Consider the following 120,290-nt stretch of genomic DNA (forward strand, 5'->3'; position numbering starts at 1 on the left):
TTAAAAACAAAATGGACAGCTAACAGCCTGGCAGGAATGGAAAGGACAGAAAACTTACAGAGCATCCATGGAATTATTTGCAGATATTCAGCAAATATTATTGTGTGGTACGATCACGGAGGTTCAGAAGAGTAGCAGTCCTTAAGAAAATGTGACATCCTTGGCAAACTTGCTTAAGATGGTAGGAAGACATTTATTATCTTTACCAAGGTTAGAATTTAAAAGTTGGGTATATACAGACAAGATTCATTTGTTGGGAAAATTTATCTCCTCACCGCACAAGAACCGCAACCCTCTTACCATTCGCTTTCCCAGCTTCCCGCAGTTGTCTTTCCTTCAGATACTGCTCAGATCAGCCTCCTGGACAAAGGCCGAGTCAACTGACTCAAAAAGATTCTTCACGTCCTTCCCGCTTCATAAGAATCTGAGTTTTATTTAACCCCAAATATTTTTTTTTTTAAGGAGGAAGGTCTTTCTAATGAGTAAATTTCAAGATACCAGAACATAAATAAAAGTTTATTTATCTTTTAGGTCATGTCCACTCGTGAATCACATTCGGTACACGGATGAGAGACTTTGTTATAGTCCATGTTGTTGGCACCTCCTCCGTGGCCCGTGGCTTGTTGCTCGAGGTTGTTCAGCCAGTCTCCTAATGTATAAAAAGCCTCTACATCAATTTCGTGGGGTTGTTGTTGTTGTTGTTTGTTTGTTTTTGCAGAGAAAGAGAACATTCAAAGGAATTATTCCCGGGAGCAGAAGTGGTCCTCATGCCTTCCACCCTTCCGCTTTCCACTGTGTTTAACATACCAACTATTCTCTTTAAATAACCGTTTTTTCCATCCTTACTCATTGTACTTGGACAGTTTCAACCTGGGGATAATGTTCATCGACTGCAGCTCCTGGAAGAGCAGCTTGCAGGCGTACGGGATGCGCAGGGAGGACACGTGGCAGGACGACTTGCAGAAATGGCACCTGAAACCCAAGTCAGCTGTGTTAGATGGACAGCAACTCAGAGGTAGAGGCCTGCACACAGGAAGTGAGGATTTGCTCTGAAAATTCCATGACCATCCTATCAAGTTCATTCGTTTTCTACTCCTCAGTGTTCAGTCACACTATCAAATATGTATGTATGTGCCCCCAAAATAAAAAGAAGCATCCAAGGCAGCAAAAGAAAGAACAAAACAATATCACTCCCCCAGTTTTAAAAGCATGGAATTTTAATCAGTACTTCCACACTTCTAGACCTTTCTCCTTAAAATGCAAAATATCTGCCTATGTATTTATTTTGAATGAGGCCCCAAAATGTGAACCGTCTGAAAGTTACTCAGATTTAGACATTTTTTATTGTTGAAAGAGTTCCAAACCGACTGAATCCATGTCCATGTATTTGAAAAGCACCTACTACTCTATACTATTCTAGACAAGATGCTCAATTTGATTTCTGTCACTGAAATGCCTGAAGTGTGATGGGAAAGAGAAGACTTTCATATAGAAAGGTGGTATCCAATCAAATGCTACCTATTTTTCCAGCACTCTTCAAGCGTGGTTATTTCTCTTAGTCCTGGAAGCCACTGCACTGAACAACGCACTGGCCCCTGTGCGAAACTAAGGAACCTGTGTGCGCGTGCGTGTGCGTGTGCTTATATTCTCATTTAATCCTCACAACAGCACCTGCTCCTGACCACTGTGCCTGCTCTTCCAGTTAGGATTTTCTTTTCCTTCAGGAAGAGCCAGTGAACTGAACCTAGATCTTAGTCAATAGCTACAACTAAAGAGGGGTCCCTGGGGTGAAAGTGAATTATTTTCTCAGGTTTCAGACCAAAATAGGACCTTACCCTATACCTCAAGGATCTGGGGCATCTGGGACAACAGGTTTCCAGTAAAAATCCTGAGACTTAATATGTAGAAAACTAGGTCCTCCCAGTTAACAGGGGGCAAAATGAGTGCAAGAAGAACAGCAACCAGGGCTTAGAAGACTCAGTGCTGACTGGGGACTAGAGCGAGACTCCTTAGTGAACGGTAAAGGCCCTTCTGGAGGGAGGTGTGTTAAAAACGTAGACACACATGTTATTCCACTGAGTAATCACGAAAGTGGCAAATATGTACACAAGAATGTTCACGGTCACACTACTTATAACGCACAGTGGCATATGCATACTACTCCGGCATAAAGCAGGAGATGGCTCATGTGTCCAATAAGCAGTTTGTTCTGTGATTACAGGACATTTATGCAGAAGAATCCTGTGCAGCCATTAAACGTGATGCTGTAGACCCACATTAGTGAAATGTAAAGGTGTCCAGGACACACTGTGGAGTAGAAAAAGCAGTTTGCTAAACAGTGTGATCACAAGGGGGGGGGTCCTCAGATGGGTTTCAGTAAATGTATGAAGCCCCAAATCATATGTAACAAGATTTTTTGGTGTACGTATTTTTACTTTTATACTATTATCAGAATCTCAAAAGGGCTCATGACTGAAAATAAAAAAGGGTACAGGACTACTGGCAAACAGAGATGTCCCCAAAAGAGTCACTAAAATGTTAATAGTGGTCATCTGTGGATGGTACAAGTTAGTGTGACTGTTTGTATTTCTTCTTTATATATATATCATTAACATTTTTTATAACTTTGAATATTTTACAAAGAGCAGGGATCATTTTCACCACCAGTAAAATAAAGCTTTATTATTTTAGAAAAGAAAAGCATTAAGGCTGAGAATTTGAGTGTGGTGGTGAGTGAGTATACAGATATGAACTTCTTGAGGAGAAGAGTATGGAAAAGGGATGAGCCATGATGGACCTGTGCTCGTGTCCCCACAGGGGACTTGCAGAGGCCTTAACAAGCACTGTGGAGATTTGATTCCATCAACAGTAATAATAGGAACATGGTGGATGACTTTTTCCTAAAAGATTACCTAAAGACCTCTTTAATGCATTATAGTTTAAGAATTATGTTTTTAATGTGCCTGGGTTGATCTAATTTATCCAGGAATCATGTTCATGCTTTAATTAAACTGGAGAAATGGATTTAACTGGGGCAACTTCTTGCTGATTCTCCTGTCCAGTACATTACCTGGTGACTTCAGGTCAAGCTAATCCATTTAAAACTTCCATATGTGCTGATTCATAATCTAGAAAGCCCACTAATCTTCTCTATTATTAACTATTTCTCCATCATTTAAAATGTTCCAATGCATGTACATACATACATACATATGCGTATATATATATATATACACATAAAGAAAAATATTAAAAGTTTTACCCTATTTCTGAAAGATTTCCAAAGAAAGAAACTTGACCCAAACAACAATAAAATAAACTGATTTTTTAGGGAAAAGCAGCAAAAGGAGGCGGCTGTGGCTTCACATGAGGAATGACTGTCCAGTAAAATATCCTCTACAAGCTAATTATCTTAATAGGGATTTTCTTCTCTCAGCAGTTTTCCTCTCTTTTGTGACTTATGCCCTCCGTGTCTTCTGCAGAACAACAGTCTTGCTGTAAACATCCCCATAGCAATGCCTTACTAATGTGCAAATCACTGACAAAAGGCCAGTTTCAAGGTTCTGAACTGCTCTAATTACTCAGCCTCCATTGTGCTGTTCATTAAAGACCGACTTCCTCCAACAAACGCCTGTGCTCCCTCCCACACAACCCATCACACACGATCAGGTAACGACGGGAAAATGACAGCATCATTATGCTCCTCTGCCAGAAAGCAGCACGAGCAGGCTGCGAGACTACCAGACTGGATGAGGATTTTTTTCTGTTGGCAACAAGGGTATAAGTAGGCCACTCAAAATCAGACATATGGTATATCCAGGTCTGTTTAATTACAGTAAAGACCCTTAAACAGTGTAACCTGATTTAGTCCTCTTTCAAAGGATTTCAAATACAATATACATTGAACACATGAGCTTCAAAATCAGGCACTGCCATCAGATGATCTCTAAATGAGACAGAAACGAAGCAGGAAAGGAGATATGAATTTAACAGAATAATGTTGGGATCAATTACAGTTTATGTGAGTTTCCCTGAGTATTCAGAGGAAGAGAGGGGAAGGTTTTCAAAGTGCATGAAGGAAGCTGGTCTACTGCTTCCTTTCTTTTTCTCTCTCTCTTTCTCCCTTTCTCTCTTTCTTTCTTCTTCCGTTAGGGGGCATGGGAGGGAATGTGAGGAGAATGGAGAAGAAAAGGAAACTCTTTTGAAGTTTCATGATCCCTATTCTTAATAAAATGACTCCTCTGTACCATCTTTTCAAAATAAATTACTTAAAAATCCTTGTGCCAACTTTGAAGACCTAAGACCTAGGTTCCAGGCACCTTCCTATTATACTTTTTTGTTGCTGTTGTTACACAACCAGGACAATAAAACTCAATATGCATTTCAAGAGACAAAAAGATATCTCAGAACTGAAACATCTGCTCCATGTCACTGATATAAGAAACACTCAGGCTTATGCTTAGAATAATGTCACCTCATCCCTGCCACCTTATGAAAGGAACGAACTGCAAATAGCCACCTCTTGCGTTAGTTTTTAAAATGAAACTATTTCTTCACAGACAAGAAGAAACAGACAACGATTTCTTCTCATTAACTCTTCTACACAAAAAAAATCATAAAATAACTGGCTAAAGGGTTTTGTCATTTACCTAGCAAGGTGTATACTGTGTTCTAAGAAGCTCACTCACTCCGACTCCTGATTTGCTTTCATTCGCCAAGAAACTGGCAGCGTTAAGATGGCAAAAAGTTGGGGCTCTCTCTGGAAGGAGGCTTTGATGGGGGGCTCGATGGGAAAATGGTGGCCCCTGTATTCCTCAGACTCTGGCAATGAACGCTCATCTGGGCCTAACCCTGTCCTTCTGAGGATGCCCCACCCCCGGCCAGGGAAAAGGGGCTCTGGGAGGGTGGGTGAGGGCTGATGAGGGAGTTGAGGCTATTTCCGGTCCCCGCAGCATCTGCCTTATATACTTGTTAGACCTCATCTCTGATGGAAGAGTGAGTAGAGACTGGGGAACTACCAGCCCTCCTGCCTACAGGAGCACTTCGGGGCTCTCCTGGATCATGACTAACCCTAAACAGAGCAGCTGCCCTTTGGCGGTAGAGTGGAACCATTACAAGGAAGAAAGGTGTTCTAACTATACAAACACCAACAAAAAAATAAGTAGCAACATCTTTTAAGCTGGCCTTTGTGTACTGAGCTCTACACAGAAATTACAAACTTTATGAGTTACATAATTTACCTACTGACAATCCTAAGCAATTATATTTTATTTAGCAACAACCAGGTCACAGGCTGGAGAAGCAGGGGTAAACAAGACAGACTGGAGTTAGAATGAGCTAGAAGATAAGCTCCCTGTGAGCAGCCATTCATCCGTCTTACTCCCCACTGTATTTCTGGGGCCTAGAACAGTGTCTGAACTTAGCAGATTCTTACTAAATGTTTGTTGAGTGAATGACTGAGACAGACATGGTCTCTGTCTTCATGGAATTCACAGTCCAAGTGTAAAGCAGAGAGAGTACAGACAACGTCCTGGCTCTGTCACCAACTTGGTATAAGAGCTGGGGCAACATACCTGGTTCTTTGGGTTTGAGGTTAAACGAGGGCATTCAACACAGTCTTCTATTAAAGGCTGCCAGTTAAAATATGCTGTAATTCTGAATCTGCTAGTATTTTTACAGATAAATAGTGTTATAAAAGGTACTCGAGATAATATTAAAAAGAAAATAAAGTCTCCTTGGGAGCTTAAACTCTAGTGGCTGTAGACAGCAGAACATTAGGCAGACAAGCTAAGCATGTACATACAGAATCCCCAATTCCAGGAATGTCTGGATGGGGAAGGCTGGAGAATACGTGGGTATGATCCAAACTCGAGCTGTGATTTAAGAGGCAAGGGATGTGGTATGAGAGACATGTGGTATCCACTTACCAGCCGGAGTACCCAAGAAGTCCGCACTGCCCACAGACATCAACCTCAAAGGCATCACTTGAAATCATCAGTCTCTCTAGTAAAAGCATACTTGCTCCATAACCGATTAAACAGTCACGTTCCATTTCTCCAAGACGCAAACCACCATCACGAGATCGACCTTCAGTAGGTTGCCTTCGAAACAAGTTAGACAAATGTGTTATTATTATACTAAACAAACAAAGAGGCAGCATCACATGCTAGCTAAGATCTTGCACAAGGCTTCAGAGTGGGCTCACCGGGATTCAAACTGCTTTTAGACAGTGACCAAAAGCAGGCTGCTCAGCCTCTCAGCCTCATTTGTAAAGCGCATGTTAGACAACCTGTCCCAAAGAGGCTTAAAGGAGAAGAGATGTAACACTAGTGGTTGCTATTACTATTATTAGATAGAAATAATAATTACATAATCTTCTGTGATATAATAATAAATTAATATATAATCATATAAAACAGCAGGGCTAGCATTACTATTACCATCACGTTCATCATTATTAGCACAGTATAGTCCTCAAATCAGGGTAGAATGTCTTTTGAGTACCTTCAAAGATGTCTCAGTTCTCTGTTATTTAAAGGCAGAAAAACTAAGCAGAACGCACTATGGGAGAAACGTGGGTCCCCAATTGTTATTGCCAGGGCTCCAGGGAAGAGCTTTACTATTAAGAAATAAATTGAGCATGGAAAGAAGCAAAGAGAGTTTTATAAAATTTGGAATAGATCAGGAATCATCTGGAAGGATGGAGTACCTGAGCCAGATGGGAGGTTCCTCAGAGACTGGGAAAGTTCTGTGTGTCCCATTCAGGTCGTTCCTTCTTGTATGAGAACTGGGAAGCTATTAGCCCCCTGAATGGACTCCCTGTGGTTTATGTATCTGCTGGGCTTGAGAATACTTTAAAAGGTTAGGAATCCAAGACCCAGAGATGTAGGTAAAATTAGGGGATTCTGAAACAACTCAGGCAAACCCACCTAGATCCCACCTAGGTACTGATGACAGAAATTATTTAAAAAAAAAAAAAAAAAGTAAAGAAAAGAAAGAAAAAAAGAAAAAAGCAAGCTCCCTGGCTGGTTGATTTTGGAGTGACAGTCCTTAGAGGTAGTCTGAGCAGGGGTAGACTGTAAACCTCTTGTTTGCTTCATTCCGTAGCATTTTTAATCTTTATTGTTGCCTCCAGTTTCCCAAAGAGTTAAGAAGGTAAACACAGTGTACACCAGCCCATGCTGAAATGTTACCTTCTGTTGTTGAAAGTTACAATGGGAAATCAAATCGTAGATTATTTGTTGAAAGAAAATCTACCTATGAAAAACTTACAAATAGGTCTAAATGAACACATTATAATAGCCACTTCATAACTGAGCACGATATCTATGTTTTGATCTAGGGTGGGAGTCGGGGGCATCCCTACACCTGTGGTCACTGGACAAGTGAAGGGGGTCTGATCACATGTGGGCAGAACCCAAAACTTGGATTTTAACCAACTGAGATCACAGACTACAAATACACTCCAGGCAGATTCATATGGAATACACAAAAGTAATTCTAAAGCAGCAACGTTTTTTACACAACAAGGCAAAAAACAGGAAACGTATTTTGAAATATGTTACTCTGAAATAGTTTTTTTTTGTTTTTGTTGCTTTTTTTGGCCGTGCCGCACGGCTTGTGGGATCTTATTCCCAGACTAGGGATCGAACCCAGGCCCTAGGCAGTGGAAGCGCGGAGTCCTAACCACCGGAGAATTCCCTGAAATAGTTTTTGGATGTTGTAACTGAAATGGAAGTTCTGGAGGGGACAGCATTCAGGGGAGAGTTGCATTGCCAGGTCAGAGTGGGCAGGGAACTGGATATGTGTTGAGCCTCTCCCATGAATTGGCACGGTATACATTCTATTTTAGAACATCTGACATTCACCAGCGTGCTACAAAGTGGGAATTACTGTTTCCACTTCATATACGGGAAAAACTGAAGCTGAGAGGAGCTAAGTGATGTGTCCAAGGCTGGTGGAAGTGGTATAAGGTGGAGATGAGTTCACATCCATGTCTGTCTGTCTCCCCAGGCCCACCCTCTCTGGCAACCTTGGCACTACTGCCAGATTGAGCCGGGTAAGTCTCTGTGGTGAGAACTGGCCTGTGCATTGTAGGATGTTCAGCAGCATCCCTGGTCTCCACCCACTGGATGCCAGTAGCTTCCTTGCCACCCGCCAGTTGTGACATCCCAAAATGTCTGCAGACATTGTCAAATGTCCCCTGGGAGGCACAATCGCCCCTGGGTGAGAACCACTGCCCTAGACCCTGCTTCTCCAAATGGAAGATGTAGTACTAAGAACATGTGAAACCTAGTATTTATAATTCCCTTTCCCAACAACCGTACCCATTCATCAACACACAGACATTGTGCTTGGAATTGAGGACACACTGGTGAAAGGGCACATGTGGACCTTAACCTCCCAGAGCTTACTCTAATAAGCACGCAAGTACAGGTGCCTTATGCTCCCGTAACAGTTTTAAAAAATGACAGTTGTGGCCTCGCTACCAAATAACGTATGTAATGTGTTTTCTGTGTACACATGGGAGCATGCAGGTGTATCGATATGTGTTCATGTAAAGTGTACCTACATTCCTATATTTGAACCTTGTAAAACAGGACCATATTTAAACTGGTGCATAAATGCAAATGACTCTGTTAGGAGACTACTGGCAAGACCTACGGTGGGCTTGCTCTTGCACCTATGAATTGATTTTTAATTGGTTGCTATTTTTTCATTTTAATCAGACGTATGTGATTTTTGATGCCTAACACCCCAAATTTTGACATCTGCCTATTGCTATATCCGAGAAATGCAAGGTAGACTTAACCGCATTGTAAATGCCTTTCTCTTACCTGGTAAGGACAGCTCGTGGTCCCCGTGCCCGGGCATGCATCTTATCGAGCACCATGTGTTTCAGTTTCTGATAGTACACGGGGCCAAAATAGATGTATGCTTCCAAGGGTTCACTGCAAGAAAGGTCAGAGTTTTAGGTTAAGAAACTAAGTTTGGGCTAACAAGAGACAGCCTTTTCTAGGACTCATCACTGGCAGGCCCTTATTTGTTTATGAACAAGTTTATGACTGAATGAATGGAAGAGAGTGATTTTCAGTCTGCAGTGAACAAATATGCTAGAACTGAAAATATAAAAGTACCATGGATGCAATAACAGATGCATTGTTCAATTAAGAAATAAAAATTTATGAACACTGGGGTGCAGTATCTTTTCGAATTAGTGTTTTTGTTTTTTTTGGATATATACCCAGGAGTGGAATTGCTGGGTCATATGGTAATTCTATTTTTAGTTTTTAGTTTTTCGAGAAACCTCCGTACTGTTTTCCACAGTGGCTGCACCAATTTACGTTCCCACCAACAGTGTATGAGGGTTCCCTTTTCTCTACATCCTCGCCAACATTCGTTATTTGTGTTCTTTTTGATGACAGCCATTCTGACAGGTGTGAGGTGATTCTCACTGCAGTTTTGATTTGCATTTCCCTAATGATTAGCGATGTTGAGCATCTTTTCATGTGCCTGGTGGCCATCTGCATGTGCTCTTCGGAGAAATGTCTATTCAGTTCTGCCTATTTTTAAATCGGGTTTTTGCTTTTTTTGATGTTGAGTTGTATGAGTTGTTTTTATGTTTTGGATATTAACCCCTTATCGGTCATATCATTTGCAAATATCTTCTCCCAATCTGTAGGTTTTCTTTTCATTTTGTTGATGGTTTCTTTTGCTGTGCGAAAGCTTTTCAGTTTAATTAGGTCCCATTTGTTTATTTTTGCTTTTGTTTGCTTTAGAAGACGAATTCAAAAAAATATTGCTGCAATTTATGTCAAAGAGTGTTTTGCCTATGTTTCCTCTAGAAGTTTTATAGTATCTAGTCTTACATTTAAGTTTTTGATCCATTGAGTTCTTTTTTTATTGAGTTTATTTTTGTATGTGCTAAAGAATGTTCTAATTTCATTCTTTTTTATGTAGCTATCCAGTTTCCCCAGCACCACTTACTGAACAGACTGTCTTTTCTCCACTGTATATTCTTGCCTCCTCTGTCATAGATTAATTAACCATAAGTGTGTAGATTTATTTCTGGGCTTTCTATCCTGTTCCATTGATCTGTGTGTCTGTTTTTGTGCCAGTACCATAATGTTTTGATTATGGCAGCTTTGTAGTATAGGCTGAAGTCAGGGAGCACGATTCCTCCAGCTCTGTTCTTCTTTCTCAAGATTTTTTTGGCTATTTGGGGTCTTTTGTGTTTCCATACAAATTTTAAAATTATTTACAATTGCCAAGGTATGGAAGCAATCTAAGTGTCCATCAACAGATGAATGGATATGTGGTGTATGTGTGTGTGTGTGCGTGTGTGTGTGTGTGTATATATATATATATTTATATATATATATACACACACACATACACCACACACACACACACACAATGGAATACTACTCAGCCATAAAAGAGAATGAAATTTTGCCATCTGCAGCAACATGGATGGACTTGGAGGGCATTATGCTAAGTGAAATAAGTCAGACAAAGACAAACACTGGATGATATCACTTAATGTGGAATCTAAAAAATACAACAAATTAGTGAATAAAACAAAAAAGAAGGAGACTCACAGATATAGAGAACAAACTAGTGGTTATCAGCAGGGAAAGGGAAGGGGTAGGGGCAATATGAGGGGTAGGAAAAAAGGGTTATTATGGGATTATATGAAATCATGTGTGAAACTTTTGAAAACTGTAAACTACCATAGAATTTAAAGAATCGTTCATTCAATTAAAAAAATAGTGAAAAAAAATTTAAACAGGTTGTGAGACAGTGTGAACAAGACAGTCCCTCCTTCACTGCTGCCACCCTCGTCAGGCCACCATCCTTTCTTGCCTGGACTACTGCAGACAATCCTCCAGTTGGCCTCCTTGCTTCCACTCTTATCCCTCAACAATCTATTCTTCACACAACAAGCCAGAGTGATTCCTTCTAAATCATAAATCATAGCAGGTCATTTTTCTGCTCTAAATTCCCAATGGTTTCCCATTACATTCAGACTCTGCATCACCCAAATATTGTATCACGGCCACAAGGTCTAACACAACCTGGCTCCTGTCCACCTGACTCATTTGCTATTCCCCTTCCTCACCGCTCATTCTACTCCAGCAGCACTGGCCTCTTCATTGTTCCTCAAATGTAGCAAGCCCACCTGCCCCAGGGCCTTTGCGCTTACTGTCAGCTCTGCCTGAAACATTCTTCCACCAGGTATTCACATGGCCCTGCCAAACCCTTCACCTCCTCCGAGAGGTGCGCCCCAATCACATTCTCTAGAGGTGCCTTCCTCCCACCCCAGCATCACAGTGCCAGTGCAGTCTCAACTCTCACGTTGGTTTTATGTTCTTCAGAGCACTTGTCACCGTTTGCTATTAAAGTACACATTTGTTATTTCTCTAATTATCGCCTGTTTTCCCCAGAAGAAGTAAATGCCGCAGAATAAGCACTTCATCTCCTTGTCACTGTGGTCCCTGCACTAATGACCCTGCCTGGCACACAACAGATACTCAGTAAACGTCTGTCACAGAGTTGACTCATGAGCCTTTAGAAAATCCGTAGTAAGAGTTTAAAAAGAGAGTGAATATTTAAGTGCTTTGACAGTGGAAAGCTTTTTTTTTTAATATAAATTTATTTTTATTTATTTATCTTTGGCTACGTTGGGTCTTCGTTGATGCGCATGGGCTTTCTCTAGTTGCGGCGAGTGGCGGCTACTCTTCGTTGCGGTGCACAGGCTTCTCATTGCGGTGGCTTCTCTTGTTGCGGAGCACGGGCTCAAGGTGCACGGGCTTCAGTAGTTGTGGTGCATGGGCTCAGTAGTTGTGGCTTGCAGGCTCTAGAGCACAGGCTCAGTAGTTGTGGCACACGGGCTTGGCTGCTCTGAGGCATGTGGGATCTTCCCAAACCAGGGGTTGAACCCGTGTCTCCTGCACTGGCAGGCAGATTCTTAACCACTGCGCCTCCAGGGAAGTCCCTGCATAAAGTCCCTGAGATAAAGACCTCTTTATCTCAGTTTTCTTAGTTGTACAACAAGGGGGGCAGACTAAAGTTCTTTCCAGCTTTAATAATAAATGATTCTAATTCCTCCACTGTATGGCTGCTCACAGTAGAATTTCTAGAACTCTGTCACCTAATGCCATTCTATCATTAACTGAATAAAGCCAGATGCAATTTTTCCTCCTAGCTATGCTCGAAAATGTGACAAGGGATGAAAAGCTGGTGGGTGAATATGGTTTTAAGCCCTTTATGAAACTTTCAACTAACAAGCTAAAGTAGTGTTTCTCAAACTTTACAACTGAGATGAATGGCAAAGAAATGAAAACACTTATTGGCTGGGGGCACTGGGGAAAGTGGTGCAGACAGAGCCTACAGCTGTCCATAGGAAAAAGAGCACAACCCATCCAAATCTTGCAGTAAAATTACGTTCAGAAGGTCCGCCAAATTGATTCACTGGATTTGCATACTTTCTGGTCAACTACTGCATTATTTCTGGATGAGAAGCAAAGACTAAAATGATCCGTTTAGCAGTGATAACTGTTTTTTTGAAATGGACCTTAGTTACTTCACTGAATCATTTTTGAAATGGACCATCACTCTCGCCCTGTAATGCGATTTCCTGTAACACCTCAACTATGATACACCTAAAGAAATCCACATTATTACAGTCTAGATAGGTCATTTGAGAAAGCAGGAAATCATTTTAACAGATACAGATTTTGGCCATTTTCATCATATCTGGATAGTCTATTTGCAGCACTAACATCAAGCTCTGTGTTTTCACACATGCTTCCACGCTGAGTTTCACTTGTGCTCAAGCAGTTTGAAACCTCAGAAGAACGGTATAAATGCTAGGTCCCAGAGTTTTATCTGGCATAAAATATGTAAGTGGGTCTTAATTTAAGCAACTGATTTGATCCTTTAAAACCATGTGTGAGTCAAGTTTGAAAACCTGATCATTCAGGGTAACCTCAGGGACATCTGTTTCTCCAGGGAACCAGGAAGACCCAGCGCTCTGCTGTGTCTCCCTTCAGGCTGCTTTCCAGCCTCCCTTCAGGCCGTAGCCGCTGCCTCTTCCACTTCCCTGAACTTCCCAAGCTCTGCCCCTTGTAAGGTGTTCAACACACTTCTCCCCTGCACGAAACACTCTCCAAATGTCTCTTCTCATCCTTCGTATCTCCGCTGAAATAGCCACCTCCTCACAGGGGTCTTCTAACCTATTCTTTGGTTTCATTTTGGTGAGAGCTATTTGTACTTGTGTTGATTTGTTTTCATTCCTTTATTCAACAAACATTTATGGAGTGCCTGCTGTATGTCAGGCTCTGTGCTAGACACTGGAAATAAAACAGTAAACAAAACAGACAAGCCCTGCTCTCATGTAGGTTACATTCCCATTGGAGAGACAGACAGTGATATTATATGGTATTATTACATTACTTGATAATGATGAACGCTACAGAGAAAAATACAGCAGGAAATGGGCAACACTGAGTTGTGGTTTTAAAGTAAGTAGTCAGGGTAGGCCCTGCTGAGAAGTTACTTTTTGTCTTATTTTTTAATGTCTAGTAACAAATCTCAGTGGTCAGCCCCATAGGTCAGGGACCACGTCTATTTTGTTCACTGTTACATACTTAGTACCTAGCACATGTTAGGTGTTTAACACGTCATTGGTGAATGAACGCGCAAATGTTACGCCTCAGGCTACCTGTCAGAGCACTAAGTATCTGATATTCATCACAGTAGTGCAGAGAAAGGCCAACAGTTAAGAGATTTTGTATTATAGACAACTGATGTGTCCTTTAAAAGCTGTGCAGAAATCCTATTTTGGTAAGTAAGATCTTTCTACTTTTTAAATGGGAGTCTTATCGGCAAAAGGGCACTCCTTAGTTTATTAGTTTTCTAAATTTGGACTTTCTTTTCTCCCCTCCCCCAGTTTCACTGAGATATAATTGACAAATAACATCATGTAAGGTGTACAACGTGTTGATGTGATACACACATACCGCAAAATCACTACCACCGTAGCTTAGCTGTGACATCCACCATAAATCTGGATTTTCTTGTATCAGATTTCTTAAAGGAGTAAAGCCGTATATCTTAAGGGCTCTTATGCCTTATCATATTTTTACTTTTATCCTTTTACTTTAATAAAATCATACTTTTACTTTAATACTTTTACTTTAATAAAATCGTAATTTTCCTTTAAGACGTCTAAACACACACTCACCCTGTGATGCCAGAGGTAACATAGTCTTTCCCCAAGTAGTTATAACCGTGGCGAACGAGGTCCTCACACACATCCTTCACTTTACTGCCTCCAAACGCAGTGCCGTAGTGGAATCTGCCGTCTAACACGCCGGCCTTGCCCGCCAACAGCTCTATTAACTTTCCCACCTGTGGGATGTGAACAAATTAAGTGAGCACCTTCCTGTGGTTTAGGAATTCTGCCTGTTTATTTAGCTCTGGCCTGTTTCTTCCAAAAGATTATAAGACTAGTACTATTAATAAGAGTGATAAATCAGTAGTAGCAAATATTTATCCTCTCTTACTGTGACCTAAGTTTACGCCTCCAAGACCACGATGGGATAGGTACTATTACCTCCCTCAGTTTACATCTGAGGAAACAGAGGGGTTAAGCAACTTTGAAGTCCCACAGCTGCTAAGTGTCGGAGCCAGGATGACAGAATGGTAACCACAGAAAGGGAGATACATTGATACATGGGGTTCTTCTGTTGAGGGGTGAGTTCATCACTCAGAAGACTGCTCTCAAAGGGAAGCCCAGACCTCTCCACACCCCCTCTGTAGAGGAGATTAGCCCCCACTGTCAGGGTCTAGGGACCTATTTATTTGGCAAGAGGTAAAAGGGCCCTTTCTGAAAATCAGTTTCAGGGCCCCATCTCCTCCAACTGCCTGCCTTTTTCCTTAAAGGCAGCGCCTCTGAAAACCGTACTAACTGGGCTTCCCTGGTGGCACAGTGGCTGTGAGTCCTCCTGCCAATGCAGGGGACACGGGTTCGAGCCCTGGTCCCGGAGAATCCCACATGCCGTGGAGCAACTAAGCCTGTGCACTTTGGCTGCTGAGCCTGCGCTCTAGAGCCTACGAGCCACAACTACTGAGCCCGTGTGCCACGACTGCTGAAGCCTGTGTGCCTAGAGCCCGTGCTCCGCAATGGGAGGCCACTGCAATGAGAAGCCCGTGCGCTGCAACAAAAACCCAACGCAGCTAAAAATAAATTAATAAATTTATTTTTTTAAAAAAAAGATAACATTCCTTCCTAAAACAGAAAAACAAAACAAAACAAAAAAACCCATACTGACCGTCATTCGAGATGGGAAGCCATGGGGGTTCATTATGATGTCCGGACAGATGCCAGAATCACAAAATGGCATGTCTTCCTGAGGGACGATCAAGCCACAAACACCTGGGGGAGAGAAGATTTCATGCCACGTAGAGCCAACCGGCAGAAAGGAAGAACACAGCACTTAATTGGGATCTCCCTGCTGCCGTCTCTATTTCCACTGCTCTCAAACCTTCTCCGTGGTCTCCATCAAGAGTAATAAAAGCAACTTCCAACAATCCTGCTACACGAACAGTTCAAAAACGACTGTCCTTGCGGAAAGGCACTGCAGCCTGCGGGTTGGCCTGCTGGCACGACACACAACGTGCCGTCAGGCCGTCTGCCCGGACTCTCTTGCCCCAGACAGGGGAGAGCAGTGGCTTCCCCACGCCCCAGCCCCATCGTCGTTCCTGACACTGCAAGTCAGCGGCAATCTCGCTCCTTGTCAGCCAGTCTGTGATCTGCTACCTAACGTACCCACAGCACAGGAACGTGAGTTCTCTGATCACCAGAACTGACTGGGCAAGGGGTGTGTTTAGACTGTGGTTTTAAAACGTGGGACAAGGAGTCCTTGTGAGTGGCTGATGCACTGACAGGTCTACCTACTGGCTGCCGAGCCCTGGCTGGTGGGCTAGTTTCTGCCAGGGCTCCCCTGGCCGAGCCTAAGCTGCCCTAGGGAACTGTAATTCCTATAGCTTATGGCATGCTAGAAAAGTGACCTCTGATCGAAGTTGTAGAGCTGAACAAGAAAATTAAATGCCAAATTACTCTTGGAAGAAAACGCTGGAATTAGAAATGAAATTCTAAGAACGAAAACCAAACCAAACCCCACCAGCTCTCTGCACTCTACTGACGGTCTCTTAAGTTAGTTGTACTTTATTACTCCCTAAATATTATTCTAACCTGTAAGGGATCTTATTGCTTAAATAGTTTTAAATTCCTCTGATTTCTTTCTTGGTAGAACGACTATACGGGTACAGTTTTGGATTGTTCACCACAAGCTACCTAATTCAGAATTAGAAAACTAGTGTACAATGGCACTGGACCAGGAAAAAAAATGCTTTTATATTTCTTAACATGAACTTTCTTTTCCTTTGTATACAAAGTTATCAACCATCTGCACCTATTGAAAAGAAACTGTTCTCAAAGAAATGTTTCTTTCCTCAGTTTGATTTCTACATAATTACTCAAACTTTTTTAAAATAAAATTTTTGTGCATGTTATAATCACCAAGACCTGAAGTCTAAAGAGAAAGAGTGCCATCTGCCTATTTAACATCGGTTATCAATGTTCAGATTTCCAGTGGCTATGAACGATATGGTAACTCGGTTTATGAAGTTGAATCCTAGAGCATGCCTTTTTGGTTGAAATTGTATTGTTTATTATAAAGAACATATGCTTTCCTACATTAAGCCCAGAAACATTCAGTTCACTTTATTTCAAATTCAGCTACAATGTGTTAGAATTTAAATCAAGCAGAGTCTGTGACCCTCCTTTCTCCCCTCCAAAAATCCATCTTTGTCCACACTGAAATTATCTGACAAAACACTGGGGCTACTGGGAAATCTACTCTGAAAGACATCAAACTGTAAATCTAGGTGCAACCGACAACAACATTGTTTAGCAGTGAACAAAATGTTAAAAACAGCAATTCCTAAAGAGGCCAGTCCCTGGGACGTGCTTGGGTGAGAATGTCACTTTAGCTGGTGAGGAGGTGGAAGGTTCAGCTACATCCCTTAAAAACAAAACTGAAGAAAAGCCTCGGCACCCCTTCAGCAGCAGTTCACAGGGGGATGCTGGCGTCTGCTCAAGAGGAAGCTGCCTGTTCACCCCCGACAAGAGAAGGTGGGAGTGAGGTGCAGGAGGTACAGAAACCCACTGCGGAAGCAGGACACACTCATATTGGGGGAGGGTAAGGAGTGGGATGATTTGCATTTTGTATTCTCAGTCTCAGTTGACAAGTTTAATCAAGCAAATTTAACTTCATTTTGTTATTAAAATGTAAGCAATGCTCCCTCCCCTGAAATCTGAATCTCCAATAACTCTTCTTGAAATCTGATTAATATTTGGTATAGAGATTCCTTTCTTGGGAAGTTATTTTCTTATCAGCCCTTTTCTGACATTGCAGTTTAAAAATACATTGGTTATATAAGTCACTTACAGATTTTTTTCATTCCATTATAGGAATGGCTTTGGCCACATCTGAATCAAGGGCACCTGTAAGCCAAAAATTAAATCTTAGCTAACTTAAAATTACTTTAGGCTCTGAAAACCCTTTTATATGCCAAGATGGTTCCCATAGCAGACAGGCCTGTGTTGTTTGTTTTGTGTGAAAGTGAATGATAAAAGATCCATGAAATCGACACAGAAAGCCAGAACAGCAGAAAGAACTGAGGGCTCTCCATCATTGCGGCTTCTACCCTCTGCTGACTTGTGGAACAATGGAAGCTACACATCCAACTGCAGATCTAACACAGCTGTGCATTTCATTAGATGAAGAGCACTAGTGACACAAGTAAATAATTAACTTATTCTGGTCCGCTGACTGTGCTTATGAGACCAGTCATAGCTGACAGATTTTAATACAAGTTAACACAAAGAAACCATAATGAGCTTAGAAGTTAAAACAAAATATTTAGACAGAATTTGATGATCTCGACTCTCAAATTAGACAAATGATTTTTTAAAGTTTGTATTTTACTGAATTCATTTGGTGGGGGGAAGAGAGTTCTCAATCTTAGAACCAGACTTCTCTTTCTTTTTTTAAAGGTATTTCTGTTTCAGAATTATTCAAATCCTTAATTAAAGTAGGAAGGTTTTTTTCTTATTTTTCAAATGAAAAATTAAAACTCTGGTTTCTCCAGGGACAGAGGCATAAAAATCTCTTCCAATATTTAGAACTCTTAGAAGTTATAGTTTCCTTTAACACTGGTTTTAAAATGTAAATGATATGCAGTACGCTTCAGCGTGTTAACACTCCCCTGGATCCTTGAAAAGGGGATGGACTACAAATAAACCATATCTAATGGAAGCTGTTGTGAAACAATTACTGATTCATACCTTAAATGCTTACACAGCATTTCAGATTTTAAAATAAAATTTCATCCCCCAGCTCATGCTGGTGTCTCGACTCCATTGTTTATAGCACAACCTCCTGGCAGTGAATTGCAAATACACCAGTTTAACAGGACCGGGAACACTTAATGCCCTCATAGGGGCCAAATGGGAATTAGACCACAGATTACACTACTGAACTTTTAACAAATGAAAACAGACAACAAGGAAAAACTGGAACACAGAAAGTTAGAGCAGAAAGGTTCTACAGATACCCAGTCATTAAAATATTACTCCATCACCGTCAATCTTAATTTCAAGTTGTAAAGGTAAAGAATTTAGGGAGTCTCAGGAAGCCACAAATCTCACCGCCAAGCCACACAGGAAAGGCAAATCTGGGGATCCACTGCCACAGTTCTCTGTGTCACGAGCCCTGGCTGGTGGGCTAGAGCCTCCCTACACTGGAGGCTCTTACACCAATTTGTTATCTACTCCCTACACTGGAGGCTCTTACACCAATTTGTTATTTCTATTTCTGTGGCCTCGCAGAACACGTAAATCATTTAAAGAATACCCAGCAAAAGTCCAGTTAATCTGACAAATCACTCTTAGAAAGTATTTCTAATTGTAAACAGCAATTCACTTGTTCATAAGTCATTTGTGGACTTTTTTTTTTTAAACTAGTCTTAGTGTAATGGATCCATCTCAATCCAAATAGGAAAAAAAAAAGGTAAGAACGTGAGAAAAAAGATAAGGAAGAAAACTAAAGCATTATATTACCATATAAAGACAGGAAAGCAAGTAACAACTGGCAAAAGACAACTGTAATAACATCTTTAATCTGAGATCTGTTTTTGGTGTGACTTTAACGTGTTGAGAACGAGCTAGCAAAGGGTTTTCTCTTTTGTTGATAGCCAGGTCTCCCCTTAGGATCACACTCTGCTTCACTTTTTAATTAAAAAAAATTTTATTTAGCAAGTCTACCTTCTATGTAACCACTTTTGGATTAAATTTATCACTCTCAGGTTGATATATATTTTCATTCTTCCTTTTCTGAGTGAGAAAAGAGAATCATTTCCCTCGATGCCCTCAGTTAATAAGCTGCGTGACAAATGCTGTGACGGAGGCGGGGGATACGAAGAGGTTCAGAGACTTGAGTCCACTCGAGAGGTGTCCCACGCAGAGGAGCCTAACTGAATACTGACCATGAAAACACCTGGATAGTTCAGCTTACCAGGTTCTAATGCTCTAAGAGATGCAGAGCAAATCAGGCAGTATGTCCTGCTGAAATAACACTAATCAGAGTCTAAACTGCCTACTTTCTGTGAGTACCAGTTAGACAAGACTTTTCTTTTTCTGCACAGTTTAACACTGTCACTAAGCGAAGGTGAAATGATGCTCCGATGCTTCTCTATCAGTCCTAGTGCAAGAAGAGGGTTGGTGTTTGGTGAAGGAGTGATCACTGTATTAATGCCCGGTATTAATGAGGTTCATAAATGGGGGCCGGGGGGACGCGATCTATAACGGGCTCATCACCCCTTGGACACTCAGAGCTGTGTAGGGTGGGACATCCTGGAATTGGGTGACCTTAATTTGTCTCTGTGCTGTTCAACTGATATTGTTACCTTGGGGATAAAGCACCGCTTTCTGGTGAGCCTTAGCTGTTTGGTCTTTGGAATGGGAATAATTAGCACCTATCTCATGAGGCAATTGTGTTAGAAGAACAGATGAGCTAATGTCTGAGAGGTACTTTAAGGTCCTCAGAGAAAGGCGGCATCTAAATACAAGGAATTATTATTATATAAGAAACCTAATTACTCTCAGCAGGAAGCAAACTAGCAACGCAAAGGAGACCAACTTAATGAATGGAAGGGGCAGATGCAGTTGCACTAACTGTGGCTGAAGAGACCGAAAAGCAGCTCACTCCGCTGGGTTCAGATCATTTCACACGATCAGGATGGTGTCTCCTAATAACGTCAGAGCTTCACAGGACCTGGGCTGCGGATTTCCAGGGCAGAGTAGCTTGCTGCTCATGAATATGGTGGTAAACGGGGCCGAAGAAGCAGGAGGAATGCTTTCAAGTTCGACTGTTCGTGTTAAATAAGAAATGTTTCTACTTTGAACAAACGCATCTCGATAAGCCTTTACATATTCAGAAATGTAAGTCTCTAAATCAAAACGTGAAGGCTAACACAGGTGGTTGCTCCTTTCTTCCTTTCCCCCTTTCCAGTTATTGAATTAACCTTCTTTTATTCTCACACCACCACCTTAAATAATCCCAAGGGGGAGGGGAGGAGACAAAAACTGTTGAATCATATTAGCTTTGTTCTGTTGCTGAATCGCTTCCAGATCTATCACATCACTTGCCATATCCCGGTTGACATAATTTTAATTCGGCTCTTCCTTACATGTTAACAGATAAATAATGCATAAGAAAACTTGATTAGCTTTCTTATTAAAACATCACTCTAAATGAGAGGAGGCGCTAGAAGACAATACAGTTTTTACACGGCTTTCCCATGAGCAGTTGAATGGTTTGATGTGATAAATTTGCATAGTCTGAAGCACACAAAGGGCTGATTAATTGAAACCCTTACAATGCTTCTGGAAGCAGCTATTGTAAAACAATAACCATAGGAACTTTACAAAATACACATGGCTGAATGTGTCAAGAGCTTAATAAAATGTGTTGAGGCTATACTATTTGGAAACAGAATTGGAGATTTTTATTCTGGGCCATAAAACACTAAACACCCTAATTTCAAAGCTTTACTTGGATATTTACTGAAAGGTCAGAGGGTTACTGGCTAGCTACCGAAGACCAAAATTTGTTCTTAAAAAAACTAAAATAAAATCTTCTCGAGGTGTCTATGTGGACAAAATAATCTTGATTTCAAACATTAAAGTAAGAGTTGCCAGAACTTCTTTTTGGAACAAAACTCTGAAGGATTGTCTGGCATCATATACCTTATCTTGGGGCTCACACTGTTAGCTCCATCGGCCCCCTTCTCCCCTCCCACTTGGAGTCTTTCATTCAAGCAGGATCAAGCAAAGTAGGGAGCCAAAGACATCCAGACTTTGAAGCCTCAGACTAGCAGAGGGGATTTTAGACAGTCTCAAGTGCTACATGAGTACAAGGTGTTATTATTATTACTTTAAATCAGAGTCTTTTCATTCTCTCAATTTTAGAGAACATAATATAGAGAATGGAAATAACAAGTGAAGGTCTGGAAAAGGCAAAGGTTTTGCCCAGCCTTGTTTAACAAACAAACTTTCCTCTTGGCTTTTCTGCCACACACAAATTAATATTTTCTTACTTCCCACAGCCTCTTCATACCTACTGTATAAAGATTCTTTAATGTGTTGGAAAGTCAGGGTAGACTTTTTTTTCTTCTAATAAACATTCAGTTAATATCTCAATAAATTAATTTAACAGGTTGCTGAATAACTTTTATTAATGCAAAATGGAGGCAAGTGACCTTATAATGAAACTTTTGTTGAACAAGAGAGGGCCAAAGACGAACCTTCCAAACAATGTTACCCATAAATGCATAATCCTTATGAACCAATACTGTGAAAAAACTGCATTTAGTAAGACTATATTTCTATTTTAAAACGAAGTTTGACTTCACTCCACTTAAACTAGCTGTCTGAGGATTTAGGGGGCGATACTGAGGAGTGTATACCGTTATCTCAGATTTGCAGTTATTAAAAAGCTTCTGTTTGCCAGGACAAACACTCTTGCTCAAATACAGTTTTTCCTCTCCTTTGGAATACTGTTTGGTATTGCTGCCGATTCTGTGATCTACAGGACCTTTGTTGGAGGTGCTAATCCTTTTTCACATGAGAGACTGAGAAATGTTCTTTCAGAGAAGTGATATATTGCCTTTTTTCCCCCTACATCAAAGGAGTACACTTTTTCCTCCCTCATTGTGAATGGCAGCAAAAGTAAGAGGAAATCTGGAAATATAATAATTTGGTTTCCTGAGCAATGAAATGAAATTTAACTTGGGGAATTCCTTAGGCTGACAGATAATTTTTGTTAAAGGATTAAAAAATAAAACAAACAAACAAAAAACCCAACTGAGCAGGGAATCTGCTCACCCTTCTAATAAACGCACTAACCATCATAGAAAGCAAGGCTCAAGATAAAAGTGTTTGCCTTTGACGAGTTCCCTTCATATAGAACTTATGCCAAAGTTCAAGAGGCTTACATAACTTATTTTGATTTTAATAAGAATTCTAGTTCCAAACATGACTCCAATCAGCATTCTGTGTGAATGTGTCTTCCTATCTTTAACTCTTATCTATAAAGCTGATCAAGGAAGAATGTGAAGAGAAAACACGAAGAACATTCCAGACCCATCTCTGCTCTCTTTTCCCCTGTGGAGCATCATTATGCATCTATTATGTAAGTCATGGCTTCACTCTGAAGTACCTAGAAGTCTAGAACACTTGGGAAAGGAGATCAAGACTTTGGGGTTCTAATATTTTCCCACCACCACCCGAATTTGAAACAAAACTAAACTTTCCTTCCTTGGTAAACAAACATACAACAATTTCATAACTTTGGTGTACAGGTTATTACTAAATCATCTCACCTTTTCCAATATTTTGCATACTACTAAAGGATGAGCTGTTCTCGAGACTCTTGACCAAAGGCCAGCTCCTTTGAGGGGGAGCTGATTCACTGTGCATTTACTGATGAGATGCGCAACGGACCTCACAAAGACCCAAAGGACGAATGTACTTCATTAAAATTCTTCGAATTTCTCATTGGAAAACTATGTCGGAATTCCCTTATCTAAAAAGTGTGCTGTGAATGAATATTACCTGCTTTTCAGGCTGGAGGAGTCTTCATGTTAATTGTGACACCCTCTTCCTTACGGAATAGTTTCTCCTTTCTCCACGCTTGGCTCTCTCTGCTTGGTCCTCCTCCATTACCCAGGTCACAGAAAATGCTGCTGTTTACTGGGTCTGTCACATTTTTAACAGCTACTGATCAAACACTTTCACTTCTCCAGTGGGGCTTCTCTGTCTGATCGATTACATTCAAGCTTTGCTTAGTACACAGCACTGATGCTGATTCCCAACTACTTAGTACTGACTCTCCTGCCCCAGATCACCCACTTACTGTGGCCTCTTCAGTCTTCTTGCTGAGCTTTTATAACATAGAACACATAGCTACTGCTGTTTAGCTTCCTCTTCACATTTATTTCATTTAGCTACTAATTATCCTACCACCTTTGAAGTGAACAGGCTTGAGCAGGAGAGACGCTCATGTTCCGTGAAACTGAATTTTCAAGTCTCCTTTAATTGTTAGAGAGGATATTTTGAGAGGCATTAGGTACAGAAATGCCATCTACGTAGTATGCATATACAAAAAGAATTCCTAATAACAGCTTTGTCAAAGTAAACTTTTAACAAAAGACAAAAATCAGGACATCTGCAGAGCCACATCGCTTTCTGAACACTGAGAATAACAAATTCAATGCTCTAAGTGGAAGGGGCAAAAAGAGATGGGCATAAAGATGACCTACATCAGAACAATCTTTATATTTTCTCATAGAGAACACACGTGTGTCAGCTTGCAGATGTTACCTATATATATAATTTCCAAACAATTCTATATTTCAAGAGTAAAAACTAAGTTCAACTAACTACTGCACTTATGCTGGTGTATATCTAGACCAAAACTGAAAGAAATCACTGTAGGAGTCACGGTGAGACACATGAAATTTTCATCAGCTCATTTCATGACAACCACAATAGCATAACCGACATTGTGGACTGTTCTCCGTCTCATTCACATTTTTACTTGCTGGCATCCAACTCTTTCAGGCCTCATCCAGCTCATATTTGGGTCCCACGCTTAGGGCTGGGTTGCTGCACGGCTCCATATAGACGCCGCCAGCTGTGCCTGCTGCATGTGAATGTTCCAAATCAGCTCCCCGCCAGCACTGTCCAAGCCACTCCCCTCAAGTACCCCTCCTCTTCTGGCTCTAAGTATCACATCTAGCCAGATGAATCAGGAGAATGGGAAAAGTGGAGAACTCAAAAATTTACTTCCTCTTATTTATGCTCAAATTCTTGATAGATATGGGATTTTAACCAAAGCTACCAAGCCTGACCAGAGGGCCAATTAAAGAAGGGAGTGGGGACAGTGTTTTACAATGAGGTGATTTTAGAAAGACAGGAATACCTGGAAACACAGCTCTGTGTTAGGAGTACATCTTAATATGGGGGTTTGGCAGACATTTCTAAAACAAGGTATGTGAGGATACTGCTTCCCCTGGAGTGGTGGCAGGAGTGCTATGTGAAGCTGCTTATCCAGGAAGAAAGGGAATTTTGTGTCTCATTAAGGAAATATTAGAATTAATATTTAAATTACTAATATTAAATATAGTATTAAGAAATGTTAGAATTCTGTCCCAAGGAAAGGTTGTGTCTTTCCCAAGGGGAAATCTCAGGAAATATGGCAACCTTGGGGGCAGAGTGGTAATGGGATATCAAAAGAGAAAAGAAACACCTCAACTGGAATTAACAGAATGGGCAATGCACTTGGAATCAAAAATCTGAATTTGAATCCTGACTCTGCCAACACTAAGCTGTAGTAGGCAAGCAAGCTACTCACAACTCTCAATCTCCTATTCTGTATAGTAGAAATAACAACATCAACTAGAATTGTAAAGGTTAAAGGATGGAATATAGATGAAAATGCTTATAAACTATTAATACACAAAAGGTAAATACTATAAATGCAGGTGACTCCCAAATTTTATCTCTAGTCCTAACCTCTCCCTGGAGCTCCCGACTCTATACCCAAATGCCTACTCAACCTCTTCACTTGGAGTCTAATGGGCATCTCGAACCTGAGGGCCAAAATCTCAACCCCTGCCCTTGCCTAACTCCAAAAAAACCATTCCTTCTCCAGTCCTCCCCTTCTTGGTAAATAGCCCTGCCAGTTGCTCAGGCCACAGAACTCACCCTCAGTTCCTGTCTTTTCCTCCTCCAACATCTCTGCCATCAGCAAGTCCTGTTGGCTCTAATTCCAGAACATATCCAGAATCCATCACTTCTCTCCAATTTTCCACTGCTACTGCCCTTGTCCAAGCCACCGTCCTCTCCTCCCTGGACCACTGCCACAGTCTCCCTGCTTCCCTCTCTCTTCCCCTCCAGTCTGCTCTCCATATGGAATCCAGGGTGATTTCTTAAAATAGTAATTAGATCTTGTCCTCCTTTGCTTACACTCACCATCCAACAGGCCTATTGGTTCCCAACATATTTAGTATGAAGTCCAAACTCCTTTCCTTCGGCCACAAGGCCCTGTAGTACGTGCCTCATCCTTTTTCTCTCACTATCTCAAACCATGTTCCTCCTCAGGCACATGCCTGGCCAGACTGGCCTTATGTCTGTTCCCTGACTATGCCAAGCTCACTGATACCTCGGGGCTGTTGAACTTCACTCTCCCAGACCCTTGCTTCTCTGGCTCCTTTTCATCCTCCAGGTCTCAGCTCAAATGTCGCTTTGTGCAAGAGGCCATCCCTGACCATCAATCCACAGTACACCCCCTCTCCCCGCAAACCAGTCACTCTTTCACATCAGCCTTCATCTGCAGCACTTATCACTATCTTAAATTATTGTGTTTGTGTTTTTATTTACTTCTTTTCCATCTGTTTCCTTCCCTAAGAAAACATAAACCCCAGGAAAGCAGAGACCCTGTCAGTATTTACCACTGTATTCCCAGTATCTAGAACAGTGCCTGGTACATAGTGAAAGCTCCAGAAATGGATCAATTAATTAATAATATAAGCACTGGAGATGATCCTCCATCATCTCAAGTTCAACAAGACACAGAGTTGCTTTGTGATCGGTGCCCTCATTTCTAGGCTTAAAACCAGTCACTGTGGCCTCCTTCCTCTCCTTGGCTCTCTTTATTCCTGTCGGTCAACACGTTGCACCGATTTGCTCTTTACTGTTGCTCCCCATTTTTTCTTTCACAGGAAAAAAAATCTTCATCACAGCCTTCCAAGTCCAGACCCCACCCAGCCTGCCTTCCTTTCCTGCCCAGCCTGCAAGAGAAGACAGGGGACAGACCTACCAGCAGTTACCTTTACTGACTGCTGGCGGTGCTCCAGGCGCTGTGCTCCCTGCTTTACACACATCATTTTGTTTAATCCCAGTAACAACTCCTAGGAAACCGTCTCCATTTCAAAGGGATAAAATTGCTCACTTAGCGCTCAGGACCTCTACCTCTTTGCTATACTTTTTCTCAACCTGAAGGCTTTCTTTGAACGCTGAACAGAGGTGGCCATGAAGAAAAGGAGAAATGTGCCCATTCAGTAAGCCCACAAGGCAGGGCAGGGCTAACGCGTATACATTACAGGAAAGCGCACTCAGGCTCAATATAACCATCGGAACGATGCCACCACAGAACGGCTGCCTCAGAAAGCAGCAAGGGCCCCCCTCCACAGCTCATGTGCGAAGTGGAAAACCATCTGCCAAAACTAATCTAAAAGAAATTCTTATACTGGGGAAGATGGATTTGGACTAGACTTCTAAAAGGTCTTTTTAAACTCTGAGATTTTGTCCCTATCTACAATAAGCTCTCAACTTCTCTCTCATGAATGGTCTTCACCATATAGTTTACTATTTAACTATATGTAATCCTTTGTATTCATCTTTTTGCCAACTCCTTAGGGGCATTAGCCAAGGGTTGAGTTTCCTTTCTACCTCCTAGAGAGCCCAACGCGGTTTTGAGACCATGGCAGTGACTTAAATATGACCAAATAGATTTCTTTGGGCTGTCAAGGCAGATTCTCACTGAAGCCCAGGGTGCACATATGGGTGGCATATGCATTTAGCTATTTTGGTTGGAAAAGCTTCAGTGGGCTTGTGTGGCCAGTTGGCCAGTTGGACTGGGGAGCTATGAATCTAGGGTGATGAAAGCCCTAGTACCAGTCTGGATAAAGATGAGACATTCCATTTCTGATATTTACTAGGAAGAATAAGTTATACTAATTTGGGGAGGGAAGATTTTGTCTTGTTATACCTGTACATTTAAGATATTTAATTATTCCACAGACACATTGAGTGAATACCATATAATATGCAAAGTGCTGTGATGGGGGCTTGGGGGGGTTAAATAAATTAGTAGGGCATGTCTCCTATCCTCGATAAATGTAAAATATACTTAAAGTTAGCAAACAAGGTATTCTGATATTTAGCAACAACATATACAAATATTTTAAAACCATTGCTATTTTTGAATCTTTACAATTTATATATAAATGAAAAGAACTTGAAAAAATAGGCTTCTGCTACTGTCATGCCTCTGACTTCAGATGGGTGACATTCAAGGAAAGGATCAAAATGGTAGACCTTAGTTACAATAATAATCCAGGGAAAAGATAAGCTATTCTCAGATAATTAAGAGTTGACAAAATGTGGTTAATACCCTTCTGATAATTGTTAGCATTTATGTCATAATTCTGAGTGTGTGAACTTTAAACGTTTTTAACTTAGTTTTAAATCTTAGAAATGATTAGAACAATCAAAAAAAAAACAAACAAAAAAACAAAACAAGGTACCTTGGAGGCAAGGCTCTGGTCAGTAGACAAAAGGTTGGTGCTCTAAAAACCCTCCTCACCTTTTATTAAAATAATTTTAACTTCAGTTCTATAAACTGCAGAGAAAACAACCAGGCACACTAAGCATTCTTGTGTTGAAAATTCTCGAATAATGGACATATGGATTTCCAGTAAACAGGGCAGAGGAAACACATGTTTATCTCTACTCCTTCTCAAACTCCTTATCAAAACTCCTTCTCCAAACAGGAGAGTTGACAAAATTAACGTAGAAACCTATAAGGAAAAAGAATCGACAAGAGAGAATTTTGAAAGCTGACGAATAGAGGAAAGAACAGTAAGTGACTTGAAAGAAGGAGAAAAATAAACCTAAGTACCTGCAGCAGAGGCACGAGGAAGTGAGCTGACTCAGCCCTCACTGCCACTCCCGGGAAGGCTCAGGAAATAGCACAAAGTGCTGGCAAAAGGGGGATGAGGTGTGGGGCTGAGGGCAGCAGGACCGACTCAAAGGCCCCCATCCATCAGCAGTTCCTTCCAGTGGGCTCCGCATTAAAAATGTGTCTGGACTGATCCCTTCTCACCACTTCCCCCGCCGCCAGGCTTTTCCCACTCACCACCTGGGCTCTTAAAACAGCCTTTTAACTGCTATCACTGCTCCTTCACTCGCCCTATCATATTTCTCATCTGCTCAGGCCCCTCCAGGGGCGTCCCTCTCCCTCAGAGTAAAAGCCGAAGTTCACAGAGTGACCATCGAGGCCTCACCTCTGACTCCCTTTGCTCCGGCCACACTGGCCTCGGGGCCAGGCCTCGAGCACTCCAGGCTGGCTGCAGCCTCAGACCTTCCTTTTCCCTCCACTGCTCGTCCACCTGAGAGGGTCTGCTCCCTTACTGCTCTCAGGGCTTTCCTCAAAGTCATCTTTTCAATGAGGTGCTGCTCCTCGACCACTTTACCTAAAACTTCAGGACTAACCACTCCTGCCCCACATGCTTCCTATTCTGCTCCCCTATCTTTTTTTTTTTTTGTCTTCTCAGCACTTAACATTATCTCTCTTGCCCACAAGAATGTAGGCCCCACAAGGGCTGGGATTTTGTCTGTTTTGTTTACTGCTTATCACCAGGGCCTAGAATAGTATCAGACACTTAGGAGATACTTAATAAACATCTGTAGAAATATATGTCTGTATAAGAAATCATCAGAACCCGAGTTTCTATTCTCCACCCCATACAGCCAAGAAACTACCCTTCTACCCCAAAACTTACCCGAGAAACTGAACCACAATGACCCATGATCCACAGGTAGCAATTACAGCACAGGGTGGGGTGAGGGGCTGGTCTGATACAGAGGAATAAAGTGAAAGTCTGTGCACTGAACCAGGGGCTGCAGCCCCCTGCCCCTATCTGGCTCCCAGAAGGTCAGTTGATAGCCTTAAGCACTGCACCCACCCTCATTCCCAGCTGCAACCTTCAGGCAGTAGCTAGAAAGATCCTACTATGTAGAAACTGAATGGTTCGCTGCCTGATCAACCTACAATGACAGCCACCAGTCAACAAGTTCTGTCCCTGGGACACAGAGCTTTCAAAGTTCAAGGAGGCAGCAGACATTAAAGGAAAGCTTCCAACCACAACAACCAGACCCTAAAACACATAGGAGGGAAAAAAACCTCTCTAGAAACGGAGACAAAATTAGAAACAGAAGAAAAACAAAACAACCAAAAAAGTAAAGCTAAAAGAAAACTAAAAAAAAATATATATATACCTGTTGTTGTAAAAAGGAGGAGTACAAACTACATTTAAAATTGTAATTAGAAATTAAAAATATAATAGGTAGGTTAAAAAAATCTGGAAAATAAAATCGATCAAATCGCCTAGAAAGAAAAATAAGAGAAAAGAATGGAGAGTGGGGGGAGAAAAGGTAAGAAAACTAGAGTATCAATCTGGAAGATCCAATATCTAACTAATAGGAAACCCAGAAAGGACATAGAGAAAATGATGAAGAAGAAATTACCAACAAGAAATATAAGAAAATGTCCAAGAATTGAAGGAACTCGAACTTCCAGAATAAGAGGGTGCCTGATTTCCAAGGGCAAGGAATGAAAAAAGGGTCTATGGAATTTCAGAAGTCAAGACAAGAAGAAGATAGTAAAAGCTTCCAGAGAGCAGGGTGGGGTGAGGAAAGAGAGAAGGATGGAAGGAGGAAAACAGAGAGAAATAGAGCATACACACAACAATCAGGAAGAATGACATTACAATTCAGATAAGTAGCATGGAATCCAGACGATAATGTAGCAATGTGATCAAAATCCTTAGGGAGAAGAATTTTAAAATCTAGAATTCTATATTCAACCAAAGTATACATCAGGTATGATGACAGAACATGTTCAGACATACATGAGCTCAAAAAATTTACTTTCCATGCACACTTTCTCGGCAACGTAACGGACGGACTATCCCACTATGGGGGTGGGGGTGGGCTGGAAAGAAAAGTGACATGGGAAGAGCCAAGAAACAGGGGCTCAAATGGGAATTTCATAAATGACTACCATTCAGCAGACTTAGAGTGCGTTGTGGACTGTGTGCCCGAAAATTCATATGTTGGAGTCCTAACTCCTGGAGTGCCTCAGAACGTGACCCTATTGGGAGACAGGGTCTTTAAAGAGGCAATCAGGTTAAAATGAGGTCATTAGGGTGGGCCCTAATCCAGGATGACTAATGTCCTTATAAAAAGGGGAAATGTGGATACAGACATGTACAGAGGGAAGATGATGTGAAGACACAGAAGAAGACAGCCATCCATCTACAAGCCAAGGAGAGAGCCCTTAAAAGAAAGCAACCCTGATGATACCTTGATTTTACATTTCTGGCCCCCAGAACTGAGAGACAATAAATTTCTATTGTGTAAGCCACCCAGTCTGTGGCATTTTATTTTGGCAGTCCTAGCAAACTAACACAGAGTGCTTCCCAACCTTTTTGGAAAACATTTTAGGGCACACAAGATGAGCTGCTCAGGGCCTTGGCTGCCCCAGGCTCTGCTCTGCATTCCTGAGGGTTACAAGGATTAATCTCTCAGTCCACCTATTACGATTCTTAAAACGTTGGCTGGGAACGTCTGGCTCAGTATATAACCGCCACAGTTTGGAGGAGGAAGAGTCAGAGTGCTATAAAAGAAATCATCTGGGGAAAAAATGATCCTAACAGACTACTGATCACGTGGAAGATTGTGCTGAGAGGCTGCTGATGGTATAGAAGAATGGTAAGGAGAATAAAGAAAATAAAGCAAAAATTTTAAATGAGATAATTATTAACTTCTGAAAAAATAAAGTTACATAGCAAAGGAAATATACTCAACAACTACTTGGTTTGGGAATGAACAATATTTATGTAGTCAAACTATACAATCTAAATAATTAAGTAACTCAAAATTATGATAAATCTATGAGGGAATGGAGCTTGGGAGCAGGAAAGAGAGGTAGCAAAGTGCTCGGTCCTCCTACCTGTCACAATGGGAGATCAGCAAGTGACATCTAAAATGGATGAATCAATATAGGGCTGCTTAAGAATATTATTTAGAAATACAAAGATGAAGATGAGATGAAATTGCTTCTAGGAAGCAGAATTGGAAGAAAGGCAAGGACTTATGTTTTTTAGTACAAGCCACCCTTTTTTGTACTATTTGACTTTTTTAAGCCATGTGCATTTATTATTTAATAAAAAAATTATACTTAAAGGAAATAAAAATTATGTTCAGTTAAGCATCCTATGTTATTCCTCCCATTACTCTGTTAAAGTTTACATTACCTATTTTTTTGTTTGCTTTTTTTCCCCCCAATCTTTTCAATAAATCTAATGAAGCTGTAAGAGAAGGGAATATCAAGGGAATCTAGGCTAATCAGAAGGTTTTACCCTTGGATTAAAAGCCATCTGGAAAAGGAAAACTAGCAAGATAAACTCCTCACTACAAGTGAAAGGTCATCGAGACCCAGGAGGACTTTTTTCAGTTTCATATAGTGATGTACTAGTCAAAGCCCCCTAAGAGTGAACAGACCTTTAAAATCTGCTACGTTTCAGATCACTGCAAGTTGGAAACCACTTCTGTCAATGAACATTATCCATAATTGTTTGCAAAAATGCAACAGCACAAAGACTTGTTGACATTTTACCTAGCGGTCTGCATTCACAGGAACTTACTAATCAAGTGTGGTTTTCATTTTCAAAAGTAGCACGTTGATTATACTGTAACACATATACACTTATATATAATATACAGATTAAAACCTGGGTAAAATCAATCCAACAAGAGTGGGGAATCTGTTCCTTTTCACTTTCCCCCTACCTTCAATTCATTCATATATTCAACCGCTAGCAACTACCTACTAAGTATCTACTATGTGAAAGGCTCTTATGAGAATATAAAGACACGGTTCCTGTCCTCAAGAAGTTTAGTGGAGTGAGAACACAGTGGATAATCACTGAAATGTACTCCAGCCCTCAACTCTTTACACAATACTCTGATGGAGTAATGCACAAGGATTTGGGCTTCAAGTTTGCAAACTGATTCAGCATGGAGATGTCCTCTTATGGTGTGCATTCTTGTAAAGCTTCCAGTGCCAACATTCTACAAGGGAAGCATCAAGCTTTGCTCTTGTCTAGGTAATAGGTCAAGTAAAATAGAAGCTGTTAACAAGGCCACGGCTACCCCAGAAAGCCTCAGGAGTGTACCTCAGAAATTGTCAAGACCAAGAGAGAAGGAGAAACAGTCTCAATATAGAGAATTTGACTTTCACTAGTAAGCAGTGGAAAATACGAGAACCTCAAGATATGTTTAAAAACACTCAAAAGTTAAGAATTAGCATCTTAGGAAACTGTATGAAGTAGAGGTGTCAAATTCACATTTATAGATGGAACCAATTCTTTCTTATAAAATATTGATAGGCTGAAATAATCTTGTGTCTGTTAACTGAACTAACAAATGCTTCTGATGAAATAGTATCTTAGTCTGAAACAGTTTCATTGATAGAATGACAACTAAGGCTAGATTCATCTGACCAAACAAATTGTAAAATTTGATATACTTGCTTGGCAAATAAACAGTCAAAATCATCAAGAATACAACGCACAATTATCCTCAAACCAATCAATTAAAAACAGGAAGACACCATACCAGCAATTTATAAGCAAAGGTGAGGTTCAAAGTTGAAGAGTGAATGAATAACAGCCAATATTAATGATCATTGCTCTCACTTCTTGAGCACTTACTATGTGTCAGGCACAATCCTAACTGCTTAACAGTCAGGATAGCATAGTAGTTAGTTAAGAGCATGGACTCTGAAGCCAGGCTGCTAGGGTTTAGAAACGAGTTCTGTCACCAGCTGGGGACCTTGGGCAAGCGGCTAACCTTTCTGTGCCTCTGCTTCCTCATCTATAGAATGCAGATCATAACAGCACCTACGTCCTGGGATTGTGTAAAAAACAAATGAGTTAGGAAATATAATGTGCTGAAGACACTGCCACACACACAGTTAGTGCTACAAAAGTGTTAGCTGCTGTTGCTGTTCTTAAAACTAGTAAGTGGCAAACAGAGAAAAAATTCAAACCCAGGACAAACTTAAATACTAGGTATATATTGACTAAAAAAGACCTTACTGATAATGAGTTAATCAACAGTGACACAGTACACACATTTCTTGAAGATAAAAAAACAAAACAAAACCAAAAATGAATGAAAACCCAGCATTAACCACCAACGGAAAGAGTGAGGCTCACCAGTGGGATGAGCTGGAGAAGCAGCGTGTAGGAGGAGGACCACTATGCAGTGGACACAGCACTGCACTGGAGGCGGGAGATCAGGGTCCTAACACCAGCTCAGTGACCAGCTGCGCAGCCTTGACTGGCTGCTTACCAAGCGGAGTGTGAACTTCCTCATCTGTTAACTAAAGGGGCAGATGAAGGTATCTTGTGGTGCTGACATCCTATGATACCATGCCCCAACAGAACATACAGTATTTTAAATATATACCTTTCATAAAAAATAGGTATTACTATTTATTTCTGAACAGCCACTTGTACTTTAGTAGGTACATCATCTAGAATGTATTTATAATTATAATTTTGGCCCAAGCAGTTGTAGAATGAAATAAATAGCATAGAGAAGCAAAACTATGGTATATTTTTAAATGCCATTAAAATATAAACAGGTTAATCTGAGAAATAAAACGAGAATACTTCTGATAACACAGTAATAATTTTTCAAACATACTAAATTTTTCTAATGAGCAGGTATAAAGTAGTTCTTATATAAAGTGGTTAATAAATACTTAACTATAGTTATATAAAAAAGTTGAGAAATGAAACAACTTACCTTTTTGCCCATGACGACTGCTGAATTTGTCTCCAATTTCTGGACGCCTTGTCTGTCTCAGCAGCATTTTGATCAGAAAAGCATCTTCGGCATTCGAAGATATCATCACTTTTTCAATATATGAATCCGTTGCCCCTTTGTAGCTAATATTAAGAGGAAGTCACTAAAGCAGAGTTTTCAAACTGCCCTTTGTGAACCTATCACCCTGGCCATATTTTATGTAATACCTATCACAGAATATTTTGACATTCCCATTTTGGGCTCTGAAAAAATGACTTTCATTTTTCAATACCAAATTCAAATGTGACAATTTCCCTGGTACAGTCCTAGTTTAAAATGGCTAACATTTATTATGAGGCAGGCATAATGCAGTTTAATCTTCACCACACATACTATTCACACGTTGTTATTCCTTTACAGGAAATAAGGAATAAGGAAAACTTATAGGAAAACTGATGCTAAGAGAGGTTAATAAGCACTTGTCCAGGACACATGCCTCATACAAAGCAGACTTGGGATTTGAGCTGGAACCTGTTACTCAACTCCAAATTATTAACCACTTTTTAAATATTACTTTTATCTACTCAGCTCTCCCATCGTGAATTTTTTCACACACTTCACCTCTTATCTGTTTTTCATACCATTATTCAGAGTCTACTCTGTGTCAGATCCGTGTAGGCTCTGGACATACAAAGATTAAGTAGACATGGTTCCTGCCCCAAAGAAACACACAACCAATAAAGGAAGAGAGAAAGGTAAGTGCAAGAAGGTTATCAGTGGTATGGGGAAGAGGAAAGGCCCAAGGGAGATGACAGTCAGTCCTACCAGGGGCTGGGGATGACAGTGGTAGCAGGGAGGGGCAGGCTATCAAGGACTGCTTCCCAGAGGAGGGGACCCTAGAGCTGAGTCCTGACCAGAGGGAATGAAATTCCAGGCAGAGGGAGCAGCATGAGTAAATGCACTGAAGTCAGATGGAACATTTGGAGAATAAGAGACAATTTACTAGAAATATGGGGGCCAATGTGCAAAAGGGTAAGGCTAGAGACGTATGCCAAGGGTCATGGACAGTCGTGTATGTATTACTATTTCATTTGGCCTTTATCCTACAGGCAACACTGTCACTGAGAGTTTTACTCAATCTACTCAAGTTTTATTCTAGTTGCTCAGTAGAGTAACATGAAGAGATGAGTGATTTAGGGGAAAAGATTACTCTGGCAGTAACAGAGAGAGCCTGAGAGATGTGGGGAGGTACAAGACTGGAGGCGGCTAAGTGGTCACCAATAACTACAAGTCCGGCAGGAGAGGAGGGCCAAACTCAGACAGCTACAGCTGTCATCGGTGGCTTAGAGAACTGCTAAGGAGAGAGAACTTACAGGATTTACCAAATCAAGGTTTGTAATGGAAAGGAGTCAGGATGGCAGTGCCACTCACCAAGGAAGGGACCCAGAAGGAGCATGTCTGAGGCTGGGGTAGGCGAGAGGAGAAAGATGGTTTGGATCTGGGTTTGGGGCCCCTGTTGTCCAGGTGCTGGTATGGAGCTGAAACTGGGCAGATGTCTATCTGGGAGTCACCAGCCAAAAGGAGCTAACTTCCAATTTCCTCTATTCCTTCTTTTTAAAAACCTTTCAATGTATTTCCAATACATACGTGATGGGCACATCTTTGTACTGCGGCTGCTGGGGCACATTACTTCCTTCCAAGGGAATCTGAGTCACTGTGGGCATGGACTTATTTACAAGCACTTGCTTGTTTTCTACTTTCTCACCTAAGAAAGAGAGAAGGGTGTTAGACAAATCACTATCATCTGTATGGAACGCAAAGATTATTGGTGCATAAAACCATGTGATTAGACTTGGTGCATGAAATCCAGACATGGAAGAAAAAAGAGTCCACACAGTGGGAACTAGAGTTCAACAGGGCTTGTCTGTAATTTTGCAAGCCCATTTGAAAAACCCATAGATTAAGATCACACTGTGTATAAAATTAAGAAACTCATTCAGGAGACCATATTAATGCGAGAAAATTCATGTCAATAGGTAGCAATTTAAAATATCTCCTTGAGTGTTAGAACAGGTTTGGGCCACTTACTAGTTATTTCAACCAGTAATAAGTCACCACCAACCTAACCTGGACAATGAGAAAATACAAATATTTCTTTGATTTTCCCGCTATTCTCACCTTTGCTTGGTACCTGTTCATGGTAAGCTCAAAGACCAACTACTACACTACTGTCACTGCGCTTCTTTTCCCTGCCACAGCACCCAGGTTTAAGAGTACAAAGGCAGCAAGAGGGAGGGGAAGCCATGTACCGCGTGGCTTGGGGCACCACGGCGGATGCAGCATCACCGCCCAGCACTCACCCCCTGGGCAGCATCCGTGGGCAGGGCTGTGTGGACTTCCTCTCCTAGCCACCTTTCCAACCCAGCCCCCCTTCTCGCCACCTCCCCGCGGCTCCTGTCGCCTAGCGGCCTCAAGAGCTCTCACTTGGCCCCCTCTATCTTTGCTCCCTTCTACTTTCTTCTCCACACTGCGCCCTGCCCCTCCCCCCAGTCCCCATGGGCACACTGGCCTTCCTCTGGGTCCTTTAGTGAGAGAGCTGCAGGATACCTGCACAAGCCCTTCCCACGCCTAGACATCCCCCACTTCTGCTTCACTGGTTAACTCCACTTATCCTGCAGCTGCTGGTCATCTTCCCGGGGAAGGCTACCTCGACCTTCCTGACTAGGTCAAATACTCTTGCCATAAAATTGCCCCATAGCTCCTTATATGATTCCTTAACCTGATTGTAATTTGACCTATGTTTGTGTGCGATCCTTTGATCAACGTTAGTCTCCCACACTAGCCTACAAGACTCATCGGGGCAGGGGCTGTGGGTTGTATCAACAAAATTCATCACAGGTTTATAAGTACAACAGAGTCACAGTTTTTAGTGGAAGAGGATTCTGAAGTCAGTTTGTAAGCTAAATGCACAAATGATGAAATACTGGCGTAGATGCAGGGACACGACCTTATTCTAAATATTTCCTTAAAGTGGCTTTATTCAAAATAATAAGTAGAAAAGTATAACTAGAATAGATTGCTGTTATGTAAAAACGTATGCACAGAAAAACAGACTGGAAGGAAATTCATCAAAAGTGACCACACTGGTTGAGTTAGGAGAGGGTTTTACAGGTTGCTATTTTTTTCTGCCCTGTATACCAAACATTTAGAAATACTGTTGAATAACTTTCATAATTTAAAAATGTATACATGAAGAAATTTTTTTAAGGCTTTTACCTGGAGAACAAATACCATCTGCATCTAAAATTTCATGTCGCCAGATGGGTTTCCTTGTAGCAGCATCCAACATCGGCCCCATCACTTTATCAAAAGTCTGATTGGTATATCGTTTCAAAGTACATTTAGCATTTTTATAGACAAGGCAACGCCCAAAGCCTAAAATGAAACCAAAATGGGTTCAGAACCACAAGTAATATGAAACTATGAGAGGTCAAGATTTGTGTTATTCAACAACCCACCACACTCTACCGCCCTTCCCCGCCAAAAAAACACCCCCAAACTGCTCTACATTTGGATAATCTGAGACTGGCCAAACCATATAACAATCTGATAACTTGAAGAACTGGCTCAGGATCTCTACTAACCATATTAACACTAGAATGTCTACAACCATTTTCCAGCACAGAATATACCTTGTCAGGTTGGAGGAAAGTGAGAGAAACCTAAGAATGTCACTGGGATTCTTTGAGAGCACAGAGCCATAGCACATGAAAACTGGAAAGGGCCTTAGAGATCACCTGGCTTAACCCCTGTATCCTACAGGTGCTACGAGTGAGTAGCAGAGAAATTAAGTGGCCAAGGTCACCCAGCAAGGTGGTGGCTGAGTTGAGACAGACCGAGTTCACTGATCAGCCAGCATTCTTCTCATACATCATTTTGGTGCATAACTTCTGCTAACCTTCTCTGGAAGGTTTTCCTTTTGCTGATTTTGGCATTTAGAGGAAGTCCCAAACAAGCAAACAAAAACATTAATTTTTCTCCAGAGAGGAGAGAGAATAAAAAGGACCGATCAAATAATTTTTATGGGAGAGACAGTTCACCGCTGCCCTGAAGATTAGAGTTTACTTTGATTACATTTTTAGACCACATTTATCTAGTGGATGAGGGAAAAGTTCTAGGACCAATTAACAATCTAAACATTAAGAAAAGTAAGCAAAATGAACAGAAGAAAACCTTTAGATGGAGCAAAAAACTCAACCACTGAATCCCACAAAAAGATTCGTCAGTTGTTCGAAAGAGCTGCCAATCCTGCACTAAATAACATTTCCTAACATGCTATGGCTGTATTTCTTTTTTCCCCTTTGGTCAAGCAGCTATTTTAAACTGGATTCTCCCTCTAGTCTCCTGAGGATATACTGAGCCATGTCAGAGTTCACTTAAACAGGAAAAAGTCTCCAGATTAAATGCCAGCTATTACTGAAGAAATAAATGCATGGCTGTAAAATCCTCTGCTTATGATTCTCCACCAAAAGCAGAACTCTTTCAAGAAATCTAAGAATGTGAGTCAGAAAATCAATCAGGGAAGAGTGGATTTCTAAATAAAATCTCAGTGCTCTAATGTAATTTTTTAAATATGAAGGTGACCATGCGATGTAACAACACATTTCTACAACTGGATAGTAGATGAAGATATTTGTGTGTCTTCGAGAAAGGTCTTCGTCATTATGGCTCCTGGTAAATTGTGTATGGCCATGATAAGCTCGGCTCACAGAGCCAGCTGCTTTGGAAACATTACATGATCTTGAAATTTTGTACAATGGCCATTAAGTACAACGTGCTAGAGTGCTGTGTGAATATGAACGGCATGAAATCAGAAGCGTTTTCTTCTAAATGTAAATGGACATTTTATTTACAGGTGGGAGCTTAAAAGCAAGAGGACAGTAAACTCAGATCATTAAATTGTGTTGTGGAGTTTCTGACAGATATCACAAAGTCTTCAGATTTCCACATAAATGTAACCAGTTAATCAGAAAGGAAAACACCTAGTTTTAAAGCATGGCTGTTGTCATTTGGAGGAAAAAAAGAGGCATAAATTAAGTGCAGCCAACATTAATGCCAAAGACACATGTCTAGGAGTACTATTATGGCTGCCTAGCAACTAGGAAGAGTGAAGGGGAAGGCAGAGTGGGTACGCAGGGAGGAAGGAGAGAAACAGATGATGAAGACAGAAGTCAGACCGAGGATCAGGTGATGGCTAACAAACCAGAAGGACCTGGGGACCTGCAAAAGTGAACTGTCAAAACCGGGGAAGAAAAATGTAAAAACAATGAGCCAGGGTTTGTGTATGTGTACTTTTATCATTTTGCTAACAAAAAGGTACAGCATTATAGGGTTGAGATATACAATTTAAAAAACAGCCTTTTACATACAAATATTGCTACTGGCCTCTCAAACAGGTTTGTTGTTGAATATATAACTATTTTCAAAAAACATATTTCACTTATTGTAATTCCTGCTAGGAAATAAACAAGTTCTTACACATTTTCTGTTGAATTGTCTCAAGTCAGCAATAAATTAAAATAAAGGGGAAAAAAAAGATTCCTTATTAATATTTAACTAATACCTCTATATAATATTCATTTAAAACATGTTAACACCAAGACATCACCACCTCCTGTTTGTATATTATAAAATTCAAATCGCTTGAAACTGACATTACCATTTTGACATCAAGTGACTTTCAAGTCGATCATGCCTGTATCTAAATCTGCACCAAGCACCTTTGGTGTTAGAGCTTTGAAAACTCACTTACCTCTGTCCAAGGAAGCCTTGTTTAAAACAAGAGCATCTTCTATATCATAGCCACTATAACTCATCACAGCAACTGTCGCATTCTGTCCAGCTGGCAGTTTCTCAAATTCTATCAACTCAATAGTCTTTGTTTTAACCATGGGTCTTTGTGGATATGCCAGGAGATACATGAGAGTATCAATTCTGTTCCGCTGGTTGTATCCAATGGTACCTTCATTGATATTGGAGAAAATGAAATGCAACTTTCTATTATATCAAATAATTAGGTACCAATGAATACAGAGATAATCACATTAATTTTACTAATTAGATGAAGAAAATCTTCAGGTCAAATATTTAAAGAGCAGTACTCTCATAGTGATTAACAACTTTTAAAAACAATTTTTCTCAGTTATGTTAAAAATCCTACAAAGAAGAAAAATCACATTCAAGGTATACTAATCTAAGTAATTTCAACTTTTTGGATTTATCAAATTGATCCCATTTGAAGAGTTTTAGTCTCCAGTGGTTAATTTCACATGTTGGTTAATTTCACATGTAAGTCAACAATTCTGTATTTGGTTCTACTATGTTCCAGGCACATTTCCAGTTGCAATTGGAGAACACCCCCCCAGTGCTGAGAGGCAAAAAGCTTATACAGTAGGACAAACAGATACATTTCATCAAAAGAAATCAACAATTACAAATGTTCTAAATGAAAAGCAGGAAAGAAGGGAGGGAACAGGATGAAGAGGAGAGTGAAAGCAGAGAAGAGTAGACTTATCCATTTGCTTAACTATTCATTTATTAAGCAGTTAATAAACACCTACTCTGTGCCCAGCATTGGAGATAAAATGGAGAAAGGCAGGGTCCCTTCCCCTAGGGAATCCAGGGCCCTGTCCAATCAGGGATAGGCTTTTCTCTCCTTAGCAATCAGCCTTTCCACCTGATTGGACCTTGGAGGGGTATCACTGTCATCTGAAAGTGAAACCAGAATGTTACCTACCCTTCTCCTTTTTCTCCATTGGGGTGCATTAGGGTTCAAAGACCTGCCTGAGAAAAGGCTTTCAGTCTCCTGGGCTTGTGAACACACAATCACTCCTACTCAGAGACCTTAAAAACCAGGAAACTCATGTTTATCCTACTGTTGAGCTTGAGCATGGGCTTCTCCCAGGTATCTCTTCCTTCCTGCCCTGAGTGGCGCATCTACAACCCTCACCCACCCCAAGACGTTAACGTGCCATTTAATGGAGTTAAGCTTTAATGTGAGCAGATACCAAAACCCAGTATTTATTTTCTTTACCTTTTTCTCTTATGGTCATTAAATCAATGGTGATTTCAATTCAGGGGTGAAAATAACCTATTCAGGCAGCAAAAATGGTATGGTACAATACTCCTTGACGATTACTATAGAAAGAAATAATGACATCTGTAGGGCTCTAAAGAAACGAGCACCTGGTACAGTGCTGGGCTCACTACCGATGCCCAATAAATGTCAAGTAAATGAAATTATGAGAATACATATTTGTGCATAAGTCTCTAGAAATTTATCAAGCGTCAGCTGAAAAACAACAGCTAAACTGAACCTCATCAAATTTTTGTCAAGTTTACACTATAAATTGCCAATTAATGTTATTTTAGTGCCAACTAATAAACTGGGCAGGATACCTGGTAATAGATCACTTCCTGTTTTAGAAAGAAAACTGTTGCTGCTTGGATTGTTCACTGACAATAAGTTGGTTCTTTTACATGAAATCATTTCAAATTTATGTTGAGATTTCAGCTCCAATGAGACAAAGATTCAGGCAATGTCCCACTAGGCTGCCAAACATGTCCTCTGAAACCTGAGACGAGCATTATTATGCAGCAGGGAAGCATAGCTGCCTGCACCTCTAAACAATGGTGAAAGAGATGGGATCCTGCTATAAATTGTGCTACCAGGCCCCGAACTTAATTCTTGGGCACTGCAACTGACCATCGAATAGATGAACAGCAAAATGGTTTCGCAAAAGTTTGGTCCTTGTGATCTCAACAGAAATTTTTCTTTAAAGACTTTTTAAAGAAGTTGTAGGCGTATACATATATACACATCTTTAGCAGCACTGACAACGGGTGTGTAGGTTAAAACATGATTTATAAACTATGACTTCTAAATTATAAAACTTCCAAATGCCACCACACACCACAATTTTTATAAAAATTATGAATGACTGGTTACTTTTACCAATAAGCAAGCTTTTTTGAGAAAATGTCATGTAGAAATTACATTATAACACTAGCCTGTGGTGAAGCACGTGCTCAAACTGGGATGCCTCTATTAGTATTTTCAGCTTTCTTAAGGGCACTGCATATATATAATAACTAACACAACAAGAATATATCTATAAGCTGAATTCTCCTTCTACTGTCCCATTTTGGTATAACTATAATCTCCAATGATTTCATTTTCTTACTACCCAGGACATAATCTTTCCTATAAACTCTTATTTTCTTGATCAAAACTTTCTTAAGGAGTCACAAGTTGGCATAACAAGGTATGTAAATGCACGTTAAAACAGTGAAGAAGTTTATTATTTTAAAGTGAGATAAAAAAAGTAAGGATGCACATAGTTTAGAAAATGTATACCGAGAAACATAAAAGGAAGTTTTATACATTTAACTATTTTTTCCATCCTCCTTTGCCCAACTTCTTTTTATTTAATCAATATTATTGAATTACAGTAAACTTCACCCATTTAAAGTGTACAAGTTGATGAGCTCTGACAGATATATGCATCTGTGAAACCACCACCAGAGTCAAGATCCAGAACATTCCCAATACTCCCAAAAGGTCCCTCTCTCTGCCCCTGGCCCCAGGTAACCAAGGATCTGTTTATCAGTATAGATCAGTTTGCATTTTCTGAATTTTATATAAATGGAATCATACAGTATGTACACTCTTGTGCTGCTTCTTTCATGTAGCATGATTCTGGGATGCATCCACATGGCTGTGTGTACCAGAGTTCATTCCTTTTTATTGCTAAGCAGTATTCCATCATATGAATATACATTTTGTTTATCCATTCAACTGTTGATGGATATTTGGGATGTTTCCCATTTGGGGCTACTGTGAATAAAGTTGCTATGAACATTCAAGCACAAATCTTTGTATATTCATTTCTCTTGAATAAATACATAGGAGTGATCCTTCTGCGTTGTTTGCTGAGGGTATGGTTAACTTTCAGAAACAACTTAAGAATTTTCCAAAGTGATTTTACTGTGTTACATTTTCATCAGTGTGTGAGCATTCTGGCTGCTCCACATCCTCACAAACACTTAGAATGTCAGTCTTTTTCATTTGAGTCGTTCTAATGAGTGTGCAGTCATCTCTCACAGAAATTTACATTTACCTGATGACTAATAACGTTGAACATATTTTCATAAGCTTATTGGTTATTCCTTTGTGAAGTGTCTGAGTTTTTTGTTTCCGTTTTACTTGGGTTGTCTTATTATCGAAGAGTTCTTTGTATATATATTGGATACAAATCCTCTATCAGATATATGTATTGCAAATACCTTCTCCCATTCTGTGGCTTAACGGTGTCTTTCATATTCTGAACAGTTTCTTTCAAAGAGAAAAAGTTTAATTTTGAGAAAGTCCAATTTATTAATTTTTCCCTTTTTTTATAGTTTGTGCTTTTTGTGTTCTATCTAAGAAATATTAGGTGATTTGAGTGCACAAGGATTTTTGCTTAAGTTTCCTTCTGTAAGTTTTACAGTTTTAGCTCTTACATTTAGGGCTGTGATTCATTCTGTATTAACTTTTTGTATGGTATGAGGTAGACGCTGATGTTCCTTTTTTTCTATATAGATACTGAGACATTTTATTTTGTTGAAAAGATTTTCCTTTCCTCTAAATTGCCCTGATATATTCATCAAAAATCAATTGCCCATAAATGTGTGGGTCTATTTCTGGATTCTGTTCCATTGATCTATATGTCTACCCTTACGTCAGTATCATTACTGTGGTTTTAGGGTAAGTCTAAATACCAGGCTGTATGTCTTCCAACTTAGTTCTTCATTTCAAAGATTGTTTTCAAAAATCTGCATCTGATTTCTTAACAATTTTAATGTGCTCAGAGATTTATTCGTTGTTGAAACATTTATTAAGTACCTACTAAACTGGCACTAGGCTAGGCCCAAGGGATATAGTAATAAATAACAGACATAGTCCCTGTCCTCAAGGAACTTATAATCTATGGTCTAGCAGGGAAGGTACCTTCATCATGACCCACAGCGAACTGGAAAAAGTGAGGAAAGAAGTTAGTTTCAGTGGAGAAAAATTTTAGTAAGTTTTATAAATGTCATGGTATAACAGATATAATGTAACTTCTTATAAGTTTCTCAACCAAACTGGAATTCAGTTTCCTTGTCAGAAACAAAAAAGGTATGTATTATAGTTGACAGGATTACTAAGATGATTTAAAAGAAATGTACGTAAATCAGTTGGGTATTCACTAAGTGGAAGCATTCATTATGACTAATATTAACAATATTAGTAATGAAAATATACACCCATCACCCTGCAATACCACCCATTCTACCTCCAACTCTAACCCGACATAATGAACTTCAATTTTACCTCAATTTTAAGTGCTCATTATTAACATTCTAGTCTCAGGAACTGTCACATAAGCTTACATCTAAAATAGCTACAATGATCATATATTTTTTTAACCAACAGAATTCTAAAAAAGAATTGCCAGGGATAATTTGGTCAAGGCACCTTTTCATTTTGTATCCCCAAATGGATAAAAAAATAAATAGTCTAAAAAAAAATTCAAACAGAAAGTGGGAGAAGAGGAGATGCAGAATGAAACAACATTTTATGAGGATCTTTGTATATTATGTGTTTTTAATACTTTAAAATTCTCCAGCCTATTTCTAGTACATCCCATCCTACTGTAAAGTGGGGGATACAAGAGAAGGAACTACCCACTTAAGAAGCGACTGTATTGAAAACAAAAACCAAAACAGAAGTTGCATTAGCTCCTGACTTTAAAAAAACAAAAAACAAAACAGTCCCAGCAATTTGGAGTTGAAGGAGGAAGGGGTGGTGAGAAGGAGCGGGGGCTGGAGGAGGTATGTGATGCATATTCATTAACCGAGCTGATAGTGACTAAAAGATCCTTTTAAAGAGGAGAAAGTGTTCCACTAGAGGATTGCCAACTAATAAAATGGGCAGGATATGAAAGTGTGACTCATGTGAACTTGGCGTCTGGCGCCAGGGAGAGAGCATACAATGCAGCCCCATCACACAGCCTTCACTTGTAGCACTGAGTGACCTGGAGACCTTGCCATTTCCACACATGTCTACCTGACTTCTTGCTCTGAACCATGTCACAACAAACAGAGCCATATCCATGGAAGGGAGGTGTTCCCCAGTAGCACAGTAAGACGCCGTGTGGAAACTTGAACTTTATGAATAATTTAAAGAGCCTCAGATTTAGGAAACATCCTCTGCTGGTGTTTCATGTTGGAATCAAGTCAGCCCTCTCTTATGTACAAGGTAAGGCTCTCAGTCTCTGTGGTTTGTGCTGTCTTGGTCTCCTTCGTAGTGACAGGAAATGACTTTCTCTTTTTTCACTCTGTTGAATGGGAGGGACTGGTAGTAAAAGGTATATAGTAAACTTCCAGGTTGGTAAGAATATTTAGCAAATTAATTCTGGGATCTTGTCTTTCACTTTCCACATGGACTAACAGATGAACAGCAACTAAAATATTATGTTAGAAAATCCACACAGAATCTCTGAGATGTATATAGTCTTCAGCATGGCTAATATTTAAAATGGGATAGAGTGACTTTTAGTTATCAGCTGTCAAGACAGCAGGCAATGAAAATGAATCCGAGAAGTCCAACTCAAAGAGCCAGGTCTCTGTTCTGGATCTCTGTTCTTCAGACCTGGGTCTCTGTTCTGGGTCTCTCCCTCTGCCGGCCTCTTTCCTTTTGCGAGTTTTCCTATAGACCTCGCTCAATACTTCCGCAGCTACTACAGTGTCCAAAGAGCAAGGTGGCCTTCTCATGTGCAAACTTTAAATATACTTTAATCTCATGGCTTTTCTTTCCAGTCAGGTGTTTTATAATAACAAACAGTAACAAAGGCTTTTTTTTATTACTTAAGATATTCAGTGGCTTTTGTCTTCCTAGCGTCAGCAGTCACGTCAGAGGATTGTATCCAAGGAGCTAAATGTGCAGGACCCAGGGTCAGAGCAGCTGAATACACCAACCTCAGAAAACACAGACAATGAATTGCAAATGACACTCAAAACAAAACGAGAAAAAAAACCTTCACACAGAAAACTACAAAAGAACTCTACAGACACTGAATTGGCTTTCTGTACACACTGATCCTGCTTAACTGTGTGTGGTAACTAGCCGAACGTTTCAGATACTCATGGCTACAAAATAAAAGGCTTTTTTTTTTTTTGGTAGGAAGAGGAGTTACAAAAATAAAAATATTGTTTCTTTCATTCAATCACTTCTTTATTTTAAAAAAAAAAAAGATTTGCCAAGTGGAGATAGATGCAGCTCTTTCTGTTTCAATCTTCAAACACACTAAAGAGCGGCATTAGCAATGAAGTGATTAGTCTTCCGTTAATTCTGCTGAAAGTTCTACACAAAAGGTGTATTGTTTCAGCTGGGATTCACATCATGAAACAAAATGGTTTGGTAAACCCAATAGAAGTGATAGCCCTTTCATGACACACAGGATTCAGTACTGTATATTTCAACTTGTTAGCAAGTCAGAAGCACAAGCGGGAAATCAGCCTACACTGCTGCTGAGTATGAATGGGAAAGGCTAAATTGATGAGCCGCTGTTTAGATTTTCCCACTGGGAATTATTCTGAACTGTCCAGGCATTACATCATTCAGGTAAATGGTAGCAGGACAACATGCTTCTTATGTCTTTGTTGCCAACCAAAGGGCAATATAAAAACTCGAAAGGAAATACATACTCTTTATCTGTAGGAGAAACAGAATGACTTAATTGTCAAGCTATGGTCAACTGCAGCTAATTGTAAGTAACTGAGCAGCTAACTGCATTCTGGTTGTTACCCAAATGCAATGCAGAAAACTCTAACAGTTTCTTTATGAACCTCCTTGTATCATACTTTAAATCAGAGATGACAAGTCATATTGATGTCATAGACATATATGAAAATAAAACCTATTAACCTCATTAGGATTTAAATGAGTTTTAAAAACATTTCAAAAAAAAGCTTATAAGCAAAACTTTTTTTGCTAGTATCCTCTCTGTATCCTCTTCAAGACAAAACTCAAACTCCCCAACATATGGCATCTCTCCACCACGATTCTATGTCCATACTACAGCATATACTATACAAAACGACCCACACACTGCTTGCTTACGTTTCCATACCTGTGAGAAACACTCAGTATCTTTCAAGGCTCAGTTCAGTTCTAGGCTTCAGAAACAACCCACTCTCTAACCTTAGGTGTTTTTTCTGCTTAGTCCCTTAGATTCTGGCTATCATCTACTATGGCATTTATCAGACTATACTGAATTACTGTTGTATTTGTTGGTCTCTCCTGCTAGACTGTGAACTCACTGAGGGCAGGGCTCTGTGTTATCTCTATATTTTAAGGTTCCAGCCTCAATGATTGGTTTATTATTGATGCTCAATAAATGTTATGGATGATAAATAAATTAATAGATAAATGAATGAAAGGGAAGAAAAACAGAAAGAAGAAAGGAAAATGAACTCAGAAAATGGTGTGACACATACTGAGTGTTTCAGGAGCTATAGGAGCAATTGCGTGGATATAATGGGTTCAATGACTGTCACCCAGACAATTACTAAGTACATTCTAATACACACTGTGCATCTTTATCTCTATTGCCTTTTGCTCTCCTCCCTTAACCTCGAGTTTTCCTGCTCTTTCTTCCATCTCTCCTGCTTAACTACTTACATTTATATAGAGCTTTTCTCTTTATATTTACCCCCTTGTAATTCTGTGATAGTTATTATATATCCCTTTGTTTGGTCAAGAGTACAAGTTCAGAGAGGTTTTCTCCATTTTTTTTAAGCTTTAGACATGACAGGGGCACCTACAAGCACTGCAGAATTCCACAACCTCCTGAGTTTGGTAACACTCAGGTGTTAGCAATGCCTGACCTGGCCCAACATGCAACACTAGTGAAGTAAGAATAACACAGCAATTATACTCCAATTATACTCCAATAAAGAGCTGTTAAAAAAAAAAAAGAATAAAGACATAATTATTTATCCAAGTATTTAGAACCAAGTTCAAGGAGGAACTCTTACCCATGGCTTGCTTCCCCATGGCACACTGATATGTGTTTCTTGGGGACTGGTTGTGATGAGGGTATGGGATCAGGCCAGCACAAACGCCAAGAAGAGTGAAGGGTTCAATCTCCAAGTGGGTGGTATCTCTAGCAAGTGAATTAAGAATCAGACATCTTAGGCACCAAGTATTAAAATAAATATCTCTTAAAGGGTATAAAAAAATATTACTATCTAGGTCCCTGAGGACTAAACTTAAAATTTAAGTTTACATAAATACATACAAAAATGTATATATGTATATATAAAACACATACAATACATTTATATCAATATAATAATAAAACCTCATAACAATAAAATTTGATGCTAGTAAAAATGATAGAAGAAAAATATACTTAAATAAAATATAACAGCAAATTATTTTTTTCAGTGAAACTAAAGAGTGAAACTTTTATTTGTAGAAATATAAGAGATAGGAGACAATATGGAATGCCTATATAAAAAATAAAACATCATTACATACTAACTAATAATAATAACTCATTTAAAGAAATTACTATATTAAGCACATAGAAATACAGTATCAAAAATACCTACATGGCACACCATTGTAAATCAACTGTACTTCAATAAAATGTCTTAAAAATAAATTTTTTTTAATATAACTATATGGATGAGTGGCCTGCTTTTCCCCACTTTTTCAACGTATATCAATGAGAAAGTTGTATTACTATTTTAGAGAGAGGACTATATCCCCTTTAAGAATAGTTACTATAGACCTATGGGGACCAATTCTGTAACCACTAGCTAAGTGTGGCTATTGAGCACTTGTTAGACTAGAATGGCTGAGAAACTGAATTTTTAATTTTACTTAATTTTAATTATCTTACATTAATTTTAAAGCTCAAATTTATATTGAAATAGCTCAGTTCAGTTATTTTAAAACCTTTTAGTTATGTTTGTAACCACTTACATGTATTACTCTACTTTTTCAATTGTAAATGTTATGAAATCAGATCAAGTATTTCCAATGAGGGACTTCCCTGGTGGCGCAGTGGTTAAGAATCCGCCTGCCAATGCAAGGGACATGGGTTCAAGCCCTGGTCCAGGAAGATCCCACATGCAGCGGAGCAACTAAGCCCATGCGCCACAACTACTGAGCCTGTGCTCTGGAGCCTGCAAGCCACAACTACTGAAGCCCACGCACCACAACGAAGAGTAGCCCCCACTCACCGCAACCAGAGAAAGCCCGTGCGCAGCAATGAAGACCCAACGCAGCCAAAAATAAATAATAAATAAAATACATTAAAAAAAAAGTATTTCCAATGAAAATTTAGCATCCAAATTGAGATGCAGCGTAAGTGCACACCAGATTTTGAAGACTTAGTAGGAAAAAAAGGTAAAATATCTCAATATTTTTATATTGACTACATGTTGATATGATAATCTTTCAAATACACTGGGTTAAATAAAATTATTAAAATTAATTTCATCTGTTTCTTTTTACTTCTTTAATGTGGCTACTAGAAAACTTAAAGTTATATGGTGACTTGCATTATATTTTTATAGATACGGGGCACAAAGTAAGACTTGACGTAGTAGATGTTAGAATCTTGGTTACTTTCATAATATGTTTTTGCAGAAAATTCAGTTTTGGCTAAATGATAAAGCAACTCAGCTATCTGAATGGGAAAGGGCAGCCAGACTGTTTTTAGGTCTTGCTGAAAGTAACAGATCTCACATCCAGGATCTGTGGTCTCCAATGACCTTCTGTCCCTTCCTCAAGTGTTTCTGAAGCATAACTTTAATCATAATTTCAACAGTTTACAGTACTTCTTTTTTTTTTTCCTGAGCCAAATGACATAACTTTTTTTTTATTCTTGATAGTCAAATTGAAATACAAAATAATTGTACCAAATTCCACTGAAATCAACAAATTGAGAGGATCTGATTTACCATCTCTTACATTTGTATTACAATTTAAATATACATTATATATCAACATAATACTTCATAGGTATATAATGAGATGTTCTTATTTACTATTTCATAATTTTCCAAAGAAGATGTTTCTTCTTTTTTATGTGACTGGTGAAATTGAAATAGATTAATAATTATCTGTCTTATGTTCATCTTTTCTTAAAAATATGGAACGCTTCACGAATTTGCATGTCATCTTTCCACAGGGGCCATGCTAATCTTCTCTGAATCGTTCTAATTTTAGTATATGTGCTGCCGAAGCAAGCACTACAGTACTTCTGAAGAGAACTGATTTCCAAGATAACCCAACACATCATGGAAAATTAGTTGCAATGTACATGGCAAAAGATCTCCCACTTATACAGTTATCCAGCTATTTGTTTTTCATTACACATGTATTGAACTGTGTCCCTCGTTTGGTTAGAGAGGATGCTTTCCATGTAGTTCTTGGTTTGAAGAATATAATTCTGACCTTATGACCTCGCAGAACCTCAATCCTCTCAGTCACTTTAGGCCTTTGTCAGCAGAGAGGGAAGGGGCTCTAGGTTTTGTTTCTGGTTTTTACAGAGAAACAGCTTATAGTGACATTTTATAGCCTAGAATAAAACAGTTTGTTTAAAATGTACTGTTCTGTTTATATACTGCCAATTTGACCAATGCAAATTAAAACTACTTTTTCCAATGTAAAGATTGGGGTAAGCTGAAAATGAAGAAGGTAAAGATCTAAGTTTCTTCTTTTTTCATGACAACAACATACATAAGATCAGATACTATCTTACTATCTAATAATTATTGAAAGTCCAAACTTTGTAAAAGTCTGGATTCGAATTTTACCAGAGAGGAATACTATTATTCAAAATTATAACCACCCTAAGTTTCTATCCTGAACAGGAAATAGGAGACTTCCTGTTCACTATGCATAAGGGCCTTAAATTTAGCTCAAATTAAGACTAAGTGACCTGTTGCTTGCAATAGTGAAAAAACTGGAAACAGCCTAAACAGTCATCAATAGGGGAACAATTAAGTAAGTTATCTATATGTAGTCAGACAATGTCATAAAAAGCAATTAAAATTATATATATATATATAAATATATATACATACATTAATGTGGAAAAAATCCAGGATGATAATGTTAATTACATTAAGTTAAAAAATCAAGACACTGAAAAATAGTTGCAAAATGTATGTATGTTTGCCTTCACTTAGAAAAAAATCTAGAAGAGTACATATTAAACCACTTGCACTGGTTACTTCTGGAGGGTGGAGTTTGGCGGGATGGGGAATTACTTTCTGCATTTCTACATTTTAACAAATGTCATAAGTATGAATTAATACCAATTTTTTCTTATTTTTAAAATAAATTAATTTGATGTATGGGATAGCGTGGTGATTGGGTGATATTGATAGTTATATTCCTTTATGACAGTGAACAAAACAGAGAAAAATCCCTGCCTTCATGAAGCTTCTAGTGGCGGGAGATAGACAATACACATATGCATCAACAAAATACACGTTTTACAGATTTTAAGATTTAAGCACTAGAAAAATAAAGCAGCAAAGAGGGGTGGTCAGAGGAGGGATTTCTACTTTAAATAGGGTGGTCAGGGAAACTCGCTGAGAAGGTGGTACCTGAGTGAAGACCTGGAGGATGTGAAGGAGTGAGCCATGCAGATAGGTGACAGCGTTCCAGGTGGAGGGGACAGCCAGGGCAGAGGGGCTGGGGCAGGAGCATGAAGAGGCCAGTGTGGTTAAAACAGAGTGAGGGGGGAGAGGGAGGAGATGATGCTGCAGCCATAGCTTCCTTGTAGGAACGTGAAGGCCTCTGTAAGGACTTCAGAGGGAGATGGAAAGCCACTGGGTGGGGTGGGGCTGGGGGCGTGGTTTGAGAAGAGAAGTGATGAGACCATTCTGACCTATAAAGAACAGACTATATGGGAACAAGTGCAAAACTAGTCAGGAGCCTTTTGCAAGGATCCAGACAAGCAATGGCAGTGGCCTGCAGTAGGGCAGCAGGTGGAGGTGGTGAAAAGAGCTCAGATTCCGGGTATACTTTGAAAGTCCACACGGTATGTTACGAGATTAGATGTGGGTGTAGAGGGGAAGAGGAGTTAAGGCTGAAACTGAGGTTTCTGGCTTGAGTAACCAGGATGGAATCGTTATTTGTGGGGTTACTATATAATTCTCCAGTCAATCTTTATTATTTATTTATTTTTTTTGCTGTACGCGGGCCTCTCATCACTGCGGCCCACCCCCCGCTGCGGAGCACAGGCTCCGGATGCGCAGGCTCAGCGGCCATGGCTCACGGGCCCAGCCGCTCCGCGACATGTGGGATCCTCCTGGACTGGGGCACGAACCCGCGTCCCCTGCATCAGCAGGCGGACCCCCAACCACTGCGCCACCAGGGAAGCCCTCCAGTCAATCTTTAAACAAGGGGTATAAAAATAGTACTTTGAGAGATTCATACCTTTAAGGAATAAAAATTCTGCTGAAAAGCATTATTTATTAAATTACAGTAAGACAAAAATAAAGTGGTATATCTCATCTGGTAGTGGAAAACAGAAAACTACTTTCCTGACTGAAGACAAAAATAGTTATCAGGTGGCAGTATTAAACTCCCTAACCATTTAATAGCATAATTGCAAACATTCTAATTTCAGGTAAGTGGTACCTCAGCCACATGCATCAGACAGCAAGTTATATAAATGTCCTATAATGTATTCCAAATGGAACAAAGATGTTTCTAAAAATATCACTGTTCTAGAAGAAACACTGTGAACATATCACCATTTCATGTCTATATTGCACATAAGTTTAGAGATATCTTTACAACATACAAGGTAGGGAATTCCTGCATTGACAACAGGAATTCAGACATCCACTGACAAAATCAACCCTGGAACAGATAAATACACCATTATGTAGCCTGATTCATTAGTTTAATTTTGGCAGTAATCGAGTATTAAAATCAGAGAAGCAATTCCTTTTAAGAAATGTACAGTGAGTGTAAAATGAAAAGGAAGGATAATTAAATCTAAAGATTATTCGTTAGCAGTTTTGTGATACTCCTGGGATAAACTATGGGTTATGCTTCCTTAACAGTATACTTCTAACAGTTCCTACTAGGAATACACAATAGAATTGAAGATGAAGTGAAAAAAGAAGATAGTGTCTATCATCAGAACAGGTTTTTTGTTTGTTTGTTTTTTCCGGTATGCGGGCCTCTCACTGTTGTGGCCTCTCCCATCGCAGAGCACAGGCTCCGACGTGCAGGCTCAGCGGCCATGGCTCACGGGCCCAGCCGCTCCACGGCATATGGGATCTTCCCGGACTGGGGCAAGAACCCGTGTCCCCTGCATTGGCAGGCGGACTCTCAACCACTGCACCACCAGGGAAGCCCCGGAACAGGTTTTAATTATGGTTGTTACTTACTTATTAATCGTATGTTCATAGAGTGCAATGTTACAGTCATTTTCTTCATTCACATCTAAATATTCAACCAGACTCTCATGCAAGAAATCTTCAAAATTCCTGGGAAAATATTGGTGAAATGGACATTGTTAAAAAGCATTTTACTGCAGTATTTTATATGCAATAGTGGAAGATACATGCTTTCATTTAGGCCCAAAGCATCTTTCTCTCCCCAAAAGTATCAATACATTGGGATATTTGAAACACGTTATTCTTAGATCATAGAGTTATCACAAATCACCAAAATAGAAACAGTAAAACATCTGTGACTCTTGTCAATCTGGTCCCACTTCTAAAAAATACCTTCTATGACTTTAAAAACCCCATATGATGAGAGACCCACAGTACGTCAGATGTCTACATCAACATATCCTTCTCATCCTAGAAACGTTGAAGAGTGTGCTAATTTACACCAAGACTCTGTAATCCTCATGATCTAAATTGATAAATATTTTACAATGTCCAAGCAAGTTCACATAGAAAAGAACAGGTTTTTAACAGGTTGATATAGCTGGTAGAGAGGAATTAAGAGACTAAAAATGAAAATATGTTAATACTTTTCTTAAAAGCTCAGATCAACTAACATTACTTCTGTTTAGATCATATAAATGAGTATTAAGGAGACTGAGGACTTTTGCTTTTGGCTATTTACCTGTACCCCTGAGCCAGCTCTTCCATATGCTTATTTGTGACTGCAGCCTTCTGTTTCTTAACAATTATATAGGGTCTGGAATAGAAAAACAGAAAAAAACCCAAAAAACAAAACAGATTTACAGTAGTTCAACAAAAGAATTAAATCAGTAAGTTTACTATAGTGAAATGAGGGAAGCGGTAGATACGATCAAACTTATTTCTGGAGTGCTTGAGGACACCAGGTATTTTTTACAAGTGTGAGTGCACAGGGGCCTATTTTCTCTTTCTCACATACACACGCACACACACGTGCACACGCACACACCAGCTCATGTGTGCACATATACATGTATAAACACACAGTCCTTTCTCCAAGTACCTTTGGAAATATTTGGTTCTGAATGAGAAAGCAGTATGAAATGATACTCAATAAAGTCTAGAAAAAAAACCCAAAACCTTTAATACCTTTAATATCATATATTTTTTAAAACTGTGTAAATGCATCCATCATACCAAAAGCCTCTCCTGATTTCATACTGGGAGTATGGAGAGGTCAGCAGGCAGAGAACCATCACCAAGGAAAACAATGGCATTTTGTAGTGAAGGTCTGATGACTTCCAGCTGTCTAGAGTGGTTTGCTTTAGGACAAACATCCCTGGGCTACACTAGCAGGGTACTTAAAGCTACACACAACCAAAGAGTAGGTATGAGTTTGCAGGGAATATAGCTTTTTCACTTTGGGATTTTTAGTGATGTAATGGGCGTAAGGTAGAGAGCTTTGGTCCACACGTTCTGGTAGATTAACCTGTAACTGTCAGCGGTGATTTGCCTCTGAGGGCTTCGCCACCACGAGGAAACACCCGACACAAAGGACGGCATGCGGCACGAAACGTCAAGGGCTGTTGCTATTTGGACAAGCGGCTCTTACAGAGAGGAGCAAGTAACCAGCAGACACTCGTGCGCTCCACCCTCAAGTCCAAATAACTATTTGAGGACTAATGAGCACTTTTAAACAGTTAAGAAGAGGAGCTGCACAATTACAAAAGGGGGTACAAGCTGCTGGAAAGTGAACAGGGTGAACTCTTCATGGGACTCAACACTGCCTCAAAATCCTGGCTGCCCCTTGGCAGGGAAGCAGAGACCCTGCTGCCTCCCTCATTTGGGGCTGCAGTTCAGCTCAGCTTAAGAGACTGAGAAGTGATGGCAGAGCAGGGGTAGGAGAGGGAGGGGACCACACTTGGCCACCTCAGTTACCTTTCAGTTTACTCAATGAATTCTACTAATTCTTCCTGCCAGATCTATGTTGTGTCGTTATACAATCACTTCTAAAAAAAAAAGAACTAGTTTTCTTTTAGGCTATGCCATATTATGTGGGATATAATGAAAAAGAAAAATCCTAAAAAAGAGTAAGCTAGAAAATGTCAGTGTTTTCCCCACCCTTAATTGGGCCATGTTAATAGCTATAAATAAGCATCCAGTGTTTGCCTGGCACCCTACAGGGCACTTACCAGACCTTATATCAATCCTAGGGAGGCACTGTTATTTACATATTTACAGCTGAGGAAATCAAGGCCCAGAGACTTAAGTAATAAACTCAGAGTCACACAAGTCAGTAAGTGGGACATTAGGATTCAAACACAGGTATAGCATCAGTTAGGGCTCTTTGGTTGCAAAGAATAGGAACCAACTCTGGCAGATTTAAGCAAAGATGGAATTTACAAAAAAATAAGAAGAAAATTTTAAGGAGTTTACCAAAAGGCTAAGAATTTACTAGAAGGATAAGAATCAAAGAGAAAAGGTGCAATGCTCAGCCTCAGAAAGAAAAGGAGCCAGAACAGTCCCAAGGATCCAGAAAGGCAGGGGTAATGAGCAGCCTCTTGTATGCATCGCCGCCAGGATGAATCTGTTCCAGCCACTTCTTCCCTCGAGCTATTCTCTTTGGGATTCAAACTCTCTGAAGAGACGGTCTGACTGGCCTGGCTTGGGTCAGCCGCCTGTCCTTTGGCTGAGCAGGAGAGAGCACCTGACTGACCGTCCCAAGAAGCCTGCCAGTGAGGAAGGGCAATCCTCAAAGGAGAATGAGGAGGGTAACTGGAAGGAAACAAGGATGCCAGACAGACACAGACACTGGCAGTCCACTCTCCCAGCAGGGCAGACTTCCAAGCTCTTGCCACCACTCTAACCACTGCCAGCTCACTGACTTGTGCCCTCACACTACCTGAGGTCCACAAAGACAGACTTTGGTGAATCAAGTGAAGGCCTATGGAACAAGGTGACATCCTCAGCTGAAGTCCCTGCCTGTCCCCGAAGGACCAGATACCATGTCATGTTCATCTTCATAACCCCACCTAAGACACAGCACCTGTACAAAATAGCCCCTAAATATGTGCGGAATGAATATAAGGCACCTACTCTTCTACCGGATCTAATGTTACGGTATCTCTTCATGCTTCTATGTTTCTTATTCTTGCCATTCCTTAGCCTTTCTCCTTTCCTCCTTTATCCTTTAAAGCAATCCTACTCATCCTTTAAAGGTCAGTTCATAGCAACAGAATATAGTGGGTAAAATCAGCACTGTTGGAGTCAAATGAATTCTAAGGACTTCCGGGTGAAAAACAGACTCCACCACTATCTGGCTTTGGGTAATTTACTTAGTCTCACTAAACCCTGGTACCTCATTTGTTAAATGAAAATAATAATCCAACCTTATAGGGTTGAATGTAGTTAAAGCCTTACACATAATACATCTATTAAGATAATAAATAATGGCTAGCACTTATTACTCGCAGAGTTGGTTGTTATTACTAATTATTTCTGCCTTTCCCAGCGGACTGAGTTCTCTGAGGGCAGAGACTGACTCCCATTAATCTTTGAATCCCCAGTAGCCAGTATGCATATTCATGAGGTGTTTGCTAAGTGAATTAAATTTATCTTAACAATGAAAGAGGTTAAAGCAGCTTCAAAAATAAAAACAAGTCCATTTCTTTCAAAAGCAAACATAAAGAGATCTTAATAACTCTTTCTAGCCACATCTACCTGCACAGCCTTCCTCCATCAGAGGAAATATAGACACACCGATCTGTCAGATTCGTTGAGATGGAAACAAATTCATTGATATATCCTGCTCTTCGCATCAGTCGAAATGTATTCACCAGCTTCTTGTGGTCTCGAATGACGCCCAGGATGTTACCTAAGCAGAAAGAATAAGAATAGTCAAGACCGAAATAAAAAATAAATCTAATGGGATTTAAAATATCTACTCAACAAAAACAATAAGCAGCACTGAGCAGTCATTTGGAAGTACTGTTATTAAGCCTGCAGCCAGTCCACAAGGCTGGAGGCAGCAGCAGAGTGGAGTGGTCAAGGGCAGCCCGGGGTGGGGACCGGGGTCCAGGGCCAGGCCTACCACACCCTGGCTGCATAACACTGGTGAAGCCAGCCTCAGTCTCCTCGTCTGTCAGCACCGTGCAGGGACATGAACTCGGGTCCAGACCCCTGGGGCTGAACACTGGCTCTACCACTTCTACAGGGTTGATGTGAGGATTAAATGAGCTGATCTCATGGAAAGCACTTAGAACTGGACAGAGCACCTAGTAACTGCTATTTTTAAACCAGTTTTGTTGTCATCATCTGAGAAATGAGGAAAATGGCCTTTGGCTCCCAGGGCTAGTGTGAGGATTTAGAGAGGTACTGGGTGAGTACCCAGAGTAAGGACTCACTCAGCGTTAGCTGCCAGAATTCACTGAGCGAGGCAGGCAGCCAACAGCCCTGTTTTCCTTCTCACCAGCCCACGCGGGAAATGGTGAAGGCCTCCCAGAGCAGGAAAAAGGGGGAGAAGAGAATGGGGGCTGAGGCCAGGATGAGCACATGCAGCACACCTGTGAGGGGACAGGCACCCAGGCCACCAAGCCACACCTGCTGCAGCATCTCTGGAGGACCCTCAAGTGGGTGGGAAGGGGTATGAGAGAAGCAACTGGAGCAGAAGCTGAAGGAAAGGGACCCTCTCGCCAGAGGCTGCGGACAATCACTCACTCAGTGGCTGAATACAAGTCATCTCACTGTAAGGGCTGATCTGATTATTTCTGCAGAATGTCTCACATATTTAACTTGAACTTAAAGATACCGTATTGAGCCTCATTCCACTGTGCATACGCTGCCAGCTGTCAAAGCTACCCTTTAGCTCTGATAGCTGTATTGTCTCAGAACCTGGATCACTCAGCCAATGGAATAACTGTTTCTGTTACCGTTTTTTCTACCTTTCAATTAATGTCAACCTGGGTCCAGAATTAAAGTATACTCAGGGGGTACAGCTCAGTGGCAGAGAATTTGACTGCAGAATTAAAGTATATTTGTGCTCTATATACATGGGTAATAGTCGATTCCCTCCCCCTCCCAAACAGACTGTTTAGGATCAACATGTCTCCATAATATACTCACCATTAAGAAAGACAAGAAACACATTTGGGTAAGACAGCTCTTCCCCACATAATAAATTCACATCTTCTACTCCCAAGTTACTGGCTAATTTAACAATAGGTCCATCTTCCATGTCAGTTGTGATGTGCGTCATAAGGGCCAAGTTTTTAACCAAACCACATGCCTAAAAAACAAAAGACAGTCATTTCTAAGAATGAACATGAGTAACACAAAGTACAGTTTGTGTTTGAAAATAGCTCACCACTCCACTGGTGACAAGGCAAAGCAGTACAGCCTCGTAGGGAACACTTTGGAGATTCATACAAAGCCTTAAGGATATACCTACCCCTTATCCTAGAGGAATTTATCCTGAACTAGAAAGCAAGGATATAAACGTAGATTTAGCCACAGACATGCTCAGCACAGTACTATTTGAACTGGAAATAATGATGACATTATAAATGTCCCCTCCCCAAAGAAACCAATTGCCTAAATTGCTATTCCCTGACAACAGAACACCACAGTCATTAAGATGACACTGTATAAAAACAGTAAAGGAAAACATTGATAATTGTGAATACATAAAAATATAAAACTGCTGGCCTGAAATGAGAAAGAGTCTGCAAAATAACTGGCCGGTACTCTCCAAGCTTCTTGGTCATAAAAGACAAAGAGTGAAGAACCGCTTCAGAATAAGAGGCTAAGGAGACTCAACAACTGAGAGCAATCCTGGATCAAAAAAAGACAGTGGGGCAACTGGCAAAATCTGAATCAGGTCTACAGATTACAATATTGTTGTCAGTGTTAATTTCATAACTGGGGTTATGAAAGTTGATAACTGGGGCTGTGAGGTTGATAACTGTGCTATAGTTACCTAAGATGTCACATTTGGGGAATCTAGGTGAAGGATCATGGAAATTCTTTGCACTATTTTTGCAACTTTTTTTGTATGCCTGAAATTATTTCAAAGTAAGAAGGAAATGAAAAAAATATTTTTAAACTTCTATACAACCAGAGGAAAAAAATCTAAAGCAAACATATAAACAAGGAAGTAATACAGCAAATTAAGAAAAAAACAAAAACACTTGAGACACATGTGACATGTAAAGATTACATCTTCAATCTTAGAAACCATCTGCTGTAGTGATGCACAAAACAGGTACTTCATCTAGATTAGTTGAAGCAATCTCTGGGAAATTTAGTGTTCCAAAACTCAAGATGTGTAAGTTATGCAAATTTGACAAGCTGGAAAATTTTAATGTGAATTTCCATATGGTTTAAGATAAATCAGGAGAAGAATGATAAGTTCTAAAAATTATAACCCTGTATGGACTTGTATTTTTCACCTCTCCCAAGTCATAACTAATTCCTACACTTTGGAACAGATATCTTTTACCTGTCATATTTAACTTCTTTATTCACTCAGCATATATTTATGGGGCCTTTAGTCTGAATGAGGCTCTGGGCTAGGACCTTGGGATACAATGGTGAACCTAACACGGTTCCTTCCTCCAGAATTTTACAATTTAGAAGGCATAAAATCAAGTGAAACCAACAGTGGTTAACATGAAGTAGAAAGGGCCACGACACAGGAAATAGTGGGTGCTATGGATGTGAACCAATTTAAACTCCTTGGTTTAGTGTTCTGGTAACTGCTTATGTTTCCTATATAAGTGAGTTGGAATCCAACTTAGGTCTTGGACTGTGTGCTCCTAGTTGGCTGCAACTGTGACTCTGATGTCCTTTAAAGTACAGCCACAGAAAATAAGGAGTTGCTTAAAAAGAGCTCCTTGTGAGCAAAGGTGATGGGTCTCTTTAATTTTCCTTCATATTCTTATCCCCTCTTCACTGCCTGGTTTGACTCTTGGGATAAACTAAAACAAGCAAGAAAATTTGGACAATATTTCTATTTAGGTGAGATAATAAATCAAAGACTTCTGTAGGTACTGTTCGGGAATGATACTGATGACATTCTGATGGCTGCATCAACATTTCTCTGCCAGATACGTGGCTGACCCCAAAAACGATACAGCCTGGGGGAACGGGAGAAGAAGCAGAGCATCACCAACAGGCATGACCACTGACACAGCGGAGACTCCTTGGGGACCTTACCTCTCCTTCAGGAGTGTCCGAAGGGCAGAGCATTCCCCACTGAGACGGCTGGAGCGATCGAGGACCACTCACTTTTCTTGTTTTTTCAAACTGGGAAGAGATTCTTGTCATCATGCCCAGTGCGGATATATATGACAAGCGAGACAGCACCTGAGTCACACCCTGGCGATCCATTTTAAATCTCTTCAGAGACCAATTTCCCTGAAGGGAGAGGAAAGACATGAGCTACCCCTGATCCATTCATGTGGTCTGATACTCTGAAGTCACTCGGAGAGGCTCAGCATAGGAACTGCTTGTTTGTGAAATGAGAGCCATGATATATATTCAGAAATCAAAATGTCACAATTAAAATTTAGCCAAGTTACTCACCGGGGTTTTCTAGGAATTTCATGGATATTACCTATATCTAGCAACCACCTCGGAATGCTCCAACGCATCAACATTATCACATCAGAGTGGGTATTTTCTGAAGAACTAATTATGTTCTGAACAAGCCAGTTCAACCAAAGATTTCCACTGGAAGCAATAAGCCAACTAATAGAACACTAGCAGTTTCTACACACATTTAAGGTAACACTAGCTTGAAGCTCAAAGAGATAATTTCATGTTGCAATGTGCCATTATCTGGATGTCTTCCAAAATTAGTTTTAATGAGAGGAAAATATAGCAATAGAAAAAAGACTCTAATAGCAGTTACCAGGGAAAATGAATAACTATAGGCTTCTTAATCAAGGCTAAAAGTTGCACATATATTCATATTAATAAATATTATATACCTTCTTTGGCTACCATGTCAATCTTAGATTCATATGAAATAAATTTTAAACATTAAATTTACCTTATCTCCTATGCATTGAAAGTACTGAAATATATTAAATATATTATTTTATAGTGGTATTAATTGTACACATTAAATATTCTCAAGGATAATTCAGGATTAAGGTTAGGAATCATTAAGTTTGCAACTCATGGCAATGTGAATTAACAGAAAACAGTACGCAGAGAAAAAGCAAAGTAGAAAACAAAATGTCAAAAAGTGATTGATTCAATGATCTTTCTGATTCAAAGGGAAAAAATTACATCTGCTAAACAGTGGTTCTTCATTTTTTTGATAATCTGATGAAAGCTATGACTATTCTCGAGAAAAATGCACATAGGACCACAAACAGAAAATTTGCCTTCAATTTCAAGGAAGGACTCATGGATCCCAGATTAAAACCCCTCACAGTAGAAAAACTCATCTGTTTGAATTTAAATATTTGACTTCAGGGGAGCTCCTCACAAATTAAAGTTTAAGCATTATTTCAGTGAAGATCTATCACTTCAGAAACTTGAGTTTTTGATAGAGTGGAAAAAAGCTAAAACCTAGGAAGAAACTTGATGCATTACAAAGCAAAGAAATGGAGCAAACACACTGATCCCACAAGTTAACTTCTCATATTGCTTGTTGAGTTAACTCCTTTTATTCTTTGAATGAGAATGAACCTAGTAAACTGCCTTATGACCACAAAGTAAGAGCAAGGAAGATAAATAAATATTCATCACAGGGCTTCCCTGGTGGCGCAGTGGTTGAGAATCTGCCTGCTAATGCAGGGGACGCAGGTTCGAGCCCTGGTCTGGGAAGATCCCACGTGCCGCGGAGCAACTGGGCCCGTGAGCCACAACTACTGAGCCTGCGCGTCTGGAGCCTGTGCTCCGCAACAAGAGAGGCCGCGACAGTGAGAGGCCTGCGCACCGCGATGAAGAGTGGTCCCCGCTTGCCACAACTAGAGAAAGCCCTCGCACAGAAATGAAGACCCAACACAACCAAAATAAATAAGTAAATTAATAAATTCCTGCCCCCCCCAAAAAAAAAAATATTCATCACAGAATTCAACTAAGACAGCAGCTGCTGGCAAATAGGAAGTAGATGGGGAGTGAAGCCGAGATGTTCAGCAAGATAATCTTTTCCAATATTCTTCAGGAGTTTTAAAAAGGGAGAGAGGAGAAACAGACAAAGCGTCTAAAACTGCTCCTCTGAGAAAATTTATTTGCTGAAAATAGTCTACATATGACAACAATCACAATTTTAGAAGTTGATCTTTTTCCAGTTGTCTACAGATTGGGGTTCACCTGTAACAAGGCCTACTACTGATTTTCCTAATAAGCAGTCTGCTCCCGGACGTAAAGTGGTATCACTTAGGGGCAAAACAACTACTCAAAACAGCTATTCTGACCTGAAAATCATGGGTCAAAAGCACAGAAAAGTCATTCTAACAGAAGTGTGTTCAAGTGCTCTTTGGAGACTTCTCTTCAAATATTCAGGAATCTACTTCCAGACAAGTTTGGGCCACAGGAGTGTGAGGGGCCTAAAGAGGCACAAAGGCCAGGCTCCCCTCAGGTCTAGATGGAGCTGTCACGGCGAGGGCTGCTCAAACAGACCCACGGCAAATTTCTCAAGTCAAGTAGGGCAGCAAGTCGACCACTAATTCTTTCATTGTTAAGGGAGTCCACGTGCTACTCTATACTATTCTTTTGTTGGGACCAAATCCCATCCATAAAACTAATTTTATGTCTGGCATACAAAACGTGAACAAGACTTTATCAGATAGACCTATAGATGTTACGCTTTAAGAAAGGGAGCAAAAACCTATCTGATAACCCTTTATGAACAGCCGGAGGCCCTGAACACACAGCAGCTGCTGAGGCCTGAATTCATCACTCACATGAGAACAGCTGATAGCTCTTTGAGGAATATAAACCTACAATGAAATGAAACATGTTGTACTGTTCTGGACAAACGTTGTCATTAATAAACCTACTTGTAATATATCAGTTTTATGACAGAAGAAAATGGGGAAAAGTATCCATTGAAAGAATGGTTATTAACGGTTAAACTAAAAGATTTTTCCTTTATGTAAAAGTATATCTATTTTCTTATTGCCTCATATAACAGGAACTATAATTTGGCAATGAAGTAATATAGTAGTAAAATTCCTACTGATTTAAACTGTAGACTATCTTTCAAAGTAGAAAATTTATGACTTAAATATACATATACTTTTTTCACCTAGATTCTCAAAGTATCAGTACTTTAAATTTCCCACTGAACAGGTTTACAAATAAGTTACAAAACTCTACCCAAATGACTGAAGACTTACGGTTGAAATGGCATTCACCATGCCATTGGTAATCTGGTCCTGACGCATGTGTTTCACAACATCAAACTGGGCTGCTCTTTGCTTAGGAATCACCTGGTCTGCAATCTTCTTCATTTCAGAATTAAATTTTTTGAACAAATCTTCAAAAAGAAGAGATAAAAGCTAAAGGAAAAAAAAAGTATATGGTGAACTTTCAAAATGCATTACTAGCTTATTTACTAAGTTTTAGGTCCTTATTAAACTTTGTTTAAAAAAAGATGGAGAAACTGCTTAAAACTGAAAAAAATATATTTTAAAATTCAATTTGATAAACATGTACTTTTATTGATATATGTGCTTATCACTATGCTTGGTGTTGGGAATAAGAGCAAAGATGACAATCCCTGCATTCATAGATTTTTAATTTAGACCAGTCATTCCCAGACTGAGATTTCATTGACCAGTGACCTAAATAAATGAAGAAAATATTTATGGATAAGAAGACCATTTTAAGGTTACTAATTTTCCCCAAATTGATCTAAAATTCCACTGCAACTCTAATCAAAATCCCCAGGTTTTTAATGAAAATTGAGGCTAACTCTAAAATTTATGTGGAAAAGCTAAGACCCTAAAATAGCCAAGACATTCCTGAAAAAGAAGGCAAATGGACTGATTAACGTATAGATAAACTGACCAGTGGACAGAACAAAAAGTCCAGAAACAAACAACACATATATTAAAATTTGTCATATGATAGAGATGGCATTTCAGATCAGTAAGTAAATAAAAGACTACAAATAGGGGCTTCCCCGGTGGCGCAGTGGTTCAGAGTCCGCCTGCCAATGCAGGGGACACGGGTTCGTGCCCCAGTCCGGGAAGATCCCACATGCTGCGGAGCGGCTGTGCCCGTGAGCTATGGCCGCTGAGCCTGCGCGTCCGGAACCTGTGCTCCGCAACGGGAGAGGCCACAACAGTGAGAGGCCCGCATACCACAAAAAAAAAAAAAAAAAAAAAAGACTACAAATAAATGGTGCTAGGACAACCGGTTATTCATTTCAGAAACAAATGAAACTGCTTCTTTACTTCATTCCATACCCCAAAATGCAACAAATACCAAAGGCATGAGTTTAAAATATAAAGAGTACTAACTATTAAAAAGAAGAAAGGGTTGACAAATTAAAATTACAAACTTCTAGAATTAAAAGATACCATAAAGTTAAAAAAAAAAAAAAATCCAGACTGGGAGAAGATACCAGCAACACATGTAACTGACAAAAAACTGGATCCAAAGAACACCAAAAAAATCTTAAAACCAATAAGGAAAATACAAACAGCCCAAAAGACATTTAAGAAAAAACAGGAATGGTCAATAAGCATATGAAAAAGAGGCTTAATCTCATTAGTAATGACGGAAATGCAAATTAAGCCCACCAGGAGATGGTACAAAAATGTTTAATTTCGACACTAAGTCATAGGATGGAGACCATCAGGACTTATGTACAGTGCAGTGTTCAAATACTTGGGAAAGTAGTTTGACACTCTCCAGTCAAGTTGAAGATTTAACTTGATTCCATGACTGGGCAATCCTATTTGTAGAAACTCTGTCATGTAGGCACCAGAAGATATGAATAAAAATGTTCTTTTTTTTAAAAAAAGGTAAGTCATACAAAGGTCTTGATAAGTAGGATAGATAAAGGGATATTTATCATATGTATCATATCTTTAAACAACTGAATACAAAAATGGAAGTGAAATACAGTGGCATGAAACAATATAGATGAACCTTTAAAACAATGTTAAATGAAGAAAAAAGTTGCAGAAGAACGTATATGATATGAATCTATTTTTATAAAACTCAAAAACTCAAAAATAATGCCAAGTTCTTGGATTGGAAGAATCAAATATTGTTAAAATGACCATACTACCAAAGGCAATCTGCAGATTCAATGCAATCCCTATCAAATTACCAATGGCATTTTTCACAGACCTAGGACAAATAATTTTAAAATTTGTATGGAAACACAAAAGACCCCAGATAGCCAAAACAATCTTGAGAAAGAAGAACGGAGCTGGAGGAATCAAGCTCCCTGACTTCAGACTACACTACAAAGCTACAGGAATCAAAACAGTATGGTACTGGCACAAAAACAGACACATAGATCAATGGAACAGGATAGAAAGCCCAGAAATAAACCCATGCACTTATGGTCAATTAATCTATGACATAGGAGGCAAGAATACACAATGGAGAAAAGACAGTCTTTTCATTAAGTGGTGCTGCGAAAACTGGACAGCTACATGTAAAAGAATGAAATTAAAACATTCTACATGTAAGTGATATCATATGATATTTGTCTTTGACTTACTTCACTCAGTATGACATATGTGGAATCTAAAAAAATGGTATAAATTAACCTATTTACAAAACAGAAATAGAGTCACAGATGTAGAAAACAAACTTATGGTTACTAAGGGGAAAGGGTTGTGGAGAGGGATAAACTGGAAGACTGGGATTGACATACACACACTACTATATATAAAAGAAATTGAAACTAACACAACATTGTAAATCAATTGTACCCCAATAAAACTTAAAAAAAAAAAGAGACAACTAATAAGAACCTACTGCATAGCACAGGAAACTCTACTCAATACTCTGTAATGATCTATATGGCAACAGAATCTAAAAAATAGTGAATATATGTACATGTATAACTGATTCACTTTGCTGTACAGCAGAAACTAACACAACATTGTAAATCAACTAACTCTAATAAAAATTAATTTAAAAAATAAATAAAACATTCTCTAACACTATATGTTAAAAAAAAAAAAACTCAAAATGGATTAAAGACCTAAATGTAAGACTGGATCCTAGAGGAAAATATAGGCAGAACACTCCTTGACATGAATCACAGCAATGTTTTTTTTGGATCCATCTCCTAGAGTAATGGAAATAAAAACAAAAATAAATAAATTAAACCTAGTTAAATTTAAAAGCTTTTGCACGGCAAAGGAAACCATCAGCAAAATGAAAAGACAACCTACAGAATGGGAGAAAATATTGCAAACAATGTGACCAACAAGAGATGAATTTCCAAAATAGACAAATAGCTCATACAGCTCAATATCAAAAAAACAAAAAATGGGCAGAAGATCTAAATAGACATTTCTCCAAAGAAGACATACAGATGGCCAACAGGCACATGAAAAAATGCTCAACATTGCTAACTATTATAGAAATGCAAATCAAAACTACAACGAGGTACCACCTCACACCAGTCAGAATGGCCATCATTAAAAAGTCTACAAATAACAAATGTTGGAGAGTGTGTGGAGAAAAGGGAACCCTCTTGCACTGTTGGTGGGAATGTAAATTTGTAGAGCCACTATGGAGAACAGTATGGAGGTTCCTTAAACAACCAAAAACAGACTTACCATATGATCCAGCAATCTCACTCCTGGGCCTATATCCTGAGAAAACTATAATTTGAAAAGATACATGCACCCCAATGTTCACTGCTGCACTATTTACAACAGCCAAGACATGGAAGCACCCTAAATGTCCATTGACAGATAAATGGATAAAGAAGATGTGGTAGATATATACAATGGAATATTACTCAGCCATAAAAAAGAATGAAATAATGCCATTCAAAGCAACATGGTTGGACCCAGTGATTATCATACTAAGTGAAGTAAGTCAGAGAAAGATAAATATCTTATGATATCACTTATATGTGGAATCTAAAAAATGATATAAATGAACTTATTTACAAAACAGAAATAGACTCACAGACATAGAAAACAAACTTATGGTTACCAAAAAGGAAAAGGGTAGGGGAGAGAGGATAAATTAGGAGCGTAGGATTAACAGATAAACACTACACTATATAAAACAGATAAACAACAAGGACCTACTGTATAGCACAAGGAACTATATTCAGTATCTTGTAGTAACCTATAATGGAAAAGAATCTGAAAAAGAATATAAATCTACATACATACAAACACACAAACATATATATAACTGAATCACTCTGCTGTACACCTGAAACACAACATTGTAAATCAACTATACTTCAATAAAAAAAAGTGAAACTTATATTGTAATAAACTATTTTAAAATTTTTAAATAAATGATGCAATAAAAAAGAAAATAATAAGTACTCAAATTCAGGATAGTGGGGAAAAGAGAAGACAGAGTAAGGAAGAAATATATAAGTAAATGAAATGGTAATTAATGGTCAATTATTAAGAATTACTTAAGTTGGTAGTGGATTTGAGGGTGTTGATTTTATTTGTCCCCTTCATAACTTACATATCTGTGACATTTTTATTTATACTTATTATGTTAAAAATTATATAATAAATTATATTAAACCATAGTAACCATGGAAAACAAATCAATGGGATGGAATAGGAAGTCATAAAAATAGACTAGGATGGTTCTGTCTCCAGAATTGATAGAGTAGCTCCTATCAGATGGATTCATCTGCTCATAAAAATTATAAACGCTGGACAAAATATTGAAACTATTTGAAGGCACTGGAGAGTAAAAGCAGGCAGAAACTGAAGGAAAGTTGACACTTATCAAAAGTGCATTTCCGTTTTTAAGGCTTTTCAACTAAGAGTAGGACACATTAACAAAAAGGGTCCAAGCTACACTGGAAGCTAAAACTCGGAGAGACCCACAGTTTTACTGGATTGAAGGACCAGAGGGAAAAGATCTGAGCCACCACAGTAGCTGGAAAGTGAGAGGAAATTCACAGAAAGGAGAGAACCACAAATAAAATCAACACCGTCAAATCCACTACCAACTTAATCTTGGGAGAAAACCCCAAGATTATGTATATAAACTTCGCCCAACTCTCTGGCTGACCCCTGAACTACACGTTGAAAGGTGTGGCCCATGTCCCCTACTGCCCCAAATCAGGTGTGGGTTGTGACTGCAATTTTCAATAAAGTCTTTTTTCAATAAAGTAAAGTAAGTGAAGCTGTGACTTTTAAGACCAGGTCATTAAGGCCACACAGATTCTCTTGTGCACGTGAAACTCACTTGGAGTCCTGAGCCACTCTGATGCCACAGCACTGGAATGGTCAAGACCGAGCTGAGCCCAGCCTTCCAGACACCCCACCACCTCCGGCAGAACAACTACCAACCGAGCCCCATGTGAAACAGAAGAATCACACAGCCAAATCCTGCCTGAATTCCTGACCCACAAAATTGTGAGATACAACAAAACGGTGATTGTCTTAAGCCATGCAATGCAGAAACAGATATAACCAGAACACTGTTTATATACAGTTCTCAAAACTAAATAAGTGGCTTATGACAAATAAATAGCAGGCATACTTCTTCAATAATCAAATATATTATTACAATGACTTAAATTCCCCTGAAAAATTAATTATATTAGTTTTTTTTTCCTTTATAGAGGAAGAAAAAAGTAGGATATATTTGTAATCTAAGCTACCTAACCAAACAGTAATGTAATATTGGGGGACATTATATATGCACCCATTATACAGTTAAACAGGAATTCTGAAGTTCAGTGAAATCTTGTAAGCTAAAGATTTTCCAAATTTCACACTATTCTTGAATGCTTATAACCCACTGGTAGTTTTCTGACTCAAAATGAAGACATTAAAACCAATGAGTCTCCTCCAGCCACTGCTGAAGAAAGCATTTCCTAAATGGAACGTTACTTTACACTCTTCTCCCTTAAGGTAGACAAGTCCTTCCACTTTTCTACTAAAATCAACTTTGCAGATGGGAAAGCCAGGATCCTGAACTTGATTTGCCATGTCAGAAGTGTTCTACAAAGAAAACTTCCTCCTCTGAGAGCTTAATCCTATCTTCTACTCAGACCCAGCAGTTTCCTTCATGGAAGAAAGAATATGGGAATGGAAGCAGGTGCAGGGGAGGAGAGGGATGGAGAAGCCCATTTCAGCAACTTCCTGTGTAAACTGGCAAAAGGAACTTGAATAAGCATCCTGAACAGAAGCAAATGCCCTTAACCTAAACCACAAAAGCTCAGCTCTATTTTAATTAGTTCCTTACACTTAGACTTTTGCGTCTCAAATTATGACAAAGTTTTTTTGGATCCTAGCTGAATTTGTTGTAGCCCCCTGATTCAAGCACAAGGAAATGCCCCGGTACTAAACAAGTAAAATGTAAGAGCACACTCAACAAAACTAATGCCTCATAAATAAATTTCTCCACCCTTAAAATTTCAACGTAAGAGAAATAACGTTCTCCAGTTCACAGAGCAGTGAGAAGCTACAAGGCCAAGTCACACAATAAGCCACATTATTTAGGTCAAGAGTAAAATGATTAAAAGGGATGGAATGCTGGTGATAATATTCAATACCTTTCATTGCTAGCATGAGGCCTTTCAGCCTGCCTAAGACAGGAGCACTAAAGAGCAAATTATATTTAAGAAAAAATGCTGACAGCTCATCAATTGATTTTCAATGAAAATGCTAAAAAAATTAATAAAGAAGTTAAGCTGCTGAAATACAGTTTCACCAATTAGCTTAATGTCAGAGAATTCTAATTAGGCGTCTTGAGATTGCTATTTAGTGTTTAAGCCTTCAGAGTGCCAAATTCTCCTTTTCACACAAGCTGGTTGCAAAATTAAAGACATTAGGCAGCCTTAATTACATTATCAGAACAGCTGGGATTAGGCAATCTCTGAAGTCAAGACGGCATTCTTTTGTCACAGGGTGGAAATCCCTGGCTTTCCAGGGTGCCGGATTTTGGTGCCGTTCCATATCTCACCCATACAAAGCAAGCTGCATTAGAAACAAAAAAATCTGCAGATGAAGAATAGAGTAATGCTCAGCAAATAATGAACACATTACTGAAAAAGAAAAGGTAGGTGAAAAGATTAAGCCTGAAATCGGTAGGTTTTGCTAACACCTCTATTGGCGGCTGGCCGGCCAGCCCTCTGGTGGCAGTGAGACTAAGGGAAAGCTCTGTGAACCGGCTTGGCCAGTGGATACAGCTCTGTTATCTAAAGCTGAAGCACATTTATACTCCCTCATCCCACGGGGTGTGAAATTAGCAGATATTGTTTTTACACAGTTTTGCCAACACAATGTCTTTTATGTCTTTACATTGCTTATAAAGCAATGTTTTCTTGCACATGGGAACCCTCTTTTTAATTCTAATTTTTTAAGCAACAGGATAGTCTCTCCTCTCCCCTCTCAACTCCGCTCCTTAGTCCTCCAAACACCCAACATTTTTTTTTAAAGGACTCATTTAACAGCATGATTTCTTTTCCAAATAAAAAACTGTAAAAATTGGGATTGTTGGTGGTGGGGATTCGCACAATCCCCTGAACAGTGGTCAATCTGAAGGTGGCCAAAAACCCACCTGTTGGCATTAGCCACTAACCAGACAGAACTTCCCAAGTATTCCGGGCATTAATTTTTTCTCAAAACCTAAAACTGCTCTAATTTTTCAATTCCAGTTTTTTACATTTTAGATGTGGTAATTAATATCTGCGGTTATCATTCCAGGCACCATCACTGTCATCTGGAATACTGCATAGTCTCCTAACTGGTCCATTCCTGGTCTGTTCATCTCCAAATCAGATCTCTTAAACTGAAAATCAGATGGTGTCACTTCCCCGATTATGACTCTCTCGTGGTTTTCCACTGCATGCGAAATTAAATCCAAAACTCTTCCCATGGCCTACGATGCTAGTTCTACAATGTCCTCTTTCACCACCCCTAAACCTCACACTCCAGCCACAATGCTCCTTTTCCAGTTCCTCCAATACAGGCGCTGCCTGGGGATGTATGTTGCTTGTGCGGGTCTCTTGATGGAATGCAGTTCCTGAGGTTGCGTGAGACTGGCTTCTCCTCACTCAAGTCTCAGCTGGAATGTCTGAGGGCTCGGCTTAAAATATATCGCTTTTTCAAAGAGGTCTTTCCTGACCATCCAGAATAAAGTTAACACCCCTTCCCCCAACCAACATCCCAACTCTAGCTCTAATATTAATTAGTCTGTTTTTGGTTTGCCTTAAACACTTATGACCATCTAATATCACATTTATTTACTGTTTACTTGTTCCCTGTTTGTCTCCTCTACCAAAATGTACACTGTTGAGAGCAGGTGCCCCATCAAGTCTCATTCACTATTGTATCTCCGGTGTCTAGTACTTTATCTGGGGACAGAGAGATGAATATGAATGTAAGTGGTTCCTGCCCTCAATGAGTTTACAGTGTAAAGGGGGAAAGAAGCGAGCAGGTAGAGAATTGTACAGCAATTCAGCATGCAAATAAAGACCTAAACAACTGAGCTACTAACTACTCCTGGGGTTCACAGGTGGTTTCAAAGAATGATGAATGCGTAGGAGCCCCTCATGATGGGGAAGGAGAAGGGGAGATAAGGGAGGGGCAACTTAGGCAGAAGACATAACTCAAAGGATGAAAGAGCATCACACTGTTTGGAAAGGAGTGGCTCACCTTAGCATGAGATGAGGCTGGAAGGGTGCACAGGGGCAAGATCATCAAGGACCCTGACAAGCCTGCTAAACAGTCTACACCTGGGGACTTCCCTGGCGGTCCAGTGGTTAAGACTTCCCCTTCCAGTGCAGGGGGTGCAGGATCGATCACTGGTTGGGGAGCTAAGATCCCACATGCCTCGGGGCCAAAAAAAAAAAGTCTACACCTGGTTCTGTAGAGCAGTAAGACTGTGTTTATGAACTTCACAGAGGAGTTTCAGGGGAAGGGCAAACAGGCAGAGAAACAAGCCCTTATACCCCACCTCAACCAGAGAGGCTCAACTTTTATCTGTTTCAATATTGGGATTCTGAGTAAGACTTCATGCTTTAAAAATCTTGAAACTCACACCTGAAGCTCAGGCCTGCTGAGGGATGCTCCCGGGAAATGGACCTGTGCTTCACTGAATCTCACAGTAAATGCTCAGGAATGTGTTGGGATGGCTTTGCACCAGGTAAATAGGCAGGCACCTGGCCAGAGCCTCCAGAACAGACAGATGGGAGGGGCAGGTGAGAATCACAGAAAGCACATAAAAAGATTCAAACATACTAATGCTGTGTTCACTCTTGAGTTGGGACATGTGAATATCTGCTTTATTGAGTCTTAATACACAAACACACATACGTGTTATATATAGTCCTGTATACGTGAAAATTTTCGTAACTAAAAAGCACAAAAGCAGGCATATGTCAAATTCTGTGGCAACACACACATTTAATGATTAAATCCCCACTAAGTAAGCAGACATACTGCTTTGAATATACGTTTCATACTAATGAGGATAAAATGTTCCTTTATGTGATTTCTTCTAAAACTGCAAAGCCTGACTCCAAACTTGCCCTTGACAAAGGACCCCAAAGGAGGCCAGAAAACTTAGCATAAATTCACACAGGCCTGAATGTCCACAGCCATGAGCTTCCAACAGTAAAACTTTAAAAAGCCAGTTAATAAAGATATTTGTATATGCATAGGGTGTCTCTGGAAGGATAGAGGAGATGAAGGGAAAAGTAACCATTACTGGAGGGAGGAACTGAGAACTGGGTCAGGTGAAAGGGTGGGGGGGGGGGGTCAGAGTGGGAGAAAGACTCATTTTCACTGTAAACTTCCTTGTAATTGTTTTAAAGTCTTTTTACTGTGCTAATATGTTATGTTAAATGTTTTTTGTTAAATGTTAAATGTTTTAAAAACATTTTTACTGTGTATTATTAGTTTTATTTTAATATCTGCTGCTTTTATAATGTTTACTGTTACATTATTTTTTAATCATAACATTGTTCTTTAAAAATTAAAAATACTTGCTTAAATTGGTAAGACAAATAACCACAAGAATGGGGGAAGGAACATCTTACAGTCCAGCTATGGTTGAAAGAACTATACAGAATGTTTCAGCTGTCTGCTGCAAGGAGACAGGATTCAGAGGTTTACAGCCAAGTTAAATGCCTTAAAACAAACAAAAAACAAACATTCTTCAGAGGAATAAAAGAGAATCCCGAGTCTCTACCATTCATCATCCACAATGTCCATCAGGATACAATCCAAGATTGTTACACACATGAAGAAAAAGGAGAACATGACCCATACTCAAGAGAAAATTTAATCAAGAAATTGACCCGGAGATGATTGATATGTTGGAATTAGACCAGAATTCTAAAACAGCTGTTAAAGTTCAAGGGTGTAAATGAAAATATGGTTGTGATGAATAAACAAACAAGAAATCTCAGTAGAGAAAATATACCCAAATGAAATTTCTACAACTGAAAAATACAATATCTAAACTAAGAAATTAACTGGATGAGTGTAATAGCATATTAGAGACAACATAAGAAAAAGTAAGGGAACCTGAAAATAGATCAGTAGAAATTATCCAATCTGAAAAAGAGAGTAAAATTGAAAAAAAAATCAACAGAGCCTTAATACCAAAGGGCCTAACAATATAATGAGTCAGAAGGACACGAGAGAATAGTACAAAAAAGATATTTAAAGAAATAAAGACTAAAAATGTCTCAAATTTGATTAGATATAAATTTACAGACTTAAGAACTTAGTGAGCCCTAAGTAGGATATTAACAGAGACCACCACACCAAGGCACTTTTTTAAAACCAAAGATAGGGACTTCCCTGGTGGCACAGTGGATAAGACTCTGCACTCCCAGTGCAGAGGGCCTGGGTTCAATCCCTGGTCAAGGAACTAGATCCCACACGCATGCTGCAACTAAGAGTTTGCATGCCACAAGTAAGGAGCCCACCTGCTGCAAACAAGGAGCCCACGTGCTGCAACTAAGGAGCTGGCAAACTGCAACTAAAGAGCCCTGGAGCCACAACTAAGGAGCCTGCCCGCCGCAACTAAGACCCACCACAACTGAGACCCAGTGCAACCAGCCAACCAACCAACTAAATAAATAAAAGAGAGAAAATATCAAAAGCAGCCAGGTCTATATTCTAGCTGTTTGATTTAAAGGTTCTGATTTAAATGCTGAAACATGAAGTTTCAAAGTTTTAGACACCTGTTACCCAGTTGAAGGGGATACATACTCTCAAAACAAGGTAAAATTTATCAGGCTAAGACTGAAAATGAGATAAAAGATGTCCTCATTAACCTACTTCTACTACATCACCAAAAAAGTTAGGGGATTGTTTACTTATTTATTGTCTATCTTTCTCACTAGACTATATGGACTAAGAGAAAAGGGACCTTTGTCTGTCTTATTTTCCCTGTATACCAGTTTCTAGAACTATGCCTGGCACACGATAGGAGTTTAATAAATATTTGTTAACTGAATAAATGATATTACTTAAAGCCATACATCATGTCCTACATTAAACAGAATGAGGGTAAACATCTCAAAAAAAGATATAATATAGGTAACACTATTAACATATTTAAAGAACTAAGAGTTTTCATAGCAATTGTTAAGTCAGAGATAGTAAGTCATGTGTGAATGTTTATACTCCAAATATACAAAACCTATATTCCATTCAACCATCTCTTCCTCCTATCTAAAATGAACACTAAATTAATTTTTATTGAGGAAAATAAAATAAGATTCCTGACATAAAATAATTAAATCACCTGTCCTGCCAACTCCAATCGCTTGTTACCATAATAATCTCTGTCGTCAACTTTATTATCTCCTTGGGCCAGAATTACTCTTCGCACCATCACTGCGGTATAGATACATTTGGCTCGGAAATTGAATTCTTTAACCTGTAATTCAGAAATCACAGAAAATTTCTGAGACAATGCACATTAAAATTTAAGGTGCCTCAAGAAAACAGTCAATGTTATCATATTTAAATAAGAAAATAACGAACTGTTCTGATTCTCCCCATTCAAAGAAATTCAACTAGTCTATAAACTTCCTGAGAGCTGAGATGATGACTTTTCATCTTTGTACTCAATACCTATGGTAACTTTTCTTCAAAGATGACCACCATCAACTCCTTCCCTCCCTATATGTTTTATGCCATTCCTTCATTAAGAGGTGGAGTCCATCACCCACTCTGGGTTGGCCTGTAAACTAGAAGTTTCCACTTCCTTTTTCTTAAAGTCCTGAAGTACCATGTGAGAAGTCTAGGAAATTTTGTTGGGGAGAAAAGGGCCACTTGGAAAAGCAATGAGGAGCCAGAGATATGAGTGAAGACGCATCTTGGATGTCCACCCCAGTCGAGCCTTTGGATGACTCCATCCTCAGCTGCTGTCTGTCTGCAACTTCATGAGACCCAAACTGAGAACCTCCTTCCCCACCACCGAGCCCAGTCAAACCAGAGAACCATGAGAGAGAGCAAAAAACTGTTATCTCAAGCCATTAAATTTTGGAAATGTTTGTTATGCAGCAATAAGTAACTCTACAACTGAAATCTACATAAACAAATCTGGCCCAATCAGTAAGTTAAATCAGAACTGGTTAAATCATTGCACTGGTTTGTTTGGGGAGACAAAAACCTTAGGTAACTAGGTAAATTCTTTCTCTACAACCTAAACGATGAGTTCTGAGAGTATGGACTAAGCTTCTGCCAATTCTAAGGAACATTTTATAGGCTTGACTATAGAAAATTCATATTATAAAATTTCTGTTTTACTTTCCTTAATCATTGAGTAAGATCCCAATGATATCCTATTAAGTTTATCACTGACAGATTAAAGAACAGCAACCGGTCTCCTTCACACATTCTTCTGTTGCTGCTAAGGAATTACACTAAATGATACAGGATGTTAGAAATTCTGTATATGTTTCCAAAAGTTCATTCTCCTTCAAAAGAAGTTTCACATCTTCATTAGGTCAATTTATCCCCTTTCTGTTACTGAGAACTTTAGAATGTGTTAAGAGAAATGTGTTAATTTTGGAATCTGGTAAGAGAAAAAGCAGCCCTAAAAGCTATTGTGTCATCTTGTACTCACAAAACAATTACATCAATAAGAAAGGTTGGAATAAATCTAGATCTTCAAAAAGAAAAGTCTCTGGTCCATCCTCAAACAAACAAATAAACAAACAAAAAAACCCTACAACCCTAACACCAACTACCACAACACTGAGCAGAAGAACCCAGTCTTTGAGTAGCTATAAGTAATTTACATTTGCAGTTGGTATTTACAAACTGTATGGTCCTCCATTCAGATACATCTAATTTATTTCTTTTTTCTGATTTTAATGTGGTGAGTTACATTGAACATGTAACTCTTCTAGTTGTATTTACTTTTTTTGTTAATGAAAAAAATGAAGCAAATTTTCATTAACCAAATTTTCAACTTTTAACAAAGTCCGAATCACGTGTTTATTTTGCATAAATAGTGGGAGACTCTCTCAAGACATTTATAAGTAGAAATAAATATGGATATTTACAGCAGATGCCCCACTGCACTTTAAAAGGCACTTGAACATTAACTCATTTTGCCGTTCCCCCCTTTTTAAACTACTATATGCTGAAAAGTAAACCTTAGGTCTAAATTGAAAAAATAAGTTAATACTGAGCCCATTTTTCCTACTGATATGGAGAGTGGGAATCCTTTAATCTAGTAGCTGACATCACTTTTTGGTAGAATGCCAATAATAGTTCCGTTATCCCTTTGTGAACTATCTGAAAGAGGGAGAGAAAAAAGACCTACCAAATGAGCTTGGAACACTGAAACAGAATTGTTATCGCCAAAACTCTGGAGTCCTTTTAATATTATCTTGGAGGAAAAAAGAGGTCTTAGGCATCTTGGGGAAACCCTTAGAGCAGTGGTTTCAAATTTTAGTGTGCATCATAATTACTGCAGGGCCTGTTAGAACAGATTGCTGGGCCCCACTCCCAGAGTGTCTGACTCAGTATGTCTATGGTAGAGTCCAAGAACTTCTGGCAAGTTCCCAGGTGATGCTGACTCTACTACGTAGTCTGAAAAACTCTCACTTCCAAGGAACTGAGAGGTTGGGCTTCGGAGCCAAAGCCTCAAGTACAAGTGTAGGGACTGCTGAGCATCCTGCCTATCTCTCCCCCTCTATGAAGATACATCTGAACCAGTGCTTTCTACATTTTAGTCATTCAAGTACCACCATCATGATTATTGTCATATCTCTGTAACACTTAAAGTCCTAATTATTTAATATTTTTGGTCAACTTTAAACAACTCATTTTTAAGTAAGCTTCATCTATACAATAATACCATAAAATCCTAAATATCACAGAAATGGATTTAATGTGCTAGTTGTATTTTTTCTAATAAGTACATAATTATTTAAAGAAAAATGTCCTTATATAATCTAAAATCACCTCTAACAGTATTCTTAGGTAAATACTGTCCTAAACCATTCCGGAAAATGAAGGTCTTTTCTTGGTTTATCTATTCTGACTTTACTCCTCACTGGATCATATATAACAAAACTTCTTTTTTTAAAAAATGTATTTATTTTATTTATTTATTTTTGGCTGCGTTGGGTCTTCGTTGCTGCGCAGGGGCTTTCTCTAGTTGCAGCGAGCAGGGGCTACTCTTCATTGCGGTGCACAGGCTTCTCATTGCGGTGGCTTCTCTTGTTGCGGAGCATAGGCTCTAGGCACACAGGCTTCAGTAGTTGTAGCATGCGGGCTCAGTAGTTGTGGCTCACAGGCTTAGTTGCTCCATGGCATGTGGGATTTTCCCAGACCAGGGCTCGAACCCATGTCCCGTGTTACGAGGTGGATTCTTAACCACTGTGCCGCCAGGGAAGCCCTGACAAAACTATAGAAACGGTAGCTTAGGCCCACTGCAACCACACAAAAGTACCAATGTTCAGCTTTATCAATTTACATAAATAAATTTTGGTATAGCCAGCATTCTATCAGCTAAGGCTTCTTTAACCAAAAGGTCTCCTCAGCTGTTGTACAAAGCTAAGTGAGGCCCCAATGGAGACGTGATGGCCATGTCTGGGAGCCAGCAAACCATGGAGCTTTATGTGCACCCTACCACTGAATTGGCACAATGGTATTAGTTTCATTGTTCAGATGAGAAAACTGAAGCTTAGAAAAGTTAAGATTTGCCCAAAGTAAATCAGCTAGGAAGTTAAGAAACTCAGTTTGAACCCTTGTCTCTCTGGCTCTGAAGCCCTTGTTATTTCCACTACTCATTTTTGCATTTTTTTTTTTTTTGCAGTACGCGGGCCTCTCACTGTTGTGGCCTCTCCCGTTGCAGAACACAGGCTCCGGATGCGCAGGCTCAGCGGCCATGGCTCACGGGCCCAGCCACTCCGCGGCATGTGGGATCTTCCCAGACCGGGGCACGAACCCGCGTCCCCTGCATCGGCAGGCGGACTCTCAACCACTGCGCCACCAGGGAAGCCCATAAACTGTTTTTCTAATCACCTAAAATTCAGTTCAGACACAGCTTTAACATTAAGAGTTTTCTAATTCTTTGAATTAGATCAAGGATAAACATAAAGGAGTGGAAGCCAAAGGGCAGAATCAGAGACCCATATTATTTGGCTAAGAAGGTGTTTCAAAATAAGAAAACAATCATTAAGATTCAGTTTAGGTGGTCACTGTTCACTTCTGCAGTTCCTTCAACTTTCCTTTATTTATAATCAGCCCCTGAATGTAGTGTCTGCAATCCCTGAATTAGATCATAGTGCATAATACACATGCTAATTCATCAAAAACCAGACTGTTTGGTTAACAAGATAGTCTGACTAACAAATAATTTTATAACTTAGAAAGAGTAGCATATATATTAAATGGGAGTGGGGGAAGAACGACTCTTGCCAACATGGCTGATCTCTGTTTAATAATAAGTTAATTTAAAAAAATAAATATTAAGGGTCAGAAGATGGGATTCTAGTTCTCTCTCTCTCTGACAACTAACCAGCTGGATGACAAGGTAAATCATCTAGCTTTGCCAGACCTGGGCATCTTCACTGTAAGTGAAGGAGGCTGGACAATGTGAACTCTAAAATTCAAGGTCTAGCAGATAAGCCCATCCAATATTTTAATAAGTATCTATGGTAGTGATGGTAACATAACATTGAGAATGTACCTAATGCCTCAGAAATGTACATATAAAAATGGGGGCTTCCCTGGTGGCGCAGTGGTTGAGAGTCCGCCTGCCGATACAGGGGACACGGGTTCATGCCCCGGTCCGGGAAGATCCCACATGCCGCGGAGCGGCTGGGCCCGTGAGCCATGGCCGCTGAGCCTGCGCGTCCGGAGCCTGTGCTCCGCAATGGGAGAGGCCACAGCAGTGAGAGGCCTGCGTACCGCAAAAAAAAAAAAAAAAAAAAAAAAAGGTAAATTTTTGGGACTTCCCAGGTGGCGCAGTGGTTAAGAATCCACCTCGTAACGCAGGGGACACGAGTTTGAGCCCTGGTCCAGCCCGTGTGCCATAACTACTGAGCCTGCGCTCTAGAGCCCATGAGCCACAACTACTGAGCCCGTGTGCCACAACTACTGAAGCCCATGCACCTAGAGCTCGTGCTCCGCAACAAGAGAAGCCACGACAATGAGAAGCCTGTGCACCACAACGAAGAGTAGCCCCTGCTCGCCACAACTAGAGGAAGCCTGCATGCAGAAACAAAGACCCAACACAGCCAAAAATAAATAAATAAATAAAATTTTTAAAAAATAGGTAAATTTTATGTTATGCATATTTTACCACAATTTAAAAAAAAAGTATCCATGTGGGCAAGGCACTGTAAGCTCGTTTTAAGTTATTTAAAAATATCTAAGACACCATCCCTGTCCTTCAAAAGGAGAAATCTAGTAGCAGTGCTACTATATACATGAATATAAAAAAACTGTAATTTTGGATTGAAAGAAGAACCGAGAGAGTAAACATGATGATGATACAATACAGCTAACATTCTCTAAGCACAAATAAACTATTGATAATGGAAGACTATTTCCAGGGCAGTCCTCTGGATAGTCCTCTTTAGGATTCTCTCTTTTCTTAAGGAGCTATACTTTAATTAATGTAAACTTGCATTCAAAATTCTTTAACAGAAATGCACGGACCCCACGACGATCATTATTCAGTTGCAAAGGGGTTACTCACTGGTACATGGGTCAGAATGGTAGAAGCCAGGAGCTCTCTTGCTTCTTCTATTTTGGTTTTCTTTGGTCCACCTCCCCACATCCTTTGCCTTCTTACTTTGTTCCCTATATATTTTAAAGCCTGGAAAAGACAGAATATATTTATAATAATGTTTGAATGACATCATCAGAGAGAATTTGTTAAACTACCCATACATGACACTATAAGCAAAACAGACAAGGATCCTGGTTATAGAGAAAGCTGGATTGGTCCTAGTCAAAAATCAACATTTGTCATAAACCAATGACAAAGAAGCATTTACATGCTATTTAATATACTGGTTCCCTTTTTATTTTATAATTTGTTTTCTTACTATAAAATTGATACATGATCATTGTAGGAAATTTAGAAAATACAGAGGAAATAGATGTATCAGCCATCAATCTTCCTCCCAGAGAGCACCACAGTCTATAGTTAATGCTTTGGAGTAGTAGTTTTTCCCCTGAAGAAGGAATTACACCATGTATGACCTCTATCCTGAAATTAACAAAGCACTGCTGAAAGAAAACAAAACCTAAATAAATTGAGGGTTATGCCATTTTCATGGACTGGAACATATAATAGTGTTAAGATGGCTTACTGTTAAAATTCTCTCCAAACTGACCAAGAGATATATCATAATTGCTAATTATACTCCTGGCAGGCTTTTTAAAAAACAAAAATTGATTGATTCCAAAATATATATGGAAATGAAAAAGAACAGCCGAAACAATCCTGAAAAAGTCAGAGGATTTACATTACGTGATTTCAACTATAAAGCTATAGTAATCAAGACAGTGTGATGCGAGGGTAAGGACAAACGGAAATAAACCAACTTTTATGGTCAATTGATTTTTGACAAAAGTGCCAAAGCAATTCAATGGGCGAAGGAAAGTCTTTTCAATAAATGATGTCAAAACAACTAAATACCCATAAAGTAAAAAATTAACCTTGACCCTTATTTCACACCAAATAGAAAATTAGTTTAAGATGGATTTTAGACATAAACATAAAAAGTAAAACTATAATGCTTCCAGAATAAAACATAGGAGAATATGTTACTGCTCTTGGGGTAGGCAAAGATTTCTTTAAATGGAAATCAATAACCATTAAAAAAACAAATAAAAACACCCTACTGATAATCAGACTTTATCAAAATTAAAAACTGTTCATCACAGTTAAGATAATGAATAGGGAAGTAATGGGCTGGGAGAAAATGCCTGCAATACATAAACCTGACAAGGGATTTATATCCAGGATATATGTACATATTTTTTTAATTTTATATTTATATTTTTTAAAGAGGACTCTGAAATTCAATAATAAAAAGGCAACTCAATAAGGAAAACGAGCGAAAGATTTGGACAGACACCTCACAAAGGAAGTCGATAAGCACATGAAAAAGTGTTCAACATCCTTAGTCATCTGGAAGATGCATGATTAAAACCACAATGAGATACCACCAAACACCCACTAGAATAGCTAAAGTTAAAAAGACTGACAACACTGAATGTTGGTGAGGATGTGAAGCAATCAGAACTCTCAGACACAGCTGGGGGTACTGCAAAACGGTACCATCACTTTGGAAAAAGATCTGGCAGTTCCAACTTTATAAAAGTTACATACACAACTGCTTTTTGATCCAGCAATTCTACGCCTAGGTATTTATCCAAAAGAAATGCCAAACTGTTCAGGCAGAGACTTGTACACAAACGTTTACGGCAGTTTTATTCGTAACAGGAAAAGAGTGAAACAAACCAAACGTCCATCAACAGGAAAAGATAACAAACTGTGGTATATTCATACAATGGAACACTACTCAGCAATAAAAAGGAACATGGGAATTCCCTGGTGGTCCAGCGGTTAGGACTCTGTGCTTTCACTGCAGGGGTGCAGGTTCAATCCCTAGTTGGGGAACTAAGAACCTGCAAGCTGTGCAGTGTGGCCAAATTAAAAAAAAAAAAGACAAAAAAAAAAACACACAGAAAACAAAAAAAACAATAAAAAGGAACAGACCACGTGGATAGATGACATAAAGAGGAACAACTTGGCTGAATCTAAGACAATACGCTCAACAAAAAAAGCTGGACACCAAGAAGTTTACACTGCATAATTCCATATATAAAATTCTAGAACAGGCAAAACTAATCTATGGTGAAGAAATAAGATCAGTGGGGGAAGAAGATAACAGAAGTGAAAACTAACTAGGAGGGGCACGAGGGAACTTTCTGGGGTAATGGAAATATTCTATATCTTATAAAAATTAAGATTTGTACTTATCAGTGTATATACATTTTACCTAAAAAATGAAATATTAAAAACTAATCAAGTAATAGGTGAGGAGGAGGTAGAGATCTAGATGAAACAAGAAGGGCAAAGTGTTTTTAATTGTTGAAGCTGGGTGATAGGCACATGGGGTTCATAATACTATTCCGTATACTTTGTATATGTTGAAATTTTTCCAGAAAAAAAAGTTTGAAAAGAAGAGGATAATGTGGTTCTTATTATTTTGTAAAGGCAATGAATGCATTTTTTTTTTTAACTGGTTTTCAGTTAGAAGAAAGGGATGATTCTTTATCCTGGAATTCCTGTCCCCAGTTACCTGCCTGGGAAATTTCTTCTCCATGCTGCAAAACCTAGATCGGGTATCACTTCCTCTTTGAAGCCTTTCCTAACCACACTCCTTTCTCTGTGCTATTTTAATTTCTTATGTATAAAGAATTGAGTACTTCCATTCATGTTCAGATCACACTATATTTTAATTGTCTATTTACCTGTATGGCTCTCTTACTAGATGACATGTCATCTTCTTCCTCGATTCCTAACAACTAAAATAGTGCCTAGAACTAAATGGAACTCCTCTGTTAAGACTGGACATCAAATCTAGGAATCTTCCCTGGTTAAAAAAAAAGGTCATTTAGAGTGTAAGATAAACTTAAGACCTTTAAAACACAAGCTGCGGGTAACCTAGCAGTAAGTAGTAACTAAGTAACTGACGGAGGCAAGTCAGCAGTTGGTGGGAACCACGAATAGACAGGCACTTCAGTTTTCCCTAAACTGAGCTGTCTTCATTAAATTTTGGTCTTCTAGGGCTTCCCTGGTGGCTCAGTGGTTGAGAGTCCACCTGCCGATGCAGGGGACACGGGTTCGTGCCCCGGTCCGGGAAGATCCCACATGCCGCGGAGCAGCTGGGCCCGTGAGCCATGGCCACTGAGCCTGCGTGTCCGGAGCCTGTGATCTGCAACGGGAGAGGCCACAACAGTGAGAGGCCTGCGTACCGCAAAAAAAAAAAAAATTTGGTCTTCTAGTTCCCTTGGGAAAGAGGCTAAAGATTCTTCACTTCTTTGAGGAAGAAACAGAGGAACACAGGGGAGCCTGGTATTCTTTCTGATGTAGCAGAAAGTCACCTTTTCCCTAGAATACCTAATAAAGTTGCCAGGGGTTCACAGTGTGAGGGTTAGGGTAAGAGCCCAATCTGTTCATAAACAGGCCAAGATGACACCCCTAGTGCATCCTATCCTCCCAAAAAGGTAATAACTAATTTCTTCTCTATTTATCAGAACCCCTGGCAATGAAAATGTAAAACATCCGTGACCAATATAACAGCAAAAAGGCTTTGTGAGCAGAAGTGGAGGAACCACTGAAAAGGGAAGCATTAAAGACAAAACAAAACACAGATTTTAAGCAATCCACTAAAGTGCCATGTCGTCAAAAGTTCTATTACGTAAGATAAAGTGTACTTGCTACATTTTCCATTAGAATAACATAAAATATTCATGTTACCCTAACTCATATGTTCAACTTATCAACCATTTTGCATTACCTGTGCCTCTGTAACCTTTCATCAGTTGCAAATAATTAATCTTTGCTTTAATCCAGCATACAGAGAACAAGCCATCTCAAACTTCTACTTCCTGTTTGTCTTTCTCACATTAGGAACGTTTGTTTGTCTTTCTTAAGTTAAATAACTGCACATTCTCATCTTTTTTTTTTTTTTTTTTTTTTTGCGGTACGCAGGCCTCTCACTGTTGTGGCCTCTCCCGTTGTAGAGCACAGGCTCTGGACGTGCAGGTTCAGTGGCTTGGCTCACGGGCCCAGCTGCTCCGCAGCATGTGGGATCTTCCCGGACCGGGGCATGAACCCGCGTCCCCTGCGTCGGCAGGCGGACTCTCAACCACTGCGCCACCAGGGAAGCCCCTCTCCTCATCTTTTAACTGAACTTTTCTAGTTCCGTTAGCTAAAATTTTCTGTCAGTACCTATTTAAGAGAAATAAATGAATGATTTTCCAACCCACTGTTTAGCCCCTGTTCAAATAGCTTTACAGTGAAAAGGCTATCTGACCGACAATGATGTTTGTAATAAATGAATAATGGATCTCACTGAATCCACGGGGGTAGCATTAAGGTAAATCGTTCTTCCAAGGCGTTATATAGCTTTAAAGCATAGAGTGCATCTTCCAAAATTGAGCCAATTCCTCGGTGTTTCTTAACGTTTTCTCTTCACGTTCTTGGAGACCCTGGACAATGTAATTGCAGTTTATAACAAAAATGCATATTCACTAAAGATTTCACTTTCAATGAAGAGCAAAATTAGAATCTCCTAAATCCAAACAACTTTTCCTGATGCTGCCTGCCTGATAACTAGAGTTGACTGTTAATTAACTACAGAAAAAGAAGGCAGTGATAAGAATAATCCCTACTGATTTGTGCTTTTGAATTATATGTACTCACATATGACAACCAACCTTCCTAAATGTTTGGCTCAGTCTATGAAAATATCAAGACTGGTTTGACTTTTCAGAACACATACTAACAGATATGAGATGCTATCTCTAATAATATCCTGGGTGACAAGAAAAAAGCAGCATGGAATTTATACCTTGTAAGCAACCCACAGAACAGACAATATATGTATGGATATATAAGAATTGTCCATTGTGCTTCTACAGTAAGGAATTCCTGCCTCCAAGGATGACTATGAGGAACGTCACTACTGATTTACACTTAGGAAAGCACTTTACAAATGTATAACTAAAAATCCTAAGTATGGCAATTAGGGCTCCCTGTCACATAGGAAGGGAAGTGCAATTATTTTGATTATGTTTAACATATATACAGTTCCCTAACTTCATCTTTGAGTCTTGTCCTACAATCCACAGGTTCCAACTGGTAGTGCCCAAGGCAAGTCAACGAAGGCTCTGTGGTGATAAAGGGGTTCTAAACCTGGGTGTTTCTTGCTGGACACACTGGGAATTCAGGAAAAGGGATATAGACCACATACAACTGGATGCTGAAAGCAACTGGAAGTAGGGAATAAAAAGGAATATTAAAGAGAAACACATGAAAAAAAAAACCTTCTACACTAGAGTTGCTGTAGTTTAAAAACTTGTATCACTCAGGCAAATAAGGAAAAGAAGAGTAGTTGCTATTTTATCAGAACAAAAGCCTCTTGGTCCCCCCGCTTCTAAGTTACACACCAAAGGCTGATAATTTGTCTAGGCAAACTCCTTCCTCCAATCCCTCTAATAATGAGTCAAAAAGCTTCTCTACCACTCCTCCCATCTCCCCAACATCCTCCCCAAACCTATACCCTTAAAAGTCACTGCATCTGATGCTTTATCAATGAGCAGCATTAAATCTCCAATTCCCTTTCATAGCAAAGGACAACATGAAAAGACACACCTGCATCTGTGTGAAAATCTGAGCTTTCTGGCACTCTTCCAAACTGGGCCCAAATGCAGCCATCACGTGCTCCTCTGTTCCAATCATCTGCACAATTTCCTGGTCACTCTCAACACCCATGGCCTAGGAAGGAAAGAAAAGATAGAATGAGTGTTGGCTTTGTGTTAACTCACTGACATTTGCTTATGCTAATTTGGCATTGTTTGTGGGTATTACTTCTAAGCAAAAGCTAGCTCTTTTCTCAGAAACGGTGCCACCTGGCATTGGCAGCCATAGCCCAAGCTGCAGAAGAACCTGAAACAGAAATTTTGATTAGGAAGAGGAAAACAAACGTTCTCAAGCACTTTTTGTATGTGTACTGTCTTCTATAATTTAAAGTATCCTATGATTTTCACCATGAGAAAGAAGTAGGGAGGTATAGTGGAGACACTGGTCACAGTTAAAGGCAAACTGAAAAAAAACCAAAACAACAGGCAAAGAGCAGTAAATCAGAAAATATGCACGGCTGAAAATAAACAGAACCCCGGTTAGTTCTGCCACAAGATTAATTTCTCTGAGAACTGTCAAATCATGCACCTTCAGGCTAAAAGAATTTTTCTTAACGGATGTTTTACTTCACTATTCTAGAGATATCAAGCTCTACTTGATGCAGGTTTTTAAAGAGATTTTTATAAAACCAAGAACACACTCAGGTTTAAGAAACCCACTTATCTTTTTTTTTTTTTTTTTTTTTGTGGTTCACAGGCCTCTCACTGTTGTGGCCTCTCCCGTTGCAGAGCACAGGCTCCGGACGCGCAGGCTCAGTGGCCATGGCTCACGGGCCCAGCCGCTCCGCGGCATGTGGGATCTTCCTGGACCGGGGCACGAACCCGTGTCCCCTGCATTGGCAGGCAGACTCTCAACCACTGCGCCACCAGGGAAGCCCAAACCCACTTATCTTTAAGTGTTTCAAGGTGGTAGCCGGCAACGCAGGTCTTTGTAGATTCCATATGGTACTAAGGCTTACTCCTTCACACATTTGCCTGGCATTCTGCCGTATCAAGAAATACAGCATAATCTCAGTAAACCTCTCTTGGCAGAGGAGTGAAGGGGAAAGTTATGTTTGCATTAAAATTCTTCCTTTAGCTACACAGAGAAAAGAGAACCAGGGGTACTTGTCTAGTTAAACTTTAATGATCTAGTTCTCAGTTCTTCTCCACACACAAGAGAGAGAGAGAAAGAAAAAGGAATTTTGAGTCCGATGCAGAACATGGAGAACACGAACCTGAGTACAACAGAAAGGGAACCTCTCCAAAGCCAAGAGAGAATGTCAACAACAGGCGTGACAACCGCTATTACACGTCACCTCCTCCACCCCAGTTTCTTCATTTGTCACGACAGGGCACAACCAGGCCCCTTCCAGCTCAACATTCTACAGCTCTACATTTGAATTTTAGTAGTCTGTATCTTAAGATTCGATTTGGATACCTCAGGATCAGATGCAAGCTTATTTAAAGTTTTGAAGCTTTGGGGGGCAGTTAAATAGATGCTATGTCCCTTTCAGGCCAACTGTGATGGTTTTGAAAATGTTCACGAATTCTTTGACACTCTCTTCAAAAGGTAAAGACTAATTCTCCTCCCCTTGAGTGTGGGCTAAACTTAATGACTCATTTATACAGAAAAGGTGGAAAAGACTGCATGACTCTGGAGCCTCGGTCATGGAAGGCACTGCCGCTTCCTGCTGGCTCCCTTGTGGCAGCCGGCAGCCATGTCATGGAGACACTCAAGCATCCATGGAAGGTGCAGTGGTGAGGAGCAAAGGCTCTTACCCCGATGGTGAGCCACCCTGTAGCTCCAGTCATCCGGCCTTCAGACCACTGTAGCCCTGGCTGACACCTCGACTCATGAGCGACCCTGAGCCAGAAGCACTCAGCCAAGCCATGCCCTCACCCCTCACCAACAGAGGCTCTGCTGTAATTTGTTATTCAGCACAGATAACTAATAGACCGACTTTGGGAATTAAATCTACTAAACTTAAAAAAATATATTTTAAGTGTATAACTTGTTTTGTTCAAAAAAAGTTTTGTTTAGTGAACAAATAAAGAAGTTCTAAGGGTACAGATCTCTTTTTTGTATGTTAATTTTCATGTTTTCTTAATCTCTGATATGATGTACTTATTCAAATGGACACTAGACACCAACTCCAAAAATTACACAAATTCATTAAGACATTTAGTCTTTCATGGATTAACGAAGAAAGCAATTCTAAAAAATTATCAGTTCTAATTTTTAAACAAATGAAAACAAACAACAAAAAACTGGATTATCCTTTGACCAAACACACTGAGTTGCAGCTACTCCAGTGGTGATGGCGTATCTGTAGAACCATCTGCACTTCCTTCTTGGTCTGCCAAGTAGCCACTCAGAAACATCAGATGAGAATATTTCTCTGTGAAAAGCTAAATAGAATATAAGTTAATTTTTACTTGTCAATCTCTCAAAATAATGTTATATGGGTTTCAATGGAACCAAAACATTTTTTTAAAAAATACTAAGGCAATAGTTTGCAGTCACCTTCTCTAAAACCTTTGATGTGAAACTTTGTAACTAATGCACCTCCCTTCTCAGAAGAAAGCCAGAACACTAAAAAGAGACCTATATAGCAGGGGTCCCCAACTCCTGGGCTGTGGACCGGTACCGGTCTTGACCTGTTAGGAACCGAGCCGCACAGCAGGAGGTGAGCGGCAGGCGAGCGAGCGAAGCTTCATCTGCCGCCCCGCATCACTCCCCATCGCTCGTATTACCGCCTGGACCATCCCCCCTGCCGTCCCATCCATGGAAAAACTGTCTTCCACGAAACTGGTCCCTGGTGCCAAAAAGGTTTGGGACTGCTGCTATACAGGACAGATGGCAAACCAAGCAGCAGGAAAAAGTCTCACTAAAACATAAATAGAATCCTAGAGTTGAAATGGCAGTGGCTTTCTGGTTGAGCCCCCTTTCTTTAGGCAAGTTAACATCTAAATCATGTGAATGCCACCTATATTAACTTAATACTGTTTAGTGCAGTAATCTCCAAGTAAAAAAGACTATATACTTGATTGCCTCTTTTGGTGTTTAATAATGAAAAAGTCCTTCCTTATTTGACATATGGATGGCCACTTCAAGTTGTCCTGATGCTGATCTAGGCAGTAATTATATAATTGCACAGAACTCTCAAGTGGCCTAACGTGAATCTAAACAGACTGAGGCCTACCAAATATTTCTAAGTTATGAAGAAAAGATATGCCAAGCACACAGTAAATGACACCATATGTGCATGAAGAATGATCAGTGGCAACGCTTTGCTCTAAAAGGCCTAAACTCTTCCTATAACAGATCACTGAAATACAGGGTGATAACTCAGTCAGGTTATCATCAACTGTGCTCCAGCTCCAAAGATGGAACTGACTTTATGACTATTTAGCCTTTGGAAGTCACAGCTACAAATAAATGACATATTGCTATGGAAATGACAGCAAAATGCCCAACCAGTTTGCTTTACAAACATAATTCAGACATCTGAAAACTAGCTTTATATGGAACTCTTTGTACTCCAGATATCTGAAATCATTTCACTTAACTAATAAGTCAAAAGTGAATGCTGGAGAGGGTGTGGAGAAAAGGGAACACTCTTGCACTGCTGGTGGGAACGTGAATTGGTACAGCCACTATGGAGAACAGTATGGAGGTTCCTTAAAAAACTACAAATAGAACTACCGTATGACCCAGCAATCCCACTACTGGGCATATACCCTGAGAAAACCATAATTCAAAAAGAGCCATGTACCAAAATGTTCATTGCAGCTCTATTTACAATAGCCCGGAGAGTGAAACAACCTAAGTGCCCATCATTGGATGAATGGATAAAGAAGATGTGGCACATATATACAGTGGAATATTACTCAGCCATAAAAAGAAACGATATTGAGTTATCTGTAGTGAGGTGGATGGACCCAGAGTCTGTCATACAGAGTGAAGTAAGTCAGAAAGAGAAAGACAAATAGCGTATGCTAACACATATATATGGAATCTAAGAAAAAAAATGTCATGAAGAACCTAGGGGTAAGACAGGAATAAAGACACAGACCTACTAGAGAATGGACTTGAGGATATGGGGAGGGGGAAGGGTAAGCTGTGACAAAGTGAGAGAGTGGCATGGACATATATACACTACCAAACGTAAGGTAGATAGCTAGGGGAAAGCAGCCGCATAGCACAGGGAGATTAGCTTGGTGCTTTGTGACCGCCTGGAGGGGTGGGATAGGGAGGGTGGGAGGGAGGGAGATGCAAGAGGGAGGAGATATGGGAACATATGTATATGTATAACTGATTCACTTTGTTATAAAGCAGAAACTAACACACCATTGTAAAACAATTATACTCCAATAAAGATGTAAAAAATAAAATAAAAATTTTTTTAAAAAGTGAATGCTATTCAATAACCTTATGAAAAAATAGCAGAGATAATACGTTTCAGCAGAAGGTCACCCAGTCTGGTGATCAGCAATAAGAACAAAAATAAGGGGAGGTGCTCTTTAAAAAGTGGCAGGAAGTCTTCTCCTTGGATATCCACTAAGTATGACTAAACGTGTGATTTTTAGAGACAGAAAGAAGAATACTAATGAGCAGAAGAGAATGATATGTAAGCTAACGGTGACATGTTGACACATATTACGTGAAGATGGGAAACGGGTAAGTTGTTAAAATATCTAATATTCAGAAATCACTTATTTTTCTTTAAAGTAGACAGAAGTCAACCTATCAATATCAAAAGCAGTCCTAGCAGATAATAAAAGAACTGTGATGGCCCACTTTAACTTTGTAATTTTTTTCTCTTTAAAGATCAAAAATTTCAATATAATACAATGCCCAACACCCTTGATATTTGTCCTCTCTTCCATAAAAATTTTCAAACTACAGATGCCATCATAGTGCAACTGTTGAATACTGAGGGATACAAATGTAAAGTAGGGAAGATTCATGGGCAGGAGAACGTCTGTAATGATTCAAGTCCATTAATAAGGCTGATCTAGGCCTTAAAAGCTTTATCCGTCATATTCAGACTCAGCATGGAGTCTGGAAACCCTGCTGATTCTGTCACTTTTAGCCAATTGTTGGCTACAATCAACAACCATCAAGTCCTAATGACTGTCAAGGTCTCTGTTAGGGCCACACAACACAAAAAGAGAAATGATGTGACTTTTCTCGTATCCTGCTTTATTTTCCGGGGCTTCTGAGAACTTAGTAAAAAGAAATAGCATTGTCTTTCTACGCAGTCTACTGTTCAAAATATATATTATCTCATTTGCTCTTCAAACAACCCCCTTAGGTGAAATGCTCACTTGGATAACTAACTAGATATAGTTATCCAAGACTCCGGAAGACTGGGAAATCTGCCCAAGGACACATAGCTAATAAGTGGAGAGGCTGGAAATCAACCTAGATCAGTCTGATTCTAAGATACCAATATTCTATGCTCCCTCCCGGATGCGAAAGTCTCAATAGTGGTTATCAAACAAGTTTATTAAAACATCCCTATTGTGGGAGACCAAAAAAAGTGACTATGTGTGACCAATGAATTTAATCAATTTACTTGAACTGAAAATTTCTAAATATTTATTTTAATTCATATATACTGCTGATTAAAATGTAATGAATACGTTTCGGGAGAAAAATTTAATGACATGCACCAAGTTTCTAAAAATATATATAATCCCATGCCCAGGAATCAAGTCTCACAAAATAATCAGCAACATGCACAAACATGTATGTACAAGGACCCCCAGAGTTGTGTATAAGAGTGAAAACTTAGGGGAAAAAAATGACATGTAAATGTCACACTATAGGAATTTGCTTAATAGATTATACCACATACACACATTCTATAATACAATGCCTACTAAAAATAATAATGTGGATTTTATTAATAGATGAGGAAAGCTAGTCACAATTCATTGTTAAATGAAAAAAATAAAATAAAATCAATGTGTATATTACAAAAGCAAAGGAAAAAAGGTCTTGAAAAAAATATATCCAAAAAAGTACTTATACTTTTCAGTGGCTTTCTGAATTTTTACAATGCAAGGCCTATTTTATAATCAGAAAGGGAGAAGTTTGAAATCTCAACTATTGGCTACATAAAAATGCACACTGTAAATTTATAGCACCATTCTAAAAAGGATTTAATAAGTCATCTATAAATATATGTATACATTTACAACATAATATTAAACAAATTTGACAGAAGAAACTGTCTTATCAAACTTTTGTCAACTAGTCAAAAAAAGTATTTAATAAAGATTTTCTGGTTTTAAGGCATGCATGTATCTAGTGATCCATTTTCCATATGAGTGATATAAGATTATCTGCATTATAATTAATTTATAATTTCTGGTCTAAGGAAAGCAGTCCTATGCACCTTCAAGCATTGAAACCACCCATAAAAGTCCTTCTGATGCATGGTCACATACTGCCCTCTGCTGGAGACGTAATTTTACATAGATAAAGTTTTCGTTATCCACTAAATCCCACTATGTACACAAGATACTGCGCTGAGCACTGTGGGATCCCTATAAAAAAAAGACAAAATTACTTTGCCTTTTACAAAAATTATAATTACAAAAAATATAAACTTTGAAGAAAGGTAATAAAAAAGTAAATTTAAGAATTCTCTCTGCCCCCCCCAATATAATGGTACTGCTATTACGATCATCATCATCATTCTAAAAAGAAAATAAATGGCATCATCTCACTTAGAGAACTCAAAAGCACATTAAGCTATACTAAGCATTAAAAAAATTTCCTACAACCTCCTTCTTGGAATTGCTTTTAGAAGACAGATATGTCCTGAGTTAATGAACCTGACTTGTCAATATCCATTCAACACCTATGAACAACTGGCGGCTTATCAACCTCTAAAATTATCTGAATTACCCAGTATCTGTCAGTAATTCCTCAAATAACCTGAGCTCTTTATTTCAATCAACCTAGTTGTCAAGATTCATTTTATACCCATATACCTCATGTTCTACAAAGTTGCTGCAAACACTGAATTAGTGAACAGTGAAACGTTGTTCCCAGGAGAAACGCAGAGTTAGGTTCTTGTGAGCCTCTGGTCACACTTTCTTCAACTGATCAATACAGAACCTTGCTTTATGTGTGTTCTGTTTAAAGACATCTTATTTAATATACATCATCGTCGACTCATTAACATTGCAATTGCATTCAGCAGCACTGTAACTCATTCCTGAATGAAGCTTACCTAACACACACGTTTTCCCCCGTAAGGCACACTGCAGCCTTCTTGTGATTAGAAACACTACACAGCATGTCAGCACCATGCCTGGGCCCATTTTAAATGACAAGATCAATTACAAAAAGCACAAAAATTTGAAAAACATGGCACTAAATAGACTGCAAAAAGGGCGTTTGTTTGTAGTACGAGAGCTGAAATGAGAAGGCAGGGTATCCCCATGTTTGATCTCAGCTGGGAATGTACGAGTTTGGTGACTCGAATTTTTCGCTGCTCTGTGCCTGCACGTGTCTGTGAATAACAGTAAAATCACACCACACATGATGATTTGGGGGTTACAAATAAATTTTAGCAAGTAGGAGAATTGCAAAATACAGAATCTGCAATTACTGAGCATCAACTGTATCACATAATGTTGACTATTTTTCTGTTTGATTAATGACTAATACTACAAATAACCATTCATAGCATATGTATAATATTTAAGTCGCAGAGCAGGCTAAATGGGCCACTATTATCTGAGAATTATCTGAGAAGACTATACCATTTAAATATTATTTCTATGGGAAAATGTCTTTTGGGTTCTAAGTCAACAATTCACAAACAAGATAAATCAGCTTTAAAGATTCGTGTATATGAAGAAATTCACCAGAATCCTGAAGTCCATACAAAAGAACAAAAAACTTGGTCCATACTCTCTGACCTAGAAAATTCCACTGCTAGGAACTTAGCCCACAGATATCCTTGCCCTGTATAAAATATTACAGCAGCTCTGTAATAGTAAGAGCTGTGTATGTCCACTGATAAGGGAACGGATACATAAATTATGGTACACCCATAAATGGAACCCTTGGTTAAAAAGAACATGGTAGGGCTTCCCTGGTGGCACAGTGGTTAAGAATCCGCCTGCCAATGCAGGGGACATGGGTTTGAGCCCTGGTCCGGGAAGATCCCACATGCCATGGAGCAACTAAGCCTGTCCGCCACAACTACTGAGCCTGCACTATAGGGCCCGAGAGCCACAACTACTGAGCCCGCACTATAGGGCCCGAGAGCCACAACTACTGAGCCCACGTGCCTAGAGCCCGTGCTCTGCAACAAGAGAAGATACCACAATGAGAAGCCCGCGCACTGCAATGAAGACTAGCCCCCGCTCGCCAGAACTAGAGAAAGCCTGTGCGCAGCAACGAAGACCCAACACAGCCATACATACATACATACATAAATTTATTTATTTATTTAAAAAAAAAGAACATGGTAGCTCTGTATGAACTAATATAACACTATCTCCAAGATGTAAGTTACAAAAAAGAAAACAAGCTAAGTGCAAAATAGTGTGCAATGTATGTTAAGTAAAAAAAACAGAAAAGAAACCTACTACATACTCATGTGCTGTATATGCACAGACTATCTCTAGAGAGATGCACAAGTAACCAGTAGCAGCGGTATCTTTTGGTAGGATAACTGCAGTTAGGTACAGGTGGGTGGGAGGCTTACTAATCACTATATACCCTTTTGTACCTTTGGAATTCTTTACCATGTATCTATTAAAAAAAACAAAATAGATCACTACTTTTAAAAGTACCTGAACCCCAGTCTTATTAGCTTTCAATTTTAAATACTGACAGCTTCTCTATGCCACAAATCTTTTTATTCTTAGAACTCCTTATGCTCCAAATTTCTAATTACATATGAAAATAAACCATAAAAAGAATTCTTTATAATTTTCAGTAGATACCTGCAGCCTCACCTTAAATATGATGACAATGGGTATATCTTCTGACAAAGTATTATGCCTCAAGTAAAATCGTCCTTGTTTCACAGCCATATTAGTTCTGCTTTTTTTCTCATGGGTAGAGCTGTAAGGAAACACAAGTTGGTTAAACTACATCCCCACTTAGTTCCAAGCTAGTTAATATGCAGTAGCAAATGACCACCAATCAATAAGATTCAACTGATCAACAACGATCAATAAGGTCCTTCCAAATAGGTGTCTTTTTACACAACTCCTCTCCTGCCTCCACCGCCACTTCCATCAACATTTTAAAACACCAGAATTGTTTCTTTAGCTTTGAGATTATGGTGGAAGTTTTGTGCGTGAATGAGTGACAATCACCAATTCATTTTGACCTACTTCACTTTGATTCCACCTGAATTGCTTTGATCTAGTGTGGGATATATTTCTGATCAATTTTATACATTTGAAATGAAAAACTTCAAAATGAGCCTACACTATAATGGGAAAACTACACGGAAATGAATAAATACTATGAGTTTTTAAACTAATAATCCAATAAAATATACCTACAATCTTGGCATACAGTGAAGCTAAAAGAAACTAAGGAATCTCCTTCTATTGATCTGTTAGCTGTAATTTTCCTAGTGGATTTAAAAACATTTCCAAGCTTTAATCAACCACAATAATAACACATACTGATCACCCACTACATGCTGTGTGCACTGTTACTCACTCTACTTACACTAGCTCTAATCTCCTACATACTAAGACTTATTTCGAAGTGTTGCCCCCAAATCACATACGAGGAAACCAAGGCTTAGAGAAGCTAAGTAACTACTCCCCCAACTAGCTCATAGCTAGTAAACAACTGTGGGATCCAAGTCCTGATTGCCCTGGCTTCAAAAGCTGCGTACAACAGGAAGATGTGGGTTGCAGAATTATTAGATCTGGATTCAAATGCTGGCTTCCTCAAGATCGATGTCACCCTGTGCTCAAGGCCTGTTACTCAGATGGAAATAACAGCACTTATCTTGGAGGGCTGAGGTGACAATTAAATATATATAAAGCACCTAGTACAATGCCTGGCTCCTAGTAACTGCTCAATAAATGGGCACTATTGTTAGCTGCCTCTCCACCAGAAAGGAAAAATGCAGAAACTCTAAGCCAAGCTGTTCACTGTAGGTTGTCAGAAGAGAAACTCTACTGCATACTGACATTTTAACTATGCCACATTTTTTTATTCCCAGAACTCAGTAACATCCAAATTTCAAATGACATAATAATAAATCATAGAAAAGAAGTTACAGGAGTGATATAAGGGATGCTGTTGTAGAAAAATGAGTACACTATGAAGGAGGTTGGTCTAACAATACAATGTTAAGTACATGATATACAAATCATTAAGTATAAAATAGTCTCCGATTATATCAGAGTAGGAATACATATGTAAAATGGTGAAAAGACTGAAAGGCACATGAAAAACTAAAGAGTGTTTTTTTAATTTCTTTTTTAAAAGTTCCTTTAATGCTACAGATTAACGTAAAGTCCAACTTGAATAAAATAACTAATGGCCTTTTGAGCAATGTCTCACACTTTCATCACTGGAAATTTTAAATCAATACTCTGTGCTTACAGACTTACACAATTAATTGAGTGCAGATAGTTTAACTACTGCACGGCCTGTTACTGGAGAGAAATAACTGGCTACCTCCGTAGTGAACAATAATCATCTGACACTAATGGAATGATCAATATTTCTTAAGAACACCATCCCTGCTATCCATACCTGGTAACTGAAGCACCCACAGCCCCTTTTCTGTCAGCCTCCACGATGATCCTGTTCTTAGACAGCTGCTCTTGGATAAGAATAACTTTTTCTACTCCTTTAACAATGAAGTAGCCCCCTGCCCAAGGGAAACAAGAAAGGTGTCACCAGCTATTCTTCCAATAGTGTGATCTAGTAATGGCAGTGATCTCCTGATCACTCTTCCATCACCTCACGGTGCTGGCCATCACTCAGTTCGAAGGGGTTTGTCAATACTGTTTTACGAATTGGTAATAGTCTCAGCACATGGTTTTATACAAATGAACCACAAGATGATAAACTTCTTGAAGACAAGGAACGTATCTTATTGGTCTATGGATCACCAGCAGCTGACATATATGAGAGGTGAATGAAAAAAATGTTAAATAAATTAGTCTTCAGATTTTATAAGCACAGAATTAACTGACAATCTTCAATATAAGCTAAAATTTGCTCTTAGTTTTCTAACAAATCATTGACAATGGCAGATTAAGATTAGGTTTCCAAAATAATATTCGATATTCAATAAAACTCGTAAAACATTATGACATACTTTTGCACATAATTCAGAACAGGATAAAGTGAGACTTAATTTTACCTTCAGGATATAAGCAAAAACAAGGCAATATATTTGACTTATGCAAAATCCTGTTTCTAATAAAGTCACGTTCTTTGTTAACCTCTTTCCAAAACCTTCTGGGATTCTACATCTATGCAAATCTAAAGGAATTAGAGTAGATCAACTATAAACTAAATCAATGTGAAACATGAATTAAGGAATTAAAAGAACTTTCTGTTAAGTGCTAAGCTTGAAAATTAAAAAAATACTGCCTAGAAATAAGTACAAAAATATAACTTAAAAAAATTTAAACAGAAGACCTTCATTTTCTGCCTCTATATGGCATTTAAAACAGCCTGAAGTGAGCTACTTGTGACTTTTCAGATGAGGTAGACAAGGAACTTCGTGAGATTACTCTTGAATTTTTAAGCATACCAAAAGAAACCACTGAGCAAAGAGACAAAGGAAAGCCTGATAAACCATAGCAATAAATCAGAACTTGGGGTATTGAAGTTTTAAACTTGAAATAAAAGAGGAAACGGTATACCTTTTAAAAATACAGACTAATAGAATAAAGTTGGAACCGAATTTCTCAATGTTTTGCAAAGTTTTACCCAAGTTGACTATAAAGCAGAAAGGCTGGTATCGTTTTTGAGGAAAAGTGGTGAAACAACAGCAAGAGCAAAACAAAAGAAAAAGAAAAAAAAAGAAAAAGGGAAGGGGGCACAAATCCAAGAAATCACACATACCTGGATCTAAAGGACATTCATTCAGTTTGGCAAATTCTGCAGGTGTTTTTCCTGTAAGAACACAGTTTGAACTACGTAGCATTATGGGCATTCTGTTTAAAATAAAACAAAAGAAAATGTCACATACAGGTTGTCACTGGTACAAAAGCGGAGAAGAATACATACTGGGCACTGCACACATCACCAAGGGGTCTGCATTCCTGTCTGACATGCTAGGAAAGGCGGAGGGATGGTATTGCATGAAAGAGCCAAGTGAAATGAAGTATTTCCTCAGGCACACTGCTCTCCTGGTACAGATAACAAAAACTCAAATGTGTGGTTTACTTAAACTTTGCAGACAAACCTGAGCGAAAGTCACACATGGCAACACTTCATTTGTGGTAAACAAAGTGACTCCCCTTAGGTAGAAACAGCACAATGAATCAAAGTGTAAGGAACAAGAGACTATCAAAACTAACCAGGCAATTTTGAAAAAGAACTTAGCAAAACTTCTAGAAATGAGAAATGTAAGCATTAACTTAAAAATCTAGGAGTAGGCTGAATAGTAGATATGATGCTGCTGAAGACAGAATTACTGAATGGAAAAAGAGATCTGAAGAAATTATTAAGAATGGATGTTAGAGACAGAGATAAAGATATGAGGGTTTCAGAGTCCTGGAAGGAGAGAGTGAGAAGGCCTCATGTATGTCTAATCAGATTTCTACACAGCGAGAATACGCAGAATGTGTGAGAAGTCCTATTCAAAGAAACAATGGCTGTGAACTTCTAAAAAATGTATGAAAGCATAAACCACACAATATCTATTCAGAATAAATAAAAAGAAAGCCACATCATAATCAAGATGCAAAACATCAAAGACAAAGAGAAGATTTAAAACCCAGCCAGAGGTAATGGCAGGTAACCTGCCTTTAAAGGAAGGGAACATAGTTGGATGGACAGATAACTTCACACAGGCAATTAACAGACGACAGGGCAGTGATAAGCCAGTGACTGTCAATCTAGATTTGTGTATTCTGTTAAGTCACCATTCAGAAAGAAGTCGATACAAAGATATTTTCAGACAAAAACAAAGAAGTTACTACTAATGAACCCTCACTAAAAGAATTTCTAGGGAATTCCCTGGCGGTCCAGTGGTTAGGACTCTGCACTTTCACTACCGAGGGTGTGGGTTCAATCCCTGGTCAGGGAACTAAGATCCCACAAGCTGTGCGGTGCAGCCAAAAAAAAAAAAAGATTTTCTAAAAGATAATACTACAGGAAGATGAAAAACAAATGTTGAAGGAAGTCTGACATGCAAAAATGTATAGTGAACAAAGAAAATGGTAAATAATGTGGGTAAGTAAAAAAAAATATTAGCTCTAAGATAATAATAATTTCTAATATATGGGTTAAAAAAGACAAAACAAGCTAGAACTAAAGTGCATAACAAAAGCATGTATATCAGGAGGGTCGATTTGCTCCAAGTTAAAGCTGTCTAAGGTCCATGACCTTTTCATAAGAATAAACATATTATTTTCAAACTTTGTAAAATACGCAATTCAAAATTTCTAAGGTAAGCATAAGCAACCAGAACTACTATACATGACTTTCAAATCAGCTGGGAGAGAGCAAGGAAAAAAAACGTCCATGAACCCTAAAAGCAAAAAGAGAAAAAAACTGAAATGAAAAGCTGGACAGATTAAAAATGCAAAATAAGTTGACAGAAGTATATCCACATATATCTGTAACATATAATAAATACAAATGAACTACATTCTCAGATAATTTTTTTAAAATCTAGCCATATGCAGCTTATTTCAAACAAACCTAAAATGTAAGGACGTAAAGATAAAAAGAAAAGGATAAAAAAATGATATGCCAGAAAAATAACCAAGAGAAAGCAGATGTGGCTATAGTAAGAGCAGACAAAATAAGTTTTAAGGCAAAACAATATTACAAGAGATAAAGATAAATGCCTAATATTCAATAACAAAAGGTTCAATTCACCAGGAAGACCTAACAATTCAAAACTTCCATGTACCTAATATCGTAACTTCAAAAAGCAAAAATACACAAAAACATAAGGAAAAACGGACAAATCCATCATCGTAGTGGGAGATTTTAACACATCTCTCCTAGTACTTATTAAAACCAATCAAAAAATCAGTGAAGACACATAATATCTAAACAACACAATTAACAAGCTTGATCGAAAAGAAAAACATAGACAGTGACACAACAACTGGAGAATACCCCTTGCTTCAAACACACATGAAACATGTATGAAAAGAAACAGGTCTCCACAAAGTTCCAAAACTTGATGTAAAGCACCAATTTGCAAATTTAAAAACAGTCTTCTAAGTAACTCATAGGTTAAAAAAGAAATCATAATGGGAAGGTAGGGATAGAAATATCCTCATTTTCGGGACTTCCCTGGCAGTCCAGTGGTTAAGACTCTGTACTTCCACTGCAGGGGGTGTGGGTTCAATCCGTTAGTTCCCCCTGGTTGGGGAACTAAGATCCCACATGCCTCGAGGCATGGCCAAAAAAAAAAAAACCCAGAAAAAAAAGGTCCTCATTTTGATATTTAAATAAAGAAAAAAGACACTGACTAATATATAAGAATATTTTTAAAAGTTTTTTAAAGAATATTAAAATTACCAGACTAACCAAAAGAAGAAATAAAAAGAAGAAACAAAATTTGGAAGAGGAAGAGAGAAGGAAAGTGAATGATACAGATAAACCAATCCACACCTTCTATATTAGGAGTCAAAAAATAGTTGTCTAAAATTGATGTAGCAAGAAAAAAAGGTATAAGCATAGCATTTAAAGTTATGGATGTTAATAACCAGAAGAAATAACAGAACTGGTTACAAGGTCAGGAATGGGACTAGGGATGAGGAAGGGTAGGGAGGAAGACTCCTGCTTTGTATCAAATGTTCTTATGTACTATTTGATTTGCTACCAAGTATAAATATTATTTGGATTAAACTAAAAACTTTTTAGTTCAAAAAAAACAATTAAATGAGATAATGTTTCCAATGGTAGTGCATGGTACATATAAGCAGTCTAATTAACAGAGGTCGTTTTTCAGAATGCAGGACTAACAAATGAAATCACCTATCACAGGACCTGGCACCTGGTAGGTATTCAACAAATACCAGTTACATGCCCATCCTTCCCTGCCCCTCTTTAACTCAGAATCTAAACCCTAAATGTATTTCTGGTTTGCTCCAGTATCTCCTGCCTTTCTTTCACAATACTCAAACTGGATAATCATTTAGCAACAGTCCAAGATTTAACTGGACACAAGTATGGTCCATTTATAAGAAAGAGAGAAGCTCTGATCTTAACACTGATAAACAGTCGTGCTAAGACAAAGATTAACATTTTAATATCCCTACTTCTTTTCCTAAGTGAAGAATGAGGAGAATGTAGCCAAACAAGCCATGTCTTAAGTGTCTTCTACTTACCTGAGGACCCAGCAGAGTGCAGACAATGACAGTTAGCTGGTGCATATTTAATGAACAAATGGATGTTTATTAAACTCTTAGCACTTTTGAAGGGGGGCGGAACACTTGAGTGGTAATTATTTGCACTAAGTTTAAAGTCCAACATCATTATTAAACTCATTATTAAATATTGTGGATTCTGTCCATTTCTACAGGAGAATCAATATATTTCCCTAATTAGGAAAAGCAGGCAGCAAAAATGCTAGCTGATGCTATCTATTATTTCCAAACTTGTTCTGGGCAAATAAATAACTTCTGCCTTAAATACTGTTATAAACACTCATTCTTCCAGGAAAACTCAAAATATGTAAGAATCCACGGAGAAGACCAGCCCAGGAGCGTTCAGTGAAATGCTATCTTACCCAATGTTTCCCTAACAGCCTGGAGTTACAGGAGGAAATGGAAGCAATTTCCTTAGCTTTATAGAAAAGGTTTCACGATTTAAATATAACAACCACAACAACGTGACGGATGCTGCTCCAAGTGCTGTACATGTGCTGACTCGCTGGACCCATAAGATAACCCCGTGAAGTAGGCTCCAACTCCCCCATTTTTCAGATGAGGAAATAGGGCAAGAAGAGCATTAGTACGTGCTCGCGATCACCTCACAGGGCCGCAATGCTGGCAGCGAGGCTCCAGGAGGTGTCAGTCCTCACCTGCCAATGGGTAAGGCGTTGCGGATGATCCTCTGGCTGCCTCGGGTGTATTCAATATCCACTGTGATGGGGGCGGAGTACGTCATGTCCCGCAACCGGCACTGAAAGAGAATCAGACAATCATGGCTCCTCCTCTCTGGAAAAGAAAGGATCCTGGCAGCCTCAAAGAGCTCTTCTCGAGTAGAAGTATGGCCCATGCTGGACTCTGAGCCCTCCATGGAACACAGCTGCCCCTGTGCTGCCTTAAGGGTACTGGGAATTACAAGCTTACCTTCTCCATGAGGGGATGATGCCAGCCATGGATCTAGACACTGCCACAGCATCCCCACCCCTGCCAGCCCAGAAATGGGACAATAAGTCTGGTACTGATTTTCTTCTCACTGATCTGATGCCATCATCAGTCTGCTCCCATATCTCTGAAGCCATTAGATCATCCTTTGCAAACTGGGTCCTTGGAGAGTCATCAATATGGCTGCTTTATTCAAAATAGTTAACAACCAGTATAACAATAACTAAAGTATGTACACGCACAAACTAAAAGAATTAAACTATATTTCCTTTTATTCTCCAAACAAACTAAACTATATCACAAAATTCCTTTCCAAGGGATATGTCAGAGCATGAATCACTCAACACATCATTCTAACAATTTCTGAGTCACTTGTGGAACTTTAGAAGTTGTTGGTGCGCGCTTTACTTTCACGTGGTGATGACTCACTAAGAGAAGCCCTTGCCTGGGCCATGATCAGGAAACCCCATCAAAATCTTCCAATGACTTCTCCATTATATTGATGGTCCTCAGGTGCCTTGCAGTCTCAAAAAGAGAATTTCTCTGAACCTCAACCATACAATTCATGATGCTGAATCCTCTCTCTGGCTTTTACTGCACCAAAGACAGATACAAACTTTTTCTAGCCTAACAGTGCCTAGGATTTTAAAATACTATATAGTCCTATTATTGACCAGTATATTACCTTATATTTAATTATATCAAGCCTCCTGCAGGCCTGACCAAAGGTAGGGTGGCATGATGATCAGAGTGTGGACTCTATTTTCTGTGCTCAAATCCCGGCTCTACCAATTAAGTCTTAAATAACCTTTCTGCATCTCAGTCTCCTCATATGTAAAATGGGAATGTGAATAATTTTAATTCCCAAGAGTATGAGTATATATTTTTAGAATGGTGCCTGGTACAGAGTACTATATAAATATTATCTCATTTTTGTTAATAAAACTAATGTAACACCCATGATAGCCAGATATTCATGGGTCTTAACAAACTCATCCCTTCAAATGGAAATGAAATTTGACAGAAGTGGTAAACATGGGGCCCCAAACTACCTCTGGGGCCCCCTCTGTCCCCCTCGAACTCTCTCTTATCAACAGGAATAGGGCTGTGTGGGTAGAGCCTGCAGTACCTGCACCCCCAGTCCTGCTGTGGGTCCCATGACTGCCCATCCACCTGCTCTCCCACGCTCCCCATCTCTCTAAGAGTCAATACCCTCCAAGAAATCTTTGCACCCTCTTTCTCTAATTGCAGTAATACCCATGTGTTTTCTTCAACATCAGGAATAATTATTATAATGACAATTGTGGCTTCAGCCTTCTTGAACTACTTCGAATTCTTCGTCTTATCCCTTCTCTGAACCCAGTAATATACTAGTTTAGAAGGTGACTTGGAGATTGTTAATTGGCTGTTTAGTTCTTGAAAAACTGGAAAGTTCTCGCCAAATGGAAAGCGGAGGTGGGGAAAGCCAAATAGGGGCGCACAGTTTCCAACATCCAGTCCTCACTACTCCCTGTTCAGTCCAACGTCACATATTCGCCTTACCTATCATCTAGGCTGCAAACCCTGGTGTCTCTGTTTCATTTGTTTTGTTATTTTAATCCATAAGAGTATGAACTTGAGCAAAGATATTATGTCTTATTTCTTTTGTATCTTCCAATTTTGCAGCACAAAATAAAAGTTCAATCAATACTCGGTGATTAATACCAAAATTACCTATATAAAATATCTGGTTACTTGATCACACTTCCTATTTCACCTTGCTTAGACAACAACCATAGCACTCTAACACCTTACTTGTTCTTTACTGAAGATTCCTGTGCTATGTTCCCTAATTGCTATTTTAGCTTTACATTAATACAAACCAGAAAAATCTACAAAAATCATTTTCCTTCCTGAATCAATGCCCAATTATAGACACTAAGTGGAAGAATTTGAAGAGAAATCTAGAATCCGTTAAAAGCCAATAAACAGGGCCGTTCTAAAAGCCGTTGCCTGTAGCTCTTTTAAAACCCTGGCATTTACATTTTCTTCTCCTCTGCCTCTTCTGCTAGACCGTGAGTTCCTTGTCCTCAGTCCCTCTGCAAACGCAAGGCCTGCTGACCCTCAAAATACGCGCTAAGCGAGAAACCCCTGCAGGAACAGCACACCGCACCAGACACCAGTGGTCAGCAAGGAGCGGGGGTGGAGAGACCATGAAAAAACTCAGAAACAGGACATAAAAAAGACACAGTGACCTAACAGTGCAAGTTAACTAGGATTAAATGATAAACCAACTAATACGAAACTGTTTCCTAATACAGTATGGTATTATACAGGTGCTTATTTATTTTGGTTATCTTGTCTCATAAGAGATTTTTTCCCATTTTTAAATCATTGTTTAAGAATATATTTTAAGGGCACTGACTCTTCCAGTTAAACCAAACAAATCCAATTAAATTAAGGTTGATAATTACCTCATGAGGGGACACTGGTCTAGTTACATTGAAGCTTTCTTCAACATCAGGAAGCCCGACATAGATATTAAGATATCTGAAAAGCAAGTTATTCCAGAACCAATTACAGTTCTTCAAAGAACATATAAACAATCAAGCTATTTTCCTCCCGAATACAAGATTGCCCTTCGACAAATGCTTATCTTGCAGAGGATGACAAATTAACAAATTAACAAATTATAATTGGAGATCTTAAAGTCATAGAACACACAGTTTACAAAGGAGAGAAAATGTTATCAAGTTATCTTTAAAAAAAATACTGTAAATCTCTTTACAAAAATATTGAAACTATAGCTCCCTACAAATGATACTTAAGGAAAAAAGCAAATGCAAAAGAGTAGCTATAGTGCACTACCATTCTCATAAGAAAGGATATGGAGGAAAAAATATATGTGCTCATTTGTGCAAAAGAAACAGGAAGAAGAAAGCAGAAACTAAAGAGACGGGTTACCTACAGGGAGCACTGGGAACACGGTGGGAAGAACTGGAAGGGGAGGGACAATTTTCTGAATAGACTTTTTTCTATAGGTCTAACTCTTACAACCATAATAATGTCTCACATACCCAAAATGGCATACAAACCTTACTGCACTACAAATGAATAATATAACGGCACTGAAAAGGTAAGAAAGAAAATAACTAACCTGAGTAACTTTAGAAAACAGTATTTTGATTGGATACAGCAAAGACAGAAAAGCAGTATACAAGTATTAGTAAATTTTATTCTCACAGAGTGATGAATTAACAATTCTGAAACTACTTTATGTATACCCTAGGACTGAATAAGTAAGTAAATATAGCTCCGTCTACTGAGACTTTAGTACCCATATCTTGGTGTCTAAACACTACTCTCCAATAAAAGAGACTAAAGCTCCTTGGAGAAATGACTGATTCCAGGCTGGGACAGGAAAAATACTAGATGAACCACATCTCATGGTACCAGAAAGTAGGGGAGTGCTCGAAAATTCACAGGGGCATGTTGAAAGGATGCAGCAGTCAACTTGATGAATCTCCCTATGGCCAAATCTGGGACCATTTGAGAAATAAAACAATGACAGTACTGGATTATGATGCATAGAATAAAATAAACATCCATGAGTTCATATTAATATAAATAAAATTACAGATAGAGAGCAAATGAGGGGACGAAAAAGCTCTTTCTCACAGTAGAATTCTAATATTAATGTAGAAAGAATGATGGAAATAGAGACTTGCCAATAGGTAAACACCACAGCAATTACTGTTGTAGGTAACTGCTACAACAATCATCAATGCATGCTAAAGGTAGTGGGTAAAGTGCAATGAGAAATAAGACATTTGCATAGTCTCGAAGGATCACCTTATAAGATAGTGATTAATTACTGAAGGAAAAATTAGTAACTTTACAGTAGAGAAACCTGGAAGATACCATCTTAATCAAGTGAACAAAGTTAAAATCACCAGCCGTTAAATATACTGACATCTGTACCCCCTGATATGGTACAGTGAGAATGACATGAAGCATCGCTTCTGTGGTATTCTGGCCAAAAAGGCATAACCCAATGTAGCCACAAGCAAATACCGCACAAACCCGAATCAAGGACTTTCTACAAAACGACTGACCAGAATTCTTCAAAAGTGTCAAGGTCATGAAAGACCAAGAGAGCTTGAGGAACTGTCATAGATTGGAGAGGATGAAGGAGACATATGACATCTGAACATAATGCAGGTCCTGGATTGAATCCTGGACCAGAAAATGGACATTAATGGGAAAACTAAGATTTGTAGATTAGTCAACAGTATTGTATCAGTGCTAATTTCCTAGTTTTGCTAATTATGCTATGGCTACATAAGATGTTAATATTAGTATAAACTGGGTGAAGTGTAACATGAGAACTCCTTGTCCTCTTTTTGTAATTTTCCTCTAAAATTGTTTTTAAAAAAGTTTAAACCTAATAGTTTCAGTAACTTTTCACTCATAACTACCTGTTATCCTTAGCTTACCAATTAAAAATTAAGCATTTGATAAATATCTTCCTATCAAACAGATAAAAGGAGAATTATGTTAAAAGAGTTTTGACAGCAACTACATTCACTATAAAAAAATGTTAGACATAATCAAAATAGCAAATTAAGAGTAGTTGCTTCCTTACTTTAAGTACCACATGGGGTCAGCATCACTCGTAACCTTTTCGTTGGCTTTCATTATTTTCTTTATCTGCAGGGGAAAGAGTAACATGAGGAAAGACTCTGGCTTCCAGTTAATTCTTAACCATATCCTTTTCCAAGATCTGATGCTTACCTCTACATTAATGAAATAGTTAAATGAATCTATATGCTGTTTCACAAGGCCTTTCACCTAAACAGATAAAAAGTAAAAAGTAGGTTAGCAACAAAATAGCAGATTACACAATGGATCTCACCTGATCCATAAATTTTCCTCAAAACCAAAGTGAGAAAAAAAATCCATGAATTTTACTTAGCAAAGCTTTACATTTATGTGTCCTCACTCCATCTCTCCTCCATCTTACTAGAACACCCTCAAATTTTCCTCCCTGAAAAACAGTCTGACCTTTGGAATTCAAGATATGAGTACCTGAATATACCTAATGACTCCCCATGAGCTAACAAATAAGGCAGGATTTTCCCTACATGCTTTGAATTTACAAAAAAAATCCCAGAAACAAATACAGCAGTTGAGCATCATCTCTTCAACCCTCAAACAACGTCTATTTTCTTTCTTGTCTTGCTCCTATGTAAGCAGTTTTATGATTTCCACATATCTGTCTTTCATATCACTTTTAGAAGAATGAAGGGAAAAAACAAGGATCTCTATTAAGAAAACCAAAAATAATTGCATTTAAAATTGGAAGCAGAGTGAACATCAGGGACCTAAGATCGACCAGCTGGCAGCGACTTCCTTTCATCTCAGAAGTCAGTATGGCTACACAAAGCGCTATGAAAAACACTGAAACGATAAACACATAGAATCCAGTCTTAGGACTTAAAGGACTGTAATGTTCATCATTTTACATTAATCTTCAAACACAATTAGTTCAACATTTCTAGAACACTCTCAACAGACAGATAATCACAGGGCCTTTGCTTTAATTCCACCTCCTTATTCAGGATCTCACTGGCTTACAAAGCAGCCATCCTATTATGAAATAGTTCTGATTGTTAGGGGAAAAATTCACCCTTATAATGATCTGCAGTCTGCCTTCCCACAGTTTCCACCCCTGGGGCTTAACTGTCTTTTCTGGAGAAAATGCCTGCTCTACCTCAGTCTGTTGAGTGATCACATCTCTCTTTCACGTTCTCACTTCCAGGCTGAACAGGCACTTCCCCTATTTCTCGCAGGCATGCCTTCCAGACCCCTCAGCAGCCCATGAACCGCTCCTGAGTGGGCTCCACGCTGTCATCACATGGATGTTAATCCTCCACAGCCTGACCAGTGTACAGTGGGGCGACTACGTACCTCCCTCACTCTGGATATTTTACCACTGCTATTAAAAAACAAGGTCACGTTACAGGCTGATCAACTAGAACTCAAAAGGTAATTGTTTATGTTCACAAAAGAATGCTATTAAGTCAAGCACACCCCATTTGGTACTTGTGCAAAACTAAGAGGGACTTACAGGAGTCCCTCTTCACTGCTGTCACCCCAACCTAACATTCCAAGTCTGGATTCTACCTGCCCACAGCACTGCAGCCTCACAGGCTTCAAGTTCCTGTCTTCAGTTACATATTAAAAATCTTTACATTTTTGTTCTTGACAAATATATTTCAAGGTGGTCTGAGTAAAAGAGTACTCCAACTTTAAATGAATGAAATAGCTGTAGTCTCATGTCTCTGTTAAGTTCTCTACCTTGTCAACTACAAAGTGGCATTTTCCATTGGCACCTGCCATCTAAGCACTAATACTCTAGCCGACAGTTCAGAAGATTGAAGGTTCGAGTCCCTTCAAGGTTGCCATAGTAACTGCCGAGTTAAAAAAACATGCACAACATGAGAGTTGCGAGTTAAGTTTTATTTGGGGCAAAATGAGGACTACAGCCAGGAGACAGCATCCCAGATAGCTCTGAGAAACTTCTCCAAAGACGCAGGGGGGAAGGTCAGTATACATGTGATTTTGGTGCAGGGGGAGCACATGCAATCAAGCACACATTCTTCGCAGAAGGTTTCTGCTACTCTCGTGAAGGTTACTGCTAGTCACGAGGCGCAGACGTCACCATGAAGGATTTTAGTGCTTTTCTAGATACGAGGAGATGCAAGAATTGGGCTCATAAAATTGGCTCCTGAAAATATCTAACTATTGGGCTTCCCTAGTGGCGCAGTGGTTAAGAATCTGCCTGCCAAGGCAGAGGACACGGGTTCGAGCCCTGGTCCGGGAAGATCCCACATGCCGCAGAAGAACTAAGCCCGTGCGCCACAACCACTGAAGCCCGTGTGCCTAGAGCCCACGCTCCGCAACAAGAGAAGACACCACAGTGAGAAGCCCGTGCACCGCAACAAAGAGTAGCCCCCGCTGACCACAACTAGAGAAAGCCCGTGCACAGCAACGAAGACCCAACGCAGCCAAAAATAAAAATAAATAAAATAAAATTTAAAATATATATATCTAACTATCTGAAGACCTGTTTTGCCAGTTTTTCCCAGAGCACACAGTGCCTCATTTCTGCTCTCCACCCTGAACTCCTTTCAGGGGGTGTTGAAAGTCAGCAGCTGTAGCAGCACATGATTTAATTCTTGTAGAGGTAGATGGCAAGTGCCAATGGAAAATGCCAATATGTAGTAGACAACCTCTTCTTGGACCACATACCACCAACTGTCTCCTCTTTTTTGAATCACAAATCCTACCCCTTCTCCTCTGCTTATGCGTATGTGTGTATGTGTGTGTGTGTGTGTATATATATATATATGTGTATATATATATATATACATATATATATATATATAGTTCCCTTTGAAAAAAAAAGCATAATTAAAAACAACAACAACAAAAAAACTTCCCTTGACCTTACTATCATTTTATTTCATTTTTGGTTACTTAAAACTTCTTCAAGAGCTTCCTATTGCTGTTAGAAGAAAAGCCAAAATCCTTCACATCAAACTCCTTAACCATAAAATCTGGTCAGAAATCTGGCCCTGACAGCTTCCCAGCTTCATCTCCCAGCACTCTCCCTTCTGCCTATTAACAGAAAACTAAGTTGGACAAAACTCTACTCATTTTTCAAGTCTTCATTCTTTCACTTAGCGAGATGCTTCCAAGATTCATCCATGTTGTAGCATATGTCAGCACTTGATTTCTTTTTATTGCCAGATACTATTCCATTGTATGGATAGACCATATTTTATTTATCCATCCATTAGCTGGTGTTCATGTGAGTTTACACTTTTTGGCTATTATGAATAATGCTGCTATGAACATCTGTGTACAAGTTTTTGCATGGACACGTTTTCATTTATCTTGAGTAAATACCTAGGAGTAGAATCGCAGGATCAGACAGTAACTATGTTTAACCATTTGATGAACTGCCAGGCTGCTTTCCAAAGCGGCTGCAACATTCTACATTCCCATCAGTAGAGCGTTAGGATTCTGATTGCTCCACATCCTCATCAACACTTGCTACTGTCTTTTTTTGACTATAACCATCCTACTGTGTGTCAAGTGGTCTATCATTGTGGAACCTGCTACTACTCAGCATAAGCTCTTTAAAACTGAAATTCAATAATAATAGGAATCGTATAATCTGTAGTTCCTCTGTCTAGCCACTCACCCATTCCAGCCAAGCAGACTGGACTCTGTTTCCTACAGACCCCGTGGAGGCTCCTCCTGAGCACCTTTATTAAGCCATGCTCCCTGCATCCTACCTTTCAGCTCAGTTAATTCCTTTCCTCTTAAGATGTGGCTTACATCTCACCTCCTTTGGGAGGCCCTCTCTGACCACTTGTGGCATCACTCTTGCCAACAGCACTTTGGTTTGTATTATTCATGTGCCATGCTACAACGTATACTACTTCCTATCTCTAAAATTAGATTAGCAATCCCCTAACTAGTATTTTATAGACAGGGATACTGCCTTATAATTTCTTGTACTTCTAAAACCTAGAAAAGCACACAGTTGTACAAAGTCAAAACATGTTGGTGAAAAAAAAATTAATTTTAAAAAAGGCTTATTTCTTCACTCTTCATTGGAAAAACAACTAATTATTATTAAATATTAATTACCTTTAAAAATGCTGGAAGCAGCCGCCATTTTTCCTGTGAATCAGAACAATAAAAGTATCAGAACTCTGTGCTAGCAATCACAATATTTTCATGAGAAGTTACTTTAATGTACCCAAAATGACTCACTTCATCACAGGAAGCAAAAGAAAGTAAATGAAAACGAACAATTTTTACATTGCAACCACTTTTATGGAAATCATATATGTGCTGTGTATGTACATGTATACAAACATGTACACACACAAGTATATATAAACCACAGATTTCTTAAATAGAATATACTTTAACCTCTTCTTGGTGACTCAAGATTCCAAGTACTTTTTATCTTTATTTTATTCTCATGACACTTCCTGAGTAAGCAGGGTTTGCCAGTCTTAGGAAGGGTGAGTAAGTTTCAGAGAGGCTGGTGTGGAAGCTAAGTCTCTCAACCCAAAGGGAGTTCTTTCTCCCCCTTATTTTTTCTCAACTAGTGCCTGGTCAGAGCTCAGGCTGCAGAAGGATATCACATGGTGTCCATCTCCTACTTTAAATAGTTGCAAACTGCCACACTTCTTGAGTTCTTAGGCCTGCTCTTCACACCTTCCTGAGGTCGTGAACAGCCTACCATGATAAGACTCTTCATGAATGGTATCTAATCTGTTAATGGGAAATCTGACAAATGGTTAGAACTGAGTCTTAAGTAAGAATACACAGTTCCTGAGTAAGGGCTCCAGAATCATGTAAGACTTCCCAAGAACTGTAAACGTTTTTACTTTGAGTAACAGGAGAAGCATTGGAAGGTTTTGAGCAAAAGAGTGACAAGATGATGTGACTCATTTTAACTGGATCACTCTAGCTGCTGGGGTGAGAACAGGCAAGGTTAGAAGGAGGGAGATCATTTAGGAGTTCACTGCAATACTCCAGGCTGATAACAATATGGGTAGTGAGAAACTGTTGGCTAGGAAACTCAAGGTGAAGTTAGAGCCAACAGGACTTGACAGTAGATTAGATGGAGACTCTGAGAGAAAGAAGAGTTGAGACAGACACCTTAGAGTTGCCATTTCTGGAGATGAGGAGGACGCTAGATGTCTGGATGCTGTCAGAGTAGCAGGTTTAGGTGTGCAGGGGTCATCAGGAGTTTGGTTGGGGGCATGTTAAGTTTGAGATATCCATTTGTCTATTTGGAGATGCCAAATAGACAACAAATATAGGTCTGGAACTTGGGAAGAGAGTGGCCTGGAGATCTAAATCAGGGAGAGGTCAGCAAATGGAGGGTAGTTAAAGCCGTGTAACAGATGGAAATCACGTGGAGAAGAGTTCCATGAAGTGAGATCAAAAACACTCCAACGTTTAGAGATGAGGAGCAGAAAGCACATCCAGCAAAGAAGACTGAGGAATGGCCTGAGAGGGAGGCAGACGACCTGGAACAAGTAAAAACATTTTTCAAGAAAAAAGGTAGGTGGGGGCAGGGGGTATGTAAGAAATCTCTATACCTTCCTCTCAATTTTGCTGTGAACCTGAAACGTCTCTAAAAAAAGTCAAATCTTAAAAAAAAAAAGAAGTTGAGTCTGGCAAAACTCATCTATGATGATAGAAATCAAAAGGTGTGGTACGGCACAAACTGAAAAGGGAACTTTGCGGGATGCTGAAAATGTTCTATATCTTGTATGGGGTGCTAGTCATTTGGGTATACATAACTGTCAAAACTAATGTAAATGAACACTTAGTACTCATGCATCTTACTGTATGTAAATCTACAAAGAAGAATGCGAGAAAAATCAGAGAAGACTATATGAGGAGAGTAGAAAGATCTTGAGGAGATCGGGGGGGGGGGCGAGAAACAAGTTAGAGAAGTAAGCAGTGGCCAAAATGATAAAAGGACTCATATAAGTATGGTAAGGACTTTAGATTTTGCCCTGAGAGCAATGGGCAGACTGAAGAATTTTAACCAAGGGAGCAACGTGATCATATCTGCCTGTTTAAACTGATGGCTCTGGCTACAGAGCAGAGAACAGACTGTTGGAATGGGACAAGTCAGGAGCCTAGGAAATAAGAGATGACAGTGGTTCAGACTTGGAAAACAGAAGAAAGGAAGTTTCAGAATTGAGTACATTTTGTACTCAATTTGGGGGCCCTTAAGATGGGACGGTGGATTGGATGCAGAGGGCCCTTAAGATGGGACGGTGGATTGGATGCAGAGGGCCAGGAAAAGGAACTGTTATTCCTGAATCAGAAGACTGGAAATGTAGTACTGGTCCCTTCACAGCTGTGCAAATTCAGACAAGACACAGAAATCCTTTAGGCTTATTCCTTCAGCTCTCTGGAGAAGCAGTCCAGTCAGCACTTAAGGATGAGGGCTCTGGAGTCTGACTGCCAGGGTCTAAAATACAGATCAGCCATTTAACAACCTTCTGAAACTGGGTGAGTTACTTAACCTCTCTGAGCCTTAAAAATCTTCATTGGCAAAATGGGGCAAAAATATTACTTGCTTCAGATGATTAAATAACATAATGCTCGTTAGGCTTGAACAGAGCTGGCACATACGTGCTCAGTAAATGCTGGCTCTTAAATAGCTGTTCAAGAGCTAAAAATTCAGATCAACTATACTCCAATATAAAAAAAAAAGTTAAAAATCCAGTATTGCCCAATGAAGATCAGCAGTGTATTGCAGGCACTCACAGATTGAATCTAACAGACTGATTGTAATTCCTTTATTTGCCGAATAATTATTACAGAAACAGATTTACTGATCCTGTCGGCCATTCTCCTCCTTAAACTTGTCAATGGCATCCCAGCCCTCCTTTAGATGTCTAACAAAACCTTTCATAATCAGGATCCTTATCTGTCACCCTTAAGTCTCTCCTCTACTTTTCTCCACTCCAGTACTACTGGATTTGTTTTAATTCCTTAAAAACAGATGGTCTTGCCTCCAGGCTTCCAGTGTCCTTTCCCTCTGCCTGAATCTCTCCCTTGACTATTTCTCCACTTCCCATCCCATGCCAACTAAGATTTTGAGGCCCAGAGAAGTTATATGTACCTTTCCAGAAAATAAAATCACGTCAACATCTGAACTTCATTAGGCAGCTCACTGTAGGGCAGTTATCCTTAACTTCTGAGAATCTGATGAAAGCTACGGGGCTACTCCCCCGAAAACACCTAGGCAAAATCTGGAGTAAATTTTCTCGGCGTTTAAAATACTCCTGCAGCCCAAACTTGAGTTCCTGGTGAAAAGGAAAAATTACTAGCCTGGGATTCAGACGATCTGGTTTTCCCACCACAGCCAGCTGTGGGACCTCACCAACGTGGCCTAAGCTCCCTGGACCTCATTATCCCTTATAAGCCGTCAAAGATGCAATATGTCCCCCCAAGGTGGGCGAGAGTCAGTCCTCCCCTGATAACACACGAACACTGGAATGCGTCCATCCCGAGAGCCGTGCGCGGAGCCTCTGGGTCTGCGCGGCGGCTGACATCTCCCCTCAGCTTGACCCTGCACGAACAGCAGTGCCCGGCTCTGGAGAGGACTCGCGCGGAGCCCCAAGCACGCGCGGAGTCCTGAGCATGCGCGGAAGACGCGGCCCGCCCCCCTCCGCGGCCAGAGTTCTCGGGGCAACGCCTCCCGGGGACGCATGCCAGCTTCTCTTCCGTTCCACGCGTGCCCTGCCCTCACCTCTACAGTCGGGATCGGCGCGGCCAGCTGCTCCGGGGTCAAGTTCCCAAACTCCTCCGCAAGCACGTCCATGCTGTTCACGACAAAGGAAGGAGCAAACAGAACCCTCACGCGCGCCTTCGCTGCGCCAGGCAAACTGCTGTACCCGTGAAGAGCGGTGCGCGGTGGCCTAAATAGTCCCCGCCGCGCAACTTAATTGGAGTCGCGGAAGAAAGGTTCCGCCTGCTCTCGGTCAGAACCTGCGGTTGAACCCGGATGTGGCTGAGGCGGAGCTTGGAAACTGCGCCCCCTGGTGTCGCTCGGAAGTCTCGCCTGGGTAATCTTAAACCCCAGCGGACAGATTTTGGCAGTTATCCCACAATCAAGACCAACAACGCGTATTTTCATTTTAAAAATAATTCAAAGAAAACGGTAAATGGATAATTTGCACAACTTGAGCCACCGAGGCATCGAATTCATTTAATTTAAGCCCAAACTACACATTGTATAGTATGGAAAAAATAGGAAATTTACCAAATGCCTAGTAGGAGGGGATTGGTTAAAAAATTAAGGTACATGCGTGTGATGGCCTATTATACAATCATTAAAATGACCACGAAGTGAGGAGGAGTTAACTTACCTAGAGAGAAGAGCATAACAGGAGAGTAATTAAGATAGTGTTATATTCTAAAAGGGCTAGACAGAAGATCCAGGAGTAAATTCCAGCAGAAATTTAGTATGAAAAGATGACATTTTAAAAGAGCAGGGGAAAGATGGCTTATCCAAAAATTGATGTTGGAGCTGCTGATTAGCCATTTAGAAAAAAAAATACATCTAAGTAAATACTATACGGATTAAATATTTAAATGTTAACAAAACCTTAGAAGAAAATATAAAGTGAGTAAATCCATAACACTGAGCTGTGGCCACCTTCAAGGATAGCAATATAGTCAGAAATCATAAAGGAAAATATTCATAGATTGGATAATATAATTCTAGCCATAGGTTTATGATTCCACGGAAAATTTTAAATTTTCTGAATAGATGGTTAAAAATCACCATGAATGGTTTCAAGAAATACAAGTTGGGGCTTCCCTGGTGGCGCAGTGGTTGAGCGCCCTCCTGCCGATGCTAGGAGACGCGGGTTCGTGCCCCGGTTCGGGAGGATCCCACATGCTGCGGAGCGGCTGGGCCCGTGAGCCATGGCCGCTGGGCCTGCGTGTCCGGAGCCGGTGCTCCGCAACGGGAGAGGCCACAACAGTGAGAGGCCCGCGTACCGCAAAAAAAAAAAAAAAAAAGAAATACAAGTTGGCAGAAGAGAAAGGATTGGTATCCCTAATTTAAAGTGAACTTACAGGGACTTCGCTGGTGGCGCAGTGGTTAAGAATCTGCCTGCCAGTGCTAGGGGACACGCGTTCGATCCCTGGTCCGGGAAGATCCCACGTGCCACGGAGCAACTAAGCCCGTGCGCCACAACTACTGAGCCTGCACTCCAGAGCCTGTGAGCCACAACTACTGAGAGCCACAACTACTGAAACCCGTGCATCTAGAGCCCGTGCTCTGCAACAAGAGGAGCCACCGCAATGAGAAGCCCACGCACCGCAATGAAGAGTAGTCCCCACTCGCGTCAACTAGAGAAAGCTCACGCGCAGCAATGAAGACCCAACGCAGCCAAAAAATTTAAAAAATTTTAAAAAAATGATAGAGCCTGCCTTGTAGCGGGTTGTGCAGTTATATGAGATCATTTATATAAAGTGCTTAGGCCATAATATGGTAAGTCATTATTTTACTACATTCTGAAAGAAAAAAATTATATTCAGGTTCCCTACCATGCCGGCAAGTGCAGCTGCTGGGACAGATTACTAAGTTTCCTTTCTTCTTCATAAAGCCTTGCGATAAATCCCTAGGTCCCTTTCCCTTGAAAGCTGAACAAGGCTAACATACCAAGCTTAGACATGAAAAGATAAAGCTTCACTTGAAAAACAGAGAACAAGAGGGTACAAGTTGCTAGTACAAATGTACGTTCTAAAAGGTTAGATTAAATCATGGAGGATAAAGTCATACCTGATTTACTAAATGAAATTAGAGCATGTTGGGTGTGTCACTATCCTTTGAAGTTGACAGCAAGGACAATAACTGCAGCCTTCTATGTACCCTTGAGTTTCTCTGCCAATGACAATATTGGGCTTAATGAACCACGGTTGTGATATGATTTGACAATTTTTGGTCTTATGTACTTAAGTACTCAATCATCACTTCTCAAAATACTAAAACCTCCTGAAGTGTGAAAGAGATTTAGGACAAATAAATGAGCTATTGTAATGTATTCTGTCCACATTATGCTTTAGAGTTTGTAGACAATTTCAAATACATTATCTCATTTGATTCTCACAATAGCTCTGCGAGGCAGTCAGGTAGGTTAGGAAATGGATGTTCAGGGAGACTAAAAGATTGGCTTGAGGTCATATAGCTGAGAAGCAGAAGTCAATTCAAACTCAGGTCCTGTGACTCTCAGTCCCATGCTACTTTTACTGAATAATGAGTGGAAAATGTTGGTACCTAACATCATCAGAGGAAGAACAGGCTGAATTTTAGTTTTAAGAAGGATTCAAGTGAAAAAAATATGTTGCACAAAAGATGGCACTCCCCACGCCCATGGCATACTTAGCCAATCAGCCACAGAATTCTTTACTGCCTGTCCCGGATTTAGCTTCAAAATCCTCTCAACACAGTGCTCTGGGAGCTAATACTAAAAGATCAGAGCAGGCACATGACCTTAAACTTATTTTCATGGGACTTCCCTGGTGGTCCAGTGGTTAGGACGTTGTGCTTCCAACGCAGGGGTCTTGGATTCAATCCCCGGTTGGGGAACTAAGATCTGCATGCCGTGTGGCATGGCCAAAGCGGGGGGGGGGTGGGGGGGCGGAATCAGGTAATTCCTTCATGGTCTACTAGGCAATGCCCAGCACTTCATTAATGCAAGGACCCAGTAAGTTCTGTTGTTCATTAAAAAAATAAACTTATTTTCATAAAAAGATGATTCATAGAGCTTATTGAAGGAAACTGGAGGGATCTGAGGTGGAGACTGTTGCTAATGCTTACCAATACCCAACACCCACACCCGCCTTTTCTCCTGGGCACATCTTCCTGACTCCTTTGCAGTTAGATGGGGCCAGATGACCATCTAGCCATCTAGTCATCAACTAACGATCTAGTTAGTTCTGCCCTATGTACCATGAGTAGAAGTGGGTGATCCTTTTCTTTCCCTTATCTTCTGAGTGATTAAGGAGACGCTGAAGGTTTCAGGGACTATTGAGTTACAAGATGGATGGAAGTTGGGTCTCTAAGTGGCTGAATGGAGTAGAGTCCGCGACACACACACCAACCTTCCTTAAACTTTGAACTACAATTTGAGAAATAAGGTTATGCTGAGGCTTTGCTCAGCAGTTCATCTACACACACCAATAAAGGTTGACTTCAATGACTATGCCCTTCCTGGAATCATCTTTTTGTGTCATTCTTAGAGGCGATACTGGATTGGGGGACCTCTTCACACATTTCTCCCATTCAAGTTTTAAAGACCTCATGAGTGCACATGGTAGTGGATTTGTTTTTCTCTTTCTGATCCTTCCTTTTTGGAAGAAATCCCTAGTTGGGTGACCTTGGTGGGAACACAGGAATCTAAGGGGCAGCTACTGTCTTGTTGCATCCCCTGCAAATTAGAGCCTGGGCCCTTGATAGAGATTCTTCCAACTGAATGTTGATATCTGAGACTTTAAATCTTGAGCAAATGAGGCAAAGCAGCAAGGACAATTGAGAAACCAATCTCTGAATCCAGCTTGGCTGAGGTCCTATGCTTGCATTGCCTTGGTTCTTCCCATCTTCCAAGCTTAATTCCCCAGGTAAAACAGATTCCATGAGGTACTTAAACCTCTCCAATAAACTCTCTTTCTGCTTCTGTTAGCTAGAGTCCATTTCTACATGGACTCTTGTGCCATGTGTTCATGTGTTCATGCGTATACACATATGCACACAACATAGAATATTCTAGCACCAACAGCAAGTGTTCTTTGCCAGGGCAATCCTTCCAAAACATAAATTGCTTGTAACCTTCTCCTGTTTCAAAAGATTCAATGGTTATCTCTTTCAGGACAAAACCCTCCCTTTTGAGCATGACATCCCAGAAGCCTTTTACCTTGCTTGTTTCCCCTCTCATCACTTCCCCTCTTCTATAGGCTGGACCCTTGGCTTACCATTTCTCCACACCGTCGTACCCACTGTGCACTTGGCCTCTTGTGCCTTTCCCTTTCTTGGCAAGTTCCTGCCTACCCTTCATGCTTTAGCTCAAGGGTGACCTCCACAAAACACAGTCTGGCAGTATTTCCTCTAACACCACGTGTATGTGTTTTATTGCCCGAATTACACTTTATTGCAATTGTTCACAAGTTTATCCTTCATATTAGGTTACAAACTTCTTCAGGACAGTGTCTGCCTAGTCATCTGTGTATCAAAG

At 39.5% G+C, this 120,290-nt stretch overlaps 1 protein-coding gene and 1 non-coding gene across 2 annotated transcripts; both read right to left on the reverse strand.

The window, feature by feature from the left end:
• Positions 1 to 429: 429 nt before the first annotated feature.
• POLR3B (RNA polymerase III subunit B) lies at positions 430 to 116,038 on the reverse strand. The gene is made up of 28 exons (XM_030856172.2): positions 115,799 to 116,038; positions 112,153 to 112,185; positions 108,223 to 108,279; positions 108,074 to 108,138; positions 105,903 to 105,978; positions 103,161 to 103,261; positions 99,014 to 99,105; positions 97,688 to 97,805; positions 95,914 to 96,022; positions 86,894 to 87,016; positions 81,194 to 81,313; positions 75,770 to 75,904; positions 64,207 to 64,368; positions 61,067 to 61,267; positions 58,976 to 59,138; positions 57,575 to 57,728; positions 54,558 to 54,632; positions 53,867 to 53,965; positions 48,473 to 48,600; positions 40,167 to 40,376; positions 37,631 to 37,789; positions 36,002 to 36,119; positions 34,355 to 34,497; positions 15,339 to 15,442; positions 14,249 to 14,415; positions 8,838 to 8,951; positions 5,928 to 6,101; positions 430 to 972 (listed from the first exon to the last, which is right to left on the reverse strand). The coding sequence occupies exons 1-28, from the start codon at positions 115,868 to 115,870 to the stop codon at positions 843 to 845; spliced, it is 3,402 nt and encodes a 1,133-aa protein (XP_030712032.1). The 5' UTR covers positions 115,871 to 116,038; the 3' UTR covers positions 430 to 842.
• On the reverse strand, positions 50,596 to 50,702 carry LOC115853096 (U6 spliceosomal RNA). Its single transcript, XR_004039415.1, has one exon. It is a non-coding gene; the product is annotated as a U6 spliceosomal RNA (small nuclear RNA).
• Positions 116,039 to 120,290: the final 4,252 nt, after the last annotated feature.

This window comes from Globicephala melas, chromosome 10 (genome assembly GCF_963455315.2).
Source record: "Globicephala melas chromosome 10, mGloMel1.2, whole genome shotgun sequence".
Classification (NCBI taxonomy): Eukaryota; Metazoa; Chordata; class Mammalia; order Artiodactyla; family Delphinidae; genus Globicephala; species Globicephala melas.

Coding starts and splice junctions, on each gene's coding strand:
- POLR3B (XM_030856172.2), bottom strand. CDS start 115,870: ATGGACGTGCTTGCGGAGGAGTTTGGGAACTTGACCCCGGAGCAGCTG. Junction 97,806..99,013: donor TGAATGTCCTTTAGATCCAG/GTATGTGTGATT, acceptor TCCCTTGGGCAG/GGGGCTACTTCATTGTTAAA. Junction 15,443..34,354: donor CAGTCGTCATGGGCAAAAAG/GTAAGTTGTTTC, acceptor TCTCTCCCCCAG/GTGTTTGTGGCTTGATCGTC.